The sequence below is a fragment of the Xenopus tropicalis genome, chromosome 7, assembly GCF_000004195.4.
Source record: "Xenopus tropicalis strain Nigerian chromosome 7, UCB_Xtro_10.0, whole genome shotgun sequence".
Classification (NCBI taxonomy): domain Eukaryota; kingdom Metazoa; phylum Chordata; class Amphibia; order Anura; family Pipidae; genus Xenopus; species Xenopus tropicalis.
Window position 1 is genome coordinate 128,541,345 of NC_030683.2, and position 135,541 is coordinate 128,676,885.

The window sequence follows — 135,541 nt, forward strand, 5'->3', positions numbered from 1 at the left end:
CTAAGTGCACGCTAAGTGCACCCTAAGTGCCCCCTAAGTGCCCCCTAAGTGCCCCCTAAGTGCCCCCTAAGTGCACCCTAAGTGCCCCCTAAGTGCCCCCTAAGTGCACCCTAAGTGCCCCCTAAGTGCCCCCTAAGTGCACCCTAAGTGCACCCTAAGTGCCCCCTAAGTGCCCCCTAAGTGCACCCTAAGTGCCCCCTAAGTGCCCCCTAAGTGCCCCCTAAGTGCACCCTAAGTGCCCCCTAAGTGCACCCTAAGTGCCCCCTAAGTGCACCCTAAGTGTTGGGAGGCTATTGGCTCACAGTTTTGCCCCATGATAATGACTGTCCTTTGGTTTCACAAGAGCAACGTCTGTCTCTTTTCCTCTATTTCTCTGCCAGTTGCAATTTAATTTTGTCTTCAAAAAGGACATTGCAAAATCCCTCATCTGCTTCCCCTTCGGAAAGATAAAAACAGTGTATTTCCCAATAAACTCTATATTTCTGTACCTTATTGCCCCCTCCGGAGGGGGAGAATGGTCGTGCCGGGTTATCTCAAAAGATTTTTCTGCAGGGGGGGCCCGGGGCGACCAAGTTACGTCGATGATCAAAAGACCCAAAAAGGTCCATTTACATTCAATAAAATATCTAGTAGAAGTGAATCAAGAGCCAATGGAATTGCCCAATAGTCCAGTTGCTTTATATTTACACATGGGGATATATTCTTCCTTTTGCAGCCGAGACTGGTTTTAATGGAAACCCCCACTGTCACAACCACTGGCAGCTTTATTGGGGGATCTCTATGGGCTTTTACCCCCAAATAATTGAGACTTGTCCCATTAATCCACATACGCCTCTCTGGCTTCTAGAAAGTTCATTAAAAAAAATTCCCCTTAGCCCTTACTAGGAAAAGAAGCCATTTGTGACCACATAGGGACAATATCGCCAGTTACAGGATGAGAAGGGTTAAAAGAGGGATTATTATAATTATTTATTTATTTTTTTAAATGATATCGACCAGATCGGAATATACAAAGTAAAGTGTGGGTGCAGTTTGATATTCGGCCAAATTTCGTTATTCAGTTGAATCTAAAAATTCTGGATCCCCATTAACTACAACAAAAAAATAAAATAAATAATTGTCCACTATCACTATAGGGTTAATTCATCACAGAGAGAAAAAGGCCAAGGGGCAATGTGTGGTTTTTTTTCTTTCTTCAATGCACCTGTTCCCCCCACTGGGCAATTATTTGGCTATTTGGTTTCTGATTTGTGTTATTTGTATGGGATCCGTTATCTGGAAACCAGATATCCAGAAAGCTCCGAATTACGGAAAGCCCGTCTCCCATAGACTCCATTTTAATCAAATAATCCAGATTTTTAAAATTGGTTTCCCTTTTCTCTGTAATAATAAAACAGTACCTGTACTTGATCCCAACTAAGATATAATTACCCCTTATTGGGGCAGAACAGCCCTATTGGGTTTATTTCATGGTTAAATGATTCCCTTTTCTCTGTAATAATAAAACAGTACCTGTACTTGATCCCAACTAAGATATAATTACCCCTTATTGGGGCAGAACAGCCCTATTGGGTTTATTTAATGGTTAAATGATTCCCTTTTCTCTGTAATAATAAAACAGTACCTGTACTTGATCCCAACTAAGATATAATTACCCCTTATTGGGGCAGAACAGCCCTATTGGGTTTATTTAATGGTTAAATGATTCCCTTTTCTCTGTAATAATAAAACAGTACCTGTACTTGATCCCAACTAAGATATAATTACCCCTTATTGGGGGCAGAACAGCCCTATTGGGTTTATTTCATGGTTAAATGATTCCCTTTTCTCTGTAATAATAAAACAGTACCTGTACTTGATCCCAACTAAGATATAATTACCCCTTATTGGGGCAGAACAGCCCTATTGGGTTTATTTCATGGTTAAATGATTCCCTTTTCTCTGTAATAATAAAACAGTACCTGTACTTGATCCCAACTAAGATATAATTACCCCTTATTGGGGCAGAACAGCCCTATTGGGTTTATTTCATGGTTAAATGATTCCCTTTTCTCTGTAATAATAAAACAGTACCTGTACTTGATCCCAACTAAGATATAATTACCCCTTATTGGGGGCAGAACAGTCCTATTGGGTTTATTTCATGGTTAAATGATTCCCTTTTCTCTGTAATAATAAAACAGTATCTGTACTTGATCCCAACTAAGATATAATTAATCCTTACTGGATGCAAAATAATCCTGGGTTTAATTAATGTTTGATAGATAGATAGATAGATAGATAGATAGATAGATAGATAGGGCTATAGATTGTAGATAGATAAATATAAATAGTAAGAAATAGAGAGAAAGACTCCGTACCTAGAGTAGCCAGAAGCAGGATGAGAAGAGACAGACTGGGCCGGTTCATGGCTGCTGGGGCAGTGGGGCAGTTACTGAGCTGGAGGGTTGGTGTCGGCTCCTTGGGATCCAGTTGAACTGTGGCCTCTGCAGTGGTTCGGTGCCGGCCTGCGGCTACTCCTTGTGTATTATCATCCTTCTACTGTGTGTTGTACATGGGCCCAGCGGCTGGTACTGAGCTCCTGCCGGTCTCTGAGGGAAGTGTGAGACATCAGTAACAGTCACAGGACACCCAGCCCCGGCCCGACGAGGAGGAAAGGCTGACTAACCGCACTTATCTGCACATACAGCGAATTTCACAATCCTTCAGCTGCACTCCACATGCACAGGTCCTCATATTGCCCCAATATTGCCCTGTTAAGGTGGCCATACACGCACCGATATTATCGTACGAAACCTCGTTTCGTACGATAATCGGTGCGTGTATGGCATGTCGGCGAGTCGACCGATATCGCAGGAAGCTGCTGATATCGGACGACTCGCCGATCGGACCAGTTTGAAAATTTTGATCGGGCGCCATAGAAGGCGCCTGACCAAAATTCTCCCTTCAGAGGTGAATCGGCAGAAGGAGGTAGAAATCCTATTGTTTCTACCTCCTTACCTGCCGATTCAGCCCTGAATGGTGTGTGGCGGATCTTACGATGTTTCGTGCGACCGATGGTCGTAAGAAACATCGTCAGATCGCCACGTGTATGGCCACCTTTATTGCCCTGATATTGCACTGACATTGCCCTGTTATTGCCCTGATATTGCACTGATATTGCCCTGATATTGCCCTGATATTGCCCTAATATTGCACTGATATTGCACTGACATTGCGCTGATATTGCCCTGACATTGCCCTGACATTGCACTGATATTGCACTGATACTGCCCTGACATTGCACTGATATTGCACTGATACTGCCCTGACATTGCCCTGTCATTGCCCTAATATTGCCCTGACATTACCCTGATATTGCCCTGATACTGCACTGATACTGCCCTGATATTGCCCTGATATTGCCCTAATATTGCACTGATATTGCACTGACATTGCACTGATATTGCCCTGATATTGCCCCGATATTGCCCTAATATTGCACTGATATTGCCCTGATATTGCCCTAATATTGCACTGATATTGCACTGATACTGCCCTAATATTGCACTGATATTGCACTGATACTGCCCTGTCATTGCCCTGACATTGCACTGACATTGTACTGATACTGCCCCAACATTGCCCTGATACTGCACCCTGGCTCCCCTTTAGCACTGACCAAAGTGGGCCAAACCATCTGAATCATAAGAAGGTAGGCTGAAATATAGGGATATACCAAAACAAACTTAAGGTGGCCATACACGAGCAGATCCGCTCGCTTGGTGATGTCGCCAAGCGAGCGGATCTTCCCCCGATATCCCCACCTACGGGTGGGCGATATCGGGGACCATTTAGGTAAAAAAATAATAATCCAATCGTTTGGCCCTGGGGCCAAACGATCGGATTATGTGGGCGGCAATGGGGCAGTCAGATCGGGGACCACATCAACGAGCCGATGCGGTCCCCGATCCGACCAGATTTTCTAACCTGGCCGATCGAGATCTGGCCAATTTCAGGCCAGATATCGGTCGGCCAGGCCGCTCTGCTCTCCCCATACACGGGCCGATTAGCTGCCGAATCGGTCCAAGGGACCAATATCGGCAGCTATAGTCGGCCCGTGTATGGCCACCTTTAAGGTCCCCATACACGGTAAGATCCGCTTGCTTAGCGAGATCGCCAAGCGAGCGGATCTTCCCCCGATATCCCCACCTACGGGTGGCCGATATCAGGGAGCTTGAAGTTAAAAAAAAAAAAAAATCCGATCATTTGGCCCTGGGGCCAAACTACCGGATTATGTAGGCGGCAATGGGGCAGTCGGTTCCGGGACCTCATCAACGAGCCAATGCGGTCCCCGATCCGACTGAATCTTTTAACCTGCCCGATCGATATTTCAGGCCAGATATCGGTTGGCCAGCCCTCTCGTTTCTGCCCCTACACATGTTCGCCATTTTGTGAAATTTTCAGCAAATCGGGACAAAAAGGGGCAGATTCACTCATCACTATTGATAAATATGGCTTAGAGTCGTTTCCAAAAGCAAAGGAACACAGCATACATTGGGGCGGCCAATGAGATTGTTTACACGCCTGACGTTGCTCAGTTTCTGTTTTCACTAAATATTAACCAAACTTTTAGAAATGTCCTTTTGTGGAGACGTATGCGCTAAAAAAAGTAGTATTTTGCCGCTGGTCTTTTATTTCTAGTCTTTGTTTGTTTTTTGAATTATTTAAATGATTTGGAATTTCATTGGTTCTCTGGTAGCTAGGGTCACACCTAACATAGCAACAAGGGAATGACAAAATATGAAAAGTGTATTTTTTGGGCTCTTTAAAGACTGAGGGGTAGTAATGGGCGAAATGTTTCACCAGGCATGGATTTGCGGCGAATTTCTGCGTTTCGCCATTGGCGGATTGTTTCGGGAAATGGATTAAAAAATTTGACATGGAAAAATTCTAAAGAATAGCCGTGCGACAAAAGAATAGCCGTGCGACAAAAGAATAGTTGTGGGCGACAAAATAATAGCCGCGGGCGACAAAAGTAAAGCCGTGCGACAAAATAATAGCCGCGGGCGACAAAAGAATAGCCGTGCGACAAAAGAATAGTTGTGGGTGACAAAATAATAGCCGCAGGCAACAAAAGTAAAGCCGCGCGACAAAATAATAGCCTCGGGCGACAAAAGAATAGCCGTGCGACAAAAGAATAGTTGCGGGTGATTTTTTTTTTCCTCACGACGTTTCCGCTGTTTCTCGGATGTTTTGAAAGATTCGCAAAAGCGAAATGGAACAGATTCGCTCATCACTACTGAGGGGTCAATATTATGTGTCAAAAAATTAGGCACAGCAAAAACAGAAAAACAGAACAGGGTGGGACTGGGCCACTGGGCAAAAAAAAACCACACTTGGCTCCGCCCCCAGCTTACTTGCTGTGAAAAAATAAAGATGGCCGTGCGTTCCAAAGTGGAATGCACAGCCATCTTTATTTTTTCACAGTAAGTAAGCAGTGCAGCAGCAGGAGTGCAGCAGCAGCCGTGCAGTAGTGATGTGCGGGCCGATACCCTCTGGACCAATGGCCAACCTCTGCACATCACTTTTAGGTTGTGGGTGGGTTTGGGTTGAGCTCTTCCCCTCGCCCTCCCCGCTGCAACTTTAAGCTGCCGGCTGCCTCTTCCGGCTTCTGTATTTATAGGCACACCCTTGGCATGCCCTGCCCCTTTTGTGATGTCATTGCGGGGGCGGGCGCAGGTCTATAAATAGAGGGGAGAAGCCGGGTCAGGTAGGGTTAGGGTTGGGAGCGGACGGGTTAGGGAGTGGGGGGGTTAGGGTTGGTAGCGGGTGGGTTAGGGTTGGTAGTGGGGAGGGTTAGGGTTGGTAGTGGGGAGGGTTAGGGTTGGGAGCGGGTGGGTTAGGGTTGGGAGTGGGAGGGTTAGGGTTGGGAGTGGGGAGGGTTAGGGTTGGGAGTGGGGAGGGTTAGGGTTGGGAGTGGGGAGGGTTAGGGTTGGGAGCGGGTGGGTTAGGGTTGGGAGTGGGGAGGGTTAGGGTTGGGAGTGGGGAGGGTTAGGGTTGGGAGTGGGGAGGGTTAGGGTTGGGAGTGGGGAGGGTTAGGGTTGGGAGTGGGGAGGGTTAGGGTTGGGAGCAGGCGGGTTAGGAGCGGGTGGGTTAGGGTTGGGAGTGGGGAGGGTTAGGGTTGGGAGCAGGCGGGTTAGGAGCGGGTGGGTTAGGGTTGGGAGTGGGGAGGGTTAGGGTTGGGAGTGGACAGATTAGGGAGTGGGTGGGTTAGAACTTTTCCTCTAGCATTCTCAGCCTGCAAAACTAGTGTTTAAATGGCGTTTGTATCCAGTTCCCTGGGTGCAATTCTGATGCACCAATTGGCGCGACTCACTGTTTGGAACCCCAGGGCAACCACCAGGTCTTGGGTGGCAGTAACTCCAGGGTCCAGGAGAGGCAGGTTGGACCCATTGGCACCATGTGGGGGTGCAGGGGTGAGTTTGGACACAAATATGCGCTCTTTGTTGCATCTGTTTTGGAGGATGATCCCTTATTAGAGTTATTCCCTCCCTACTGGGGAGTAGTAAAACTACAACAATGAGAGACCTACTGCACCTATAAGGGCACCTTGGACCCCATTGGTTTGAGATGATGTAGGAGTCATGTGATGGTTCATGGCGGGTCCTTGTGATGGTGGCAAGAGCTTCTCATTGGTTCCTACAGACTCATTGTGTCATTAATGTCGGCATCAGAGATCTTTAAAGTCTTAAACATGAGCTGCTTTATTGTTGGGTAGTAGATACAGGGTCAGCTACACCAGTAGATAATTCTCAGGCAGTCAGCCCCAGCCTATTGGCTGCCCCAATGGCATTCCCCCCTTCTCTACTCAGTGGAGGCTTTCCCCCCGGCCATTGCCTGGGTACTTACCCCCCTACCTCGCTCAATAGAAAGTTCTAAACAGCAGGAGAAACTATGGAACATTCTTGTGTTGGTTTCATTGCGACTCTGACTCTGTCTCTCGTTTACTCTCTGAGTATCCCGTATTCTCACCTCTGTGCAACTCTCTCGCTAAGGAAAGTGTAAACACAATTTGGTTTTCAAAGAACCTCTTTTTGGTCCTCGTAGAAAAACTTTCCCCTTTTCACTTCCTCAATTAGATTCCATCAATCAAAATAACGAGCAAGCGAAACGGTGCGTTTCCTCTAAGTACAAACCTGCAAGTCTGCCCCTGGCCTCCCCCTGGGGCTTTCTAACCGACATAACTGGACTTTTGGCTTTTTGCATTTTTAGAAACAAATATCACTTATTAACCCTTATAATACATGAGTGATACTCAGAGTTCCCTGTATAACTCAGCCTGCAGCCTTGTGCCTTTATATGGGCACAGAACCCCTCAGTGACTGCTAATATCCTTATCATTTACAGTAGGGGGTACATTATCCCTTATAATACATGAGTGATACTCAGAGTTCCCTGTATAACTCAGCCTGCAGCCTTGTGCCTTTATATGGGGGGCACAGAACCCCTCAGTGACTGCTAATATCCTTATCATTTACAGTAGGGGGTACATTATCCCTTATAATACATGAGTGATACTCAGAGTTCCCTGTATAACTCAGCCTGCAGCCTTGTGCCTTTATATGGGGGGCACAGAACCCTCAGTGACTGCTAATATCCTTATCATTTACAGTAGGGGGTACATTATCCCTTATAATACATGAGTGATACTCAGAGTTCCCTGTATAACTCAGCCTGCAGCCTTGTGCCTTTATATGGGCACAGAACCCCTCAGTGACTTCTAATATCCTTACCATCTACAGTAGGGGGTACTCAATGAGGTTAGAGGATTTGGGGAGCATCCTAAAGGCTTAAATGTCTAACCCTCTCCCCCTCATCCCAATCCCTGAATTTTACATTGACTCTCCTATATACAATTCCAGGACTGTGCAGTGACCTTATTTACACAAGAGGGGGCGCTATTATTTTCTGATAACCACCCAAGGACACCACAGACCCACAGTGGCTAAATATGGAACATTCTTGCTCGGCTATGTAAGAGACACAGCATTTCCATTGTAAATATACATAGTTTTCCAATCCTCCGACTGTCAGCTCAATGGGAATTGGCAGTGAGGGAAGCAACCGAGTCCATACGTTCCTTAAGTTCTTGAGCCAACAGTGCTGAGTTCTGTGCCAGGCTCTGCCTTTGCTTATGGGACAGCGTGGGTTAATAAGTAGAAATATGGATCCACTATATATTTTGGGGTGGGGGGCTCATAGCAGTCCGTTGAGGGAAAGTTCCGGAATGAAATTCACTGGAGGAGTCACGAGGTGCTTACGACGCAGACGTATGAAGCTTCGTTTTTTTCATGGGCATATTGATATAAATCTTCTGCTCATCTGCAAAATGGAAAAAAAAACCTTATTAACCCATCATTTCCATAGGCGGGTGTTATATAGAGGGCTTTCCTGCACCCCAGGGCCCCCCAGGCTTGGGCATCTCAATGACACTCAAACTAGGGATATAGGTATTTAGACTGACGGTTTCGGTGGCCATTAGGCTACTGTCTGTTATTCAGTGGAAATCACAGGGTGCCATACTACTAAGTTATCAGGGACCTCCCCCCATGGGGTCCTAATTATTCACCCTTTGGGGACCCCAAAGGACCTGTGCACAACCATGATGGGGCACCCCAGTTGTGCCCCATCATGCCAACCCCCCCACTCATGATCCACACCCCTTCCCTGCAAGCCCCACCCCCATTGTGACCCAGAAATTGCTCTGAAAGGTTTGTTGGGGGAGGGGTCACTCTTACCCCCCATCCTGTTGGTAACCCTACAGTGGAATATTGACCATACTGACTAGTAGACACAATGTAAGTCTAGTAGGACATTATTGTGCCCAGGAGAATGCCCAGGAGATTCAGTTTATCAGAAAGGCCTGATGGAGGATTATGGGACACAGAAGACAGAAGAAGAAGGAGAAGAAGAAGGAGGAGAAGGAGAAGGAAAAGGAGAAGAAGGAGAAGGAGAAGAAGGAGAAGAAGGAGAAGGAGAAGGAGAAGGAGGAGGAGAAGGAGGAGGAGAAGGAGAAGGAGGAGGAGAAGGAGAAGAAGGAGAAGGAGAAGGAGAAGAAGGAGAAGGAGGAGAAGGAGAAGGAGAAGGAGGAGAAGGAGAAGAAGGAGAAGGAGGAGAAGGAGAAGAAGAAGGAGAAAGAAAGAGAAGGAGAAGAAGAAGAAGAAAGAGGAGGAAGCAAGCAGGGATAGAAAAACCTTTACAGAAGCAAGGGCAAGACTGCCAACAGGAACATAATGGGGAATATATTCTGTTACATATCTAGAAGTCAATTCCATTCTATAATGATTTTGGGACAATAAAAGCCAACGGAGATAATTATCCGCCCGTACGTACGTTCCTTACCGACAGCGGCACGCTTCTGGAAGGTCTGCTTGGTGCAGAAATACACGACCAGGATGATTATGACGGTTAAGAGGATGTCTCCCAGAACGACGCCCACCAGTGTCGCCGTGTCAATCCGGTAACAGTCCTGGCATGCCTCTGGGATGTAGAGAACAAATTGGGCTCGTTAAAGGGGAAATTAACCTCACATAAATGCGCTGTGCACAGGCGGGTTGGTGAGATAAGTACGATAAGTAGATTAGAATGACGGGTATAGCTGTCCGTCGGTTCGGGGACTGCCCAAACGATATCTGCCCGATTTCAGGCCAGATGTTGGTCGGGCAGGCCCGTCTTTAGTGCCCATACACGGGCCAATAAGCTGCCTGAATCGGTCTAAAGGACCCATATCGGCCCGTGTATGGCAGCCTTTAGGAATCATTGTGGCAATTGATCTTTTTTAACTCTAGGTGGAGCCATTTATAAAACCATGGCAACCAATCAGATGTTAGCTTTTATTGCTCTAAGTGCAGCTGGTTAAGAAAAGCTAATCACTGATTGGTTGCTGTGAGTTACTGCCCAGGTGCAAATTTTCCCAGTGTTCCACAGGGGCCCCCAGAGCGACCCCCACACACCCCAGGAGCTTGATTGGGGGAGGGAGATCAGGTCTGGGTCACTGAGCTGGGTTCATAAATGATTTTCAATATGCGGTTTTATACAGATTAAAGGGAAACTATACACCCAAACAAGGTAGGTCTCTATAACAATATATGTTTCATCTAAATAACCCATTTTCATATAAATATACTTATTTAGCAGTATGTGCCATTGGGTAATCCTAAATAGGAAAGTGCCAAAATGGATGTACTGTACCTTTAAGAGGGACAGGCAGAACAAAGAGCTCAGAGGAAAAAATGAGTGTGTGTTTTGGCAGCTTACGGGACAAGGTGTTACTGAGACTGAGCAGCCTCCCCCCTTACAGTGTAGGTGAGAATCTCACAGCCTCACTTCCTGCGCGCCCACCAAACCCACCAAACAGGAAGGCGGCAGCACAGAGACCCTCCATAACATCACCTGCTATTTACCCCACATCCCCATTGTCTTCATGTTACTCTGCGCCTTCTCCTCCCTCCTCTCCATTTTAGCTTTGAAACCACCTCCTGGTTGCTAGAGTTTCCCTAGCAACGCAAATATGTAATATTAACTCAACCCCTCACCGCAATTTATTGTATTAAGTGATAAGGAGCATTTATGTGCTGCCTGTGCTCTCGGGCGTAAGAAATAAGGAGGAGCTTCTTTCTCTAACTTTCAGTGGTATGGGATTATATAGGGGGGAATGATTTAGTCTCCGCCTCCCAGTGCATGGGGGGGGTAATGTGCTCTTCCCTGAGATGCCTACGGTTATCCCCAGGGTCCCACTGGGCTGGAGGGGCACCAAGAAAAAACCCAGTGGTCCATGGCCTTCACGGGTGATGAGCAAATTTTTTTGCCAGGCAAGGATTCGCAGCGAATTCACGCATTTCGCCTTTGTTCTGCGAAACTTCAGTGAAAATTCACGGCGGAAAAATTCATTGCGTGTCAAAAAATATAATTGCACATCAAATTGGGCTCAGTTGCGTCAAAATTGGGCACGGTCGCATAAAAAAATCGCGGGCGACAAAATAGACACGGGCAACAAAAAACCATGCAACAAACGCGTTTCGCAAATTTTCTTTCTGTTTCGCAAATTTTCTTTCTGTTTCGCAAATTTTCTTTCTGTTTCACAAATTTTATGGTGAAGCAAAACGGGACGGATTCGCTCATCACTACTCATAGGCGCTGCCAGCCTAGACCCGATCTGAATAGTGATGAGCCCAACTTTTAGCCAGGAAATTGCGATTTTTTTTGCCGCGAAATTGCGAATTTCACCATTGGCGAATTTTTTCACTAAACGGCCACAAAAAATGGCTGCATCAAAAGTTTGCAGGGTGAGGAAAAGGTGGCGGTGGCATCAAAAAAGTCAAGTCGGCATCAAAAATGTCACGGTCTCGTCAGATAAGTCCTGGCAAAAAGTCGCGGTCACTAGTGATGAGCGAATCTGTCCCATTTTGCTTTGCCATAAAATTGCGAAACGGCAAAAAATTTGCAAAACGCATTTGTTGCACAATTTTTTTGTCGTCCGCATCTTTTTTTTGGCACCCACGTGTTTCTGACGTGACCACACCCTTTTTTGACGTAGCTGCGCCCAATTTGATGCATGATTCAATTTTTTGACGCGCAACACATTTTTCAGCGGCGAATTTTCACGAAAGTTTCACAAAACAATTCGCCAATGGTCAAATGCATAAAATTCACTGCAAATCCATGGCTGGTGAAAAAATTCGCGAAACGCATAAAATGGCAATTTCTTGGTGAATTTTTGTGTCCGTTTCACTAAAAAACAATCCGAATTTTTCCATGACTTTTTTTATGGTGAATTTTTTCCCCCCATTTTAGGAAACAATCTGCCAATGGCTTTTTCCCCATTTTGTGAATTTTTCAGCAGTTTCGCTAATTTTTTGGGAAGAGATTCTACCTGCGCCAGGGGGCGGAGCTATAATACAAAGGGGGAAGGAACCAAGTGGGAGAATGAGATTAAATAAAACCCTCTCCCCTCAGAAACAAGTTGGGGTCCCAATTTAGATCCAGTGTGGGGGCAAGTACAGCGCGGGGTATCAGTAGGGGCAATTAGGCACGGACTTACCTGACTCAGAGGATGCTGCACGGGCTGAAAGAAAAAGCACAGATTGATTAGTGAGACAGGGGAACCCTCCATCGTTATAATAATTAGCAACAGGGTAAGCAGTTCAGATAACGAGTTCCATTGATTAATGTCAGTTTATTGGGGGTCAGTGGCCCTAAGTTTAACCCCTTCCCACCTACCTGCCCCTGCTCTGCGCTGTCACTGCTGGATATGGAAGTTACATAACTGCGTATATTTAGGGGCCCAGTAACTAGTCAGTAGTCTCTCCGGTTTGGAGTTTCAGCAGCTATCTGGTTGCTAGGGTCCAAGTTACCTTAGCAACCAGGGAGGGGTTTGGATGAGAGACAGGAAAATGAATAGGGGAGGGGCTGAATAGTAACATAGTAACATAGTAACATAGTAAGTTGGGTTGAAAAAAGACATACGTCCATCAAGTTCAACCATAATGCCTATACCTAACCTGCCTAACTACAAGTTGATCCAGAGGAAGGCAAAAAACCCCATCTGAAGCCTCTCTAATTTGCCTCAGAGGGGAAAAAATTCCTTCCTGACTCCAAGATGGCAATCGGACCAGTCCCTGTATCAACTTGTACTAAGAGCTATCTCCCATAACCGTGTATTCCCTCACTTGCTAAGAATCCATCCAGCCCCTTCTTAAAGCTATATAATGTATCAGCCAGTACGACTGATTCGGGGAGGGAATTCCACAACTTCACAGCTCTCACTGTAAAAAATCCTTTCCGAATATTTAAATGGAACCTCCCTTCTTCTAAACGGAGTGGGTGCCCTCGTGTCCGTTGGAAGGACCTACTGGTAAATAAAACATTAGAGAGGTTATTATATGATCCCCTTATATATTTATACATAGTTATCATGTCACCTCTTAAGCGCCTCTTCTCCAGTGTAAACAGACCCAACTTGGCCAGTCTTTCTTCATAACCGAGACTTTCCATACCCTTTACCAGCTTAGTTGCCCTTCTCTGGACCCTCTCTAGCTCAATAATGTCCCGTTTGAGCACTGGAGACCAAAACTGAACAGCATATTCTAGATGGGGCCTTACCAGTGCTCTGTAAAGGGGAAGAATAACCCCCTCCTCCCGTGAATCTATACCCCTTTTAATACAGCTCAGAACCTTGTTTGCCCTTGCAGCTGCTGCCTGGCATTGCTTGCTACAGCCAAGTTTATTATCTACAAGGACTCCAAGATCCTTCTCCATTATGGATTTGCCTAGTGCAGTCCCATTAAGGGTATACGGGGCTTGCATGTTTTTACATCCCAGGTGCATGACCTTACATTTATCCACATTAAATCTCATCTGCCACTTAGCTGCCCAGATTGCCAGTTGGTCAAGATCCTGCTGCAGGGATGTCACATCCTGGATAGAATTGACTGGTCTGCAGAGTTTTGTGTCATCTGCAAACACTGATACATTACTCATAATACCCTCCCCTAAGTCATTTATGAACAAATTAAACAAAAGTGGACCCAGTACAGAACCCTGAGGGACCCCACTGAGAACCTTACTCCAAGTAGAGAATGTGCCATTAACAACCACCCTCTGTACCCGATCCTGTAGCCAGTTTTCTATCCATGTGCAAACGACTTCACTAAGACCAATAGACCTTAGCTTAGAAAGCAGTCGTTTGTGGGGAACGGTATCAAATGCTTTGGCAAAATCCAAATAGATTATATCTACTGCATCCCCACTGTCCAGCTTCTTACTTACCTCATCATAAAAAGCAATTAAATTGGTCTGACATGACCTGTCCTTCATAAAGCCATGCTGATTACTGCTCATAATGCCATTCTCCACTACATAATTTTGAATGTGATCCCTTAACAAGCCTTCAAATAACTTGCCCACCACGGATGTCAAACTTACAGGCCTATAATTGCCAGGCTGAGATCTTATTCCCTTTTTAAATATGGGAGTGACATTCGCCTTCTTCCAATCACTAGGTACCATACCTGATGAAAGAGAGTCTGAGAATATCAGAAACAAGGGCCACTGCAATTCTGCCCCTAGCTCTCTCAGTACCCGAGGGGGTATTCCATCTGGCCCAGGTGCCTTGTTTACATTTATCGTGTGTAACCCTTTAAGCACCATATCCTGTGCCAACCACTGTGTAGTTGGAGCTGAGGCAACAGTGAAGCTATTGGGTGAGACTTGGCCCACTGGCTCCTCTACTGTATACACAGAAGAAAAGAACTGGTTAAGCACATCTGCCTTTTCTGTATCCGCTGTAACCATATTGTTATTATAACTCAATGGGGCCACACCCTCAACCTGCATCTTTTTACTATTAATATACTTAAAAAACTTTTTGGGGTTAGTCTTGGCCTCGGCCGCGATGCGCTCCTCATTTTCTATCTTTGCCTTCCGGATTGCTGTTTTACAACACTTGTTATAGTGTTTATATTCATTAAACGCAGCTACTGTCCCCTCTGACTTATATTTCTTAAAAGCTTTCCTTTTTTTCCCTATTAACTTCTTTACCTCAGAGTTAAGCCACATGGGGTGATTCTTAACACTTCTACTTTTTCTTATTAATGGAATGAATTGAGAACAGTAATGATTTAATATCATTTTAAATGACAACCATTTCTGCTCTGTATTTTTATCAGAAAACATAATGCCCCAATCTATGCCCTGAAGCGCTGCCCTTAAGGAGCTAAAATTTGCCTTCCTAAAATTCAGTGTCTTTGTTGCCCCCGTGTAAATTTGTTTCCTGCACCAAACATCAAATGAAATAACATTATGGTCACTATTACCCAGGGGTTCAACCACTTGCACATTTGCTATACGTTCTGGGTCATTAGAGATCACATAGAAAGATAAGGAATAAAAAGTAACAATAACAATAAAACTGGAGCCTCACAGAGCAATAGGGTTTGGCTGCCGGGGTCAGTGACCCCCATTTGAAACAGAAAGGCAAATAATTCAAAAACTATGAAAAACAAATAACAAAGACTAATTGAAAAGTTGCTCAGAATTGGCCTATAAAGTTATTTTTTGCCACTTGGACAAGATGGGTAAGGGTTAGGGTTGCAGCCTTTCTAGAGGGGTCTTTACCAGCAGGTGGGGGTGGGCACAAAGAGGGCGGGACATGGTATAAAATGGGCGGAACATGGTATAAAATGGGCGGAGTTATGATGTTACAAGCTGGAGGGAGGGTAGTGGAGAGCATCCGGGAAGAAATAAGGCAGGATCTATGCAAATTGGGGGGGGGTTCGGGGGAGGATCGGGGGTGGGACAGGGGCTTATTATAAGGGTATTGGAAATTTACTGTCAACTACATTACCGGTAAATTTGCAATATTGGCCCCGGCCTTGGCAGGTGTTTTACTTGCTACATGGCGCTCCTAGTACCCCCAGTACTCCCAGTACCCCTAGTACTCCTAGTACCTCTAGTACCCCCAGTGCCCCTAGTACCCCCAGTAGCGCAGTACCCCCAGTACCCCTAGTACTCACAGTACCCCAGTACCCCTAGTACCCCCAGTACCGCTTGTACCCCCAGTACCCCAATTACCCCCAGTACCCCCAGTACCCCCAGTACCCCTTGTACCCCCAGTACCCTTAGCACCCCTAGTACCCCCAGTACCCCAGTACTCCTTGTACCCCTAGTGCCCCCAGTACCCCTAGTACCCCCAGTACACCCAGTACCCCTAGCACCCCTAGTACCCCAACTACCCCTAGTACCCCCAGTACCCCTAGTACCCCCAGTACCCCTAGTACCCCAGTACCCCTTGTACCCCCAGTACACCCAGTACCCCCAGTACCCCTAGCACCCCTAGTACCCCAACTACCCCTAGTACCCCCAGTACCCTAGTACCCCCAGTACCCCTTGTACCCCCAGTATCCCTAGTACCCCCAGTACCCCTAGTACCCCCAGTACCCCTTGTACCCCCAGTATCCCTAGTACCCCCAGTACCCCTAGTACCCCCAGTACCCCTTGTACCCCCAGTATCCCTAGTACCCCCAGTACACCCAGTACCCCTAGCCCCCCTAGTACCCCTAGTACCCCCAGTACCCCTAATACCCCTAGTACCCCTAGCACCCCAGTATCCCTAGTACCCCCAGTACACCCAGTACCCCTAGCCCCCCTAGTACCCCTAGTACCCCCAGTACCCCTAATACCCCTAGTACCCCTAGCACCCCAGTATCCCTAGTACCCCCAGTACACCCAGTACCCCTAGCCCCCCTAGTACCCCTAGTACCCCCAGTACCCCTAATACCCCTAGTACCCCTAGTACCCCTAGCACCCCAGAACCCCTAGTACCCCTAGTATCCCTAATACCCCTAGTACCCCTAATACCCCTAGTAAGGATAGGAAGATTAAAATCAATTAAAATTGGGTGATGGCGGGGGCTCTCATATCCATAGATATGGGAATTCCAGCCCCATTTTATTTTTACATAATGAAATTGATGAGCCCCCCCAGCAGCCCCACTAGCCCATCCCCTGAGGTGGGGTCGGTCATATAAAGAAGATTTTATAGGTCTGTTCTACCCTTACCCCCCAATCTTACTGTACATGCGTTAAATAAATACATTTGATGTGAGGGAAGGGGTTCAGTTCCCCTTTAATTCTAAGCCACATATTATAAAGCAGGTTTTCCATCATTTTTGGGAATCATTTAACTTCTGCATTTCCCCGACGGAACAGAAAGCAGATTATTATACTGACGTTGTTATTTGTATTTCTGGGAATTGAGAATGATATCTGGTTCCCCCGGCGCCCCAATAACCCGAACTGCCGGGCACTCTATCCAATACGGCAGGGGCTGGATAGGGAAGATGATTTATAGAAATACAAGTAATACACACATTTAGTCTCCCTTACAGTTGCTAAGGTCACTGCCCCCTGACAACTGGAGGGGGGAGCAGGCAGTAACCCTTCCAACACTTTCCCCTGTCTCTGTCCCTATATATTAGGTACCTACCTAGTGCTACCAACCCCTATTTCTGTAGGGAAATGAGAGCAGGGCAGGCAGTAACCCTTCCAACACTTTCCCCTGTCTCTGTCCTTATATATTAGGTACCTACCTAGTGCTACCAACCCCTATTTCTGTAGGGGAATGAGAGCAGGGCAGGCAGTAACCCTTCCAACACTTTCCCCTGTCTCTGCCCCTATATATTAGGTACCTACCTAGTGCTACCAACCCCTATTTCTGTAGGGAAATGAGAGCAGGGCAGGCAGTAACCCTTCCAACACTTTCCCCTGTCTCTGTCCCTATATATTAGGTACCTACCTAGTGCTACCAACCCCTATTTCTGTAGGGAAATGAGAGCAGGGCAGGCAGTAACCCTTCCAACACTTTCCCCTGTCTCTGCCCCTATATATTAGGTACCTACCTAGTGCTACCAACCCCTATTTCTGTAGGGAAATGAGAGCAGAGCAGGCAGTAACCCTTCCAACACTTTCCCCTGTCTCTGCCCCTATATATTAGGTACCTACCTAGTGATACCAACCCCTATTTCTGTAGGGAAATGAGAGCAGGGCAGGCAGTAACCCTTCCAACACTTTCCCCTGTCTCTGCCCCTATATATTAGGTACCTACCTAGTGCTACCAACCCCTATTTCTGTAGGGAAATGAGAGCAGGGCAGGCAGTAACCCTTCCAACACTTTCCCCTGTCTCTGCCCCTATATATTAGGTACCTACCTAGTGCTACCAACCCCTATTTCTGTAGGGAAATGAGAGCAGAGCAGGCAGTAACCCTTCCAACACTTTCCCCTGTCTCTGTCCCTATATATTAGGTACCTACCTAGTGCTACCAACCCCTATTTCTGTAGGGAAATGAGAGCAGGGCAGGCAGTAACCCTTCCAACACTTTCCCCTGTCTCTGTCCCTATATATTAGGTACCTACCTAGTGCTACCAACCCCTATTTCTGTAGGGAAATGAGAGCAGGGCAGGCAGTAACCCTTCCAACACTTTCCCCTGTCTCTGCCCCTATATATTAGGTACCTACCTAGTGCTACCAACCCCTATTTCTGTAGGGAAATGAGAGCAGGGCAGGCAGTAACCCTTCCAACACTTTCCCCTGTCTCTGCCCCTATATATTAGGTACCTACCTAGTGCTACCAACCCCTATTTCTGTAGGGAAATGAGAGCAGAGCAGGCAGTAACCCTTCCAACACTTTCCCCTGTCCCTGCCCCTATATATTAGGTACCTACCTAGTGCTACCAACCCCTATTTCTGTAGGGAAATGAGAGCAGGGCAGGCAGTAACCCTTCCAACACTTTCCCCTGTCTCTGTCCCTATATATTAGGTACCTACCTAGTGCTACCAACCCCTATTTCTGTAGGGAAATGAGAGCAGGGCAGGCAGTAACCCTTCCAACACTTTCCCCTGTCTCTGCCCCTATATATTAGGTACCTACCTAGTGCTACCAACCCCTGCCTCTGAGCCACGCCTCCCCGTTCCCATGGTTCCCGTACCCCCGTACCTGTGAGCAGCCATAGGATCAGGAGGCTGAGGGGGTACATTGGGCTCCTCATTGCAGTTCTGAGCATGGTCTGTAGCCCCCCTTCTCGCTTCTTCTTCCTTTGTAGCACACAGGACAGGAAATCACAAGTGGTTTTCACCTCCCCCTCGGAGGGGTAAGAGGAATTTATGACAAGCGAGAGAGAGCGGCTTCCCCCTTCCAACAACCGTTAATAATAAAAATAAATTTTTTCTCTCTTTTTTTCTTTTTCTAATCCAATAACCTGTGATATTTGCAATATTCCGGCTCCGTTAGCGAATGAGCAGCTGCCGTGGGCCCCGGGTTGGGTGGGACGCGCTGTAGAACTCGGTCCTGTTGTTGGGCAACACTTGGTACTGAGTGAGGAAACGGTTAAACCCGGGACACAACAGGCCAATCATTCAGCAAGTAATATATTTCCTATAGGTCCGTTCCCTGACCCTCCCCTTTTAAGTAGATGGAGCCTCTGCCCTGACCATTGCCCCGCCCCAAGTAGGGTTGCCCCCTGGTTTTTGGGGGGGCTGCACAGGTCAAAATTCCCTGCCTAGGTATCGAAATTAGAGCAACCAGGTAGGACTCTCTTAAATTGACAGTGGTGATCAGCCAATCACTGATTGCCACGTCATATCCCCACCTCTGATGTCACCAGCTCATCCCTGACATTGTGACATCACTGCCCTACCCCCAAGCCTAGGTTTCCCTTCGTCTGAAGATGGCAACCCTAACCCAAAGTGATGTCACTGCCCATCCCCCATCCCGAAGGCCGGTATAAATGCCTATGGGAGGTGCCAGCCCTATCCCCAAGTGATGTCACTGCCCATCCCCCATCCCGAAGGTGGGTATAAATGCCTCTGGGAGGTGCCAACCCTAACCCCAAGTGATGTCACTGCCCATCCCCCATCCCGAAGGCCGGTATAAATGCCTATGGGAGGTGCCAACCCTATCCCCAAGTGATGTCACTGCCCATCCCCCATCCCGAAGGTGGGTATAAATGCCTATGGGAGGTGCCAACACTAACCCCAAGTGATGTCACTGCCCATCCCCCATCCCGAAGGCGGGTATAAATGCCTATGGGAGGTGCCAACACTAACCCCAAGTGATGTCACTGCCCATCCCCCATCCCGAAGGCGGGTATAAATGCCTATGGGAGGTGTCAGCCCTAACCCCAAGTGATGTCCTGCCCATCCCCCACCCCGAAGGCCGGTATAAATGCCTATGGGAGGTGCCAACCCTAACCCCAAGTGATGCCCTGCCCATCCCCCATCCCGAAGGTGGGTATAAATGCCTCTGGGAGGTGCCAACCCTAACCCCAAGTGATGTCCTGCCCATCCCCCACCCCGAAGGCCAGTATAAATGCCTATGGGAGGTGCCAACCCTAACCCCAAGTGATGCCCTTCCCATCCCCCATCCCGAAGGCGGGTATAAATGCCTATGGGAGGTGTCAGCCCTAACCCCAAGTGATATCCTGCCCATCCCGAAGGTGGGTATAAATGCCTCTGGGAGGTGCCAACCCTAACCCCAAGTGATGTCCTGCCCATCCCCCATCCCGAAGTCCGGTATAAATGCCTATGGGAGGTGCCAGCCCTATCCCCAAGTGATGTCACTGCCCATCCCCCATCCCGAAGGCGGGTATAAATGCCTATGGGAGGTGCCAACCCTAACCCCAAGTGATGTCACTGCCCATCCCCCATCCCGAAGGCCAGTATAAATGCCTATGGGAGGTGCCAACCCTATCCCCAAGTGATGCCCTGCCCATCCCCCATCCCGAAGGCGGGTATAAATGCCTATGGGAGGTGCCAACCCTAACCCCAAGTGATGTCACTGCCCATCCCCCATCCCGAAGGCGGGTATAAATGCCTATGGGAGGTGCCAACCCTAACCCCAAGTGATGTCACTGCCCATCCCCCATCCCGAAGGCGGGTATAAATGCCTATGGGAGGTGCCAACCCTAACCCCAAGTGATGTCACTGCCCATCCCCCATCCCGAAGGCCAGTATAAATGCCTATGGGAGGTGCCAACCCTATCCCCAAGTGATGCCCTGCCCATCCCCCATCCCGAAGGTGGGTATAAATGCATATGGGAGGTGCCAACACTAACCCCAAGTGATGTCACTGCCCATCCCCCATCCCGAAGGCGGGTATAAATGCCTATGGGAGGTGCCAACCCTATCCCCAAGTGATGCCCTGCCCATCCCCCATCCCGAAGGTGGGTATAAATGCATATGGGAGGTGCCAACACTAACCCCAAGTGATGTCACTGCCCATCCCCCATCCCGAAGGCGGGTATAAATGCCTATGGGAGGTGCCAACCCTATCCCCAAGTGATGCCCTGCCCATCCCCCATCCCGAAGGCGGGTATAAATGCCTATGGGAGGTGCCAACCCTAACCCCAAGTGATGTCACTGCCCATCCCCCATCCCGAAGGCGGGTATAAATGCCTATGGGAGGTGCCAACCCTAACCCCAAGTGATGTCACTGCCCATCCCCCATCCCGAAGGCGGGTATAAATGCCTATGGGAGGTGCCAACCCTAACCCCAAGTGATGCCCTGCCCATCCCCCACCCCGAAGGCCGGTATAAATGCCTCTGGGAGGTGCCAACCCTAACCCCAAGTGATGTCCTGCCCATCCCCCATCCCGAAGTCCGGTATAAATGCCTATGGGAGGTGTCAGCCCTAACCCCAAGTGATATCCTGCCCATCCAGAAGGTGGGTATAAATGCCTCTGGGAGGTGCCAACCCTAACCCCAAGTGATGTCCTGCCCATCCCCCATCCCGAAGTCCGGTATAAATGCCTATGGGAGGTGCCAGCCCTTATCCCCAAGTGATGTCACTGCCCATCCCCCATCCCGAAGGCCGGTATAAATGCCAATGGAAGGTGCCAACCCTAACCCCAAGTGATGTCACTGCCCATCCCCCATCCCGAAGGCGGGTATAAATGCCTATGGGAGGTGCCAACCCTAACCCCAAGTGATGTCACTGCCCATCCCCCATCCCGAAGGCCAGTATAAATGCCTATGGGAGGTGCCAACCCTATCCCCAAGTGATGCCCTGACCATCCCCCATCCCGAAGGCGAGTATAAATGCCTATGGGAGGTGCCAACCCTATCCCCAAGTGATGCCCTGCCCATCCCCCATCCCGAAGGTGGGTATAAATGCATATGGGAGGTGCCAACACTAACCCCAAGTGATGTCACTGCCCATCCCCCATCCCGAAGGCGGGTATAAATGCCTATGGGAGGTGCCAACCCTATCCCCAAGTGATGCCCTGCCCATCCCCCATCCCGAAGGCGGGTATAAATGCCTATGGGAGGTGCCAACCCTAACCCCAAGTGATGTCACTGCCCATCCCCCATCCCGAAGGCGGGTATAAATGCCTATGGGAGGTGCCAACCCTAACCCCAAGTGATGTCACTGCCCATCCCCCATCCCGAAGGCGGGTATAAATGCCTATGGGAGGTGCCAACCCTAACCCCAAGTGATGTCACTGCCCATCCCCCATCCCGAAGGTGGATATAAATGCCTATGGGAGGTGCCAACCCTATCCACAGACCTCAACTCTTTCCTCCATCTTAGATTCTCTCCATTTTATCCGAAGTCTGCTGGCTTCTCCTGCCCTCTCCACTTGCACCTCACTCCCTGGATCCTATGGACTCGTTACTATTTAAGCACTAAGCTGTGGCCCATAATCCACTCTTTCTTATATATCCAAGACTTCTGTAGATTCCAGAATTTTCTCCCCAGATCTAGGCCACACCCATTCTGCCTCCCTCCAGGCTAGAGATGTGTGAAGGGATATGCCCCTCCCACAATGGGTTTGTTTAGGTAGGAGTGGAAGAACTTGACCAGGATGTACCCCTGAGGAACCCCAACATTGAGCTAGGCCTGATCCCCAACATCACTGCCCAACCTCACTAATGCTCTTGTGGCTGAATGGGAGCAACTCCCAGCAACATCTAGTGGGAACCTTCCCAGAAGGGGCAGTTATAGCAGCAAAGGGAGGGGCAACCCAACTGACCCCCTGTGGGATGGAACCCCCGACTGTGAGCCTGATCCCCAACATCACTGCCCAACCTCACTAATGCTCTTGTGGCTGAATGGGAGCAACTCCCAGCAACATCTAGTGGGGACCTTCCCAGAAGGGTAGGGGCAGTTATAGCAGCAAAGGGAGGGGCAACCCAACTGAACCCCTGTGGGATGGAACCCCGACTGTGAGCCTGATCCCCAACATCACTGCCCAACCTCACTAATGCTCTTGTGGCTGAATGGGAGCAACTCCCAGCAACATCTAGTGGGAACCTTCCCAGAAGGGGCAGTTATAGCAGCAAAGGGAGGGGCAACCCAACTGACCCCTGTGGAATGGAACCCCGACTGTGAGCCTGATCCCCAACATCACTGCCCAACCTCACTAATGCTCTTGTGGCTGAATGGGAGCAACTCCCAGCAACATCTAGTGGGGACCTTCCCAGAAGGGTAGGGGCAGTTATAGCAGCAAAGGGAGGGGCAACCCAACTGAACCCCTGTGGGATGGAACCCCGACTGTGAGCCTGATCCCCAACATCACTGCCCAACCTCACTAATGCTCTTGTGGCTGAATGGGAGCAACTCCCAGCAACATCTAGTGGGAACCTTCCCAGAAGGGCAGGGGCAGTTATAGCAGCAAAGGGAGGGGCAACCCAACTGAACCCCTGTGGGATGGAACCCCGACTGTGAGCCTGATCCCCAACATCAAGCCAAGATCTCCATTGGGCAACACGGTGGCACTTAACATTTAGTACGTTATAGAATGTCATATTCCTAGCATCTTTGCAATTGGTCTTTATTATGTATTTTTGCACTTTAAGAATTATTTGCCTTCCTTTTCTGCTCTTTTCCAGCTTTCAAATGGGGATCACTGACCCCGGCTCCAGTTTTATTGTTATCGTTACTTCTAATGACTTGTCTTTTGATCCCGCCCCTCTTCTATTCACATTTCTGTCTCTTATTCAGACAACTGCCTGGTTGCTAAGGTAAATAACACCCCTAGCAACCAGATTGTTGCTAAAATACCAAACTTGAAAGCTGCTGAACAGAAAGCTAAATAACCGTAAAACCACTACAAATAAAAAAGTAAGACCAATTGCAAATTGTATCAGAATATCCATGCCTGCAGGGGTCTGAGGGGGAGGTAGCCCTCTCAGCTGGGTGTGGATGGGGAGAGAGTTGGGAGGAGGCTACGGTGGCCCCAGTGGGACAGGGTGAGAGCTCACATAATCCATAGAAAGACAAGCACATATATGTTCCCACACGTATGTTTTTTGTGCCTGCAGTCTGTGCTTCCTACCCGTGACTCATACCGGCCTCAAACCACATAGCCGCAGCGTCGCTCAGGATGAAAAAGCACCCCTCAGTATCAATCTTTGTCAAATCCCCTCCGAGATGAAGCACACAAGTCTCCCAAAGTCTTTATTAAAGGGCATGTAAACCCAAAAAGAGGGTGGTACCTTTGCCTGTTGAGCTTACAATCAAATACAGCGTTGTTGGTAGTGCCGACCATTTACTGGGATGGAATACCCCATTGTTCAACATGAGTTTTTTATTATTATTATTATTATTATTATTGTTATTATTATTAATACTAAAGTCACATTCTACGTCCTGTTCGTACAAGCAGAATCAAATCAGCGATCCACCGAGAAGCCTCTGTATAAACAAACCCCTGCCTACCTCCCCAGCTTTGAGATACAGAGCCATTCACTATACAGAGGGCATATCAGGCTTTTTTTATTATGGTTTTTATTATTATTATTAATACTAAAGTCACATTCTACGTCCTGCTCGTACAAGCAGAATCAAATTAGCAATCCACAAAGAAGCCTCTGTATAAACAAACCCCTGCCTACCTCTCCAGCTTTGAGATACAGAGCCATTCACTATACAGAAGGCATATCAGGCTTTTTTATTATGGTTTTTTTTATTATTATTAATACTAAAGTCACATTCTACATCCTGTTCGTACAAGCAGAATCAAATCAGCGATCCACCGAGAAGCCTCTGTATAAACAAACCCCTGCCTACCTCCCCAGCTTTCAGATACAGAGCCATTCACTATACAGAGGGCATATCAGGCTTTTTTATTATGGGTTTTATTATTATTATTATTATTATTATTAATAATACTAAAGCCACATTCTACTTCCTGTTCGTACAAGCAGAATCAAATCAGCAATCCACCGAGAAGCCTCTGTATAAACAAACCCCTGCCTACCTCCCCAGCTGAAGCCTTTCTTAGGCTTTGAGATAAGGAGCCATTTACTATACAGAGGGCATATCAGAGGACTTCTGATATTTTTTATTTTTTTTTAACTAATGCCAAAAGGGGGGGTTACTGCCCCTTTAATAAGATAATATGATACTTTGTCAAAAGTCACAATCATTCTGAAACCATCAGTTCCTTCTCCCTCAGGGTTTCAGTCCGGAAGTTCAGTATAAAACACACAAGCGTTGGCACCCAATCATGTGGGCACTAGGAGGGGTTCATTTTTATTCTCAGTACATGGCAAATAATGTGTTAAACTGACAGGGGCAGGCAATTTACCCCAATGATGATGATGGGGGGCTGGGATCCTGGGTGGCTTTGGGTGCCCTTTCAGTTCAGCCCGGTCCTGCACAACGCAGGTCCCATAATTGTTGCCATTGCTATTTAATGACTATACATTCGAGTATGGCGCCATCTGGTGGAAGGTCTAAGTATCACAATATATAACGCTATACAGGAGATAAAAACAGACCAGTTTCCTAGGTCCTGTTACCCATAGCAACCAGTCAGAGCTTCACTTTTGTTATGTAACTTTGTACTGATCAAAGCTCATTGCTCCTGGTAAGTGCCCTGGTGTCTAGTGATGAGCGAATCTGTTCCGTTTCGCTTCGGCGAAAAAGTTTGCGAATCTTTCAAAAATCCACGAAAAATTCGCAAAACGGCAAAAATTTAGCAAAAAAAAATTTGTCACCCGCGACTTTTCTTTTGTCGCCCACGGCTATTCTTTTGTCGCCCGCGGCCAATCTTTTGTCGCCCGCGGCTGTTCTTTTGTCGCGCGGCAATTTTTTTCCGCCTGCAGCTATTATTTTGTCGCCCACAGCTATTATTTTGTCACGCAGCTATTTTTTTGTCGCCCGCGGCTATTATTTTGTAACGTGGCTATTCTTTTGTCGCCCGTGGCTATTATTTTGTCGCATGGCTGTTATTTTGTCGCCTGCGGCTATTATTTTGTCGCCGACGTCTATTCTTTTGTCGCCCGCAGCTATTCTTTTGTCGCCCGCGGCTATTATTTTGTAACGCGGCTATTCTTTTGTCACCCGTGGCTATTATTTTGTCACACGGCTATTATTTTGTCGCCTGCAGCTATTATTTTGTCACGCAGCTATTCTTTTGACGCCCACGACTATTCTTTTTTGACGCCAACGAAATTTTTGGAAGTTTGGAATTTTTGGAATTTTTTTCATCCGTTTCGCGAAACAATTCGCCAATGGCGAAACGCGGACGTTTGCTTTGGCTAACTCCGGACAAGGGGGTGGGGCATGACATCACCATGTGGGACAGTGATGTCACATGGGGCTGGGCTATGACATCACAATCAAACGATTGGGTCAAAACCGGACATATGGCAACCCAGGCCACCAACCAATTCCAGCCACTGTGTAGGCTTCAGCTGTATCTGCCCCTGGTGAGGGCATTTGCTCAGAATTGTACTTTGCATTCTGTATTTGCTCATAAAGTCCACAACCAACCAAAATCATGTAGGGGCATTAGGGTGACGACTGGGGTAACTGGAAAAAGAAATCTATTCTAATTTCCCCATTAACCCCCAATCTGAACTGCTTGTGCGGCCTGCTGCCTAATTAAGCAATGGATACTGCTCACCACTAGGTGTCACTATTGCACCAGTAGAAATGTAGAAGGAACCTGAGAAATTCAATGAGAAATGCGCCCGGAGCTTTTACAGCAGCAAGTGGCTTGGCCTACGGCATCTCTAGATGCAGCTGAACTGCAACTCTCAAATCTCCGGTGTATCTAATACATAAGGTCCAAGGATTCTCCAGCAATTATGTGGTGGCAGAGGATGCTGGGAGCTGTAGTACAGATAGTGTAGTTTTTAAAGCAATGTTTTCCTTAATGCACTGGCCAAACTGGCCAGCAGATGGCAGTCATTAGCAACAAGCCAATATACTGTGTAAAATAAGAAACACAAAACAAAGTAGCAAAGGGTGCGCATCCCAGGGATACAGTCATTATTATATTTATTATATGCCCTTGTACGTCTGAAATCCAATAGACAGCAAATCTCTTCATGTTTTATAAGGGATAATGTACCCCCTACTGTAAATGATAAGGATATTAGCAGTCACTGAGGGGTTCTGTGCCCCCCATATAAAGGCACAAGGCTGCAGGCTGAGTTATACAGGGAACTCTGAGTATCACTCATGTATTATAAGGGATAATGTACCCCCTACTGTAAATGATAAGGATATTAGCAGTCACTGAGGGGTTCTGTGCCCATATACTGCTGGCAGCAGTGGGGATGAGGGACAAACTTGGGGGACCCCTGGGTAACCTCGCGTTTATGCTGTGCCCCTTACAGAACATTTTTGGTTATTGCGCTTATATTAGGGACTTGGAGCCGCTGGTTGGGTCATAAAGAGCCCAGAGAGGGAATTTATTCACTGGGGTGTAAAACCCAATCAGGCCTTGAATATGAGTCACGTTGGGCCGGGATTTCCCCCCTGTTACAGGGGCCCCCACAGTACAGACAGGGAGGGGGAACATTGTCCAACAGGCACGTTGGGTAAATAAGTAAGGGGTGAAAGCAAATGTGCCTAAGGATATGGATCCTCTCTGCCAGCCCAGTGCCCCCTTATGTGGCAATATTAACTGCCCCACATGCATCAGGGTAGGGCACACAGAGTGGGCAGTGTGTGGGGCACATCAGGGTAGGGCACACAGAGTGGGCAGTGTGGGGGGGCACATCAGGGTAGGGCACACAGAGTGGGCAGTGTGTGTGGGGGGCACATCAGGGTAGGGCACACAGAGTGGGCAGTGTGTGTGGGGGGCACATCAGGGTAGGGCACACAGAGTGGGCAGTGTGTGTGGGGGGCACATCAGGGTAGGGCACACAGAGTGGGCAGTGTGGGGGGGCACATCAGGGTAGGGCACACAGAGTGGGCAGTGTGTGTGGGGGGCACATCAGGGTAGGGCACACAGAGTGGGCAGTGTGTGGGGGGCACATCAGGGTAGGGCACACAGAGTGGGCAGTGTGTGTGGGGGGCACATCAGGGTAGGGCACACAGAGTGGGCAGTGTGTGGGGGGCACATCAGGGTAGGGCACACAGAGTGGGCAGTGTGTGTGGGGGGCACATCAGGGTAGGGCACACAGAGTGGGCAGTGTGTGGGGGGCACATCAGGGTAGGGCACACAGAGTGGGCAGTGTTTGTGGGGGGCACATCAGGGTAGGGCACACAGAGTGGGCAGTGTGTGGGGGGGGCACATCAGGGTAGGGCACACAGAGTGGGCAGTGTGTGTGGGGGCACATCAGGGTAGGGCACACAGAGTGGGCAGTGTGTGTGGGGGGCACATCAGGGTAGGGCACACAGAGTGGGCAGTGTGTGGGGGGGGCACATCAGGGTAGGGCACACAGAGTGGGCAGTGTGTGTGGGGGGCACATCAGGGTAGGGCACACAGAGTGGGCAGTGTGTGGGGGGGGGCACATCAGGGTAGGGCACACAGAGTGGGCAGTGTGTGGGGGGCACATCAGGGTAGGGCACACAGAGTGGGCAGTGTGTGTGGGGGCACATCAGGGTAGGGCACACAGAGTGGGCAGTGTTTGTGGGGGGCACATCAGGGTAGGGCACACAGAGTGGGCAGTGTTTGTGGGGGGCACATCAGGGTAGGGCACACAGAGTGGGCAGTGTGTGTGGGGGGCACATCAGGGTAGGGCACACAGAGTGGGCAGTGTGTGTGGGGGGCACATCAGGGTAGGGCACACAGAGTGGGCAGTGTGTGGGGGGCACATCAGGGTAGGGCACACAGAGTGGGCAGTGTGTGTGGGGGGCACATCAGGGTAGGGCACACAGAGTGGGCAGTGTGTGTGGGGGGCACATCAGGGTAGGGCACACAGAGTGGGCAGTGTGTGTGGGGGGCACATCAGGGTAGGGCACACAGAGTGGGCAGTGTGTGTGGGGGGCACATCAGGGTAGGGCACACAGAGTGGGCAGTGTTTGTGGGGGGCACATCAGGGTAGGGCACACAGAGTGGGCAGTGTTTGTGGGGGGCACATCAGGGTAGGGCACACAGAGTGGGCAGTGTGTGTGGGGGGCACATCAGGGTAGGGCACACAGAGTGGGCAGTGTGTGTGGGGGGCACATCAGGGTAGGGCACACAGAGTGGGCAGTGTGTGTGGGGGGCACATCAGGGTAGGGCACACAGAGTGGGCAGTGTGTGGGGGGCACATCAGGGTAGGGCACACAGAGTGGGCAGTGTGTGTGGGGGGCACATCAGGGTAGGGCACACAGAGTGGGCAGTGTGTGGGGGGGGCACATCAGGGTAGGGCACACAGAGTGGGCAGTGTGTGGGGGGCACATCAGGGTAGGGCACACAGAGTGGGCAGTGTTTGTGGGGGGGCACATCAGGGTAGGGCACACAGAGTGGGCAGTGTGTGGGGGGGGCACATCAGGGTAGGGCACACAGAGTGGGCAGTGTGTGTGGGGGCACATCAGGGTAGGGCACACAGAGTGGGCAGTGTGTGTGGGGGGCACATCAGGGTAGGGCACACAGAGTGGGCAGTGTGTGGGGGGGGCACATCAGGGTAGGGCACACAGAGTGGGCAGTGTGTGTGGGGGGCACATCAGGGTAGGGCACACAGAGTGGGCAGTGTGTGGGGGGGGGCACATCAGGGTAGGGCACACAGAGTGGGGCAGTGTGTGGGGGGCACATCAGGGTAGGGCACACAGAGTGGGCAGTGTGTGTGGGGGGCACATCAGGGTAGGGCACACAGAGTGGGCAGTGTTTGTGGGGGGGCACATCAGGGTAGGGCACCACAGAGTGGGCAGTGTGTGTGGGGGGCACATCAGGGTAGGGCACACAGAGTGGGCAGTGTGTGTGGGGGGCACATCAGGGGTAGGGCACACAGAGTGGGCAGTGTGTGGGGGGCACATCAGGGTAGGGCACACAGAGTGGGCAGTGTGTGTGGGGGGCACATCAGGGTAGGGCACACAGAGTGGGCAGTGTGTGTGGGGGGCACATCAGGGTAGGGCACACAGAGTGGGCAGTGTGTGTGGGGGGCACATCAGGGTAGGGCACACAGAGTGGGCAGTGTGTGTGGGGGGCACATCAGGGTAGGGCACACAGAGTGGGCAGTGTTTGTGGGGGGCACATCAGGGTAGGGCACACAGAGTGGGCAGTGTTTGTGGGGGGCACATCAGGTAGGGCACACAGAGTGGGCAGTGTGTGTGGGGGGCACATCAGGGTAGGGCACACAGAGTGGGCAGTGTGTGTGGGGGGCACATCAGGGTAGGGCACACAGAGTGGGCAGTGTGTGTGGGGGGCACATCAGGGTAGGGCACACAGAGTGGGCAGTGTGTGTGGGGGGGCACATCAGGGTAGGGCACACAGAGTGGGGCAGTGTGTGTGGGGGGCACATCAGGGTAGGGCACACAGAGTGGGCAGTGTGTGTGGGGGGCACATCAGGGTAGGGCACACAGAGTGGGCAGTGTGTGTGGGGGCACATCAGGGTAGGGCACACAGAGTGGGCAGTGTGTGGGGGGGGCACATCAGGGTAGGGCACACAGAGTGGGCAGTGTGTGTGGGGGGCACATCAGGGTAGGGCACACAGAGTGGGCAGTGTGTGGGGGGGGCACATCAGGGTAGGGCACACAGAGTGGGCAGTGTGTGTGGGGGGCACATCAGGGTAGGGCACACAGAGTGGGCAGTGTGTGTGGGGGGCACATCAGGGTAGGGCACACAGAGTGGGCAGTGTGTGTGGGGGCACATCAGGGTAGGGCACACAGAGTGGGCAGTGTGTGGGGGGGGCACATCAGGGTAGGGCACACAGAGTGGGCAGTGTGTGTGGGGGGCACATCAGGGTAGGGCACACAGAGTGGGCATAAGCCTTAAGGTAACCATAAGTGCCCAGGAAGAAAGTTTGCTGTTGGTCTTCATTTTTAAGGTTTACTGTGGCATATGTATATGTTACACTGTACAATATACTTTGTGTGGCCCCTGTAAGACTGTAAGCCCAGGGCCAATAGTCCCTCTGACCAAGCCAAGCCCTGGGTACAGCACGGTGTATATCTCCGCCTGTGATAACCCCAGAGCGTCTGTGCAGGCCACACCCACTTCCCCTTCCTCCTTCCTTCACCAACCAGGAGGCCACATCCCTGCGGTGGGGAGATGTGAAACACACAGAAAATATATGATCTCATGGGTAGTTTGTTCCTAGAGGTGCTTTAGTCACGGCCGGCTGCCCACTGATGGAAGGAAAAGCCTGGAGACGCTCAGCGATTGGGTCTGACGTATATGAGTATTGTGTCTCTGCCGAGGTTAGGGCCACAGTCTGACATCATATTAACCCCCTCCACCCTGTGTTGTCATGGGGCAACAGGATGCAGCTGCCCTTGGTTGGACACCATGGCTGACCACCTGGACACCTCCACCTGGACATCTCAACATGCACACCTCCACCTGGATAACTCCACCTGCACCTCTCCACCTGGACATCTCCACCTAGACATCTGCACCTAGATATCTCAACATGCACATCTCCATATGGACATCTCCACCTAGACCTCTCCACCTTGACATCTCCACCTAGACATCTCAACATGCACATCTCCACCTGGACCTCTCCACCTTGACATCTCCACCTAGACATCTCCACCTAGATATCTCAACATGCACATCTCCACCTGGACATCTCCACCTAGACATCTCAACATGCACATCTCCACCTGGACCTCTCCACCTTGACATCTCCACCTAGACATCTCCACCTAGATATCTCAACATGCACATCTCCATATGGACATCTCCACCTAGACATCTCAACATGCACATCTCCATATGGACATCTCCACCTAGACATCTTCACCTAGATATCTCAACATGCACATCTCCATATGGACATCTCCACCTGGACCTCTCCACCTGGACATCTCTACCTGGACATCTCCACCTAGACATCTCAACATGCACATCTCCATATGGACATCTCCACCTGGACCTCTCCACCTGGAAATCTCTACCTGGACATCTCAACATGCACATCTCCATATGGACATCTCCACCTGGACCTCTCCACCTTGACATCTCCACCTAGACATCTCCACCTAGATATCTCCACCTAGATATCTCAACATGCACATCTCCATATGGACATCTCCACCTGGACCTCTCCACCTGGACATCTCTACCTGGACATCTCCACCTAGACATCTCAACATGCACATCTCCACCTGGACCTCTCCACCTTGACATCTCCACCTAGACATCTCCACCTAGATATCTCAACATGCACATCTCCATATGGACATCTCCACCTGGACCTCTCCACCTGGACATCTCCACCTAGACATCTCAACATGCACATCTCCAGCTGGACATCTTAACCTGGAAATCTCCACCTATAAATCTCCACCTAGACATCTCCACCTAGATATCTCAACATGCACATCTCCATATGGACATCTCCACCTGGACCTCTCTACCTGGACATCTCAACCTAGACATCTCCACCTAGACATCTCAGCATGCATATGAGGTTCAATGTTGACAAGTGCAAAGTTATGCACTTTGGTAGGAATAATATAAACGCAAACTATCTACTGAATGGTAGTGTGTTGGGGGTATCCTTAATGGAGAAGGATCTGGGGGTTTTTGTAGATCACAAGTTGTCTAATTCCAGGCAGTGTCATTCTGTGGCTACTACAGCAAATAAAGTGCTGTCTTGTATAAAAAAGGGCATTGACTCAAGGGATGAGAACATATTTTTGCCGCTTTATAGGTCCCTGGTAAGGCCTCACCTTGAGTATGCAGTGCAGTTTTGGGCTCCAGTCCTTAAGAAGGATATTAATGAGCTGGAGAGAGTGCAGAGACGTGCAACTAAACTGGTTAAGGGGATGGAAGGGTTAAACTATGAGGTGAGACTGTCGAGGTTGGGGTTGTTTTCTCTGGAAAAGAGGCGCTTGCGAGGGGACATGATTACTCTGTACAAGTACATTAGGGGGGATTATAGGCAGTTGGGGGATGTTCTTTTTTCCCATAAAAACAATCAGCGCACCAGAGGTCACCCCTATAGATTAGAGGAACAGAGCTTCCATTTGAAGCAGCGTAGGTGGTTTTTCACGGTGAGGGCAGTGAGGTTATGGAATGCCCCTAGTGATGGGGTAATGGCAGACTCTGTTAATGCCTTTAAGAGGGGCCTGGATGAGTTTTTGAACAAGCAGAATATCCAAGGCTATTGTGATACTAATATCTACAGTTAGTATTACTGGTTGTATATATATAGTTTATGTATGTGAGTGTATAGATTGGTTAGTATAGGTTGTGTGCTGGGTTTACTCGGATGGGTTGAACTTGATGGACAATGGTCTTTTTTCAACCCTATGTAACTATGTAACTATAACTATGTAACTATAGACCTTAACCTAGACATCTCCACCTAGACATCTCTACACTGATACTGGCACAATACAAATATGGAGGCAATATATAGAGATGGATAAAACCCTGTTTGGCAGGGAATGCCAACGTATTACTTGTACTACCAACAGGGGGCGTAAGAGATGAGAAAGAACAGCTCTTGAAGGGGGGCGAGATTTAATTTGACCCAAAGGGTTTCAAACTGTTGCACAATAGTAAAACAGATTAAAATAGAGTAAAATAAACTTCTCCCCTTCCCCCAGGGGGGTTTTAATGGGGTTGATCACCTTTGAGTATGTTTAGTATGATGTAGAGAGTAATATTCCAAGACAGTTTGCAATTGGCTGTCCTTTTTTATTATTTGTAGTTTTTTTTTTTTTTATTATTTCAGTGTTTGCTCAGCAGGTGTCCAGTTTGGAGTATCTGGTTGCTAGGGTCCAAATGACCTTAGCAACCAGAGAGTAGTTTGAATGAGAGACAGGAATATGAATAGGGGAGGGGCTGAATAGAAAGATAAGGAATAAAAAGTAACAATAACAATAAAACTGGAGCCTCACAGAGCAATAGGGTTTGGCTGCCGGGGTCAGTGACCCCCATTTGAAAGCTACAAGGAGTGTTTCCTCCCCAGGTGCCGGCACTGGGTTGAAACCTGAGAGTTCCATCTCGGTATCACTTTCGTTTTGTACATTTTGATTTGACGTAAGACTTTTATTGCCTTCCGCCACGCGAGTGTCAGCTCTGCTGCTGCACAGACTCGTGTAAATGATTAAGGACATGAGTGCGGCTCTGCGTCAGCCATTGTTTCTAAATGAGTCCTGGATAATAAAATGTTTGTGAGTCAGAACTGAGGGTTCTAATAAGGAACTGTCTGGTCCTGACGGCTGAACTGAACTCTCACACTCACTTTCCAAAGAAATCTTGGGTCCCAGTGGTTCTTTATTTATTGAAGGACAAGGTAAAGAACTTTTTGTCAGATACACAGTGAAGGTACATGACAGTTTCTCCAATGGGTTCATCTTCCAACAGGTCTCTACCCTAAGCCCCTGCACAATGACTTGGGGTGAAACTTACCCCCTCACTGTCAGGACTTCTCACAGTAGTCACTTTAAAAGGAGCTATCCTATCACTAACTAGATGCTTTCATTAATGGGGCCCCTCCCTTCGCTCCCCTACTATGATGTTCTTCATCCCTTAGACCACTGGCTCATTCCTTAACTGAGGCCTCCTGCTTCAGACTCCAGAGTAGAGTAGAGAACATTTTTAGATGAGGGCTTTCAGTTCTCCTCAAGTTTTTTCCTTCTTCCTCAACTCTTCCCTACTGCTTCTTCTCCACATCCTTCCATTCCGTTCTCACTTCCATCTTCTTCGGTGGTTCCACAGCAGTCCTTGTATCTCCACAGCACTTTGACCCTTCTGCAGTGTGTTCCTTTTGATCTGGCTGGTGATGTGCTCCTCCACTTGTTAGAGGTGTCAGCTAGATAGCCAGTGGTGAGTCCCAAGGGAATGTTCTCTACCCTAAGCCCCTGCACAATGACGTGGGGTGAAACTTACCCCCTCACTGTCAGGACTTCTCACAGTAGTCACTTTAAAGCTTAACCCTTAACTGAGGCCTCCTGCTTCAGACTCCAGAGTAGAGTAGAGAACATTTTTATATGAGGGCTTTCAGTTCTCCTCAAGTTGTTCCCTTCTTCCTCAACTCTTCCCTACTGCTTCTTCTCCACATCCTTCCGTTCCGTTCCCACTTCCTTCTTCTTTGGTGGTTCCACAGCAGTCCTTGTATTTCCACAGCAGTTTTACCCTTCTGCAGTGTGTCCAGCCCATAACTACTTCTTCCTTTTGATCTGGCTGGTGATGTGCTCCTCCACTTGTTTCCACAACTTGTTAGAGATAACACTGGACCACAAGTTGATCCAGGGACTGGTCCGATTGCCGTCTTGGAGTCAGGAAGGAATTGTTTCCCCTCTGCAGCAAATTAGAGAGGCTTCAGATGGGGTTTTTGCCTTCCTCTGTATCAACTAGCAGTTAGTCAGGTTATTTATGGGCATTATGGTTGAACGTGATGGACGTACATCATTTTTCAACCTAACTTACTATGTTAGAACACGATGAGACAAGACTGACAAGACCTGGAGGCTGTTCATAATCTCAGAAGTGACCTTCCATATTTTTCAGTCATATAGTAGTACGACTTTATTGCTTGACAATAAAATTCCTGAGTTTGGTCCATGGTAATATGTCATCGACCTACTCGGTAATCATGGCCCTCACTGCCAGTCATCCATGGTCATCAGTGTAACTGAGATCCTCCACAGCCTTGGTCATGTTCTTCATCACATCATTCAGCACAAGTAAGAAGATGGTTGGAGACAGAATGCATCCTTTGTGCACTCACTGTGATGGCTCTTGTGCCCATATTTTTCCTTCTTGACGTTGATGACTTCTTCTGGTATCCAGTGTTTCTTGACATTGAACTTTCTTTGAGACAGTTGAAGGCCTTTTCTAAATCTATGAATATTGAAGGGCATCCCCTGGATGAATAAATCCAGTAGGTAATTAGGGCCCAGTATTAATAGTAGGCTCACTCACAAATGGAGGCGATGATGGGGGAGATGCCACTTGTAGCAAACCAGCACTGCACACAAACAGTAGGGTAAGATGGAGACAGTAGGGCAAGGTGGAGACAGTAAGGAAAGATGGAGACAGTAGGGTAAGATGGAGACAGTAGGGCAAGGTGGAGACAGTAAGGAAAGATGGAGACAGTAGGGTAAGGTGGAGACAGTAGGGTAAGATGGAGACAGTAGGGCAAGATGGAGACAGTAGGGCAAGATGGGAACAGTAGGGCAAGATGGAGACAGTAGGGCAAGATGGGGACAGTAGGGCAAGATGGAGACAGTAGGACAAGATGGAGACAGTAGGACAAGGTGGAGACAGTAGGGTAAGATGGAGACAGTAGGACAAGATGGAGACAGTAGGACAAGATGGAGACGGTAGAACAAGATGGAGACAGTAGGGCAAGATGGAGACAGTAGGACAAGATGGAGACAGTAGGGCAAGATGGAGACAGTAGGACAAGATGGAGACAGTAGGGCAAGATGGGGACAGTAGGGCAAGATGGAGACAGTAGGGCAAGATGGAGACAGTAGGGCAAGATGGAGACAGTAGGGTAAGATGGAGACAGTGCGGCCTCACAAAATCCCCCTCTTTATGAAAATGCTCATCAGATAAAGTACACTCTATTTACTCTATTTGTAGAAAAGTTAGAATTTACTAAACTTTTATTTCCAAATTTATTTTTACCTAGCTGATTTTGGGGTATGTTAGTGGGGACCAGCTGCAAAGCAATATAATGGTATATTTTAAGCTCTTCTCCACTTTATGACTTTATGAAACCCCACCCTTCCCAGAAAGGGTTCCCCAAGAGGACTCATCAAACCGGAATGTGTAAATGGCCCAAGTTGGGTTCAGATGATGACTAAGCATTAACCACACCCATAGTGCAAACACCATTCTACGCCCACGGCACATCTCAGCGTAAATGTCTATTACACCTAGAACAGAAGGTTCCTCTGGCTTTCCTCCCTGATCGCTTCCTCATTTATGTCAATTTCTGTGGTTACATGTAAATGAATTTGCTTTTTACTCATTGTCTTTATCTAATGAGTCCCAGACAGAAATTAATAAAGTCATAAACAGAATATAAATTAGAAATATTAAAAAGAAAATTGGTCATTCTTTTGTTCCATATGCAAGACAGAGACAGCTGGGTAAGATAGAGACTATAGAACAAGATGGAGAGAGAAAGGCAGGACAAAGACTATAGGACAAGATGGAGACAATAGGGCAAGATGGAGACAGTAGGGCAAGATGGAGACAGTAGGGCAAGATGGGGACAGTAGGGCAAGATGGAGACAGTAGGGCAAGATTGAGACAGTAGGGCAAGATGGGGACAGTAGGGCAAGATGGAGACAGTAGGGCAAGGCAGAGACAGTAGGGCAAGATGGAGACAGTAGGGCAAGATGGAGACAGTAGGGCAAGATGGAGACAGTAGGACAAGATGGGGACAGTAGGGCAAGATGGAGACAGTAGGGCAAGGCAGAGACAGTAGGGCAAGATGGAGACAATAGGGCAAGATGGAGACAGTAGGGCAAGATGGGGACAGTAGGGCAAGATGGAGACAGTATGGCAAGATGGAGACAGTAGGGCAAGATGGAGACAGTAGGACAAGATGGGGACAGTAGGGCAAGATGGAGACAATAGGAGAAGATGGGGACAGTAAGACAAGATGGAAACAGTAGGAGAAGATGGAGACAGTAGGACAAAATGGAGACAGTAGGACAAGATGGAGACAGTAGGGCAAGATGGAGACAGTAGGACAAGATGGAGACAGTAAGACAAAATGGAGACAGTAGGACAAGATGGAGACAGTAGGGCAAGATGGAGACAGTAGGACAAGATGGAAATAGTAGGGCAAGATGGAGACAGTAGGACAAAATGGAGACAGTAGGACAAGATGGAGACAGTAGGACAAGATAGAGACAGTAGGGCAATATGGAAACAGTAGGAGAAGATGGGGACAGTAAGACAAGATGGAGACAGTAGGACAAGATGGAGACAGTAGGGCAAGATGGAAACAGTAGGAGAAGATGGAGACAGTAGGACAAAATGGAGACAGTAGGACAAGATGGAGACAGTAGGGCAAGATGGAGACAGTAGGACAAGATGGAGACAGTAAGACAAAATGGAGACAGTAGGACAAGATGGAGACAGTAGGGCAAGATGGAGACAGTAGGACAAGATGGAAATAGTAGGGCAAGATGGAGACAGTAGGACAAAATGGAGACAGTAGGACAAGATGGAGACAGTAGGACAAGATAGAGACAGTAGGGCAATATGGAAACAGTAGGAGAAGATGGAGACAGTAGGACAAAATGGAGACAGTAGGACAAGATGGAGACAGTAGGGCAAGATGGAGACAGTAGGACAAGATGGAGACAGTAGGACAAAATGGAGACAGTAGGACAAGATGGAGACAGTAGGGCAAGATGGAGACAGTAGGACTAGATGGAAACAGTAGGGCAAGATGGAGACAGTAGGACAAGATGGGGACAGTAGGGCAAGATGGAGACAGTAGGACAAGATAGAGACAGTAGGGCAAGATGGAAACAGTAGGAGAAGATGGAGACAGTAGGACAAAATGGAGACAGTAGGACAAGATGGAGACAGTAGGGCAAGATGGAGACAGTAGGACAAGATGGAGACAGTAGGACAAAATGGAGACAGTAGGACAAGATGGAGACAGTAGGGTAAGATGGAGACAGTAGGACAAGATGGAAATAGTAGGGCAAGATGGAGACAGTAGGACAAAATGGAGACAGTAGGACAAGATGGAGACAGTAGGACAAGATAGAGACAGTAGGGCAATATGGAAACAGTAGGAGAAGATGGAGACAGTAGGACAAAATGGAGACAGTAGGACAAGATGGAGACAGTAGGGCAAGATGGAGACAGTAGGACAAGATGGAGACAGTAGGACAAAATGGAGACAGTAGGACAAGATGGAGACAGTAGGGCAAGATGGAGACAGTAGGACTAGATGGAAACAGTAGGGCAAGATGGAGACAGTAGGACAAGATGGGGACAGTAGGGCAAGATGGAGACAGTAGGACAAGATAGAGACAGTAGGGCAAGATGGAAACAGTAGGAGAAGATGGAGACAGTAGGACAAAATGGAGACAGTAGGACAAGATGGAGACAGTAGGGCAAGATGGAGACAGTAGGACAAGATGGAGACAGTAGGACAAAATGGAGACAGTAGGACAAGATGGAGACAGTAGGGTAAGATGGAGACAGTAGGACAAGATGGAGACAGTAGGGCAAGATGGAGACAGTAGGACAAAATGGAGACAGTAGGACAAGATGGAGACAGTAGGGCAAGATGGAGACAGTAGGACTAGATGGAAACAGTAGGGCAAGATGGAGACAGTAGGACAAGATGGGGACAGTAGGGCAAGATGGAGACAGTAGGACAAGATAGAGACAGTAGGGCAAGATGGAAACAGTAGGAGAAGATGGAGACAGTAGGACAAAATGGAGACAGTAGGACAAGATGGAGACAGTAGGGCAAGATGGAGACAGTAGGACAAGATGGAGACAGTAGGACAAAATGGAGACAGTAGGACAAGATGGAGACAGTAGGGTAAGATGGAGACAGTAGGACAAGATGGAAACAGTAGGGCAAGATGGAGACAGTAGGACAAAATGGAGACAGTAGGACAAGATGGAGACAGTAGGACAAGATAGAGACAGTAGGGCAAGATGGAAACAGTAGGAGAAGATGGAGACAGTAGGACAAAATGGAGACAGTAGGACAAGATGGAGAAAGTAGGGCAAGATGGAGACAGTAGGACAAAATGGAGACAGTAGGACAAGATGGAGACAGTAGGGCAAGATGGAGACAGTAGGACAAGATGGAAACAGTAGGGCAAGATGGAGACAGTAGGACAAGATGGAGACAGTAGGGCAAGATGGAGACAGTAGGACAAGATGGAGACAGTAGGGCAAGATGGAGACAGTAGGACAAGATGGAAACAGTAGGGCAAGATGGAGACAGTAGGACAAGATGGAGACAGTAGGACAAGATGGAGACAGTAGGGCAAGATGGAGACAGTAGGACAAGATGGAAACAGTAGGGCAAGATGGAGACAGTAGGACAAGATGGAAACAGTAGGGCAAGATGGAGACAGTAGGGCAAGATGGAGACAGTAGGAGAAGTAGAGCAAAGTAGGACAAAATGGAGACAGTAGGACAAGATGGAGACAGTAGGGCAAGATGGAGACAGTAGGACAAGATGGAGACAGTAGGAGTAGATGGAGACAGTAGGAGTAGATGGAGAGAGTAAGGGGGCTGTAGCAAGAGCATAACTATAGATGGATCCTTCAACTGCAGGGGGGGCAGTACATATAGGGGGCCCAATGGGGCACTGACTGAAGTCTCAATTTATGTTTATTTAAAAAGTGTTTTTGGAAACTTTCATCAGCTCTTAAAATTATTTTTCTGTGGGGTCCAGTAGCTTCCAGTTATGCCACTGGGTCACAGAAGGGCAAGATAGAGACAGAAGGACAAGATGGAGACAGTAGGGCAAGATGGTGACAGTAGGGCAAGATGGAGAGAGCAGAGCAAGATGGAGACAGTGGAGCAAGATGCAGATGGGTGAAAGCTTTTAAACAGTTATGCAAGATGGAGACAGTAAGACAAGATGGAGACAGTAGAGCAAGATGGAGACAGTAGGACAAGATGGAGACAGTAGGAATAGATGGAGACAGCAGGACAAGATGGAGACAGTAGGACAAGATGGAGACAGTAGGGCAAGATGGAGACAGTAAGACAAGATGGAGACAGTAGAGCAAGATGGAGACAGTAGGACAAGATGGAGACAGTAGGACAAGATGGAGACAGTAGGGCAAGATGGAGACAGTAGGGCAAGATGGAGACAGTAGGGCAAGATGGAGACAGTAGGACAAGATGGAGACAGTAGGGCAAGATGGAGACAGCTGGGCAAGACGGAAACAGTAGGACAAGATGGAGACAGTAGGGCAAGATGCAGAAAAGAAAAAGTATTTAGACAGTGGAGCAAGATGTTAACAGTAGGAAAAAAAAGACAGTAGGGCAAGAAGGAGACAATAGGGTAAAATGAGGGTCATTAGGAAAAGATAGAGAGAGTAAGACCAGATTGAGATAGTAGGGCAGGATGGACAAAGTAGTGGAGGATGGAGAGAGCAGAACAAGATGGTAACAGTAGGGAAAGATTAAGACAGTGGGGAATGATGCAGAGAGTGCAACAGGACTGGGATAGTGGAAGAAGAAAGAGAGAGCAGGACAAGGTGGAAAAAGCAAGGGGTAAATGTCCAGAGTAAATTAAAATGAACAAGATGGAGACAGTAGGAGAAGATGGAAAGAGTAGTGAAACATAGAAATAGTATGTCAAGGTGCAGATATTAGGACTAGATCTTGATAGTAGACAAGATAGAGACATGGGATAAATAGATATAGTACCGGAACATGGACACCAAACCTGCGGGAAGGCCGAGTGTTTTGACTCAGAAGATGGAGACAGTAGAGCAAGATGGAGACAGTAGGGCAAGATGAAGACAGTAGGGCAAGATGGAAACAGTAGGACAAGATGGAAACAGTAGGGCAAGATGGAGACAGTAGGGCAAGATGGAGACAGTAGGGCAAGATGGAAACAGTAGGGCAAGATGGAGACAGTAGGGCAAGATGGAGACAGTAGGGCAAGATGGAGACAGTAGGGCAAGATGGAGACAGTAAGACAAGATGGAGACAGTAGGAAAAGATGGAGACAGTAGGACAAGATGGAGACAGTAGGACAAGATGGAGACAGTAGGGCAAGATGATGACAGTAGGACAAGATGGAGACAGTAGGGCAAGAGGGAGACAGTAGGCCAAGAGGGAGACAGTAGGCCAAGAGGAAGACAGTAGGGCAAGAGGGAGACAGTAGGAAAAGATGTAGACAGTAGGGCAAGATGGAGACAGTAGGACAAGATGGAGACAGTAGGAAAAGATGGAGACAGTAGGACAAGATGGAGACAGTAGGAAAAGATGGAGACAGTAGGGCAAGATGGAGACAGTAGGACAAGATGGAGACAGTAGGACAAGATGGAGACAGTAGGACAAGATGGAGACAGTAGGACAAGATGGAGACAGTAGGGCAAGATGATGACAGTAGGACAAGATGGAGACAGTAGGGCAAGATGGAGACAGTAGGACAAGATGGAGACAGTAGGGCAAGATGATGACAGTAGGACAAGATGGAGACAGTAGGGCAAGATGATGACAGTAGGACAAGATGGAGACAGTAGGGCAAGATGGAGACAGTAGGACAAGATGGAGACAGTAGGACAAGATGGAGACAGTAGGGCAAGATGATGACAGTAGGACAAGATGGAGACAGTAGGGCAAGATGATGACAGTAGGACAAGATGGAGACAGTAGGACAAGATGGAGACAGTAGGACAAGATGGAGACAGTAGGGCAAGATGGAGACAGTAGGGCAAGATGGAGACAGTAGGGCAAGATGGAGACAGTAGGACAAGATGGAGACAGTAGGACAAGATGGAGACAGTAGGGTAAGATGGAGACAGTAGGACAAGATGGAGACAGTAGGACAAGATGGAGACAGTAGGAAAAGATGTAGACAGAATCAGAACACATAATGCAATACTGTATGTATGTGCAGTATTTGATACTGGTGCAAATTGCAGACTCAGTATATATACACTGGTTTCTCTATGTACACTTTGGACCCCAGATCTGCTGGGCAGCAACACTAACTCCTGTGCCACCGGGCCTACACAGCACTGGCCTATTGAGTGAAGGAAATGTCCCTCTGTTGGAAGTGCAGGGGATACGATTCCCTCGCTGCAGCCCAAGGCTTCTAATCAAAGGGGGATTCCACCTGCAACCGCCTCCCCCGCTTCCCCTCCAAAATGAAAGACGAAACAAAAGAAGAGGAAACGTGCCAGGATACTGCAGCCGGCCGTGTAGCAGCGGCCCCCCCAGAGCTTGTATGGGCAGGGGGTCTCAGTGATGATGCACCCTCTATTTATACAGTTATCTGGTCAGTGAATGACGCCTGGGTGGGAAGTGAATCAAGTGACCTTTCGGCTGCACCAGAAATTCAGACTTTGACTAATTGTACCGAGAGAAATTCTTGCGTAAAGGCAATCGTCTGCAACCCTGCCAGTGATGCATCTGTTTCCTGCCCAGGGAAATTCTCATGCATCACTCCAATTTCTCACTGAGACGTCCGATTGGCCCCTTTCATTTCTTTCACGCTGACTACGCTGCTTGGAAATGAAACAGCGAAAGGGAAGTTTGGGGACTCGGGCTGAATATGAGCATTCCTTGCTGGAGCCTGGCCTTCTAAGAAATAAGCCGGGTCTCACTTTATTGGGCTCTTCAGGTTTATTTAATGGTTAAATGATTCCCTTTTCTCTGTAATAATAAAACAGTACCTTTACTTGATCCCAACTAAGATATAATTACCCCTTATTGGGGGCAGAACAGCCCTGTTGGGTTTATTTCATGGTTAAATGATTCCCTTTTCTCTGTAATAATAAAACAGTACCTGTACTTGATCCCAACTAAGATATAATTACCCCTTATTGGGGCAGAACAGCCCTATTGGGTTTATTTAATGGTTAAATGATTCCCTTTTCTCTGTAATAATAAAACAGTACCTGTACTTGATCCCAACTAAGATATAATTACCCCTTATTGGGGGCAGAACAGCCCTATTGGGTTTATTTAATGGTTAAATGATTCCCTTTTCTCTGTAATAATAAAACAGTACCTGTACTTGATCCCAACTAAGATATAATTACCCCTTATTGGGGGCAGAACAGTCCTATTGGGTTTATTTAATGGTTAAATGATTCCCTTTTCCCTGTAATAATAAAACAGTACCTGTACTTGATCCCAACTAAGATATAATTACCCCTTATTGGGGGCAGAACAGCCCTATTGGGTTTATTTAATGGTTAAATGATTCCCTTTTCTCTGTAATAATAAAACAGTACCTGTACTTGATCCCAACTAAGATATAATTACCCCTTATTGGGGCAGAACAGCCCTATTGGGTTTATTTAATGGTTAAATGATTCCCTTTTCTCTGTAATAATAAAACAGTACCTGTACTTGATCCCAACTAAGATATAATTACCCCTTATTGGGGCAGAACAGCCCTATTGGGTTTATTCATTATTTAACCTTTTTAGTGCCATAGGACGTAGATTCTACGTCCTAGGCACTAAAGGACCAAAGTGCCATAGAACGTAGAATCTACGTCCTATGGCACTTTCGGGTTTACAAGCGCTGCGCTCGCTTTTAAAGCAGCGCAGCGCTTGTAAAGCCTGCACAACCCCCTAGGCAACGAGCAAGTAAGGTCATACTCACGGATCCGGTCGCCCAGCCGCACCGATCCGGTCCCTTAGCCAATGACAGCAGTGGACACGCATTGATGACGTGTCCACTGCTGTCCCTTTAAATGTCGCCGCCCCCGCGTCGCCTCTTCACTCCTGCTGTGCACGTGTGACTGCTGGAGCCCCCCTGCTGCCTTCCTGCTGCCTTCCTGCTGGATTGGTCGCCCTGATTGCCTGCCTGCATTGTGTGAGCTGAACTACAACTCTCTAACCACTGTTTATTTTGCTTATTTTATCTCAACTGTCTAAAAATTTTTTTTTTTTTTTTTTTTCCATTTCTTCTTCTATCTTTGTCATTATTACACTTTTACACACATACACACTTATTTACAACTTTCCAAAGCACACACAGACACTTACACACACACTTACACTTAGAAAAAAAAAAAAAAAAAAAAAAAAAAAACTTTCTTTCTTTTCTTTTCTTTCTTTCTTTGCTTCCTTTGGCAGTCTTTTTTTTTACTAAAACTTTATTTCTGATCTTGCTCTATAATTATCTGATTTATTTGGTTGCATTTTAGTGTTTTTTTTGGCATTTTCATAATTGATTTCTGTTTTTATTGCACTGTAACTTTTGTATTGCTATTGGGTGCTGAATTTGCAGTGACGTTGGTGGATCCAGGGCTCTGGCCACCGATTTCATTGCAATTATTGTTCTTCTGTTGGTTTAGGTGGTTTTATTCGGTTTTACTGATTTTATGGTGTTTTATCTTTGCATTGTTCTTTATTGTGTGTTTAGTGCCCCAAAAAAGGTTGCTTTTGCAGTGACATTAGTGGATCCAGGGCTCTGACCACTGATTTCATTGCAATTATTGTTCTTTGATTGCTTTTAGTGGTTTTATTCCATTTGATTTCAGTTGTTCTAGAAAGGTCCAGAGGTGCTAAGTTCAGATTGTTCTGGTAGTTTCTATTGCCAAAGGTTAACTCCTGGTCATCTCTTGCTGGCTTGAGTTTATCAAAAGGTTACAGTGAGTTTTTTTTTTCTAGCTTCTCCTATTACAAGTGTTCTCCTATTACATTATTACATCATTACAAGTGTTGTCTTGCTTTTTTTTTTTTTTTTTTTTGCTTGCTTGTTTTGACTTTGCCTGCTGATTGCTAGATTTGTAGTTGTCTGTATATTTCTGGCACAATGGCCAAACGGTTTTACAGCACAGAGGAAGCTGCTAGGTATTGCATGGACTCCAGCTCAGAAGAATTTAGCGATTCTGGGTCTGAGTATGTTCCATCTGACCACTCTACTGAGGAATCAGAGATAGACGATAGTGACACGGTTAGCGCAGAGTTTAGTAGTGGTGGCACGCTTACTGCTGAAGAGGCAGAGGCTAGTGGTAGTGCCCAAGATGTACCCATGGATGTAGAAGAGGGTGAGGGTAGCACTGATGCAGCAGTTGGAGAGCCTGCGTGGGGGCCTCCCTGTAATTATGTCCCTGAAATTCCCCCTTTCACTGCAGTCCCTGGCCTCAGTGTGGACACCACTAATTTTGAAATTATAGATTTTTTTAATCTCTATATTACAGAGGCCATCCTACAGGACATGGTCCGTTACACAAATTTGTATGCTGAGCAGTATCTTGCCAGCAACCCTTTACCGGGTTTTTCAAGAGCCCAGGCATGGTATCCCACAAATATAAACGAAATAAAAAGATTCCTGGCTCTTACATTGGCAATGGGACTCGTAGAACGTAATTCTTTAGCTTCCTACTGGGATACCAATACAGTCCTTTCCATCCCTCTTTTTTCAGCCGTTATGGCAAGAAACCGTTATCAAATTTTATTGCGGTTTCTTCACTTTAACGACAACACAACGGCTGTTGCCCCTAATGAGCCCGGTTATGACAGGCTTTATAAATTGAGGCCCCTTATAGATAGCCTGTCTCAGCGCTTCGCAGAGGTTTACACCCCCTCCCAAAATGTCTGTGTAGATGAGTCCCTTTTGCTCTTCAAAGGGCGCCTAAAATTTCGCCAATATATCCCTAGTAAGCGTTCTCGCTATGGGATTAAATTTTACAAACTCTGTGAAAGCAGCACGGGCTACACTAGTTATTTCATGCTGTATGAGGGAAAGGACACTAATTTGGACCCCCCCGGTTGTCCCACTGACTTGACTACCAGTGGTAAAATTGTTTGGGAGCTCATAACTCCACTGCTGGGCCGAGGTTACCACTTATACGTGGATAACTTTTACACAGGCATCCCTTTATTTAGAGCCCTAAATTCTTTGGACACCCCAGCCTGCGGCACAGTCCACCGTAACCGCAAAGGACTGCCCAGGGAATTGCTGGATAAGAAACTGAAGCGTGGAGAAGTACATGCTCTAAGAAGCAATGAGCTCTTGGCCATAAAATATTCAGACACCAAAGTTGTTCTTATGCTTACTACTATCCACGATGAGACCATGATTGTCCAACACAGAAGTGGCGGTAGGCCCTCAAAAACAAAGCCCCTGTGTAGTAAAGAATATAGTAAGCATATGGGTGGTGTTGATAAATCCGACCAAATACAACATTATTATAATGCCACCCGAAAAACCAGGGCCTGGTACAAAAAAGCAGCAATTTATATGATCCAAATGGCCCTTTATAATTCTTATGTCGTTTACAAGGCGGCAGTACCAGGCCCCAGATTGTCTTATTATAATTATTTGCTGCAGTTGCTCCCTGCCTTGTTGTTTGGTGATGTAGAGGAGGTTCCTGACATGCCAGGTAATGACAATGTTGCCCGAATGGTGGGTAAGCATTTTATAGCACAAATTCCACCAACACCTAATAAAAGATATGCCCAGAGAAAATGTAAGGTTTGCCGTTCCAAGGGTGTTAGGCGAGATGTCCGGTATTATTGTCCCAAGTGTCCTAGCAAGCCTGCTTTGTGTTTCCACCCATGTTTTGAAGTGTACCATACTGTGGTACACTATGAGAGGACTTGAATTTTGTGTTTTTATAGGTAGGTTATGGTTCTCTGGGTTTGTTGGTGGAATAAGGATTTAGCATATCAGAATAGTGGACTTGGCATGTTCTAGGTTTTTATGCACAAGGTTGCAGGCCTCCAAACTTAGCTGTGCTGGCAAAGTGACGCTGTTTTTTATTTATTGAGTTTATCTATTCTGGCAGGTCCGTACTTTACTTATAACTAGGTTATAGATATATGTGATGAAAAGTTTGGTAAGGTGTGTCATATTATTGGCAAAAGTTTTTTTTTTTTTAGTAAAGTAGGGTTTTATGGTATGTGATTTTGTTTTTTGCACAGGTTGTCAGAAAAACAGTGTGTGCTTGTAGCTTGTGGTTGTTTAGACTTGTTCTTGGGCATTCAGATTTTTGTGTTTGAGCTATGGTTATTCAGGCTAGTTGCAGTGTTTCTTTGGTTATGGGGTAGGACTTGTATTGTGCTGTTGGTATAGCGAACTGAGGTGCTGGGTGACTGACAGGGCGCATGATAAAACTTGTGGTGTGTGATGAATCAATGAGATGTTTTTATCTCTAAAGCTGATGCCACAAGTCCTTTTACTGGCACCTCAAAAGCTTGCCTGTCAGCGCAGTTATCTGTGCATAGTTTTGTATTATATACTTTGTATTTCTGGGCAGCATTTAACTACTGTAAGTGTAGGCCTTAAGTTTTTTGCAAAGGTTCTTGAGCACAGGATGACAGATACATTACGGTTTTTTGTGCTTGTAGTACAAATTGAATATCTACTGTATGTTCTGGTTAGGTTACACAAGTTGCAGTGGCTCTCTAAATATAAAAACTTTGCGTAATACTGGTGTGCCACTGGTGACTGCTGCACGGCACGTAATGGTGCACATAATTTTATCTCTGATGCTAATGCCCCAAGCTTTATTGTTGGCACCTTTAGTGCAACTTCTAAGGACACTTGCATCATTTATGGGCCAAATTACTATTGATTTTTTTGGCAAATATCCTTCTAAATGTGGTGCAGATTTTGTCATTTCTAAAGTAGTGTAGGAAGAAGCAAAAAACTGGTATCATAACACCACAGGAAAGATGGAACTCAAATCAAAGATGCTCCGCTAAACTGAAATAGGTGAGTAAAGTACAATTTAGGGGTTTATTTGGGGGGGGGGTTAAAGTTAAAAAACTGCAAGGGGTGCATAGAGTGCAGCCCCAATATTATGCATTTTCAGGTTTGGCGGCCATGTACTTATGTGCAACCAGACATATGGGGTGTAATTTTATTCAGGGTAACTTGCTAATTGATACTGAGCAAGTTTTTTGATAGTTGCCATTGAGATTTTGGGGAGAAATCTAACTTTATATTTTTTTTCAGACTAAAGTCCAGCTTGTATAGGGAACTGCATCCACAATTTTGCCTGTAGAAAACCAAGAATGGTGTTTCTAAATAGCTGAAGTTGTCTATTTCAATGTATAGTTTATATGGGTTTTTTCACAGGTAAGGGGCAATTTTGTCTGAAAAACTTTGAGATGTGCACATAAATTGCAGCCCCATTATTATGCATTGCCCCTGTTTTGGGGCATTTGGTGGCTGCATCTTTATGTGCACCCATACATATGGCATATCGTTTTATTCAGGGGAACTTGCAGATTGATGTTTAGTAAGTTTTTGGTAGTTGCCATGGAGATTTTGGGGAGAAATCTAGGTTTGTATCTGGTTTTTCCTTGATTTCTGACCAAAGCGCTGACTTCTGCAAGGGACCACGGCCACAATTTTCCATGTAGAAAGAGGAGAGTGGTGTCTCTGAATAGCTGAAGTTGTCTATTTTTAATCAATGTATAGTTTATATGGGTTTTTTCACAGGTAAGGGGCAATTTTGTCTGAAAAACTTTGAGATGTGCACATAAATTGCAGCCCCATTGTAATGCATTGCCCCTGTTTTGGGGCATTTGGTGGCCACGTCTTTATGTGCACCCATACATATGGGGTATCGTTTTATTCAGGGGAACTTGCAGATTGATGTTTAGTAAGTTTTTGGTAGTTGCCATGGAGATTTTGGGGAGAAATCTAGGTTTGTATCTGTTTTTTTCTTGATTTCTGACCAAAGTGCTGACTTCTGCAAGGGACTGCGGCCACAATTTTCCATGTAGAAAGAGGAGAGTGGCGTCTGTGAATAGCTGAAGGTGTGCACTTTTCAGACATATATAGTTTGTGGGGGTTATTTCACAAGTAGGGGGGGTTAACACTGAAAAACTGCAGGTAGTGCACATGGAGCACAGCACCCACATTTTTAGCTGTAATTGCCCTTGTGCATTGCCCCTGCTTTGGAGTGTTTGATGCCCATGTCTTTATGTGCACCCATACATATGGGGCATCATTTTATTCAGGAGAAGTTTGTCTTTCAAATTTGCCTTTGTTAGAAAATTTTTATGACATTTTTTTTGTCAAATCCACATTTGATCATGCGTCCAAGTTTACGTTTTAGAAAAAAAAAAAAAATGTCAAAAAAAGTTCCAAATTTCACAATGCACTGACAAAAGGTATTTGGCTTTTGAGTGAAAACTACATTGCACCTAGAAACCTGAAGGTCTGTAGTTTCTAAAGATACCAAACATGAGGGGATATTTTAGATTTACATATAAGTTATGCTGCATCAACTGTTACAAGCGCTTTTCTGCTTTGTTCTGGTGTGATATTGTACTAAGTATTGCTTTAGTTTGGGGGTTACTTCTGGACAGGAACTGTGGGGTACCACCACATATTTGGTATCGTTGGACTTGGGAGTATCAGGGCTTTTACAAACAACAAAAAAAAGTGTGTAAAATTAACTTTTCTATGGAAAAAAAACTCAAAATATACAGAAATTTTTCATAATTTTATTTTTTTTTTACATATTTCACCCAAAATACACATCATATCTCCAGAAAAATTATAAAATTTGGTATGTATGTCGAAGCCCAATTAGTGACGAAAAAAACAATATATAATTTCCCTAGTTTCATGGAGGTTTTCCTACCAAAAAACATTTTTAAAGTGAATGAGTACAAAATGCTTAAAAAACGTCTGGCACTGGGGGGAACTGAAATGACGAATTCGGCTGGCACTTAAAGGGTTAAAGTATTTTTAGCAGGTTATTTACCAACATGACTGCAGTCTCTGGGGGTCATTTAAAAACACTGGGCAAATATGCAGTCTCCCATAGCAACCAATCAATGATTACCCTTTGTCAGTCAGCTGCAGGTAGAACAATGAAAACAAACATCTCATTGGTTGCCATGGTTTATTGCTCAGGTGCAAATTTGCCCAGCATTTATAAATGACCCACAAAACAAAAACAAGATATATAAATACCCGAGATATTCAGGGATTTATTTATTCAATAATTCATCATTTTCGCCTACAAAAACTGGAGATTCAAGAAAAACATCCAACTAAAAAAATACTGATAAAACACTGTTTATTTTCAGCTGTCGGGTCGGGGGTCAGTCTAAGGATGAGATCACTTGATTCATATTTATATGTAACTGTACTTAAATCTCTGCTCTAAATAAAAAATCTACAGTGTTTCTGGTAGAGGAACGAACCTGCAATGGGGAGTCACAGAAATTTTTACTCTGAATGAGCAGCCAGAGCTGGAAATCCCTGGTCAGCTGCCCATATTTACTATTGGCATGGGTAACTTGCAGATCTGTAGTTACCCACCCATGGGTGGATTCTAATCAAGGTGTAACTAACCAAAATCAGTAAAGCTGGCACTGTATTTATCCTGCTGTGGGTTCTGGGGTATTATACGTGGAATTGGCACTGTATTTATCCCGCTGTGGGTTCTGGGGTATTATACATGGAATTGGCACTGTATTTATCCTGCTGTGGGTTCTGGGGTATTGTACATGGAATTGGCACTGTATTTATCTGCCGTGGGTTCTGGGGTATTATACATGGAATTGGCACTGTATTTATCCTACTGTGGGTTCTGGGGTATTATACATGGAATTGGCACTGTATTTATCCCGCTGTGGGTTCTGGGGTATTATACATGGAATTGGCACTGTATTTATCTGCTGTGGGTTCTGGGGTATTATACATGGAATTGGCACTGTATTTATCTGCTGTGGGTTCTGGGGTATTATACATGGAATTGGCACTGTATTTATCCTGCTGTGGGTTCTGGGGTATTATACATGGAATTGGCACTGTATTTATCCTGCTGTGGGTTCTGGGGTATTATACATGGAATTGGCACTGTATTTATCCTGCTGTGGGTTCTGGGGTATTATACGTGGAATTGGCACTGTATTTATCCCGCTGTGGGTTCTGGGGTATTATACATGGAATTGGCACTGTATTTATCTGCTGTGGGTTCTGGGGTATTATACATGGAATTGGCACTGTATTTATCCTGCTGTGGGTTCTGGGGTATTATACATGGAATTGGCACTGTATTTATCCTGCTGTGGGTTCTGGGGTATTATACATGGAATTGGCACTGTATTTACCCTGCTGTGGGTTCTGGGGTATTATACATGGAATTGGCACTGTATTTATCCTGCTGTGGGTTCTGGGGTATTATACATGGAATTGGCACTGTATTTATCTGCTGTGGGTTCTGGGGTATTATACATGGAATTGGCACTGTATTTATCCTGCTGTGGGTTCTGGGGTATTATACATGGAATTGGCACTGTATTTATCCTGCTGTGGGTTCTGGGGTATTATACATGGAATTGGCACTGTATTTATCCTGCTGTGGGTTCTGGGGTATTATACGTGGAATTGGCACTGTATTTATCCCGCTGTGGGTTCTGGGGTATTATACATGGAATTGGCACTGTATTTATCTGCTGTGGGTTCTGGGGTATTATACATGGAATTGGCACTGTATTTATCCTGCTGTGGGTTCTGGGGTATTATACATGGAATTGGCACTGTATTTACCCTGCTGTGGGTTCTGGGGTATTATACATGGAATTGGCACTGTATTTATCTGCTGTGGGTTCTGGGGTATTATACATGGAATTGGCACTGTATTTATCCCGCTGTGGGTTCTGGGGTATTATACATGGAATTGGCACTGTATTTATCCCGCTGTGGGTTCTGGGGTATTATACATGGAATTGGCACTGTATTTATCCAGCTGTGGGTTCTGGGGTATTATACATGGAATTGGCACTGTATTTATCTGCTGTGGGTTCTGGGGTATTATACATGGAATTGGCACTGTATTTACCCTGCTGTGGGTTCTGGGGTATTATACATGGAATTGGCACTGTATTTATCCCGCTGTGGGTTCTGGGGTATTATACATGGAATTGGCACTGTATTTATCCCGCTGTGGGTTCTGGGGTATTATACATGGAATTGGCACTGTATTTATCCTGCTGTGGGTTCTGGGGTATTATACATGGAATTGGCACTGTATTTATCCTGCTGTGGGTTCTGGGGTATTATACATGGAATTGGCACTGTATTTATCCTGCTGTGGGTTCTGGGGTATTATACGTGGAATTGGCACTGTATTTATCCTGCTGTGGGTTCTGGGGTATTATACATGGAATTGGCACTGTATTTATCCTGCTGTGGGTTCTGGGGCATTATACGTGGAATTGGCACTGTATTTATCCTGCTGTGGGTTCTGGGGTATTATACATGGAATTGGCACTGTATTTATCCTGCTGTGGGTTCTGGGGTATTATACGTGGAATTGGCGCTGTATTTAGCCTGCTGTGGGTTCTGGGATATTATACATGGAATTGGCACTGTGTTTATCCTGCTGTGGGTTCTGGGGTATTATACATGGAATTGGCACTGTATTTATCCCGCTGTGGGTTCTGGGGTATTATACATGGAATTGGCACTGTATTTATCCTGCTGTGGGTTCTGGGGTATTATACATGGAATTGGCACTGTATTTATCCTGCTGTGGGTTCTGGGGTATTATACATGGAATTGGCACTGTATTTATCTGCTGTGGGTTCTGGGGTATTATACATGGAATTGGCACTGTATTTATCTGCTGTGGGTTCTGGGGTATTATACATGGAATTGGCACTGTATTTATCTGCTGTGGGTTCTGGGGTATTATACATGGAATTGGCACTGTATTTATCCTGCTGTGGGTTCTGGGGTATTATACATGGAATTGGCACTGTATTTATCCTGCTGTTGGTTCTGGGGAATTATACATGGAATTGGCACTGTATTTATCCAGCTGTGTGTTCTGGGGTATTATACATGGAATTGGAACTGTATTTATCTGCTGTGGGTTCTGGGGTATTATACATGGAATTGGCACTGTATTTAGCCTGCTGTGGGCTCTGGGGTATTATACATGGAATTGGCACTGTATTTATCTGCTGTGTGTTCTGGGGTATTATACATGGAATTGGCACTGTATTTAGCCTGCTGTGGGTTCTGGGGTATTATACATGGAATTGGCACTGTATTTATCCTGCTGTGGGTTCTGGGGTATTATACGTGGAATTGGCACTGTATTTATCCTGCTGTGGGTTCTGGGGTATTATACATGGAATTGGCACTGTATTTATCCTGCTGTGGGTTCTGGGGCATTATACGTGGAATTGGCACTGTATTTAGCCTGCTGTGGGTTCTGGGATATTATACATGGAATTGGCACTGTGTTTATCCTGCTGTGGGTTCTGGGGTATTATACATGGAATTGGCACTGTATTTATCCCGCTGTGGGTTCTGGGGTATTATACATGGAATTGGCACTGTATTTATCCTGCTGTGGGTTCTGGGGTATTATACATGGAATTGGCACTGTATTTATCCTGCTGTGGGTTCTGGGGTATTATACATGGAATTGGCACTGTATTTATCTGCTGTGGGTTCTGGGGTATTATACATGGAATTGGCACTGTATTTATCTGCTGTGGGTTCTGGGGTATTATACATGGAATTGGCACTGTATTTATCTGCTGTGGGTTCTGGGGTATTATACATGGAATTGGCACTGTATTTATCTGCTGTGGGTTCTGGGGTATTATACATGGAATTGGCACTGTATTTATCCTGCTGTGGGTTCTGGGGTATTATACATGGAATTGGCACTGTATATATCCTGCTGTTGGTTCTGGGGAATTATACATGGAATTGGCACTGTATTTATCCAGCTGTGTGTTCTGGGGTATTATACATGGAATTGGAACTGTATTTATCTGCTGTGGGTTCTGGGGTATTATACATGGAATTGGCACTGTATTTAGCCTGCTGTGTGTTCTGGGATATTATACATGGAATTGGCACTGTATTTATCTGCTGTGGGTTCTGGGGTATTATACATGGAATTGGAACTGTATTTATCTGCTGTGGGTTCTGGGGTATTATACATGGAATTGGCACTGTATTTAGCCTGCTGTGTGTTCTGGGGTATTATACATGGAATTGGCACTGTATTTATCTGCTGTGTGTTCTGGGGTATTATACATGGAATTGGAACTGTATTTATCTGCTGTGGGTTCTGGGGTATTATACATGGAATTGGCACTGTATTTAGCCTGCTGTGTGTTCTGGGGTATTATACATGGAATTGGCACTGTATTTATCTGCTGTGGGTTCTGGGGTATTATACATGGAATTGGAACTGTATTTATCTGCTGTGGGTTCTGGGGTATTATACATGGAATTGGCACTGTATTTAGCCTGCTGTGTGTTCTGGGGTATTATACATGGAATTGGCACTGTATTTATCTGCTGTGTGTTCTGGGGTATTATACATGGAATTGGAACTGTATTTATCTGCTGTGGGTTCTGGGGTATTATACATGGAATTGGCACTGTATTTAGCCTGCTGTGTGTTCTGGGGTATTATACATGGAATTGGCACTGTATTTATCTGCTGTGGGTTCTGGGGTATTATACATGGAATTGGTACTGTATTTATCCTGCTGTGGGTTCTGGGGTATTAAACATGGAATTGGCACTGTATTTATCCTGCTGTGGGTTCTGGGGTATTATACATGGAACTGGCACTGTATTTATCCTGCTGGGGGTTCTGGGGTATTATACATAGAACTGGCACTGTATTTATCTGCTGTGGGTTCTGGGGTATTATACATGGAATTGGCACTGTATTTATCCTGCTGTGGGTTCTGGGGTATTATACATGGAATTGGCACTGTATTTATCCTGCTGTGGGTTCTGGGGTATTATACATGGAATTGGCACTGTATTTATACTGCTGTGGGTTCTGGGGTATTATACATAGAATTGGCACTGTATTTATCCTTCTATGGGTTCTGGGGTATTATACATGGAATTGGCACTGTATTTATCCTGCTGTGGGTTCTGGGGTATTATACATGGAATTGGCACTGTTTTTATCCTGCTGTGGGTTCTGGGGTATTATACATGGAATTGGCACTGTATTTATCCCGCTGTGGGTTCTGGGGTATTATACATGGAATTGGCACTGTATTTATCTGCTGTGGGTTCTGGGGTATTATACATGGAATTGGTACTGTATTTATCCTGCTGTGGGTTCTGGGGTATTATACATGGAATTGGCACTGTATTTATCTGCTGTGGGTTCTGGGGTATTATACATGGAATTGGCACTGTATTTATCCCGCTGTGGGTTCTGGGGTATTATACATGGAATTGGCACTGTATTTAGCCTGCTGTGGGCTCTGGGGTATTATACATGGAATTGGCACTGTATTTATCCTGCTGTGGGTTCTGGGGTATTATACATGGAATTGGCACTGTATTTATCCTGCTGTGGGTTCTGGGGTATTATACATGGAATTGGCACTGTATTTATCTGCTGTGGGTTCCGGGGTATTATACATGGAATTTGCACTGTATTTATCTGCTGTGTGCTCTGGGGTATTATACATGGAATTGGCACTGTATTTATCTGCTGTTGGTTCTGGGGTATTATACATGGAATTGGCACTGTATTTATCCTGCTGTGTGTTCTGGGGTATTATACATGGAATTGGCACTGTATTTATCCCGCTGTGGGTTCTGGGGTATTATACATGGAATTGGCACTGTATTTATCTGCTGTGGGTTCTGGGGTATTATACATGGAATTGGTACTGTATTTATCCTGCTGTGGGTTCTGGGGTATTATACATGGAATTGGCACTGTATTTATCTGCTGTGGGTTCTGGGGTATTATACATGGAATTGGCACTGTATTTATCTGCTGTGGGTTCTGGGGTATTATACATGGAATTGGCACTGTATTTATCCTGCTGTGGGTTCTGGGGTATTATACATGGAATTGGCACTGTATTTATCCTGCTGTGGGTTCTGGGGTATTATACATGGAATTGGCACTGTATTTATCCTGCTGTGGGTTCTGGGGTATTATACATGGAATTGGCACTGTATTTATCTGCTGTGGGTTCTGGGGTATTATACATGGAATTGGCACTGTATTTATCTGCTGTGGGTTCTGGGGTATTATACATGGAATTGGCACTGTATTTATCCTGCTGTGGGTTCTGGGTATTATACATGGAATTGGCACTGTATTTATCCTGCTGTGGGTTCTGGGGTATTATACATGGAATTGGCACTGTATTTATCCCGCTGTGGGTTCTGGGGTATTATACATGGAATTGGCACTGTATTTATCCTGCTGTGGGTTCTGGGGTATTATACATGGAATTGGCACTGTATTTATCCTGCTGTGGGTTCTGGGGTATTATACATGGAATTGGCACTGTATTTATCCAGCTGTGTGTTCTGGGGTATTATACATGGAATTGGCACTGTATTTATCCTGCTGTGGGTTCTGGGGTATTATACATGGAATTGGCACTGTATTTATCCTGCTGTGGGTTCTGGGGTATTATACATGGATTTGGCACTGTATTTATCTGCTGTGTGTTCTGGGGTATTATACATGGAACTGGCACTGTATTTATCCTGCTGTGGGTTCTGGGGTATTATACATGGAATTGGCACTGTATTTATCCTGCTGTGGGTTCTGCGGTATTATACATGGAACTGGCACTGTATTTATCCTGCTGCGGGTTCTGGGGTATTATACATGGAATTGGCACTGTATTTATCTGCTGTGGGTTCTGGGGTTTTATACATGGAATTGGCACTGTATTTATCCTGCTGTGGGTTCTGGGGTATTATACATGGAATTGGCACTGTATTTATCCCGCTGTGGGTTCTGGGGTATTATACATGGAATTGGCACTGTATTTATCTGCTGTGGGTTCTGGGGTATTATACATGGAATTGGTACTGTATTTATCCTGCTGTGGGTTCTGGGGTATTATACATGGAATTGGCACTGTATTTATCTGCTGTGGGTTCTGGGGTATTATACATGGAATTGGCACTGTATTTATCTGCTGTGGGTTCTGGGGTATTATACATGGAATTGGCACTGTATTTATCCTGCTGTGGGTTCTGGGGTATTATACATGGAATTGGCACTGTATTTATCCTGCTGTGGGTTCTGGGGTATTATACATGGAATTGGCACTGTATTTATCCTGCTGTGGGTTCTGGGGTATTATACATGGAATTGGCACTGTATTTATACTGCTGTGGGTTCTGGGGTATTATACATGGAATTGGCACTGTATTTATCCTGCTGTGGGTTCTGGGGTATTATACATAGAATTGGCACTGTATTTATCCTTCTATGGGTTCTGGGGTATTATACATGGAATTGGCACTGTATTTATCCTGCTGTGGGTTCTGGGGTATTATACATGGAATTGGCACTGTATTTATCCTGCTGTGTGTTCTGGGGTATTATACATGGAATTGGCACTGTATTTATCCTGCTGTGGGTTCTGGGGTATTATACATGGAATTGGCACTGTATTTATCCCGCTGTGGGTTCTGGGGTATTATACATGGAATTGGCACTGTATTTATCCTGCTGTGGGTTCTGGGGTATTATACATGGAATTGGCACTGTATTTATCCTGCTGTGGGTTCTGGGGTATTATACATGGAATTGGCACTGTATTTATCCTGCTGTGGGTTCTGGGGTATTATACATGGAATTGGCACTGTATTTATCTGCTGTGGGTTCTGGGGTATTATACATGGAATTGGCAACGACTGATTTACTAACACGTGCTAAATAGCAACAAATCTGCAGCTACAAGTTTTAAAGTTAAAGCAAAACTCTTATTGGTTGATATGGGCCACTGCACTGCATTTTCCCTATAAAATAGTGGGTTCATGTCCGAGTGTTAATAATTCCAATATTCCTTATTCCCCATATTTTTCTTGTATTTTACTTTCTCGTCGGGTGGGGCTTTTTTAGAACAAATGTAACCCCTTCCCCCCCCCCCCCACAGCTCCTTTTCACCACTTCCTCCTAGCAGGAGAGATCTGTGACACAGTTAGTGACAGTGGCTACCAATTTCAGGGCAGTGGCACTTGGAGCGACTGCCAGTTTTTTGCCAAGTCAGATAGTAGTAATATGGGAAAGGAGCAAGATAGCAGCTCCCAGTAGGTATCAGAATAGCACTCAATAGTAAGAAATCCAAGTCCGGCTTGGGACTCCTCCAGTTACATGGGAGTAGGAGAAACAATAGGTTAGCTGAAAGCAGTTCTAATGGGTAGCGCTGGCTGAAAGCTCAGACTCGGGCACACTTTACTGCTGCGCTGCAAGTTGGAGTGATATCCCCCCCCCCCCCAGCAGCCGATCAGCAGAACAATGGGAAGGGAGCAAGATAGCAGCTCCCAGTAGGTATCAGAATAGCACTCAATAGTAAGAAATCCAAGTCTGGCTTGGGACTCCTCCAGTTACATGGGAGTAGGAGAAACAATAGGTTAGCTGAAAGCAGTTCTAATGAGTAGCGCTGGCTGAAAGCTCAGACTCAGGCACACTTTACTGCTGCGCTGCAAGTTGGAGTGATATCCCCCCCCCCCCTCACCCCCAGCAGCCGATCAGCAGAACAATGGGAAGGGAGCAAGATAGCAGCTCCCAGTAGGTATCAGAATAGCACTCAATAGTAAGAAATCCAAGTCCGGCTTGGGACTCCTCCAGTTACATGGGAGTAGGAGAAACAATAGGTTAGCTGAAAGCAGTTCTAATGTGTAGCGCTGGCTGAAAGCTCAGACTCAGGCACAAGGCACTGAGATGGCGCCTACACACCAATATTACAGCTACAAATACATTTGTTGGTTCAAGAATAAAGGGTTAAATGGCAGAGGGAATTATTTGCTGTGTAACAGTGTCATTTAGACATAAAAATATACCATAAACATCATGGCAGTGTGACTTTAAAATGTTGGACTCCTGACCTAATATTGAGAATAGTGAATATTTCAGGCTCACTGATTCTATCCGTGCCACTGTACATTATCTAGATACTTCCAGCGCACATTCTGCTCGCACCAACCACCAACTCTTTCCATTTATATTGGGTTTATTTTAGTGACTTTCCCTTGTTTCTTCCATTCTGTGTATGGGCTTTATCTACCCATCTCCCCTTCTCATCTCCCGGCTCTTTCCGTCACCTCCTCCGTGGGCTGAGCCTGCCAGTTCCTCTTTAATAGAAGCAGCTCAGAGCGACTGTCACATCACAGCGAGACAGACAGAGAGAGAGAGACAGCGCTACTGGGGAAGGCTGGACCCGTACAGGCAAGAGACGCAAGGTGGGGAGGGAATGAACTCTCCCCCCTCCACTTCTAGAGGTACGTGTCCCCCCCCAGTCCTGCATTATTGGTACAATCCAGCTACTAAATCATGGCTTGGCTATTATAGATGGTAAATAGATAGATAGATAGATAGATAGATAGATGATAGATAGATAGATAGATAGATAGATAGATAGATAGATAGATAGATAGATAGACAGACAGACAGACAGACAGACAGACAGACAGACAGACAGATAGATAGATAGATAGATAGATAGATAGATATAGATAATAGAATAGTTGATAGATAGATAGATACATACATACATAATGGAAGGGATAGTTGATTGATTGATTGATTGATTGACTGATTGATGGATCATGGATAGAATAGTTAATAGATAATGATAGAATAGAAGAAAGATGGTAGATAGATAGTAATAGATTGATAGATACACAATGGATAGAATAGTTGATTGTTTAATAGATAGATAGATAGATAGATAGATAGATAGATAGATAGACAGACAGACAGACAGACAGATAGATAGATAGATAGATAGATAGATAGATAGATAGATAGATAGATAGGTTAATAATGGATAGAATAGTTGTTACATAATGATAGGATAGAATAGTAGATAGATAGATAGATAGATAGATAGATAGATAGATAGATAGATAATGGATAGAATAGTTGATTGATAGATAGGTAATGGATAGAATAGTTGATAGATAATGATAGAATAAAAGATAGATAGATAGATAGATGGATAGATGATAGATAGATAATTATTATTAACATTTATTTATAAAGCGCCAACACATTCCACAGTGCTGTACAATAGGTAGATAGATAATGGATAGATGGACAAATAGATAATGAATAGATAGATAGATAGATAGATAGATAGATAGATAGATGATAGATAATGGATAGATGGACAAATAGATAATGGATAGATAGATAGATAGATAGATAGATAGATGATAGATAATGGATAGAATAGTTTATAGATAATGGATAGAATAATAGATAGATAGATGATAATGGATAGAATAGATGGATAAATAGATAGATAGATAGATAGATAGATAGATAGATAATGGATAGAATAGATGATGAAGGGAGCGGTGGGTGTGACTCATTGCTGTGACCATGTGACTCATGACACTGTGGATTTCCCTGACACTTATTCATAGCCGGCCGGGGATTCCTTTCTCTCTCACTATCACACACCCACTCACCCACTCACCCACTCACCCACCCACTCACCCACCCAGCCCGTCTCTCTGTCCCTGCCTGTAACTGCCCATGTGTCACTCCTTATGGGAATTACACCCCCCTTGCCCCCACCCCCCCCGCGCAGGCATTCATACCTGCAGCACCCAGCATCATTAAAGGGCAACTAAGCAAATTCCCAAGAAACATTCCTTACTCAGCTTCACTGGTATCTGGCTGTTTCTATTCTCTGCACTGCTGGTTCTGGCTCCTCGAGCAATGTAACTGTCCGTTCATTAGCAGGGCTGCTGCTTAAATATATATATTATTATATTATATTATTATTTTATTATATATTATTATATATATTATATTATATATATTATATATATTATAGTGCCACTCCACTGTAATATATATATATATAAAACATTTTTTCTTTCAATAGAACTTTTCAGACAGAAAGACAGACGTTATTGTGCTGGTTTAGTGCCCCTTTATTTGCCAGTCAGCAACTCAGCGCCTGATTGGCTCGTGGGGCTGGAGCGAGGGGAAGTGGCGGCCGCGTCTGTCTCACCGCAGGTTCCTCGGACCTTTAGACAAAAGTGAATTGTTCCTTTTTTTAGGTTTATCTTTTCACAGAGGAAGAAAGACTGGGGCAGGGACACAAAACGTATTATTTCTTGTTTAGTTCATTGTTTATCGGGTCGGAACGGCCGCATTCCTGGATGTGGGGGGCAATTTTCTAAAATTGAATAAAAAGTGGAAAGCCCCTCAGAATGACATTAGGGCAGTATTATATATACAGTACTTACTGTGCCAGCCTGGGGGCACGGCGGCCTATGGCTGTAACGATCAGGGGCTTTATATTTGCCCCCCACCTTGTTAGGCCATCTTCTGTGTGTCAGTGGCACCGCACGTGCTCAGTGGGATCTGACTGGGCTGCTGGGAAGATAAGCTTGGGGTCAGACTGGGGTGTGTGGGGCCCAACAGAGCTACCCCAGGGGCCCGGGACACGGGGGGGGCTCATCTGCCAGAGAACTATCTGCAATAGAAGTTTATTGGGAAATTGCTTTGAATTTTATGTAATTATTTATCATTATATTTTCAAATATTTTGTGATAGTAAATTCCATTTTCTAATTAGGGATGTATTTGTACCAATGAAATTCCAGCCTTGACCCCCCCCCCCCCCCCGCTTCTCCTGCTCCCCCTTCTCTGTAGGTTGGTGAGAGGCGGAGCCATTCGTGGGGCTTATTTAAAAAACAGGGAGTTTTCAAATGTGGGAATTCCGTGTAATTCAGTCGTTTGGTCACGGAATTTCCAAATTATTTGCTCGACAAATAACTGGAAATATTTGCACCACAAATAATAGGGGCCGACGAGGTGATTGGGTATGATGGGTAGAACACGGGGACCAATCATTTTGGATCTGCCGGGGGCCAATTAAAACTCAACTTAATGAAATGTTTATTTATACTGCGGCACGGAAAAACCATTTGTACTCACACTGTAACTGCCAGCTATTTCTCTGCCTTCCTGTAAGTGAAGCATCATGGGAAGATTTCCAATTGGGCATGGACATCTTTAGTTTTGCTGATCTTTTTTAATTTTTTTTAAAGGGCAAGTAACACCAAAATAGCACTTATAATAACTGTGCTTCATAGTTCTAATAGCATACATTGATGACAGATAGATGACAGATAGATGATAGATAGATATGGCATGGATATTTTTTTTTTATTCACAATTTTTTTAAAGGGCAAGTAACTCCAAAATGCAATTATAATAACTATGCTTCTTCATCTCTAGTAGCATATATATATATGGATAGATAGACAGACAGATAAATAGATAGATAGATTAGATGATTGATAGATAGATGATAGGTAGGTAGATAGATAGGTAGATAGATAGATAGATATACAGACAGATAAATAGATAGATAGATAGATAGATATGGCATGGATAATTTTATTTTTGCTGATTTTTTTTATTCCTAAATTTTTTAAAGGGCAAGTAACACCAAAATGCACTTATAATTACTGTGCTTCATTAGCTCCAATAGTATACATTGAAAGATATATAGATAGATAGATAGATAGATAGATAGATAGATAGATAAGTAGATAGATAGATAGATAGATAGATAGATGATAGATAGATAGATGATAGATAGATAGGTAGATAGATAGATAGATAGATAGATAGATAGATAGATAGATAGATATAGATGGATAGATAGATAGATAGATGATAGATAGATATGGCATGGACATTTTTATTTTTGCTGATTTTTTTTATTCCTAATTTTTTTAAAGGGCAAGTAACACCAAAATGCACTTATAATTACTGTGCTTCATAAGCTCCAATAGTATACATTGAAAGATATATAGATAGATATATAGATAGATAGATAGATAGATAGATAGATATGGCATGGACATTTTTATTTTTGCTGATTTTTTGCTAATTTTTATTCTTAATGTTTTTAAAGGGCAAGTAACACCAAAATGCACTTATAATAACTGTGCTTCATAAGCTCTAGTAGCATATATATATGGGTAGGTAGATAGATAGATAGATAGATAGATAGATAGATAGATAGATAGACTGATAGATGATAGATACAGTAGATAGATTGATAGACTGATAGATAGATAGATAGATAGATAGACAGACAGACAGACAGATAGATAGATAGATAGATAGATAGACAGACAGAAAGATAGATAGATAGATAGATAGATAGATAGATAGATAGATAGATAGATAGATAGATAGATAGATAGACTGATAGATGATAGATACAGTAGATAGATTGATAGACTGATAGATAGATAGATAGACAGACAGACAGATAGATAGATAGATAGATAGATAGATAGATAGATAGATAGACAGACAGAAAGATAGATAGATAGATAGATAGATAGATAGATAGATAGATAGATAGATAGATAGACTGATAGGTAGATAGATAGATAGATAGATAGATAGATAGATAGATAGATGATAGATAGATAGATAGATAGATAGATAGATAGATATGGCATGGATAATTTTATTTTTGCTGATTTTTTTTTTATTCTTAATTTTAAAGGGCAAGTAACACCAAAATGCACTTATAGTAACTGTGCTTCATAAGCTCTAATAGTATACATTGATGACAGATAGATAGATGAAAGAAAGAACGAAAGATATGGCATGGATATTTTTATTTTTGCTGATTTTTTTTATTATTATTTTTTTTAAAGGGCAAGTAACTCCAAAATGCAATTATAATAACTGTGCTTCTTCATCTCTAGTAGTATATATATATATGGATAGGTAGATAAATAAAAAACCCTTTGATTTGTTTTGTTTTCCTGTTTAAAGTACAATTTTTTGGGCTTAAATAAGGGGTTCGGGTATAAACCAACTCTCTCTCCTATGTGTTAAAAACCATTATTAAAAAACATAAAATAAAATACTATATTTCTTTGTTTATATTGGGGTTTAGGTTTAAAACTACAGGAGAGCAATAGAAAAAAATCTGATGAATTCTGACTTTTAAAACCCGTAATTCTGACTCAGATCATATTAAACTCATAATAATCATAATAATGCGATAAAAAAAATTAATTTTGTTTTTTAAGTCAAAAGTCATCAGAATTATTATTATTATTTTTTTTTTCATTGGCCCCCAGTGCTTTTCTGTATAAAACAGGGCTCCCTCCTATATCTTAATATCTATTATTATAAACAATAAAATACAATGTTTTTCAGTACAAAGGGAGGTTCCAGGGTTCTCTCGATACATAAAAAAACATTAAAAAAATTGGAATATTTCTAATAAGAACAAAAATGTATTAGAATTGTATTTGGAGGATTTTTTTTCTAGAAAAAGAAAAAGAGAGATTCTCTATTCTCTATATAATTACTAAGAGCAGGTTTGTAAATTGGAGTTTTGCTGGGGATTTAATTTACGTATCATTGGTCAGAAAAATGCTGTTACTGGTTAAAGGGGAAGTTCACCTTTAGTAGGTTATAGAATGGCCAATGCTTAGCAACTTTTCAATTGGTCTTCATTATTTATTTGCCTCCTTCTTCTGAAGTTGACTTTTAGTATGTTCAATGGTCAATTCTAAGCAGCTTTTCAATTGGTCTTCATTATTTATTTCTTATATTTTTTTAATTATTTCCCTTCTTCTTCTGCCTCTTTCCAGCTTTCAAATGGGGGTCACTGACCCCGGCAACCAAACCCTATTGCTCTGTGAGGCTCCAGTTTTATTGTTATTGTTACTTTTTATTCCTTATCTTTCTATTCAGCCCCTTCCCTACACATATACCTGTCCCTCATCCAAACCCCTCCCTGGTTGCTAAGGTAACTTGGACCCTAGCAACTCTTTCCAGCTTTCAAATGGGGGTCACTGACCCCGGCAGCCAAACCCTATTGCTCTGTGAGGCTCCAGTTTTATTGTTATTGTTACTTTTTATTCCTTATCTTTCTATTCAGTCCCTCCCCTATTCATATACCAGCCTCTCATCCAAACCACTCCCTGGTTGCTAAGGTAATTTGGACCCTAGCAACTCTTTGCAGCTTTCAAATGGGGGTCACTGACCCCGGCAGCCAAACCCTATTGCTCTGTGAGGCTCCAGTTTTATTGTTATTGTTACTTTTTATTCCTTATCTTTCTATTCAGCCCCTCTCTTTTAAATATAACACTCACTTGTTCAACGACTGCCTAGTTTCTAAGGTAATTTGAACCCTAGCAACTAGATAACTGCTGAAATTTCAAACTGAAGAGCTGCTGAACAAAAAGTGAAATAATCAAAAAACCTCAAATAATAAAAAATGAAGACCAATTGCAAATTGTCTCAGAATATTTCTCTCTACATCATATTAAATTTTCACTCAAACAGCCCCTTTTTTACCACTGTAAAGAAACATCCTTTTCTATTATTTACAGAATTACTGGGAAATTCTGATGAATTCTGACTATTAAACCCCATAATTATGACTTTTAAAAAGATAAGGAATAAAAAGTAACAATAACAATAAAACTGGAGCCTCACAGAGGACTAGGTTTTGGTTGCCGGGGTCAGTGACCCCCATTTGAGAGCTGGAAAGAGTTGCTAGGGTCCAAATTACCTTAGCAACCATGGAGTGGTTTGAATGAGGGACTGGTATATGAATAGGAGAGGGGCTGAATAGAAAGATAAGGAATAAAAAGTAACAGTAACAATAAAACTGGAGCCTCACAGAGCAATAGGGTTTGGCTGCCAGGGTCAGTGACCCCCATTTGAAAGCTGGAAAGAGTTTCTAGGGTCCAAATTACCTTAGCAACCAGGGATGAGAGACTGGTATATGAATAGGGGAGGGGCTGAATAGAAAGATAAGGAATAAAAAGTAAAAATAACAATAAAACTGGAGCCTCACAGAGCAATAGTGTTTGGCTGCCGGGGTCAGCGACCCCCATTTGAAAGCTGCAAAGAGTCAGAAGAAGGGAAATAATTTTAAAACTATAACAAATAAATAATGAAGACCAATTGAAAAGCTGCTTAGAATTGACCATGGAACATACTAAAAGTGAACGTAAAGACGAGCAGCCCCTTTAAATGTAGTTCAACAACAACTGAAAGATTTTTTTGCTTTAAGCAAATTTGGGCTTTTTTCATAATTGTTCATTTTCCGCCACCTGTGAGTTGAGCCGTCGCAGCTCATGGTTCCCCCCTTGTCCCCCCGAGTGTTATTGCTCTCCCCGTATCCTTACGCCCACTCACTGGCACCCCCATAGAGCTGCTAGGGAAATTACCCATCGTTGTTTTAGGTTTTATGTTTTACTGCTTCGTTAATTATATTTTGGGAGCAAATCTGCTGTTTATCAACCATCTTAGTAACTGCATTGCCTTCCTCTGGTCTCACAGACTGTCGACCCTACTATTCCACCCCGCAAACTGTGAAAAAACTGCTGGAGCAAAAGCGCCAACAGAAGAGTGCCCAGGTGAGATAATGTACCCCCTACTGTAAATGATAAGGATATTAGCAGTCACTGAGGGGTTCTGTGCCCCCATATAAAGGCACAAGGCTGCAGGCTGAGTTATACAGGGAACTCTGAGTATCACTCATGTATTATAAGGGATAATGTACCCCCTACTGTAAATGATAAGGATATTAGCAGTCACTGAGGGGCTCTGTGCCCCCCATATAAAGGCACAAGGCTGCAGGCTGAGTTATACAGGGAACTCTGAGTATCACTCATGTATTATAAGGGATAATGTACCCCCTACTGTAAATGATAAGGATATTAGCAGTCACTGAGGGGTTCTGTGCCCCCCATATAAAGGCACAAGGCTGCAGGCTGAGTTATACAGGGAACTCTGAGTATCACTCATGTATTATAAGGGATAATGTACCCCCTACTGTAAATGATAAGGATATTAGCAGTCACTGAGGGGTTCTGTGCCCCCCATATAAAGGCACAAGGCTGCAGGCTGAGTTATACAGGGAACTCTGAGTATCACTCATGTATTATAAGGGATAATGTACCCCCTACTGTAAATGATAAGGATATTAGCAGTCACTGAGGGGTTCTGTGCCCCCCATATAAAGGCACAAGGCTGCAGGCTGAGTTATACAGGGAACTCTGAGTATCACTCATGTATTATAAGGGATAATGTACCCCCTACTGTAAATGATAAGGATATTAGCAGTCACTGAGGGGTTCTGTGCCCATATAAAGGCACAAGGCTGCAGGCTGAGTTATACAGGGAACTCTGAGTATCACTCATGTATTATAAGGGATAATGTACCCCCTACTGTAAATGATAAGGATATTAGCAGTCACTGAGGGGTTCTGTCTCCTGTACATTTCCCATCCCCCAGGGTTTTCCTAGCTGGTAACCTCCAAAAATCCCCAAAAATATGTTTAAGGGACAGATGAACAGGACAGAATTAGAGAGATGAAGGCAGATACTTGAGTGGTTGCCGTGGGTTACTAGGCTACACATAACTCCTTTCTTTCTGTTGCTCATTCCTATTATCCAGCCCTAGGGGCACCATCATGACGGGCAGAGTGTTCCCCTATCTCGCTGCCCGTAGCCTATTAGTATTTAGTATTAACTGCTAAAGTCGGAGTAATGAAAGCAAACATCTGATTGGTCGCTGCCCCCCCATCTATTGCTAAATTCTTATTTCTGACTCTTTCATTTGCAGGCGTCGGCATCCCTTGTGGAATTTAATCAGGAACCAGGTGGGTGCTTGAATGTGACCCCCCCCCCAGTCTGGCTGCAAATGGTATCTCCTGGCACCACCCTCCTGCTTTATTACCCCCAGCCTATAGGGAGTCACGGGGCAAATCTTTATTTTATTCCTAGATGCTGCCGGTTCCTTTGTCCAACACCCCCCTCAGGATGATGAAGCCCTCCTGTTCCCAAGGCACGGTGCCCACTACAACTACCCCGTCCTGGAAGACTTATACCCCTCTGGACCTGGGGCCTTGTATGGGCCGGAGAGGAGATATGAAGCTGGGAGAAGGGACATCCCTAACTGTGACCCAGAGATGGAGGTAAGTTGGCTCGGAATCCTGCTGCCCCCCAATCATGATCATAATACCATAATACCATTATCAGGATACCACTGGATTTGCCATAAAGCAAGACCGCGCCGCTGCTTTTGCCTAGACAGGAAGTGGAGACAGAACTACTGCTTTAAAGGGGTTGTTCCCCTTAAAAGTAACTTTTCGTATGATGTAGAGATTGATATCGGTCTTCTCTTTTTAATTTGAGTGTTTTCCAGTTTGGATTTATAGCAGCTATATGGTTGCTAGGGTCCAGTTTACCCTAGCAACCAGGTGGTGGTTTGAATGAGAGACTGGAATATGAATAGGGAAGGAGCTGAATACATAAATAAGTAATAAAAAGTAACAATTGTAGCCTCAGAGAGCAATGGTTTTTGGTTGCCGGGGTCAGTGACCCCCATTTGAAAGCTGCAAAGAGTTGCTAGAGTCTAAATTACCTTAGCAACCAGGGAGTGGTTTGGATGAGAGACTGGTATATGAATAGGAGAGGGTCTGAATAGAAAAATAAGTAATAAAATGTAAGAATAACAATAAAACTGGAGCCTCACAGAGCAATAGGGTTTGGCTGCCGGGGTCAGTGACCCCCATTTGAAAGCTGCAAAGAGTCAGAAGAAATAAAAAATGAAGACCAATGGAAAAGTTGACCATAAAGCTAACTTTTAGCAAGTTATATAAAGATGACCCCCTTATGTTCATTGTCCAGGTTCCCTTCTCGACCGGCGCCTACGCGGCTGCTTTTTCCCATGATGCCTCCTGGTCTGGACACCCCCAGGCCCCTTACCCAGCAGCGGGAGCTGACCCGTTCCTGAGGGTACCGGGGGCGGCTGTGCCAGATATGGTGCCATTGGACCTGGAAGACGCCAGAGCGGAAATTCAGAACCTGAGCCCAGATCAACTCCTGATCCGCGACGAGGACGGAGACACGTAAGTAAAATGTTGGGTTAAAGGGGAAGTTATCCTCCCAACTGAGCTAAACACAGGTTCATTTAAATAGGCCCCTCCCCTTTCCGTTAAACCACGCCTCTTTTCTAACATCTATGGCTGTAAAATGAAAAAGGATTGGCTGCTCATTCATTTATTTCATGTTTAGGATCCTCCACCTGTACGTGGCGCGGGGGCTGCGCTGTCTGTCCTATGCGGTGGCCGAACGCTACCTACAGTACGGGCAGCTGGACACCAGGGAGCACAATGGGAAGGTAAGTGGGGCCAAAACATTCATTTCTGGGGCAGATTTTCCTAGGCTTTCCCCATTCAGCAAGACAGTGGGCTTTATGTTGCCCTTTACGCCTTTGGGGGACAGGCGTTAAGTACAGGGCTCCGCCTCCTTCCACCCACTAATCTGTCAGAGAAAATTTGGGGTTGCACTCAGTGGGGTAACTGTAGAGGTAGCAGAACCTTTAGGGGGACCTGGAGGAATTGGGGACATCATGGGGCTCATTTATAAATGCTGGGCAAATGAGCAGTAACCCATAGCAACCAATCGGCGGTGAGGTCTTTCCAGCCAGCAGCAGGTAGAACAATGAAAGCAACCTTCTGATTGGTTGGCAAGCAAATTTGCCCAATGTTTATAAACAGGGCTGCCAACAAAATTCTCTGGGCCCCCCTCCCACAGGTCCCCTTCCCCAATGCCCCTCCCATCAGTACAAAGACACACAGACATAAAAAGTATCAGGGCCCCCCTAACAAAGTGGCCCCCATACACAGTGCCCCCCTAATGCTATGCTGCCAGGGCCCCCCATACACAGTGCCCCCCAAAGACAGTGCCCCCCTAACGCTGTGCTGGCCAGGGCCCCCCATACACAGTGCTCCCCCAAAAAAGTGCCGTATACACAGTGCCCCCAATTGCCCCCATACACAGTGCCCCCCCAAAAAGTGCCCCTATACACAGTGCCCCCAATTGCCCCTATACACAGTGCCCCCCCCAAAAAGTGCCCCTATACACAGTGCCCCCAATTGCCCCCATACACAGTGCCCCCCCCAAAAAGTGCCCCTATACACAGTGCCCCCAATTGCCCCTATACACAGTGCCCCCCCCCAAAAAGTGCCCCTATACACAGTGCCCCCAATTGCCCCCATACACAGTGCCCCCCAAAAAATGTGCCCCTATACACAGTGTTCCCACTGTGTATAGGGGCACATTTTTTGCCCCCATACCTCCCAATTGCCCCCATACACAGTGCTCCCCAAAAAATGTGCCCCTATACACAGTGTTCCCACTGTGTATAGGGGCACATTTTTTGCCCCCATACCTCCCAATTGCCCCATACACAGTGCTCCCCAAAAAATGTGCCCCTATACACAGTGCCCCCAATTGCCCCCATACACAGTGCCCCCCCAAATAACCCCATAGACAGTGCCCCCAATAGCCCCCATACATAGTGCCCCTAATTGCCCCCATAGACACGTACGCATCGGGCGCAACCAATCGGATTGGACTACGGATGACAGGGCTCGTAATAGATTAAAGGGGGCCCAAGCCAGTCAGAAAACTGTAGCACGGCCGGGTCCCCCTGCCCATGGACGACTGTCCCCCCTGCACCCCCCTGATGGCGCCCTGTTTATAAACAACCCCCAGTAAGGACAGGTGAGAAGTGGGGAGTCTTGGGCCACCAATGATGTTGTGCATTACAGGCTGGGCGCCCAAAATAATTTTGCACTGGGCCCATGAAACGATGCCCCTGTGTGCATTTATACAAGTGAGATGGGTGGCACCCTAGTGCCAGTGAAAGGGTTAATAGGTCTCGCTGACAGAAGGGTTAAGGCTGTTCCATGACGCGGAGCTGTTACGGTTAAATCCTTCCTCCCTGGGCTGCCGTGCGTGGAAACTGTGTGACTCGCGGCTTCCTCTTCTGGCTGAATGGCAACTAGCCCGGGGCACTTTCACTTGTGGCCCTCACAGTGGCTTAGGGGCCGCAGATAAAAGGAAAGTCTCTCTAACTAATGTATAGGTGAACTTGCCCTTTAAAGAAATCTACATGCCTAAAGAAATCTGCATGCCCTGGACTCTGGCTGCCACAGCATGCTGGGAGTTGTAGTAGAGCAACAGTCATGGGAATCATTCACTGATTGGCCTTTTATGTTATTCCCCAGTCTCCCCTCCTAGTGGCTGCGGCGGCCAATCAGCCGGAGATTGTGTACGACCTGATCATGCTGGGGGCCGACGTCAACGCCTCCGACTGGAAAGGCCAGACGGTTCTACACGTGGCTGCCACGTATGGATTCTCGGATGTACTGAGGGTGAGTGTGAGCTCCTGGGGTTCTGCGGCCTGCTGGGAGTTGGAATTCAACGACCATGGGTCAAAAAACAACATTCATTGGCAGTGGGGCCACCTATATAAACAGTGTCGGACTGGGGTGTCTGGGGGCCACCATGGCTGCCACCCCAAGGGCCCCCACCCAGGTCAGGAATTCCTACTCCCACCGCCGACCTATCCTTACAGTTCCAAACTGCCTGTATAGCTTTCCCAATTTGGAAAACCAGGCAGGATTCTCCAAGGTTGACCCAGCAATTGGCCAATAGCTGATCGCCACATCATATCCCTGCCCAGTGACATCACTTCCTGCCTGGAGTTCCAGGGCATGATTGGTGGTAACTCTAACGCCTTGTTGTGGCGGAGTGGAGCCCACAAGTTCCAGGCAGGGAGTGGACTTGGATTAACGGGGCCCCTAAGGTTGGGTTTTTCCAAGTGTCCCACCGGCCCAGTCCGATCCTGAGTATAGAATACACGATGCCGCCCCCCATGTCTCTGTTTGTAGAGCTAAATATGCAGTAATCGATTTCATACAGTAGGGGGCAGCACATGTATAAGAGATGAGGATCACTTATTAGGGATGTTGAGGTGCTCAACTCTACACTCTCTCCTAAGCCGGTCAACCATGTTGAATAGCTTATATCCCCGTGGCCGACCCCCCCATCATGAGAGGGGGACAGATAGTGCCAGTGGCATTTAACTTCTCTACTGCCACTGGCTGTCCCCCTCTGATGATGTCAGACATGGGGGGTCGGCACGGGGGTATAGGCTATTCAACATGGTCGACCGGCTAGGAGAGAGTGTGTTAGAGTTGAGCACCTCAACATCACTAATGAGCTGGGGACATGTTGGTGGAGCTTTCAAAAGGGTTACTAGCATCACAGGTACGTTGGGTCCTGGGCCTGCAACCCACCCAAAAAGAAAACTGACAGTCGGAACCTGCCCAACCAGGCCAGGAACAACTTCACCGCTAACATCGATGTTCTTCTTCTCTGGCCCCAGGTCCTTGTGTCTCTCCAGCGGCAGCAAAACTGTGATGTGGAGTCCAGAAACTATGATGGTAAGGAAGAAAAAAATTAATTGGTGATTTGTGGTCGTTACCCAAGGGCCACCAGTATCAGTGGAAGCTTGATTAGATGTTGGCCCAGTAGTACCTGGCAATGGTGGTAACTGTGCTTTCCCATCAGGCCTGACTCCCCTACACTGTGCGGTCATCAGCCTGAATTGCGCCTATAACAGTAAAAGGCTTCAGCCCACCCAAGAGAACCAACAACAGGAGAGGGAAGGGATGACCTGTGTGCAACTCCTGCTGCAGCTCGGGGCCAGCTGTGCCAGCCAGGTTAGTCCAGATCTAGCAACCAGCCAAGGGGGGTTGACTCCTGCCTTCTGCTGGGCAAGGTTGGTAAGATGTAGTTTCGTTCTTCATGGTTTCATTTGTGGAAGGAATATCTCCATCTCTATCCTTCACACAGGACATCAAGAGCAATAAGACGGTTCTCCATCTGGCAGTGCAAGCTGGGAACATCCCTCTGGTCAAGTTTCTTCTGAATCTGCCCCACACTGACCTACCAGCCCTCGTCAACCTGAAGGTGAGGGGGTATAAATATTTCTCTACCTCCATCGTTTTCCTTCTCTTTGTCCAGATCACCCTAATCTTGGCCTGTTCTTCTCCATTCTAGGCTCATGGAAACACAGCACTCCATATGGCAGCCGCTCTTCCTCCACACCGATCTACTGAGTTCCTGATTCAGCTGCTCCTCTCCTCGGGGGGAGATCCAAGCATGCGCAACCTGGAGAACGAGCAGCCCGCCCACCTGGTTCCTCCTGGGGAGTTCACCGACCAGGTAATGGCCCTTCTAAAAGACCTTTCTAAAAACCATAGAAAGCCTACTAGTTAGTGGTTGGCCCTAGTCACCCTCCCCTTCAGGTTGATGAGGGCTGGCAGGTCAGTGTGGGGCAGATTCAGAAGAAACTTGACTAGAGGAATGTTTCCAGCTTGCACTGCCAGATGGACAACCGTCTTATTGCTCTTGATGTCCTGTGTGAAGGATAGAGATAGAGATATTCCTTCCACAAATGAAACCATGAAGGACAAAAGTACATCTACCAACCTTGCCCAGCATTAGGCTGTTGTAGTAATCCAACCTGACCACTGAACCTGGACCTCCCAGCTGTCCCAGCTGAGCCATTTCCACCTCTTCTTTCCCCAGATAAAGCTCTTGCTGAAGCGCCGCCGTGTTGCATCATCAACTCGCCACCAATCATCTTCTTCCTTATAGGAACCACCAAGACCACTTGTTTTGTCCCAATATAGAGACCTTTCCACTGACAGAAGGAGTCTGTATCTCTGGGGTTCGGACACACGGCCTATGTCAGTAGATCCAAACCGGCTCTGCCCAAACACTCGGGTCGGTTCTCCTTCCCATCATCACCTGGTTTCTGTGAAACTGCCATCAAATTCTTAGAGTAAGCCAACTCTCTTTTCCTCGTACTATTCCTATTGACAAGCTCCTCAGGGGTGTGACTTACTGGAAAAGGGGGAGGCCATAGTGCTAATTGTGGGCGTGGCTAAGAGGGAATGGCTTACTGGTAGAACAGTATAACTCCCAATTATCTCCCAGTTATATAAGGTTTGAATGTGTATTTATTATTTTATTTGTTGGTCAATATGAATTTAGGGGTAATTAGTGGTAACTATTTAACATTAATTTAGACAGACGCACCAAATTCCCCTAGAATTACATCTTAGAAAAAGAAAAGGTCAGTTTCCCTTCCAGATAAGTCTCGTCATTATCCCTCACCTCAATTTCCTGCTTAGATAAAGGGGTGGGTTCACCTTTAAGTTAACTTTTAGTTCCTTATAGAATGGCCAGTTCTAAGCAACTTTTCAATTGGTCTTCATTATTTATCTTTTATTGTTTTAGAATTATTTCCCTTCTTCTGTCTCTTTCCAGCTTTCAATGGGGGTCACTGACCCCGGCAGCCAAACCCTATTGCTCTGTGATCCTCCAGTTTTATTGTTATTGTTACTTTTTATTCCTTATCTTTCTATTCAGTCCCTCCCCTATTCATATACCTGTCTCTCATTCAAACCACTCCCTGTGCTCTGATAAACTTCAGTCACACTTTACTGCTGTGCTGCAAGTTGGAGTGATATCCCCCCCCCCTCACCCCCAGCAGCCGATCAGCAGAACAATGGGAAGGGAGCAAGATAGCAGCTCCCAGTAGGTATCAGAATAGCACTCAATAGTAAGAAATCCAAGTCCGGCTTGGGACTCCTCCAGTTACATGGGAGTAGGAGAAACAATAGGTTAGCTGAAAGCAGTTCTAATGTGTAGCGCTGGCTGAAAGCTCACACTCAGGCACACTTTACTGCTGTGCTGCAAGTTGGAGTGATATCCCCCCCCCCCAGCAGCCGATCAGCAGAACAATGGGAAGGGAGCAAGATAGCAGCTCCCAGTAGGTATCAGAATAGCACTCAATAGTAAGAAATCCAAGTCCGGCTTGGGACTCCTCCAGTTACATGGGAGTAGGAGAAACAATAGGTTAGCTGAAAGCAGTTCTAATGTGTAGCGCTGGCTGAAAGCTCACACTCAGGCACACTTTACTGCTGTGCTGCAAGTTGGAGTGATATCCCCCCCCCCCAGCAGCCGATCAGCAGAACAATGGGAAGGGAGCAAGATAGCAGCTCCCAGTAGGTATCAGAATAGCACTCAATAGTAAGAAATCCAAGTCCGGCTTGGGACTCCTCCAGTTACATGGGAGCAGGAGAAACAATAGGTTAGCTGAAAGCAGTTCTAATGTGTAGCGCTGGCTGAAAGCTCACACTCAGGCACACTTTACTGCTGCGCTGCAAGTTGGAGTGATATCCCCCCCCCCTCACCCCCAGCAGCCGATCAGCAGAACAATGGGAAGGGAGCAAGATAGCAGCTCCCAGTAGGTATCAGAATAGCACTCAATAGTAAGAAATCCAAGTCCGGCTTGGGACTCCTCCAGTTACATGGGAGTAGGAGAAACAATAGGTTAGCTGAAAGCAGTTCTAATGTGTAGCGCTGGCTGAAAGCTCAGACTCAGGCACAAGGCACTGAGATGGCGCCTACACACCAATATTACAGCTACAAATACATTTGTTGGTACAAGAATAAAAGGTTAAATGGCAGAGGGAATTATTTGCTGTGTAACAGTGTCATTTAGACATAAAGATTCAGTTTTATTTACAGTATTTGTATTTAAGGGGGGGGGGGTCCGTACTTCCCCATAACCCTGTGTAAATAATAAGAAACAGGATTTGTAATGAGCTTGAATGAGAGGCGGAGTTTGAAGTTTAACCCCCCGCCGCCCGCACTGGGCACGACTAAATGTCACACTTCCACTTCCTCTTCTCCCCGCTGCTTCCCTTTCGTCGTTTACGCTCCGAGCCGCTGCCCCCACCCAAACCTTTCCACTTTCCGCCCGAATGTGACGTTTTGTCCACCGACGGCGCCTCATGATCCCCGGCCGACATGGGGCTTTGATATTTCTCATGTATTTCTCTGTAATTCGTGTATTTTCCACTGATAAGAGCATCACAATGGAAATGAATTAGATCCTTTCAAAGGAGAAGTTAACTCTTAGTATGATGTAGAGAGTAATATGCTGAGACAGTTTGCAATTGGTCTTCATTTTGTATTGTTTGTATTATTTAACCAATTTGCAATTGGTCTTCATTTTGTATTATTTGTATTGTTTAACTTTTGGTTCAGAAGCGTTTCAGCTTTGCGTTTCAACAGCTATCTGGTTGCTAGGGTCCACATTACCTTAGCAACCAGAATGCGAGACAGATACAGTATACGAATAGGAGAGGGGCTGGATAGAAAGATAAGGAATAAAAAGTAACAATAACAATAAAACTGGAGCCTCACAGAGCAATAGGGTTTGGCTGCCGGGGTCAGTGACCCCCATTTGGAAGCTGGAAAGTGTTGCTAGGGTCCAAATTACCTTAGCAACCAGGGAGTGGTTTGGATGAGAGGCTGGTATATGAATAGGGGAGGGGCTGAATAGAAAGCTAAGGAATAAAAAGTAACAATAACAATAAAACTGGAGCCTCACGGAGCAATAGGGTTTGGCTGCCGGGGTCAGTGACCCCCATTTGAAAGCTGCAAAGAGTCTGAAGATAAAAGCAAATAATTCGAAATCTATAAGAAATAAATAATGAAGACCAATTGAAAAGTTGCTTAGACTAGGCCATTCTAGAACATACTGAAAGTTGGACCACCCTTTTAAGGAAGGGGCCCCACAAAGACTGGCCTGAGTGACCAATATGACTTCAATTGGTGAGAATGTAAGGGTTAATCAATGTTGCTAATGCAGGAATAAAAGACTTTTAGTTTGTTTGTTATTCTGTTCCTGTGGGGGAAGGATACTCCCATGTCTCTCCCATTATATACTGATATAGATGTGCAGCAGGACCTTCCTCTGCTGAAGCTGACAATACTGATACGAGAAGTGTCTCCGGGGGCTTATTTGCTCAGTTCTGTCCCTCGGTGTGAAGGGGCCAAAGAACCGAGCAGAGAAGCGTCAGGAGATGCCTCCAGCATCAGTAATGTGACTATGATTCGACTGATTTCAATGTCCAGGGTTCTACACTACATTCAGACTCTAAACAAGTTGCCAATAGGGTTTCCTTACCTTTATCCTACACCCCCACCCCCTAGTATTGGTCTGGGAACCAGTTGGTTTAGAATCAGTAATCCTTTTTTTATGTGCTATTTACCACTGTAGGTAGAACTTCCCCTGTATTAGAGAAATTATTAATTTCCATCCTAAGAGCAGAAGAACCCACTTTTGGTCCCTATTAACTATAGTGCCCACTATTGATCAATAGGAAAGTTGAGGTGTAGGAAGTACATTTGCCCTCTAGATGGCACCAGAGACACGTCGCTGGCAAATAAAATCCTATTGTAAAAAAAAAAGCTCACCTTGCTAATGTTGTTGCCCTTTAACCAAATAAATAAAGTCTTCTTAGGGGTTAAATAGTGGCCACGCCCCTTACAAAAACATGCTGGCCACCGTAGGTGCCAAGAAGCATTAATTCATTGGCTTTCGCCCACTGAAACACAAACTGGGGGGTTTACATAACCCATTTATTGATACTACAGTATCGGTGCCCCCCCCCCGTGTAGATCCAGTGTGCGTTGGGTGCCGTCCAATCAAAGCAGCCCGCTTCCATGTCAGGGATTAGCCCCTGGGGGACTTGTGTCTATGACACAGTCGCTGGGGGTCATTCATCAACACTGGGCAGATTTGCCCGTGGACGGCAACCAATCAAATTGTTGCATTCATTGTTCTACTGATTGGTTGCTATGGGTTACTGCCCATGGGCAACTGTGCCCACTGTTGATAAATGAGCCCCAGTAGTCAGAGTAGGACTGTGTAATCCAGATCCTTACTACTGCCTTCTTACCATTTCTGTGAAATGATCTCCTTATAATACACAAGAGCCACGACTTACCTGTCACTAGGTGCTCAGTGATGTCATTGGTTACTGGTGATGTCACTTGTGTCATGTGACTCTTTGAAACTTGAGTATTATAAGAAATACTGTGCCCCCTGTTATATTAGCAGTTACTACTCAACTCTGTGAACTTCTAATATCCTTATATATTACAGCAGGGGGTGCATTATTCTATAGACCATATTGGTCTGACTTATAGCAAGCAGTATTGTCTCTTTACTGACCCAATGGTCATTTTCTGGATCCTGAAGGAGCATAAAGGGCCACAGGGGCAGAAGATGACTATTCGGGTAAGTGGAGGGGCAATTGCATATCTAATAATGGGTGTATGTTTGACTCCTGAAACAATGTAGTGGAATTAGAGCGTCAGCTTGTTGTTTCAGAAGTCAGAACCAGCAGTGCAGAAAAGGGATAAATACTGCTTTAAACTGCAATTGGATTTCAATATCATTTTTATTCATTTATAATGAATGTATCTGGGGGAAAACTGCAAAGAAGGACATTTTCTTTCTTTGGCCCAAAACAAACTCGGGCAAAGTTCCCCTTTAGTTATGTGAGCGAGGGGATTGGTCGAGCTCTTTGTCTCCTATATTCCTTGGTAGCAGGGACACGTGAATGTGATTGATACAGTGCATCAGATTTGTTTTAAACAATTTCTATATTATATGAATTTCTATATTATTTCATGTTATTCTATTTATTAAAGAATTCTCCTATTTAATTTATACACAGAGGTTTTTTATTGGATTTGATTTTGTTTCTGTTTTGGGTATTGGGAATGTTGTGTCTGTCACAATCCTGTTTCATAAGAAATGTACCGATAACCCAATAAATATGCTTCCTACAGTCATGTCTTACCCTGTTCTTTTCTCGGAGTTATTCTCTACTGTGTGATTTTGGGGTAACAGTCACCCCGCTATAGTTCCAGGGGTACCCAGGGCACAAATAAGCACTCACCCCAAATCCCCCCCTAACTGGCCTTCAGGCTGGGCCCCCTTAGCCCATAACAAGGTTACAGATATATAGAAACATTGGGGTAACAGTCACCCTGCTATAGTTCCAGGGGTACCCAGGGCACAAATAAGCACTCACCCCAAATCCCCCCCTAACTGGCCTTCAGGCTGGGCCCCCTTAGCCCATAACAAGGTTACAGATATATAGAAACATTGGGGTAACAGTCACCCTGCTATAGTTCCAGGGGTACCCAGGGCACAAATAAGCACTCACCCCAAATCTTTTTGTTATAAATTGTATCTTAGTTGGGATCAAGTACAGGTACTGTTTTATTATTACAGAGAAAAGGGAATCATTTAACCATTAAATAAACCCAATAGGGCTGTTCTGCCCCAATAAGGGGTAATTATATCTTAGTTGGGATCAAGTACAGGTACTGTTTTATTATTACAGAGAAAAGGGAATCATTTAACCATTAAATAAACCCAATAGGGCTGTTCTGCCCCAATAAGGGGTAATTATATCTTAGTTGGGATCAAGTACAGGTACTGTTTTATTATTACAGAGAAAAGGGAATCATTTAACCATGAAATAAACCCAATAGGGCTGTTCTGCCCCAATAAGGGGTAATTATATCTTAGTTGGGATCAAGTACAGGTACTGTTTTATTAATACAGAGAAAAGGGAATCATTTAACCATGAAATAAACCCAATAGGGCTGTTCTGCCCCCAATAAGGGGTAATTATATCTTAGTTGGGATCAAGTACAGGTACTGTTTTATTATTACAGAGAAAAGGGAATCATTTAACCATGAAATAAACCCAATAGGGCTGTTCTGCCCCCAATAAGGGGTAATTATATCTTAGTTGGGATCAAGTACAGGTACTGTATATCATGACCTGGATGAATGAAAATCTTCATAGACACCAATGAATCCTCAGACAAATAAGGCGACTTTGGAAATAAATATAAATGAGTTTTTATTAAGCAAACACATAGGCTCAGATTATTCTTATTGACTAGACCAGGGGGTTGGGCAGTTTGTTGGAGGGTATAAATTACCTGTAAGTGTCCGGCTCTGCTCTAAATTTCTGTCACAATTTTATGTCAAGCGGCTGATCTGGATCAGTAGGATGTCAAGTGGTAATGTGTATGGAAAGCGGAAAGGGTCTCCGGGTCACAGATATAATCAGCCCAGTAACGTTACCTGGGTATAAAGGACTAATAATATCCCTGTATGTTCCATAGGAACGAGAGGTTGTGTTTATTCTTATAATATTCTTATTAAACACGTGGCAACTTTGTTTATGATTTTATAAAACCTGTAAAATCATATAAAAAAGGTGATGTCGTTATGCACTCCCCCCCCCCCTATAATTACATCTGTGTTAATTAAAAGATACTTCATGTTTTTCATGAAAATATATAATACAGGGTATTGTGCAGCTTCATCTGCATATTATGCAAATATCTGAGGAATTGACGTTGTGACTATCTATCTGTTATTTTTTAGCCCAATAATAAATATTTGTGCGTTACAGATCTTTTGCTTTTCTCTTTTATGCTTCTAATTATAAAAAATGACAGTTTCCCTTTAGAATTTAGTATCAAAAATAAAGTTGCTGAAAGTGTAATAGAGTTTTCTAAGCCTGAATTCAATAAGGATGGTTTAAGTCTCCAAATATGTCGGGAGATCATTCTTTCTTCATAGCTCAGTGATGTTCCTGATTGCATCTGAGACCCGGAGACCCCCCCACTATACACATCAATTACTTCTCGATATTCTACTGACAGAGGATCAGGAGGGGCACTACTGCCATAAAGCAAGGTGAGACCCTTGTCTCATGTGATGCTTTACCTTGGGAGGCAAAAAGGCAGCCATGTGTAAAGTTCTTAATGCTCCCCTTTTTTGAAAAGGGGAGCATCCTACATGATCTGTCTCCTTCCTCCCCACCCCCACCTGCGTCAGATAGGTGGAAAAAAATGAAATAAATAGCTGTAAGCCTGCCCCCTTTCCAAGGATCAGAGCATTGTGCTGTTGTTTTTGACACTCTTTGGGGGTAATGTAATAGTAGGTGAGAAGTTTCTTACAGGTAGACATATATATATGTCGGGATTCAAAATAAAGGGAAAATGATAAACCCCACCCCCTCGCAGGATTGCAAACAACATCATTATACTAGTTGCCCCCGCCCCCCATACGGAGTCTCGTACACGTCAGACAAGGTCACGTCTGCCTCGTCATAGATTCTTAATCTGCCTGGATCCTGGTATTCTGCCCACGATGCCTCTCTTCCCTGATTGGCCTGCAAAAAATAAAAGAGAATGGTTATGATTGGATGCCTTGCAAGATGGCGGATTTGCAGTGGTCCGAGACACTTACCGTTTCTCTGTTCTGCCATCGGACTCTAGAGGATTGTGGGTAATCTCCTACTTCTTCATACTCGTGGCCTTCGGAAGTCGAATACCAGTCTTCATAGCCGCCCTCTGAAACAACAGATTTGCCCCATCATCCTTTTCCTTGGGTTCATTAGTGGGAACTTATTTATAAGAAAGTAGAGCTTTCTAGAGGACATATGGGCAGCCCTTGAGATATTAGGCTTCATCTTTTAAGGGGATGTAAACCCAACCATAACACTGCCCCACAGCGCCCCCTGGTTTTGCTATAGAAGTTGTCGAAAACCGTAATTCTAGATGCAAGGAAATTCCCCAATGAGAATTCTACTGAGCAACAATGTGAGTGTAAGTGCAAGAGAAGTGACCAATGAGAATGCTGATTCCCAGCACTGTGTCAGGCCCCTTGCTGGTACCTTACATATAGAGATAATGATGGCATTTTCCCGTCATTATATGGCACAGGAATCAGACATGGGGATAAAGTGACAGACTTGTTCAGTGCTGGGAAACTGTGCTTATTGCTCCCAACTCCAATTGCAGGAACAGAGAACAGGGAGCCGGATTTACTCACATCAGCTGGGATTCTCATTGGGGGATTTCTTGCATTTTAATGCAGTTTTATTGGGCAATATTGCTTTAAGAATACAGCCCTGATGTTGCTGGACTACAGCTCCCAGCATGCCTCACCCTTCATTATATGTTACATTATTCTGGGATTTGTAGTCCGGCAACAGCTGAGTAACGTTTGGTTGAGAAGCGCAAACATAGAGAAACATTCCTAAAAGGCAAGAAGAACCTCAATATTCCGGACTAACTCACCTTCCCAACCTCGGATCCCTGATTCTCCTCTCTCTGGAACCTCATATTGAGGGGAAAGCGAAGGTCTGTAATCTCTAACTGGGTAGTAATATATTCCAGATTCTGAAGCGCTGTCCTATAAGAGAGAGATGGAGATGAGCACCGTGTCAAACCTCACAAGCGTTAGTCAACATGATTATCTTGAACCTCGTATATCTTACTTGGTAAAGACTAGAACCTGTCTCGGAACCGCTGTCAATCAGTAGAGTCTTCTTGGCGTGGGTGTTGATGAGCTCCCCGTCTCCGTATTCATTAAGTGCGCGTTGCTGGCTGCGGATACAACCCAACAATGAGAAAGAGTGAGACCTTGCTAAGGATGGAATAGGTGGTGGTGGTGGTACCAGAAGAAGGTTGGAATTAGAGGGTGCAGTCATGGACTCAATAGACAAAGGAAGACGTTTAGTAAAGGGAGAATATTAGAACAGTAATGAATGAAGGAAAAAAGGTTAAACATCAGGTACCGTATATACTCAAGTATAAGCCGAGTTTTCCAGCACTCAAAATGTGCTAAAAAAGGAAACCTCGGCTTATACTCGAGGCATTACTTGTCCTCCTGGAAACTCCAAACTTACATCGCACCCCCTAGCCCGAACCATGGGCGAGCGCCGCACGCCCATGGTTCATGTGCGTGTGTTTATATTTATGCACTTAGCCGTTTGAGATATCTTTGGGAACATGATCGCAATTCCCTGAGCAGAAAAATGTTTTTATTTCACGCATTCTTACGTGCAGCGCAACCTTCACTCAAGCTCGCCCAATGGATGTGCAGGTACGACACGCCCACGGTTCATGCTAGGGCCGTGCTAGGGGGTGCAGGTATACAGCTGCCAAGTAGGACTTCTCTACTGCATTGAATGGCTACAGTCTGAGTGACTTCTCATTGGCTGGAGTTTATCCCCCTACTCAAGAGGCACTATATAGGTGCTATACTTCCCTACCGCTAACCTGTATGTATGTGCACATAGGGTGACATCAAGCAGTATGTGGCCCAGGATTGGGGGACAAATTCCCCCAAATCACCCAGCATTCCCTATTAATGGCAACCACATGAAAGAGCCAGTGTGCTTAAGTATTTGGCCCCCAGTCCATGGAACTTAACAATACCCATGCAACCAAGTGCCCTAAACTTTTTAATATGTTATGATTTATTTTCTGTAGTTTTTGGGTTATTTGCCTTCTTCTTCTGACTTTATCCAGCTTTAAAATCCTTAAGGGTCACTGACCCGGGCAGCTAAAAACAATATTGTTCTCTGAGCTTCCAACTTTATTGTTATCATTACTTTATATTACTTATCTGTCTAACCAAGCCCTATCCTATATATATATCCCTAGGCTTATACTCGGGTCAATACGTTTTTCCAGTTTTCTTAGGTAAAATTAGGTACCTCGGCTTATATTCGGATCGGCTTATACTCGAGTATATACGGTAGTTGGTTCAGAACCTACAGTACAAGAACTGGATAAAGTAGAACTTTCCTTTTCTCTTCGGACCTCACCTCTCATCCTTCTTCACACCTTCTCCTGTGAGACATACAATATTCATCAATACTCCAGAACTAGTCTAGATCTTAGTTATTAGCCACAGCATTCTAGGTTTCATGTCAATATGGGTTTTCATTTACCTCCTTGGGACTTGTCTCTGCTTCTTTTCACGAGGCACCCAATAAAAGCCGCATTGGAGACCAGAAGGAGGGCACCTCCGGCACACACAGCTGCTAATATGTATGGTGGCCACTCAAGGGCTTCTGGGTAAAAAAGTTTAAAAAAAAAAAAAAAGGATTATTTAACTCTGATATACCAAGCAGTGATTTTAGCCAGGTCCAGTAGATTCTAATTTTGCCATCCGGAATTTGGAAAAGTAAATATACTTGAACCCCCCAATATTACTCCATACCAAAAAATGTCAAACCAAATGATCTTACTATGTAGAAGAACCATCTTTAGTGGTGTGCAGGGCACAAAAGACTCATTATCTGTGTCAAATAAAAGCGACCATCTTGTGGTCCTTCACCTCTTGTTGAGGTAGACCTTCCAGCAGCCCCAGACAGACTTTGGTTGTCAGTGGGTGGTCGGTGTTGTACTTCAATAACAACTCAAGGGTAACAGGCTGTGAAACTCTTAGAATAAATGTTACTGTCTCCATCTTTTCCTACTGTCCCCATCTTGTCCTACTGTCTTACCATATTGTCCTACTGTCCCCATCTTGTCCTACTGTCTTACCATCTTGTCCTACTGTCCCCATCTTGTCCTACTGTCTCCATCTTGCCCTACTGTCACCATCTTGTCCTACTGTCCCCATCTTGTCCTACTGTCCCCATCTTGTCCTACTGTCCCCATCTTGTCCTACTGTCCCCATCTTGTCCTACTGTCTCCATCTTGCTCTACTGTCCCCATCTTGCCCTACTGTCTCCATCTTGCCCTACTGTCCCCATCTTGTCCTACTGTCCCCATCTTGCCCTACTGTCTCCATCTTGCCCTACTGTCACCATCTTGTCCTACTGTCTCCATCTTGTCCTACTGTTCCCATTTTGTCCTACTGTCCCCATCTTGTCCTACTGTCTCCATCTTGTCCTACTGTCTCCATCTTGTCCTACTGTCTCCATCTTGCCCTACTGTCTCCATCTTGCCCTACTGTCTCCATCTTGCCCTACTGTTCACCATCATGCCCTTCTTTCTCCACCTTATCCTACTGTCTCCATCTTTCTCTACTATCTCCATCTTACCCTACAATCTCCATCTTACCCTACTCTCTCCATCTTTCCCTACTCTCTCCATCTTTCCCTACTCTCTCCATCTTTCCCTACTCTCTCCATCTTTCCCTACTCTCTCCATCTTTCTCTACTCTCTCCACCTTACCCTACTATCTCCATCTTGCCCTATTATTACTCTCTTGTGCTACTGTTACCATCCTTTTTTTTATGATTACTACCTTCCATTCTACTGCTGTCTTGCCCTACTGTCACAGTTTGGAACTAGGGTCTCCATCTTGCCATATTGTCTCCACCTTGCCCTTCTATCTCCATCTGTCTCTACTGTCTCCATCTTGCCCTACTCTCTCCATCTTACCCTACTATCTCCATCTTTCCCTACTATATCTATCTTGCCCTACTATTACTCTCTTGTGCTACCGTTACCATCTTTTTATACTATTACTACCTTCTATACTACTGCTATCTTGCCCTACTGTCACAGTTTGTGCCTACTGTCACCATGTTGCTCCCCTGCCATTTTGCCATAAAGCCGTATTGCCATTCTATCTCTGACTCTGCTGTCCCTCACACTTTCTACTTATAATTGCTGCAGGTATGTGTGGAGCTCAGATCAGTTGCCTATAAATTCCCACTCTCCACCCCCCCCCCCCCCCCCCACATTTTGCCCATAGGAGCATCTCCTGTATCTCACCTGCTGTGGGTGCACGGGTTGGCTGCTGAGTAGGTACCGGAAGCAACGTCGTCTCTAAAGAAGAGAATATCAGAGATATATTCTATATTGAGCCACTACTCATCGCTGCTCATCAATTACTCCTGATCATAATAAAGATTTGTGCCATTGGGCTGAACATTCATCATATACTCTACAAATCAAATCTATTTGTCTGACGACTATTTTTACTGGACCTACTGAACCTGATTAAGTGACCGCATTCCATTAACCCTTACGCCATCATATTATGATATTCCCATAGCAAAATATAACAAGATTTTTTTTCAAAAAAATTCACATTTTCCATACAATATGTGTAAGGGGGTTGTGGAGCTTTATACGCAGAAACCCTATTACCTTTTGTGGTGACACTAACCACCGCCCCCTGGTCTGCGTAGTCGCTTTCCCCCAAGGCATTGATAGCATTGACTGAGAAGTTGTAGGCGGTGCTTCCTTTCAGGCCTGTGATGGTGAATACGGTTTCCTGGGGTGGGAATACATCTACATACATGTGGCTGTCGGTGCCGGGCCAGCGGTACCTGAAAAAGAATGACTTTCCATCATTTCTCTTCATTTCTTTCCTTTTATTGCTCTTTATTCTGACTTTATATTAGTCTAATGAAGATTTTACGTGTTAGTAGCGCATATTACAATTTCAGTCAGCATAAACTTCCATTATATATCGGCTGCCTGGCTACAACCTTTGTTATTCCCCCTCACAGACCTCTGGAAGGCTTATACCGTATTTTTCGGACCATAAGACGCACCGGACCATAAGACGCACCAATTTTTTGGGAAGGGAAATGAAGAAAAAAAGATTCTGAAACAAAGTGTCCTAAAATATTTTATGTGCATTAAAACCCAACCTGTACCAGCAGCACCCAACATATTGCCCCCCACCTGTACCAGCAGCACCCAACATATTGCCCCCCACCTGTACCAGCAGCACCCAACATATTGCCCCCCACCTGTACCAGCAGCACCCAACATATTGCCCCCCACCTGTACCAGCAGCACCCAACATATTGCCCCCCACCTGTACCAGCAGCACCCAACATATTTCACCCACCTGTACCAGCAGCACCCAACATATTTCACCCAACATATTGCCCCCATCTGTACCAGCATATAGCCTACCGATATACTTTAAAAAAATGTTTTTACTTGCCCATGTGGTCTCCGCAGGGCCCTCCTCTATTTACCGGCGCTTAGCTCTGGCGCATGCACAATGACGCGCATGCGTATGGGCATGCGCGTCATTGTGCATGCGCACAGCGCCATAGCTAAGCGCCGGCAAATAGAGGAGGGACCTGCGGAGACCACATGGGCAAGTAAAAACATTTTTTTAAAGTATATCGGTAGGCTATATTCGGACCATAAGACGCAGGGACTTTTCCCCCCCACTTCTGGGGGAAAAAAAGTGCGTCTTATGGTCCGAAAAATACGGTAATCTCTTTACAAGGAGCCAACCAGGGCCCATAGTGTAGAACTACTTTCAGCTAACCTATTGTTTCTCCTACTCCCATGTAACTGGAGGAGTCCCAAGCCGGACTTGGATTTCTTACTATTGAGTGCTATTCTGATACCTACTGGGAGCTGCTATCTTGCTCCCTTCCCATTGTTCTGCTGATCGGCTGCTGGGGGTGAGGGGGGGGGGATATCACTCTAACTTGCAGCGCAGCAGTAAAGTGTGCCTGAGTCTGAGCTTTCAGTCAGCGCTACACATTAGAACTGCTTTCAGCTAACCTATTGTTTCTCCTACTCCCATGTAACTGGAGGAGTCCCAAGCCGGACTTGGATTTCTTACTATTGAGTGCTATTCTGATACCTACTGGGAGCTGCTATCTTGCTCCCTTCCCATTGTTCTGCTGATCGACTGCTGGGGGTGAGGGGGGGGGGGATATCACTCCAACTTATTATCTCACTCACCTGACTCGAAATTTTTGCTCCGCCCCTCCATCAAATCCAGCACTCCATTGTAGCGTCACCGAGTTGTGAGTGAAACCGATGACTCTCAGACCTGAAGGAGGGTCAGGACGGCCTGACAGACGGAGACACAAGGACAATCCAGATAACTATGAAAGGGCAGCCATAACTGTAGCCAAATATTTATTATATATATTGACTTACTGGTGCTGACAAGCTGAATGGTGAAACTGTCGACCCCCAGGGTGTTCGTGGCCGTACACGTGAAGAGGGCGTAGTCCTTCACTGCGCTCACATTGGAAATGACCAGCGTGCTGGTGTGAACTGACAGCTCATGAAATGTCTTCTCTGAGTACCTAAGTGTGTAACAAGGGGTTAAATATATAAAATATTTACAGAGAACATGGCAGTAGCTAGAAGTAATTATAAATATACAGAGAAGGAATGTTCTGGGCACACAATAAGCTGTACCCCCATACTGTACTGTCTAAGGGAAACACTATGGCACCTCCTACCCATATGTATAAATACAAATATACAGAGAAGGAATGTTCTGGGCACACAATAAGCTGTACCCCCATACTGTACTGTCTAAGGGAAACACTATGGCACCTCCTACCCATATGTATAAATACAAATATACAGAGAAGGAATGTTCTGGGCACACAATAAGCTGTACCCTCATACTGTACTGTCTAAGGGAAACACTATGGCACCTCCTACCCATATGTATAAATACAAATATACAGAGAAGGAATGTTCTGGGCACACAATAAGCTGTACCCCCATACTGTACTGTCTAAGGGAAACACTATGGCACCCCCTACCCATATGTATAAATACAAATATACAGAGAAGGAATGTTCTGGGCACACAATAAGCTGTACCCCCATACTGTACTGTCTAAGGGAAACACTATGGCACCCCCTACCCATATGTATAAATACAAATATACAGAGAAGGAATGTTCTGGGCACACAATAAGCTGTACCCCCATACTGTACTGTCTAAGGGAAACACTATGGCACCCCCTACCCATATGTATAAATACAAATATACAGAGAAGGAATGTTCTGGGCACACAATAAGCTGTACCCCCATACTGTACTGTCTAAGGGAAACACTATGGCACCCCCTACCCATATGTATAAATATAAATATACAGAGAAGGAATGTTCTGGGCACACAATAAGCTGTACCCCCATACTGTACTGTCTAAGGGAAACACTATGGCACCTCCTACCCATATGTATAAATACAAATATACAGAGAAGGAATGTTCTGGGCACACAATAAGCTGTACCCCCATACTGTACTGTCTAAGGGAAACACTATGGCACCCCCTACCCATATGTATAAATACAAATATACAGAGAAGGAATGTTCTGGGCATACAATAAGCTGTACCCCCATACTGTACTGTCTAAGGGAAACACTATGGCACCCCCTACCCATATGTATAAATACAAATATACAGAGAAGGAATGTTCTGGGCACACAATAAGCTGTACCCCCATACTGTACTGTCTAAGGGAAACACTATGGCACCTCCTGACCCTAAGTATAAATATTTTTGTCAGCTCATAAACATAATGCTACAATGTAGCCTATCGAAGAGAAATAGACTGCTCTGGTACTAAAATTACCTGGGATCTTTGAGATCCAGAGATACCCCATTCTTAGCCCAGCTAAACGCCACACTCGGGATTCCCTCAGCTTTACACACCAAGGCTGCCACGCTCTTCCCATCACCAGGAACTGCCACTTTGCTCAAGTGCACCCCCTTGTGTATATCAGGCTTAACTACAAGAATGAATCAGAAAGAGATGAAGGGTTTAAATATATTACTTAGTACTTTGACATTATTATTAACATTATTAACATTTATTTATAAAACGCCAACATATTCCGCAGCGCTGTACAATAAGTGGGTTACATACATTGGACATACAGAGTAACATATAAAGCAATCAATAACCGATACAAGAGGTGAAGAGAGCCCTGCCCTAAAGAGCTTACAATCTACATGCACTGGTTTAACTGTTTACTAATTTTGAAAAACATCTAAAGATGGCCGAACTTGCGCAGGTCAATGTGGCCCATTTGGAGCTAATACCTTCCCAGGTAGTGAATGAACGTCCACCTTATGGGCCACAGGTTCCTCCCTGTTCCATTTGTTCAATAGACCCTACATGTAATGCAACATTTCACCTTTAGGTGGCAGCACTAGATAGGTGTCTAATATCTCATCCCAATAATTAACTTCTGTTATGTTTCTGCTTTTGCAGCTGGGCATAATTACATTTATTTAATATAGGAAAGGCCTAATATTGAATGTTGACATAAAAGTTCAATCCCTGTTCCGGAGTCAGAAGGAATAATAAATATCTATGTCTCCAGTTTCTCACTTGTAAAACAAAGATATTTCTATTAACTTGATATTTATAGGTCTGACTCCAGCATCGTACTGGGCCACCGGGACACCGGGAAAAATCCCGGTGGGCGCCGGAAGCCCAGAACCCACCCTTGCCGGTGCTCCCCCTCCCGACCGCTCCTCCCCTGACACGTCAAATTTACACGCTCGGAGGAGGACAACGGGTGGGGGGCCTGCGAGGGGGATTAGGGGGGCCCCTGCGGGGGGGGGTTAAGGGACGCGCCTGGCTGGGGGCACCTGCAGGGCCCCTGGGACAGGAGCCCCGGTGGGCCCTTCACCCCCAGTCCAACCCTGAGTGATTCCTATCCCGTACATCGGACAATCAGACGAGCATCAGCCTTGATGGAGGGGGGGATCCCGTTATCCACGGTGCACTCGTAGCGGCCGGCGTCCGTTCTCTTGGCTTCCCGGATAACCAGGCGTCCAATGACTCCATCCACTTTGCGTTCCAAGGCAGAGAGGTCTCGCTCCTCATCACCCTACGTGGAGAAAAGCATTATGGGAATCGATTTAGCTAGAGAGTTTCAACATATCAAGAGAAGACATGAAAATGATTCAAAGGGGCAGTTCCCCTTTAAATTTACTAGGATGTAGACATTGATATTCTGAGGCAATTCGCAACTGGGGGTGGGGTGCAGCGGCGTGGGAACCTGCAGGGCCCCTGGGAGGGGAGCCCCGGTGGGCCCTTCACCCCCCAGTCTGACCCTGACAATATTAATACATTTGTGAGCACACAGAGCAATAGGTTTTGGCTATCGGGTTCAGTGACCCCCCCATTTGAAAGGTGGAAAAATGTAGAAGTGGAAGGCAAATAGCTTGAAAACTATAAAATAAATAAATAATGAGGACCAACTGCAAAGTTGCTAGGAATAGGACATTCTATAACGTACTGAAAGTTAATGTAAAGGTGAACCCACCCCTAAAGGACAAGGAAAGCCCAGAAATGTGAAGGGTGCCATTTTGCAAAGCAACCTCTTCCTGCACCCAATCAGCAGACAGTGGGAGGGCTCATTTACCAAACAGCGCTTGGGGCAAAGTGATACATTCGGAGGCAGATTATCGGGTTTCTAACCTACAATGTATCACTTTTTCCCAGTGTTCCGGCACCATTTTGGGGGCTGCACCAATGCAATGGACAGGTGGTATTACAGGTACCATCCAGATATGCGCCATTTTGTATCCATTGTAGCGCTTTGCACTCGCATTGGTAAAAGAGCCCCTTTAACTGGAAACCAACATAAGGTCTAATGGTAATGATCACAGAGCAATATAAACGGATCCAGACCAGCCATCTCCACTGGAACATTGAGTCTGTCGCTGGATTCGCATCTGCCGTGCAAGCGATCTCTGCGTCTGAACCGAGATCCACCTCTGTGTCCCCAAGGCTTCGAATGGTGGGAGAATCTAAGAAAAGAAATATAGAACTATTTATGGCACAGTGGCACAGATCCTATCTGATCCCCCCATTGTAAGCAGCAGTCCTGCCCTGCTTTATGGCTGAGATTCTAGCTATCTGTATAACAGAGCATTCTGTCACAGTGGCACAGATCCTATCTGATCCCCCCATTGTAAGCAGCAGTCCTGCCCTGCTTTATGGCTGAGATTCTAGCTATCTGTATAACAGAGCATTCTGTCACAGTGGCACAGATCCTATCTGATCCCTCATTGTAAGCCACACCCTCGTGCTGAGTGGAGGTGCTGTGAGGTGAACTTTCCCCAGGCCCTGTAAGGGTCTGGGGGGCTGTTTGTTTCCCGGTTTGGGGCTTAAAAAGAAAAACAAAAAAACTGATTTCTTTATTGTCGTGGAAAATGAAAAGAAGATTTTCTCTTCGTGTGAGGAATGAAAAGAAAACTGTTGTTTCTGGAAGGAAAGGCTCAAGCCAGAAAATGGCGGCAGAAAGTGAAGTAAGTAAAGCTAAGCCCAAGAGAAAGAAGGTGGGAGGAAGGGAAGATAGTGGAAGCAGCATGGAGGAGGAGGATATGAATGAATCCTTTTCACAAACAATATCAGAAGATTTGGAAAGAACTCCAGTTTTGTTGCCTGATGAGCCTGACCCACAAACAAGCATGTCCCCCCCCCTGAGTATGCCTCCCATCCCTATGTCTGGCTCTGAAACCCCTCAAAGTGCCACCAATAGTCAGTTGTGTGAGACCCCTGCGCAATTCTCCTCCAGTAACCTGTTGGGGGGTGACAGTGTGGAACCTGAGACCCCCGGGAGGAGCGGGGAGTTTGGTGCAAGTAAAGTAATGGCAGCTGGGAGAGCAGAGAGATCCAGCAATGTGCCTGCGGGGCCTGTCTGTGTGGAGCTAAAGCATCGGGAGGCTAGCAGTGCATGCTGGGAGTTGTGTCCTGCGGAGGGCACGCATAATGCTGATGCGGCTGCTGAAAATGCTGCTAATTGCGCCTGTGAGAATGTGGCTATGGCGGTGGCAGAGGGGGCTTTGGACTGTGCAGAGGAGCCTGGAGTGGAGGTGGGGGAAGGGGGCTTTGGGCAGGTGAGCAAGGACTGTGTTACTGCTGGGAATCCAACTGCTACTAAAGCTAAAATGTCTTATTCTGCTGCTGTGGCTTCTACTGGTGGGGCCGCTATTCCTGCTGATCCACTCACTGCTACTGACTCACTTTCTGCTGCTGATAATAATGTTATTTCTACTGATTTAAAGACTGTTTGTGCTGCTGCTAAAGAGACATTTTCAGCCTGTATAGAGACTGTTACTACTGTGAGTAAAGAGACTGATACTAATTGTGCTAACGAGGCACTTGCTGCTGGAGAGAATCCTGACCCTATGGTGATTGCTAAAGCTCTAAGGACTGTGAACTTTCTTAAAGACAAAAAGAGAGCTTTGGAGAGGGATATTGAGAGGGGGATTGCTAACATTAAGTTTGCTAAAGGGGAAGCTAGAGCTTTAGGAATAAGAAAGCTTGCTATAATAAATAAAGAGTTGGAGGAGGCTGATGGGGAAATTGAGCAAACTATGCTGTTAATTAAACCCTGGGAAGAGGTGTTTAAAAACAGAACTCGTTTTGATGAAATGCAACAGGCTGGTAAAGGGGGGAAATCATTTGAAGCAATGTATATGGATTTTGTGCTTAGGGGGGAGGAGGAGGGAACAGGGAAAGGGCAATCTGCTGTTGTGTCTGTACCTAAACCCTCTGATGTCCCCTCTGTTTCTAACCCCCCTACCTCTAATCCCTCTACCTCTAATCCCCCTACCTCTAACCCCCCTACCTCCAACCCTTCTAACCCCATTGTTTCTGCAAATTCTGTGGATAATGGGAATAATATGCTGGTAACTCCTGATAATGTTTTGGGTAAAGCAAATAAAGTGGCAAATCCTACTAAGTCAATGGAAATGTCAAATGCAGGGGGAGAGGATCAAGGAAGTAAAGGGTTTTGGGAAAAAAGAAGATTTTTTGCAAGGCAACAAGAGACTCTTTTTGATGGGCCTGTGTTTAAAAGGATAAATGTAGTTAAGATTAAATGGGATGGGGAGAAGGAAAAGATGCCAGGCAGTAGGTATATCTGCAAGAATTTGATAAAGGAGTCAATGGGTTTTACACCTTCTGATGTTAATGCCTTTATAACAGTGTCCGATGTGGAATTTGAAGTAAGTTTTAAATTACCACAAGGTTTGGATAGATTTTGGAGTCTCTATCAGGAGAAGGGAAGATCCCCAGAGTGGGAAGGTTTCAGGGCCATACCTGTTTCAAAGCCAGAAGTTAAGAACGTCACTGTCATTTTTAAAAATGAATCAATTCCCCCGGAAGATGTTTTGGTCTGGCTTAAGCGCCAATGTAAGGTCCTGGCGCCACTGACAAGGTTATATAATGAGGAGGGTTTCTGGATTGTGGGATGGAAAGTACAAGTGAGATTGGATGTATCTAATAATGTTACCAAGCATCTCCCAAACTCTTTCTTTATCGGGAAGGAGAGGGGTGTTTGTTTTTATCCGGGACAACCCAAGCAGTGTTTCAAGTGTGGTTCAAAGCGTCATCTGGCCAATGATTGCACTCTCAAAGTTTGTGCATTATGTGGGGCTCAGGGGCATGTTAGTAAGGAATGCAATAAGGTAAGGTGCAACCTTTGTAATGATTTGGGACATACGCACCGGGAATGCCCAGAAGCCTGGCACAATATTGTGAGGGAATGCCCTAGAATCGAAAAAGAGTTTTTTCAGGAGGATGTACCCAGGGTGGAGGTGGGTGTATGTGAGGAAATCACTAACAGGAAGGAAGGTGGGGAAGTTTTGTCCCAGACTATTGAGAAGGATGGGGGAGAAGGGATAAGAAGGGAAGTGGAGGTTGAGAAAGAAGGATGGGAGGAGGTAGGAAGGAAAACAAGGAAGATGGTAGGCAAGATGGTTTTCCAAACAAATATTGAAACCTCTAATAGGTTTGAACTCCCTGATGGGAAATCTTGGGGGGATATGGCTGAGGAAGAAGAGGAAGAGTTAAGCAGGTTGGAGGATGAAGAGAGGGAGCATGGGAAAGAAACAGGGAAGAAGCAGAAAAAGAAGAAGGGAAAAAGGAAATCCAAGGCTTCTTTGCCTCTTGTGACAGAAGAAATGAATTGTGAAATTGAAGAACAGGTCCCTTCCCATGTAGAAATGGAGATAACTGAGGATCAGGGGAAGAAAAGGAAAGGTCGGATAGAAAGTGATGAGGAAAGGGAATCTATAGATGGGAATGGGTTTTTTGAAAAAGACAGTGGCCCTTCAAGTGGATTAGGGAAGCCTCAGTATAAAAGATTTGGAGAGGGGAAGGAGGGTAGGCTGGCTAAATCTCCAAAATGTCAAAACAATTGATTCATTTTTGTACTATCAACGTGTGTAGTATAAAGAACCATAAAACAAGGGCTGAAGTTTATGATTTTTTAGGGAAATCTAATTTTGATGTTCTTTTCTTACAAGAAACAAGGTTAACTGATGGGACAGAAATATTTAATGCTAAAAGAGAATGGCAATTTGGACCCTCTTTTTGGTCTATTGCAGAGGAATCTGCAGGGGGGGTGGGAATTCTTTTTAAAGGTCATTTTGATCTTAAAATCAAACGTTTTTTGGAGATCAGAATAGGACGCTGTATACTCCTAGATGTTCATTTTCAGGGTGAGATGTTTAGGCTGATTAATGTTTATGGGCCACATACGATAGCAGAGAGGAAAGAACTGTTAGGCGAAATTAAACCTTTTTTGTGTGTTTCTTGTCCTGTCATTCTGGCTGGGGATTTTAATGAAGTCCTGAAGCCGGGTGACAGGACAGGTAAATATAATAAATATGAAGGGGCCTTTTTGTCTAATATTATCAGGCAGGCGGGGCTGGTGGATGTGGCGACCTGGAATGGGAGGAAGGGTGTCCATACTTATTTTTGTGCAAACCGTAGTAGTCGCATAGATTTGGTTTTTGTTAAAGAGAGAGATACTTTTTCAGATGTAAAAGAAACGTTGGTAGATTTCTCAGACCATTTAATGGTGTCCTTTAAATATGGGATGTCAGAGCTCCCGAGAAGGGGTAGAGGGTTGTGGAGACTTGGATTTGAGTCATTGAAGGAAGCTGCAAGGAATGGCTCTTTTAGGAGTTTTTTTGAGGCCCAGTGGTCGAAGCTGGACTTCTTTGATTCAATCCAACAGTGGTGGGAGGGTACAAAAGAAGAAATCCGAACCTTCTTCACAAAACTATCTGTTAAAAGGGAGGGTATAAGATCTAGAACATACCAGTCTCTGAGAAAGAAGTTGGAAACCTTAATTTCGGCCGGGGTGGTGGGGGAGAAAATTGCCCGGTTGAAAACTCTGATGAAGCAGCATCAGTACAGTCGCCAGGACTCTATGGTTCTGGAAAGGGATTTTGGGGCAAAAAACTCCCCGGACCCTTTCCAGAACTGTAGAGAGACCTTTAAGAAAAAGCAGGTGACTGGCCTTATTGATTCTGAGGGAAGTTTGCAGAAATCCAGGGAGGGTATCCTCAGAGTTGTAAGGTCGTACTATGCCGGCTTGTTCAGACGTAAGGCTTTGGAGAGGGAAAGGACTGAAAGCTTCTTAAGGGCGACCCCAGGACCTGATACAGCTAATTTGGATTTCTCCCCTTTGACAGCAGATATTGGGGAAGAGGAGGTGGAGGGTGCGATTGATAAGTTAAACAACAAGAAAGCTCCTGGGCCTGATGGGCTTACAGCAGAATTCTATAAGACCTTTAAGGAGCTGTTAGTCCCGGTGTTAACAAAGATCTTTAATGGATGTCTGGGGAGTGGGTTGTGTGAGTCAATGAGGTGCTCTGCCCTGATTCTGCTGTCAAAGGGGAAGGATGATGAGAGGATTGAGAACTGGAGGCCGATTGCCCTTCTCAACTCCGATAGAAAGATTCTGGCAAAGATCCTTTTTTCCCGGTTAATTTTATTTTCTGGCACTTTATTATCGTCCTGTCAGTTCTGCACGGTGAAGGGGCGGAGCATCTTTGGGGCGATCCTTACTATAAGGGAAGCCTTGGAGTCATGCAAAGCTCATGGTTGGGGTAAGTATCTGTTGTCTCTGGATCAGACAAAAGCTTTTGATAATGTTAACCATGATTATCTATGGGCTGTTTTGTCTAAATACGGCATCCCGGGCAGATTCATTAGTTGGATTAAAGTTTTGTATGAAGGGGCAAAAAGCTTCCCATTGATTAACGGTTGGCAAGGTGAAGACTTTGAGGTTGGGGCCGGGGTGCGGCAGGGCTGCCCTCTGAGTCCTCTTCTCTATGTATTCGCTCTGGATCCCTTCCTGAGGATGCTGGAGAGGAAAGGCTTGGAGGGGGTCTGTGTGCCCGGCGGGCAGCCCCTCAGGTTTGTTGCCTATGCGGATGATGTGTCAGTGATCGTTTCTAAGCAGGCGGAGGTTGAAGTGGTCACTGATTGCATCAGAAGTTACTCGGGGGCCTCTGGCTCCTCTGTCAATCGGGAAAAGTCGGAAGCTTTTTGGGTTCTAGAAGGGGAACCAGCTTTTCAGGTTGGTAATTTCCCAGTAGCCCCAGAGCAGGTAAAAATCTTGGGAGTTAAATTCGGGAGGAATGATAATGGTCTGTTAAATTGGGAAGAGAAACTGGATGCTGGTTTGGCAAAAGTTCAGCGCTGGAAATCTTGGAAGCTGACCTATAGAGAAAGGGTTAATTTGATCAAGACTTTTCTGATCCCGTTGTTTCTTTTTGTTGCCTATGTGTTTCCCCTGCCAGAATCTCTCTCTACTCGGCTCTACAGTCTGTTCTTTCAGATGCTCTGGGGGAGCAGACTGAACCCAGTAAAAAGAGGGGTCACATTCCTGCAGAGAAAAGAGGGGGGGTTAGGGATGGTTTGTCCAATCGCGTTCTTTGGCACCATTTTCCTGAAATTTAATTTTGGGAATCTGGGCCAAAGGACGTGTTCTCTGTGGGAGAACTGTGTCAGGTCCTGGGTTTCGCCTTTTATCAGAGACTGGATGGAGGGCGGTAGAGTGAAGGGGGTCCGGATTAGGGGGGGGTACTTTCCACAGCATTTAGTTTTAGGCTTAAAGCTGATAAAGAAGTGGAATTTGGACTTTGGGGCAATAGGGAATCTTACCAGGAAGCAGTTATATGAGTCTGTATTGAATTCCTTTTTTATCTCTGCCCCAGTCCTGAAAGACTGTACAACTGAGCAGATGAAAACTTGCCTGAAGTTCCTGAATGGCCATAGGCTCCCCGGCAAGTTCCTGGATAACGCCTGGCTGGCTTTCCAGGGGAAACTCTTCCTTAGGGGCAATCTGAGCTATCTGAGTGTGGTAAACAGGCTCTGCCCCTGGGGGTGCCAAGTGGAAGAGACCACAAATCACTTTTTATTAGAGTGCTCGGTATCTCGGGCTCTGTATAATGAAGTCCTGTCAGTTTTGAAAATTGGAAGGTTCTGTCGGCACACGTATGGGGAAAGGGCGTATGGGCTGGTAAGGGGAAAGCATCCTTTGGATAATGAGACCTTTTTTGTGATTTTCACTGTCATTAGATACTTTTTGTGGATAATGAGGTGCAGTAAATCTTTCGGGGGGGAGGATGGAACTATTGATCCAACAGTTAAAAGAATTTTGAGGGAACTGTTTTTCATCCGTTTCAAAGAGATTGGCATTAACAAGGACAATGCTAAACTGTGGAGGGAGGTGGATTTTGTTTCCTGAGGCCTTGCTTGCTTGTAACAACAAACTTTATTGAGACACAAACAGACAATATAGCAAACCTTATTAACTGTAGTGCTGGCCCAGACAGTAGATGGCAGCACATATTAAGATCTCTATATATGTGAACATCTCCCCTTTTTTTTTTTTTTTTTTTTTAAAGAACAAAGTCTTTGTATCTTGCAGGTGTTTTGATTACTCGAGTGCGAGTACAGCGTGGTGAAGATGTAGTATCATTATTCTCTACATTTGCTTCCACCTCTGGGTCTGTTGGTGATGTCTGGTCTGGAATACCATCAGAGCACTCTGTAATTGGCGTGGCCTCTGCACTGGCATTGGCATCACTTGTTTCATTGGTGCTTCTGAGAAATTTCCTATTTCTTCTGTACAGGTGACCATCAGCCTCCACTATGTATGAACGTGGAGCAACCTTCTCCAAACAAATACCTTTGCGCCACCTTCCATCTAATGCAGCAGGGGAAGGTTGCATACGCACTGTTTGACCAATGTCTAGTTCTGGAAGCTCTTTGGCTCCTCTGTCATAAAATGCTTTTGCTTTTCGGCGCCTCTCTGTTAGCTGATCAACCACTCTTTCTATCACCTTTGGAAAGAGCAGCTTTTGAGCTGTAGGAAGGAGAGTTCTTGTCCTTCGTGACATAAGTCTTTGTACAGGACTGCTGTTAGTACCTTCTGTGGGAGTATTCCTCCAGTCAAGTATTGCTTTCCAGAGATCTTTGCCATCTCTCTTAGCTTTCTTTATGATGGTTTTTGCTATCTTTACAGCAGCCTCAGCTTTACCATTGGACTGACTGTGATAGGGGGATGAGGTAAGGTGTTCAAATTCCCAATTTCTGGAAAAATGGGTGAACTCTGAGCTGACAAATTGTGGTCCATTGTCCGTGATAACGGTGTCAGGTATCCCATGCCGACTAAAATGTACTTTGCAGCATTCAATTATGGTTTTGGAGGTGGTATCAGAAATAGCATCTATCTCCCAAAAGTCTGAATAGTAATCAATTATTATTAAGTAATCCTGGCCTGGTAAGGAAAAGAGGTCCATTCCTAATTTACTCCATGGTAGAGTAGGCAGTTTGTGAGTCATCAGTGGTTCCTTTGTCTGCTTGCGGAGGTATTCATTGCAGGTATCACAGTCCTTTATTGCCTCAATTATCTCTGGTCCCATATGTGGCCAGAATAACACATCTTTGGCTTTGCGAAGGCATGCATCTATTCCCAGGTGACTTGAGTGTATTCTTGCTATCATTTCTGGGCACAGAGTCTTGGGTATAATGACTCTATGTCCTTTATACAGGATTCCATTCTGTATAGTGATTTCATCTCTAAAACCCCAGTAGTCCCTGATGCAAATGGGTACTCTTTCTTTCTGATCAGGCCATCCAGACAGAACAGTTGTCTTTAATGACTGTAAGGCTTCATCTCGTTCAGTGTGGTGCTGTATTTGTTGTAAACGTATGTCAGATACTCTTAAATATTCAGCAAAGTTGATCTGTTCAAGCTCCTTGCAAAAAGCATTGTCAGCATAGATGGAGAATATTTCATAGTCTGGTGTTTCAGGTTTTACTTGGGTTTTGGATAATGGTGCTCTTGACAGAAAGTCTGCAATATACATTTGTGATCCTTTCTTATAAGTCACATTTAGATTGTACTTTTGTAGCTGCAGCATCATGCGCTGTAATCGTTTTGGGGCTCCTAGTAGAGGTTTCTTAAAAATACTTTCCAGTGGCTTGTGGTCAGATTCAATTTTGATAAGGTTTTTTCCATGCAGGTATTGATCAAATTTCTGACAGCCAAACACAATAGCCAGACATTCTTTTTCAATCTGTGCATATCTTTGCTCTGTTGGAGACAATGTGCGTGATGCAAAGGCAACTGGCTGGCCTTGTTGCATTAAAGTTGCTCCTAGTCCCTTTTCGCTGGCATCACATTGTACTGTCACTTCCTCATTTACATCATAGTATCGTAGGACTGGTTGTGCAGTTACCAGCTTTTTTATTTGCTCCATAGATTCGTCATGGCTAGATTGCCAGACCCATACACTGTCTTTGTCTGTCAGCCTTCTTAATGGTTCACATACATCAGACAAATGTGGTAGGAATTTGGATAAGTAATTTACAAATCCTAACATTCTTTGAACTGCTTGCACATTCTCTGGGTTTGGCATCTCCAAAATGGCTTTTACCTTGTCCGGATCTGGGCGTAAACCCTCAGCTGTCAGTAGATGCCCCATGTATGGTACTGATGATAGTCTCAGTCTTAGCTTCTGTTTGTTTAACTTTAGGTTAAGCTTTCTGGCTCTTTCTAAGAGTCTAATCAGATTTTTGTCATGATCTGCTGTGGCTTCCTCTGTGGTGTCTCCACACCCATACACCAAGATGTCATCAGCAATAACCTCCACTCCTGGCAGGCCTTCTACTGCTTCATGTTGTCTACGCTGGTATTCCTCTGGAGCAGTGGCAATCCCAAAAGGCATGCGTAGCCACCGGTAACGGCCAAAAGGGGTCCAGAATGTGGTGAGATAGCTGCTGCTTTTATCTAGTTTAACTTGCCAAAATCCATCTTTCGCATCCAAAACTGAAAAGACTTTTGCTTTTGCCAAGCTTGGCAGTATTTCATCTATGGTGGGCATTGGATAATGTGATCTTTTTAATGCTTTGTTTAAATCTTTCGGATCAATACATACTCGTAACTTGCCTGGTTTCTTGACTGCAACCATGCTGCTTATCCATGGTGTTGGACTTGTAACCTTTTTCAAAACTCCTAGTTTTTCTAATCGAGTGATCTCCTCTTTTAGTTCTGCTTTAAGAGGTGCTGGTACTTTCCGTGGCTGGTGTTGCACTGGGGCCACTGTAGTATCAACCTCTAAATGATATTCTCTGGGTAGACATCCAAGTCCTTGAAAGAGATCTTTATAGTCACTTGTGATCTGTTCGTATGATAGGGGTGGCCTTTTAACATTTTGAGTGTTAAATTGTGCTGTTGTTAGCACCTCATGCTCTGTATTTACTGTTAATAGTCCCAATTTTTTGCAAGTGTCTGCTGAAAGAAGTGGCTTGTGAGTACCTTCAACAACCTGAAAAAGAAGGCGATAAGCTTTGCCTTTATATGTGCAGTTTAGAGTACACTGTCCCCTTGGTATCATATAAGTGTCATTGTACCACTTTAGCTTAACATGGCTTTTCTGCAACATTGGGTTTCTTTCTTTAGTGATTTTGCATTTTGCACTTGCTGCAAGTTTCCCCATATGCAGGGCAATACTCTCTACCCCTGGGATGGCTGCTTCCACAATATTTGCAATTTATGGTTTCACCTTTGTAGCCTTGCACTTTTGTTTTAGGCTTGTGTTCCCTTCTAGGTGGTGTTTTTGCTGTGTAGTAGACACCTTCCATCTCTGCTTTACTGTCCTGCATTGTTTGTATTTGCAGTTCTGTGAGCTCATGGCTCCTGCACATGTCTATAGCTTTCTGCAGGTTTAGTTCTGGCACTCTTAGCATTCTCTTTTTGGCACTGACATCTTTTGCTCCCAGTACAATTCTGTCTCTAATAAGCTCATCATGCAGTGCTCCAAATTCACATGTTGCTGCTAGCTGTCTCAGTTTAGTGACATATTGGTCTATGGTCTCTGACTGGCCTTGGTGTGTGCTATTAAATATGTATCTCTCATATATGATGTTCCGAGCAGGCATGAAGTGGCTCTGTAATGCATCCAGAGTTTTCTGTTCATCCTGCTTGTCAGCATCAGAGAGTGTAAGGTGCTGATAGATACGCAGACAGTCTCTCCCCATAACAGAACGTAAGGTAGCCATCCTTACCTTGGGGTCTTTTTTGTCCAGTTCTGTAGCTACCTCATAATCCTCCCACTGTGATCTGAAGAAAGTCCAGTTCACTGCCAGATCTCCTGTGCAGTCCATGGGACTTGGGGTAGGGAAAGTGTTTGCAGCCATTTTCTCTCCCAGTGTCTGCCTGTTGCTGAGATAGTCAGATTATGCCTTTTCTATCCTTTTTACTGAACTTTAGTGGCTTAATAAACACCAAAATTTCTGCCAGCTTCTGACACCATGTTTCCTGAGGCCTTGCTTGCTTGTAACAACAAACTTTATTGAGACACAAACAGACAATATAGCAAACCTTATTAACTGTAGTGCTGGCCCAGACAGTAGATGGCAGCACATATTAAGATCTCTATATATGTGAACAGATTTCACATGGGTGCAATCTTCAGATGTTATTTAATTAAAATGTCATTTTGATGTTATGTAATTGAATTTTCTTTTTTGATGTTATATAATTGAAAGTTTGATTTTCTGTTTTATGTTTTAATTTCTTAATAAAAATCCCTATCTGATCCCCCCATTGTAAGCAGCAGTCCTGCCCTGCTTTATGGCTGAGATTCTAGCTATCTGTATAACAGAGCATTCTGTCACAGTGGCACAGATCCTATCTGATCCCCCCATTGTAAGCAGCAGTCCTGCCCTGCTTTATGGCTGAGATTCTAGCTATCTGTATAACAGAGCATTCTGTCACAGTGGCACAGATCCTATCTGATCCCCCCATTGTAAGCAGCAGTCCTGCCCTGCTTTATGGCTGAGATTCTAGCTATCTGTATAACAGAGCATTCTGTCACAGTGGCACAGATCCTATCTGATCCCCCCATTGTAAGCAGCAGTCCTGCCCTGCTTTATGGCTGAGATTCTAGCTATCTGTATAACAGAGCATTCTGTCACAGTGGCACAGATCCTATCTGATCCCCCCCATTGTAAGCAGCAGTCCTGCCCTGCTTTATGGCTGAGATTCTAGCTATCTGTATAACAGAGCATTCTGTCACAGTGGCACGACATGAGCAGAGTGAGTGAGAATGCTTAGCAATTAAAGCTATAACATAAGTAATGACTTACACTGCACATCCAGTCTTATTACAATGCTGTTCTTCCCCTCTTTATTCACACAAGTCACATTGTAGACCCCGGAGTCAGCGCGACTCACGTTCCATATCTCGAGGGCCCCCTCACCGCGCAGGTGATGTCGGTAAGCACCATCTGTGCAAAGGGGGGAAAAGCATCTTGTTATAATTATAAAAGTAACTGTCCCTACTTACATTGCTTGATGGGCATTCCCGCTACAAAAGTTGCACCCGTTTAATAAGGTCGCAATTCTGCATCTATGCTTGTCAATGAGCCCTATTTGTATAGGTACATTCTATTTGCAAATCTGCTCTAATGAGGCAACCTTATCCAAACCCTCTAATGCAACAGTGACCCCTGGTGGTAATTTTATCAAGGACAAAAGTCAGAATGTTTGTTTTAATTAATGTTTGTTTGGATTAACTTTTGCACAGACAACACTTGGGCATGGGACACAAGCTATATTTTACACCCTGCAATGCATTTTTGTATCCTATTACCATTACTGGTGTTAACAATTTTGTATTTTCTCCTTGTGGTTTTCCTTCCACCCCCTAAAAATATAAAGACAGGTTCATTGGCCCCTGATAAAACTCACCCTACTGTGCATGAATGTGATAGGTACCTTAGATTGTAAGCTCACTGGGGCAGGGACTGATGGGAATGGGATAGGGACCTTAGATTGTAAGCTCACTGGGGCAGGGACTGATGGGAATGGGATAGGGCCCTTAGATTGTAAGCTCACTGGGGCAGGGACTGATGGGAATGTGATAGGGACCTTAGATTGTAAGCTCACTGGGGCAGGGACTGATGGGAATGTGATAGGGACCTTAGATTGTAAGCTCACTGGGGCAGGGACTGGTTGGAATGTGATAGGGACCTTGGATTGTAAGCTCACTGGGGCAGGGACTGATGGGAATGTGGTAGGAACCTTAGATTGTAAGCTCACTGGGGAAGGGACTGATGGGAATGTGATAGGGGCCTTAGATTGTAAGTTCACTGGGGCAGGGACTGATGGGAATGTAATAGGGACCTTAGATTGTAAGCTCCACTGGGGCAGGGGCTGATGGGAATGGGATAGGGACCTTAGATTGTAAGCTCACTGGGGCAGGGACTGATGGGAATGTGATAGGGACCTTAGATTGTAAGCTCACTGGGGCAGGGACTGGTGGGAATGTGATAGGGACCTTAGATTGTAAGCTCACTGGGGCAGGGACTGGTGGGAATGTAATAGGGACCTTACATTGTAAGCTCCACTGGGGCAGGGGCTGATGGGAATGGGATAGGGACCTTAGATTGTAAGCTCCACTGGGGCAGGGACTGATGGGAATGTAATAGGGACCTTAGATTGTAAGCTCACTGGGGCAGGGACTGATGGGAATGTGATAGGGACCTTAGATTGTAAGCTCACTGGGGCAGGGACTGATGGGAATGTGATAGGGACCTTAGATTGTAAGCTCCACTGGGGCAGGGACTGATGGGAATGTGATAGGGACCTTAGATTGTAAGCTCACTGGGGCAGGGACTGATGAGAATGTGATAGGGACCTTAGATTGTAAGCTCCACTGGGGCAGGGACTAATAGGAATATGATAGGGCCCTTAGATTGTAATTTCATGTTCCTATGAATATGACCATAGAGAGTAGGATTTTACCCTGGGGGAAAGCTCAGTGCACAGGGCCCAATGTGGTTATAGGAAGGGCAGGTCGTATCAAGCTCAGGTAATGAGTTCTGTGTCGGAGAAGGAACCTGGGAAAGTAAAAGCCAACCCATAGGATATATTGAGGCTTTGCTAAACCATCTGCTGCTGGGATGCGTCAGTAAATGAAAGTGCTGTGTGGGTCTGTGCGTATGGCTGGGGGCCCCTGAGGCTAAACCACCATATGTCTCCTTCCCTTTCTTCCTCTCTTTTTTTTTTTTTCCTTTTGTGCATCTTTAAATCATGCAAGTCGATTCATGTTTAACAAGGATAACTAAGCACCGGGGGCGATATTCAGCCACTATTTATGTGTTAAGTACATTCTAATAATTAACAAATAAAACTCTAAACAGAAGGAGAGCCGTGTGTTTCCCAATCCCGAGCTATGATACACGGAGTATTGGCGAGTCCGTAGGGGACCTATTGGATCCTGCTTGTCTGTGCAAGGGCCACAGGGCTTGGAGATGCCAATCAGTGAAGATTATTGGGGGCTCATTTACCAAGTGCGGGGCAAAGTGCAAAAAAATGGGCAGAATGCCACAAGAGATGTGAAAATGTAGTGAAAATTATAGGGCATACAGGGTCAGACTGGGGGTTGCAGGACCCAATGGGGTTACCGGGGCACCTACAAGGCCCCTGCTGTAGACCCCCACACCCACCCAACCCCCTCCCCTGAGCACACATACAGTTCACTTACCTTCAGCAAATTGGAGGTCAGCGGCCCAGGGGAATGTCGGTTCAAGATGCAGGATCAGGTCTGGGCCGGACCAGTCTGACTATTAAAAAAGGCCACAATGCCACAATTTCCCATCATTCCCCTGTTCCTCTGCCCCCCCATAAACATGGGGTCTGCTTCCTCTATAGTTACACCACTGAGTAAGTAGGTAGGAGTGATGAAAGCTATAATGTTCTTGTGGTTCTTGCTTTCTATCCGAGAAACAGAAATCCTTCTGATAGATCCCAACTTTCCCCTCCAATCTCCTCCCCATCAGTTCTCTTCTCACCTCGGATCAGTTTCTCGCCCCAAAGGCTCCACGTGTAGTTGATCTGAGGTGGGTTGGCCCTGACCCGGACTGGGATAAGGGCAGCTCCATGCTCCACGGCCTGCACCACCGCCGGCTGATCATCCAGAAACTCAGGGGGAACTGCGGCAAGATCCCACCAACAATAGACAACAGTTACGAATATTTAGGGAGCCAGACAAATTCTTTCCCATTATTAATATACAGGTATGGGATTTGTTAATCGAAAAACCCAACCATAACGCTGTCCCACAGCGCCCCCTGGTTTTGCTATAGAAGTTGCCGAAAAACCTAATTCTAGATGCAAGGAAATTCCCCAATGAGAATTCTACTGAGCAACAATGTGACTGTAAGTGCAAGAGAAGTGACCAATGAGAATGCTGATTCCCAGCACTGTGTCAGGCCCCTTGCTGGTACCTTACATATAGAGATAATGATGGCATTTTCCCGTCATTATATGGCACAGGAATCAGACATGGGGATAAAGGGACAGACTTGTTCAGTGCTGGGAAACTGTGCTTATTGCTCCCAACTCCAATTGCAGGAACAGAGAACAGGGAGCCGGATTTACTCACATCAGCTGGGATTCTCATTGGGGGATTTCTTGCATTTTATTGGGGATTTTATTGGGCAATATTGCTTTAAGAATACAGCCCTGATGTTGCTGGACTACAGCTCCCAGCATGCCTCACCCTTCATTATATGGTACATTATTCTGGGATTTGTAGTCCGGCAACAACTGAGTAACGTTTGGTTGAGCCGCGCTGTGCCGCAGGGTTTAGTTCCCCTTTAAGGTATGGAGATCAGAATTACAGAAAGATCCCTTATCTCTTTCATAATTAACTGTGTAGCACATATTGCAGGGATAGGCAGCATTCAGCAAGGGAGATATTTGGCGAGGAAGTAAAATGGGATCCAGAACACTATTATTATTATAATTATTATTTAACCTATTTTTACACTAAAGACGCCAAGCATGGGCAGATCTGTATATGGTACATACGCAATGTAATCTCATTGGAAATCATTAGGTCGCCATCATAGTGCTCTGCTAGTCATAATATCCCAGTAAACTCCTAGAGGCAGCTATTGCCCTTGTGTGTTTATCCATGCACTAATAACCCCTCAGTGTCTCTCTCATTCATTAACCAGATACTTTATACACTGGTACAGAAGGAAGAGGGATTACTCTGGGCTGGGCCCCCCTGCAAAAAATTTGAAGGGGCCCAGTACAGAGTAGCAATCACTAGCAGCCCCCAGCCTGATTGTGTATAGCTCCCTGCCCACTCTCCTATCTATAAGTGGGCAGGGGCGGGGCTTTATATGCGAGCAGGCCGGAGGGGCACAAGAGAGCGGATGGAAGAAGGGGGCCATGCCACAACAGAGGACGCTTTGTCTATTGTTACACCACTGCCTGCAAACACCTCAATGCAGTTTTATCCTAACAGGAGCATCGGCTGGCGGTTTCAGGTAAGCGATTACAATGTCTGGGGAGGTGGTGCCAAAATGTTAGGCCCCTGCCCCCCCAGACATTGTAATCGCTTACCTGAAACCCCCGGCCAATGCTCCTGTAGGGACCCATAGGGTTAAGCTCCCTATGGTGTTATCCCCTACCTTTTTCCTTATCTGTGCTGTAATAGGGCAGAGCCCTCTACACTCAGATTTCAGTTATTAGGCTACCCCCTATAGGTTTAGCCCAGGTTGACCACTCCCCTTGTGCAGACTATATAGTGTCTGGCACAAGGAAGTGTCTTCCTCTTTGGCTGATGTTGTCTAAAGGCTCCTGTCACTGAGCCTGAGGCATTGGCCCCAGTAAAGAGAACTGCTAATTTGTAAGTCGGGGACAGGGCCCCGTGAATGAGATAAAGCCAGCACAGTCAGTTATATGTAATAGCACCCTCTAGGAGTGGTGAGCATAGATAGCTTATTTAGTAAGGGCAGCACTAGCCCCATCAAAGGAGACTGTAAGGGTTTAGTCTAACCCAGGCTCTGTATGCCTTGCTGTAGGGACCACAGTTAAGACGCAGGATTCAGGCAGTTCCTTACCCTGAACCATAGTTGGCTGGAAGGGATCCGTTCCAGTAAAGGGCATCCATTCCTGGCATACAGCTAATACTCTGCATAACCTCCAAGTGGGCTATACTGTTACCTTGAGTGTCACTTCTGCTGTGTTCTCTGTGACCAAGTTCTATACTGCTGTGACTGTGAGTATATACCCTGATGCACTATTCTATATGTGCTTTGTCCAAATAAAGTATCATTCAGTTAACTGCAAGAGCTCCTGGCATCCTATCACTTATTATATTGCACAACACCAGTGTGGTTTGTAGTTCAGCAACACCATATAGCCCCTGACATAGCTTCCATATAGCGGAGGCCCATTCCTGGGAAAGGGGGTTGTTGTAACACGTGCTCTAAGTGTCCAACTAGCCTGGTATAATACCCCTATTAAGCCAAACAAGTGTTACACTCCTGTTAGGAGAAAACTGCAGCGACCTCAACTTTTTTTGATGCGCAACGTAGTTATCCACTGTGAAACTTCACCGAAAATTCGCAGTGGAAAAATATGTTGTGCAGTTGCTCGGAAATTTGCTGCGAATCCATGCCTGGCGAAAAGATTTGCTCATCACTATTCCCCACTAATAACCTTCAAGCTGGACTTGTTTGAATACAGGAGATAGCCAATAGGCATTCTCCTTACAGATGGCATTGAACATAATTCACATGGTAGAAGATCAGTCAGTGGACAATGCTAATAAGCAGGGAGGGTGATGGCGCCGCCTTTCCCAGTTAGGAGGAGCTTATTCAGATACTCACACAGGATATTGAGTTTGTAGAAGGTGTTGACGGCCTCGTTGAGGACGCTGCTGAACGCCTCGCAGGAGACGCGCCTTCCGTTGTCCTTAGATGCTGCTTTCAGTGTGACACGACTGGAACTGGAAATTCCCCCATACAGAGATGGTTTTCTTCCCAAATCCTGAGCTTTTAACCTGGAGGTAGATATACAGGAGGGTACACCTGTAAATTCTATAGAGGCACTGAAATCCAGCTCTTTCTGCATCACTTGAAACCCCGGCAGGGGAGGAGGGGCTAAAACATTGATGTTACAAATTGTAACAACTTCTCCGTAGCTTACAGACAGCATGCAGGAACTGCATAACCCACAATGCATTGCACTGAGATGTTCCTTTCCTTATTGACATTACGTGTGTAGCAGGGGATTGTGGCATTGGGAGGAGACAGGCTGAAGGCAGGCTGAGGACAGGCGACTACTGTTACATTATATTAAAGTCTCAAAGTAATCAGCCAGATCAGTAGGGGAACAGGGGGCGGGGCTTAGGGAACTGTTCCAAACCATTTTATTACATTAAGTATCATGAAAAGGCTTTTTTAATTTATGTATATTGCTTATTGTTACTTTTTATTATTTATTTTTCTGTTCAGGTTCATTCATTCCTATTCATATACCTCTTTTATTCAAACCACTGCCTGGTTGCTAAGGTATATTGGAACCCTAGCAACCAGATACCTGCTGAAGTTCTGGTGTTTTGCTGCTGTGACTTTTCTAAAACCAAAAGCAGCAATAGAACTGCCCATTGTGACATCAGTGCAATACAGTTACCCCTAGTTTAATGCAGTCAATTGAATATGCTTTCACATAACCACCCTGCATTGTTATTGTGGTAAATTGACTCCAGTACCAAGGATTGGCATTAGAGCCTGGTCACATGTCCCTGCCACTCACTAACTAATGACTGTGCTGGCACTTACTGCTCTCCATCTTTCACCCAGGATATAGTAGATGCAGGGTTACTGCTGCCGGTGACACAGGTCAGTATAATGGTAGAACCGCGGCGATACTCTTTGGCGCTGCTAATTATATTCACATCTATGGCAGGAACTACAGGAGGAGAGAGTGTGAGTAGGTCAGGAAGGTACCAGATCTGATTTTTTTATGGTTCACATGAAGAGATATCCTTAGGATTTGGTGGAACCAAATTCAACTGTGTTTTCAATATAAATATAAATTAAATGTTGCTGTCATCATCTTACCCTTCTGCCTCCATCTTGATCTACTAGTTCCATCTTGTTCTGATGGCATCATCTAACTTAACTCCATCAGCATCTTTTCCTACTGTCTCCATCTTGCCCTACTGTCTCCATCTTGCCCTACTGTCCCCATCTTCTTCTACTGTCTCTATCTTTTCCTACTGTCTCCATCTTGCCCTACTGTCTCCATCTTGCCCTACTGTCCCCATCTTCTTCTACTGTCTCCATTAACTCCTACTGTCTTCATCTTGCCCTGCTGTCTCCATCTTGCCCTGCTTTCTCCATCTTTTCCTGCTCCCTCCATCTTGTCCTACTGTCTCCATCTTGTCCTACTGTCACCATCTTGCCCTACTGTCTCCATCTTGTCCTACTGTCACCATCTTGTCCTAATGTCTCCATCTTGTCCTACTGTCCCCATCTTGTCCTACTGTCTCCATCTCGCCCTACTGTCTCCATCTTGCCCTACTGTCTCCATCTTGTCCTACTGTCTCCATCTTGTCCTACTGTCTCCATCTTGTCCTACTGTCACCATCTTGTCCTAATGTCTCCATCTTGTCCTACTGTCCCCATCTCGCCCTACTGTCCCCATCTTGCCCTACTGTCTCCATCTTGCCCTACTGTCTCCATCTCGCCCTACTGTCTCCATCTTGCCAATCCTGCCTTTGTCACCACCTTTTCCTAATGTTTCCATTGTATCCCCCTCAGTATTTGTATCTTGTCACGTTATTATCCTTTTCCAGCTGTACTGCCATAGTGGCACAATCTTAACCAACTATGGGCCAGATTTAATTCAGTGAGAGCAAGGTTTATCATGTGAAAACTTATGGACAAGATTCAATTGGAGATGCATTTAATTCAGAAAAAAATCTATGGGGCAAAAACTAGAACAGAATTTGGAGAAAAAAATGTTCTCCTCGAATTGAATCTCATCCATGAGTTTTCACGTGATTAACTTTTTTGACTAAATTGAATCTGGCCCTATATGTGCTATCTCATTCCCCCGCCAATAGAGATGGACATTTTTACCCCCAAAAGCTGACATTTTGTTGCATGTAGTTTTTGATTATTTAGGACCAAGGAAGAGACAGCCCTGGGACAGTTCTTTCCTTAATGAGTGATCTCATCACTGTTCTTTTTTAAGGATTATCTGGAGAAAGTTAATTAATTAAATAGACAGAGGGTCCCTGTCTGTACAACCTTGGGTTAGCCAATAGCACCACAGGGAAATAGGCTGTAACCACACTTTTGGTATAGAGTCAATAGATTTCACTCACACTGGACCTTTAGTTTCGTGCTGGCAGTCAGCGCCGGCGTCTTCCCAATGTTGCTGGCGTTGCACCGGTATGTGGCCATATTGTCACTTGGCACAGTTATAATTGTAATTTCTTTTGTGACAATTTTTCCTGAATGGATCTGCGATCCCCCACTCAGGCTTTTAGTATCCTGTAAAGAAACACACACTCATTGGTAAAATAATCCTTCCTGCGCATACAAAGATGTCATGGAGTCACTTATCCACAAAGGAGAGCTGTGTTCTTTTGCATTCAAGTTCTGATGAATGGAGAGCTGATATCCATCCATGTGTTGTTCAGGTGAACCAATCAGATGTTTCCTGTCTCACAGTTAATGTTGCCTAGTAATATGGTTGCTATGGGTCATTAGATCGGGAGCAAGCTGTAACTGTGTATGCAAGCTGGTATAAGAGAATATGTAGTGACTTCCAACCTTTATCCAGGTAAGCCTGGGTGGCGGGTTTCCACCGCTAGAGAAACAAGTCATCTTCACTGATGTCCCCGCACGGAAGAACTTATCAGCTGGAGGGGCCTCGATCCAGACATTCTGTGGAGGGTCTAGAAAGTGGTGAAAATTGATTTATTTCTGTCCTTTCTCTGTCACCTTAAATGATATTATTTATATAAATATATTTATAATTTTCACTAATGTCTGTTATTCTTCCTAAACGTACTAAGGAAGAAAAAGAACCAAAACAATAATATTTTAGTTTATTTAGTAAAAGGTTAAATTGGGCAAATACCCGCAACCTTTTACATTTCTTATTATGTAGGCATTGAGTACCCCATTAAGCTTTTGACTAATAACCCATACTGTATACCATTGATCCCCAACCAGCGGCTCGGGGGTAACATGTTGCTCACCAACCCCTAGTTATTTTGGAATTCCTGACTTGGGGGCAAGTTTTGGTTGAATAAAAATAAGATTTATTACCAAATAAAGCCCCCTGTAAGCTGATAGGGTGCATAGAGGCCCCTAATAGCCAATCGTAGCCCTTATTTGACACCTCCATGAACTTTTATGATGCCGGTGTTGCTCCCCAAGTCTTTTTACATTTGACTGTGGCTCACGAGTAAGAAAGGTTGGGGATCCCTGCTGTATACCCTTCAACTCACATTGCACACTTAGGGTAACGCTGTTGGATTTGGTGTAGAGAATGGCCTCATTAAAGGCCTCACAGGTCAACGCCATTCCATGCTCCTCTCGAAGAGCCTCCATAGTGAGGTTGGACATTGTCACCTTTCCACCATGAACAGCCTGCAGAAAGAATCAAATACATACAACATTATGAGAACTTTTTGGTATTCAGTTGCTTGCAAGAATATACAGTGCAGGTATAATACGGTAATTCACAAAGGGCTAAGTGCAAATGCAGAAGCAATAAGGGCTGCAAAATCCAAGCTAGTAGAGTCTAAACATTGCTCTTTGCCCTTCTGGCCCTGCACTTGTGCTCTGCATTTCGGCTGCCCACCATTGATGTGCTCCTACATTCTTGTGAGTTCAGCTTTTCTCCTCAAGCATTTGATGATACAGGAAAACTTACATCAGAGATGGTGACAATGGTGTTCACTAGTTCCTTTGGGCCCAGCCACCAGCGGATCTGTACAGGAGGGTTACTGGCAGCCGTAAAGCAGGAGAACGTTAGATTAGATTTCTCTGGGCCACTTGATGAGCCAAGGATGGTTACTTCTGTTGGCAGAACTGCGGTACAGAAAAAAAACACTACAACATGTAACTTGCAATTACTTTATTCTCAATTTATACTCAAATGGTTGAACCATTTGGCACTGAAGTTATTTTACTGAGTAAAATGTTGTCTGATGTGGGTAATATTAGGAACCAATGAGTGGTAAAGGTGGTTCTGAGTCACCAGAAAACCCAAGTTGTAGGTAAGATTCGTGAGTTTTCTTGAGCAAAATGGAAGCCTATGGTACAACATGGATCATATTAGCCAATTAATGAGATGCAGAGATCTATTACAGAGCATATTTTTATCATATACAGGGAATTCTCTACTTACACACAACATTGAGGATGATGCTGGTTTTGAGAGTCTCTGGAGTCACATGATTTACAGCCTCACAGCTCACAACCGCCATGTTATCCGCAGGCTTAATATTCAGGGTCAGGTGACTACGAGAAGCTCGGACCACCTCATCCGTCTCCCACCGTGTTGACACAACATCATCGTTCTGCGAGTAAAAGAAGGCTCATTTACAAGTGCAAGTGTAGTTGCCCTAAAATGAACACAAAGGGGTCTACGTGTTGATTAATGATACACTTCAGCCATTTTATCTGTCCCACCTCTTCTGACGAATCATGGAGTTGCTGCCACCTTTGATGTAACTATAAGTCCAGGGTGGGAATTGTGGGTTGCATCAATAGGCTCTACAGATTTGCGCCCAATGGCATTTTTAATGCATGGGCAATCCATGTAACACCATCAGTATCATCCAAGGATGAGAGAAGGTGAAACTGACTTACCTTTGACCATTGTAATGTGGCCAGGGGGTTTCCACTTAAAGAAATGCAGATGAGCTTCAGTGTTTCCCCAGCTTTAACCGATGGCCCAATATAACCTTCTATAATCGGGGCATTAGGCGGAACTAGAGAAGCCGAGGATTGAAAGATAAAGGTTGGAGAAAAGCTGTTGGTAGAGGCAGAATTAAGCAAATACAAGCTGTATGTATCTAGCAGGGCTTGTGAATCATATGCAGACAAAGCTAGTCCAGTATAGTTTACAGACATTAAATATCTCATGCACTTTACGGTACTAGGTTTTTTGGGGTTTCTCACACAGCACATTCATGGTGAAGCTCACGGTGATTGGCGTCTGAAGAGCTGGATTTAGCGCCAAGCAGGTCAGCAGTTTCCCATTATCAGAGCTCTGGGGGATGACCCTAAAAACAAGGCAATATTCAGGGACTCAGAAGTCAGCTCCTGTCAAAGGCATTCACCAACCATAGAGTCCACTCACTTTGCCACCATTGCTGTGTTCTCCAATTTGTCTCTGGATCCTGGGTTTGAAGATGAATCTCCAGACACCTCCAGTCCACCTTAAAATGGATAAAACATATCATTTGTCTAAGTAACATTCACCAGAACATCCCTAGCTCACCCCAACTTCAGTACAGTTAGCCAGCTTGCCTTTCTAGTGACCCCACCTCCCCCCACTTGGTTTCATGGAAAGAGAAGGGGTGAATAGGTACAGTCAGATCCCCAACCAGTGGCTCGGGGGTAACATGTTGCTCCCCAACCCCTTGGATGTTGCTCTCAGTGCCCCCAAACCAGGGAGTTATTTTTTAATTCCTGACTTGGGGGCAAGTTTTGGTTGAATAAAAGCAAGATTTACTAGCAAATAAAGCCCCTGTAAGCTGATAGTGTGCATAGAGGCTGCTTAATAGCCAATCACAGTCCTTATTTGGCTCCTCCATGAACTTTTATGATGCTTGTGTTGCTCCCCAAGTCTTTTTACATTTGACTGTGGCTCAAGAGTAAGAAAGGTTGGGGAGCCCTGCTCTACAGAATGGTCTATCTTGGCTCTAAACATACTGGGACCCCAGGATAACAGGAGTTGTAGGTAAAAAGAGTGGTTAATAGCTGGTAGAGCAGAGCAAGATGAAATTCTTGATGGTGAGAGAAGGACAAGACAGAAGGTAACAGTAATAAAAGATGGATACACAAGATTGTAGGATAATATGGTGAGCAAACACCCACTAAAGTGTGTCCGCAGGTGCTGAAGAGCTGAAGGCCATAGGTTGGACAGTGGCATATAAATAATGCAATGTCTGTTTGCAGAAGACTATGCCATGACTTAGGATGACCAAGGACATATCAGGTTCCTCTGGAGCAGTGATCCCCAACCAGTGGCTCGTGGGTAACATATTGCTCCCCACCCCCTTTGATGTTGCATCCAGTGGCCTCAAAGTAGGTGCCATTATTACATATCTGGTTTGGAGACTCTGTTTAACTCAAAGCAGAGCCTTCTGCAGGCCAGCAGTCCAGATGGAGCTACCAAAAAGCATCCTCAAGAAACTTTTTTTACATCTGAGTGTGGCTCATAAGTAAAAAAAGATTGGGGATCCCTGCTCTGGAGCATCATTTAGGGATATTAAGCCTAAGCATCCAGGACAGTCCTTTGTCCACAGAATGATATCAGTAAATAATCCCAAAATTCATTTTATAGCCTTGATAGTTACTCTTTTTGATGGTCAAGGCAGCAGCCGGTTTGGCGTCAGTTGCTTGGCAGGTGACTGTATATTCCACCCCGTAAACCCAAGTCACTCGGCTGCCCGCAGCATACTCTTCAAAAGTGGGTGCTTTGGGAGGAACTGAAGGAGAAACAGGAGTTGAAAAAAATTAATGAAGTTAAGAACAGTCAAGGAAGTGCAACACTGACTGCGGATAATACTCTAGTTGCTCTCCCAACATATTCATAGAAGTTGGATTCAGAGACAATACTGAGCCGTAACATCTAGAGAGCAGAGTTGTCAATGTATATCCTTGTAGCCTTATTGCTTCTTTCTTTGTAACAAAACAATGAACCAAACATATATGGACTGGCATTCCAACATGGCAGTACTGGTTACCATTCCAGGGCTCAGGTTATATACATATAAATATGAATAGCAAGAAATAGCCAAGGAGCTAAGCAATCATCACAATGTCACTATGCTTTTACGGTGTACAAGCTATGAGCAAACTTAGGGGGCTGTTCCTGCTGAATTGTGCTTAGTACAGGGGAATCCCTATGTGCCATAATTTTATGCTATCTCTCTGTACGGGCTATGAGCAAACTTAGGGGGCTGTTCCTGCTGAATTGTGCTAAGTACAGGGGAATCCCTATATGCCATAGTTTTATGGTATCTCTCTGTACAGGCTATGGGCAAACTTAGGGGGCTGTTCCTGCTGAATTGTGCTTAGTACAGGGGAATCCCTATGCTGCCATAGAGTTATGGTATCTCTCTGTACAGGCTATGAGCAAACTTAGGGGGCTGTTCCTGTCAATTTAATTATACAAATACAAAGGGAAGATATGATATGGTGCAGGCAAGTAACTGACGGAAAACACTTACTGAGGACGTTGATGAGAGCAGTGCGGGAAATGATGCCCAAGCTGACCTCTGATCTCCCCACCTGACAGTGATACTCGGCGTCGTCATCCAGCTCGCTACGCTCAATGCGCAGGTTGTACTCTCCTGTGGGGGAAACATGCAGCCATGATTAACAAGTACAGTGGCAAAGACTGAAGAATATCCCCCCCCCCCATTATCATGCTACTGCCTACAGAGGTAGGTAACATTAACCGGGAACTTTTGAATAACAATCCATATACACAGAGAATGAAGCGGTCACCTTTGTGTGGGTCTCCAGTCATGCTGTAGCGCAGGAACCCTGGGATATTCCTGTCAGGTCCCAGCAGGAGTCCATTCTTTTCCCACTGCACCATACCAGTCCCATGTTCCACCTCACAACTCAGCAGTGCGGTCGATCCCTGCACGACGGTGATATTGTCCGGCTGCACTCGGAACACCTGCTGCTTAGCCGTCACGCCTAGCGGGAGAGAGACATACAGGCCACACAAGCTTACTCAGCAATGGCTGCAGATAGGGATTTAATATAGACCCTGGCATTTCAAGTAGATAAAGGCCCAAACAGCCCCCCTAACTTGTAAGTGACAGTTCAATTCTAATTGCTGATTGGTTGCTATGGGCAACATCGCCAGTAACGGTGGCTTATACACTGTAATAAATATGCCCCCTTTTCCCCAAGTAACTGGAGCTACTGTATGCCAGCTTTATTGTCAACGGGCCTGTGGCCTTTGTGCTGTGGCTCTAAAGTCTTATCTTTTACACCAACACTTAAGAACCTTATCCATTTGCCATATACATATTAATTAATATTTCCCTTTTATATTGTATCCCTTGAGCTGCCATTTTGTGCTGTTTAGCTGCTCCCTCACTCTGACAGGACAAAATGCAGCTTACAGCTGGAACAGGAAGTGTGTGAGTAACAGGCACAGCTCTGGCCATTGATTGGCTGCTGGCAGCTAGCATGTCTGTGTGCCCTTGGTTTGTGTGAGAGCTCAGTGCCTCATAACAGCATTGGGCATGGGCTGTGGTACACAAAATGGCTGCACATACACATGTACTTTCCAAAGGGGTTTAATTCATATGAAACAGTGTTTTTAAATGGTGGATGTTTTATGTTATGTATGTTTAGAGAGACCTGCAATGTTCAGGAGTATAATTTCCCTTCAGGGCCCTTTTTATTCAGGTGCAGCCAACTTCTGACTAGCCATAACACATTATATAGAGAATAAAGTACCCCCTATTGTAACATATAGGGATATTATAAGCCCCCGAGGGGTTCCTTATAATATACAGTGAATAAAGTGCCCCCTATTGTAACATATAGGGATATTATAAGCCCCCGAGGAGTTCCTTATAATATATAGTGAATAAAGTACCCCCTATTGTAACATATAGGGATATTATAAGCCCCCGAGGGTTTCCTTATAATATATAGTGAATAAAGTACCCCCTATTGTAACATATAGGGATATTATAAGCCCCTGAGGAGTTCCTTATAATATATAGCGAATAAAGTACCCCCTATTGTAACATATAGGGATATTATAAGTCACAAAGGAGTTCCTTATAATATATAGTGAATAAAGTACCCCCTATTGTAACATATAGGGATATTATAAGCCCCCGAGGAGTTCCTTATAATATATAGTGAATAAAGTGCCCCCTATTGTAACATATAGGGATTTTATAAGTCCCCGAGGAGTTCCTTATAACATATAGTGAATAAAGTACCCCCTATTGTAACATATAGGGATATTATAAGCCCCCGAGGGGTTCCTTATAATATATAGTGAATAAAGTACCCCCTATTGTAAACTATAGGGATATTATGTCACCGAGGAGTTCCTTATAATATATATAGTGAATAAAGTACCCCCTATTGTAACATATAGGGATATTATAAGTCCCCGAGGAGTTCCATGACCATATAAAAGCACGAGGTTGATGGCCAAGGGCTTTTATACAGGTCCCGGAACTCCGAGGTGACTTCTAATTTTCTCATATTTTACTACAGGGGGTACTTTATTTATTATAATATACAGGTTTTAGTGAGTCATGTGACAGAAATTAAGTGCATAAAAAGCACTTTTATTAAATGTACTTGTGTAAAAATGCAATTGTGTCAAGTGTATTGCCCCTTTGTGACCTCAATGACACTGGAATTCTGGGAGAAAATACTGTATTTAGGGGAAAAAAATGGCAAATGTGCTTGGCAATGCTTTCTTTTCATTACTACCAAAGTGAAGGCTTTGCCACTGTGCACCATGTTTGTTGTAAAATATCAGGATATCAGAGATCAACTCTGAGTTTCATGACCTTAATAAATGCCCATGGTCAATGACCTCAAGCTTTATATGGTCATCGGACTTTTCAGTATTTTCTAATATCCATATCATTTACAGTAGGGGGTACATTATCCCTTATAATACATGAGTGATACTCAGAGTTCCCTGTATAACTCAGCCTGCAGCCTTGTGCCTTTATATGGGGGGCACAGAACCCCTCAGTGACTGCTAATATCCTTATCATTTACAGTAGGGGGTACATTATCCCTTATAATACATGAGTGATACTCAGAGTTCCCTGTATAACTCAGCCTGCAGCCTTGTGCCTTTATATGGGCACAGAACCCCTCAGTGACTGCTAATATCCTTATCATTTACAGTAGGGGGTACATTATCCCTTATAATACATGAGTGATACTCAGAGTTCCCTGTATAACTCAGCCTGCAGCCTTGTGCCTTTATATGGGGGGCACAGAACCCCTCAGTGACTGCTAATATCCTTATCATTTACAGTAGGGGGTACATTATCCCTTATAATACATGAGTGATACTCAGAGTTCCCTGTATAACTCAGCCTGCAGCCTTGTGCCTTTATATGGGGGGCACAGAACCCCTCAGTGACTGCTAATATCCTTATCATTTACAGTAGGGGGTACATTATCCCTTATAATACATGAGTGATACTCAGAGTTCCCTGTATAACTCAGCCTGCAGCCTTGTGCCTTTATATGGGGGGCACAGAACCCCTCAGTGACTGCTAATATCCTTATCATTTACAGTAGGGGGTACAGTATCCCTTATAATACATGAGTGATACTCAGAGTTCCCTGTATAACTCAGCCTGCAGCCTTGTGCCTTTATATGGGCACAGAACCCCTCAGTGGCTACACAGAACAATATAAATAGCAATTTTATCAGTTTAGTGAGACATTAATTTACTAAAACCATGAATGATACCAGTTCCTACCTTCCCTTAAGATCCACCAACTGCAACAAGCGGCAAACAGTACAGGCAGCATGTCCCAGTGACAGTCTGGCCAGGCGTAGGGAGTCCTGGGAGTTGCACCTAGAAACAGAGAGTCATTTTACTGCAATATTACTCCCCATCTCCCCCATGAAATATGTAACAGACCCCAAAGGTCAGGTAAATACCTACTTTGTAGTTTTATTTTTTTTTAAGGGGTTGTTCAGCTTTGAGCTAACTTTTAGTATAATGTAGAGAGTAATATTCTGAGACAATTTGCAATTGGTCTTCATTTTTTATTATTTGTCATTTTTTAGCTATTTCGCTTTTTGTTCAGCAGCTCTCCAGTCTGGAGTTTCAGCAGTTTTTTGGTTGCTAGGGTCCAAGTTACCTTAGCAACCAGGGAGTGGTTTGGATGAGGGACGGGTATATGAATAGGAGAGGGACTAAATAAAAAGATAAGGAATTAAAAGTAACAGTAACAATAAAACTGGAGCCTCACAGAGCAATAGTTTTCTGCCTGCCCCCCCCCCCCCCATTTAAAAACTGCAAATAATTCAAAAACTATAACAAACAAATAATAAAGACCAATTGAAAAGTTGCTTGGAGTTGGCTTTTCTATAACATACTAAAAGTTATGTTATAGAAAGGGGTTATAATTGCAGACCTGGATTGGACATGGTCGTTATTCTGCAGCCGAATTAACCCCTTGCCTTCTGGAGTTCTGAGCCACAGGTGCTCCTGCCGTAACTTTACCGATGGGGTTTGGATACCCCTGCTCATGTTTAGCTTTCTTACCTGAGTCAGTGGAGAGACTGCACTGCCCAACGAGTTCAGTTTGTTACCCAGCAGGTAAATGTGCATCAGTTCTGTGTATCCAACTGCCCCAGTGTCCCCTCTTACCTACCCCTGTACTTTCTCTGTGCCTCCACCCTCTCCCTTCTCCTTACCTGAAACAATGTAGCCCCTCTGTCTCCCCTTTTCTGCCTCTCTCTTTCTACCCCCTCTCTCTTTTTCCCTCTACTTCTCACTCTTTCACTCTCTCTGTTTCTAACTCTTCTCTCTAGCTTTTTCTCTCCCTCTTGGTGTTTCTCACTACTCAGATCCCCCCTCTCTTGTTCGGAGCTGATTCAGCTTCTCCCACCCGTTCATTCTTCCCCCCCCATTTCATCCTCCCTTATCCTGCATAGAGGTGGGAGTCATCCTTGTTTCGGTGACACATCATCTTTTGGCTTAATATCCTGTGACAGCAGCTAAACACACCATATGTGCCCCATCCAACCCCCCAGTGCTCACAGAAACACAGAACCAGGCCAATAAGTGAAGATCAGAAATCATGGGGCCCCATGCTACTTGCTCTCAGCCATAAAGCAGGGCAGGACTGCTGCTTACAATGGGGGGGATCAGATAGGATCTGTGCCACTGTGACAGAATGCTCTGTTATACAGATAGCTAGAATCTCAGCCATAAAGCAGGGCAGGACTGCTGCTTACAGTGGGGGGATCAGATAGGATCTGTGCCACTGTGACAGAATGCTCTGTTATACAGATAGCTAGAATCTCAGCCATAAAGCAGGGCAGGACTGCTGCTTACAATGGGGGGATCAGATAGGATCTGTGCCACTGTGACAGAATGCTCTGTTATACAGATAGCTAGAATCTCAGCCATAAAGCAGGGCAGGACTGCTGCTTACAATGGGGGGATCAGATAGGATCTGTGCCACTGTGACAGAATGCTCTGTTATACAGATAGCTAGAATCTCAGCCATAAAGCAGGGCAGGACTGCTGCTTACAATGGGGGGATCAGATAGGATCTGTGCCACTGTGACAGAATGCTCTGTTATACAGATAGCTAGAATCTCAGCCATAAAGCAGGGCAGGACTGCTGCTTACAATGGGGGGGATCAGATAGGATCTGTGCCACTGTGACAGAATGCTCTGTTATACAGATAGCTAGAATCTCAGCCATAAAGCAGGGCAGGACTGCTGCTTACAATGGGGGGATCAGATAGGATCTGTGCCACTGTGACAGAATGCTCTGTTATACAGATAGCTAGAATCTCAGCCATAAAGCAGGGCAGGACTGCTGCTAATTTGTGAGTAAGGTTTAACCATTTCATTACGTTTCCTGTGGCAAGATTTCCTGAATTCGTTCCAGAACACCGTGTTTTTAGTCAACTGTATCAATGCCAAGTCTTTTCTACCAATAGTAATATAATTACACAGCATTTAATATGGAATAAAAGTGACAGAGGATCTCCATGTATTTAATATATAAAGGCAAATGAAAGACCAGAGAGGTTTCCCAGGATTCCCGGGCATAGAATGTGCTGCTTCACATAACAATTTGGTTGTTTTCCCAGACTGCATCACTCCAGCAATCCCACGGCCCAGTGCTTACACACCTGTCACACTCACATGTAGATTTGCACACTTGTGCATCAGGCTGATCCATGGGAGTCTCCCCAATCCTCTCCCCCAGGCACTGCTGCAAAATGATATGAAAACAATGAATGTGACTCTCTAAGGGATTCTCTTCTTCAGGCTGCTCCACTCTGTAACTATGACTGTTTCTCACTCCCAGACTAAAGGACTAAAGGTGCCACTAACTTGCCCTCAGTCATGGATTCTTCCTTCCCAGCTTCCACTGAGGCTTGATATTACCCTTCCCAGGGGCCTTTGCTACCCCAGGCTCCCTGCACCAACCACCCACCATTCCTAGAAAATGAACACCCCCTTTATATACCACTAGGAGAAAGCCACCTGAACTAAAGGGGCTTCCAATCCACCTGTAGGAACGTCTTCACCTTGATGGGACAATGCTTCCTACCTCCCATGTTTACCCTCTAGCTAACAGAAAGGGAAATCCCTACTACTCTACATGGGGAATAAAGCCCTTGAATTGTTGGGTCACACCCCTTAACTGTTAGGCCACACCCCTAAACTGTTAGGCCACACCCCTGAACTGCCAGGCTATGCCCTTGAATTGTTAGAACTCATCCCTAAACTGTAAGGCTATGCCCTTGAATTGTTGGGTCACACCCCTGAATTACCAGGCTATGCTCTTGAATTATTGGAACACACCACTAAATATTTAGGCCATACCCTTGAACTGTTAGGCCCCACCCCTGAACTGTTTGGCCATGGCCTTGAATTGTTTGGTCACACCCCTGAATTGCCAGGCTATGCCCTTGAATTATTGGAATACACCACTAAATGTTTAGGCCATACCCTTGAACTGTTAGGCCCACCCCTGAACTGTTAGGCCATACCTTTGAATTGTTAGGCCACACCCCTGAACTGTTTGGCCATGCCCTTGAATTGTTGGGTCACACCCCTGAATTACCAGGCTATGCCCTTGAATTATTGGAACACACCACTAAATGTTTAGGCCATACCCTTGAACTGTTAGGCCATACCTTTGAATTGTTAGGCCACACCCCTGAATTGTTTGGCCATGCCCTTGAATTGTTGAGTCACACCCCTGAATTGCCAGGCTATGCCCTTGAATTATTGGAATACACCACTAAATGTTTAAGCCATACCCTTGAACTGTTAGGCCCCACCCCTGAACTGTTAGGCCATACCCTTGAATTGTTAGGCCACACCCCTTAACTGTTAGGCCATGCCCTTGAACTGTTAGGTCACACCCCTGAACTGTTAGGCCATACCCTTGAATTGTTAGGCCACACCCTTAACTGTTAGGCCATGCCCTTGAACTGTTAGGCCACACCCCTGAACTGTTAGGCCATGCCCTTGAACTGTTAGGCCACACCCCTGAACTGTTAGGCCATACCCTTGAATTATTAGGCCACACCCCTTAACTGTTAGGCCATGCCCTTGAACTGTTAGGCCACACCCCTGAACTGTTAGGCCATGTCCTTGAACTGTTAGGCCACACCCCTGAACTGTTAGGCCATGTCCTTGAACTGTTAGGTCACACCCCTGAACTGCAAGGCCATGCCCTTGCATTGTTAGCACACACCCCTGATTTATTAGGCCATGCCCTTGAACTGTTAAGCCACACCCCATTCTCACTTCTCCCTCCTCTCCTGTTTTAGGATTATAACATCTAAAAGCAACCAAATACCGGCTAATATTTGGCCCAAATTGTTGTTTATTGCACATACACCATGGACACTGTAGAGACATAAATGTGAAATGAAAATGTTGCAAAAAGCCCAAAATAAATGATAATGGAATAAAAGTGGCAACGTCTGCAGCCATAGCATGTGTAGAATCTGCCAGATTCTGATTGGTTGCTATAAGTTACTAGACCTGGTGCCAACTTGCCCCCATATATATTGCAACCAGGTAAGATCCTTCCTTTCCCTTCGCCCCCGCGGCTCGCCAGTCGGAACTATAAACCGCCAGCTGGTTGCCCGGGGCGACTGACCTCCCAACCGCCCCCACCGACTGAATGACACTTTGGAAGATGAATAGGAAAGAGCCGGGGATATAAAGATAAATAATGCAAAGTAATAGCAATCCTAACCCTGCTATTAACCTGCACTGTGGGGTCACCACCTCCCAACCCCCCCACCCCCAGCCAAACAGGATTTTAATTCTGAGCTTGACAGTAATTTAATAACTGCATTGTGTGTCTATAATTTATATTTCCCTTTACATCGCTGATTGCTGCTTTATGTCCCAGGGTTGTTCCCAAATCGCTTCCCCCCCCCCCCAGGGCAATAAATGGAACGTCTCTCTGTATCTCTGTTGGCCCCAATCCAGTCCATAAAGGGCTCGGGGTCTGCGGCCGGCAGTTAGTACGCCCAGCCAAAGCGGCCGGAGAGTGTGTACTTATAAGATGTTTATTTGCCGCCGTGCCCGGCCTGACAGTTATATGGCATCCCGGTGCCAAGAGCTGCCGCCGCTGAAATACTCCAGTCTCTAAATCCACAAAGGAGTCGATATAAAAGCATAATAAGGTCATAAAGGGAAAGTGGCCCTGCGCGTTTATCATCCATTGCCGAGCGGGCATGGCCCGGTGCCACTCACTCTGTTTGCACTTCTTATTTATGTCGTTTTGGAAGGAATAAATCGGCCGCGCTGGCGGCTCAACCAGATGCCGCAGCCTTGTTAGCGCTGTTGGATGGAGAGTTGATCAGCTATTTATGTTATTAATTGTGTAGGAAGCAGGCCAAGGAATAAACGGTGTGACTTGGCGCGGGCGCCTCGCCGCATTCCGAATAAGCAGAGCAACCATAAATCTCTTGTCGGCCCCCGGGCACAGGACCTTGCCACCAATAGCTCCCTTGGGCTGGGCAGGAGGCATTAGGTGGGCTCATCAAACAAGTGGGTCTCTGGCCCCCAAGTTGCAGGATGTGAGGGGGGTTCCAACAATATTAGTGAGGTGTTGGCAGTGACCAGATCATACGCACACTTGTAGGGATACACTCCGTGCTGATATATTTGCACCTCAGCGCAATAATATTGTGTGGAGCCAGTGCCATCCTGAACATTAAACTGCTTAGCGCAATATCCTGCCCCTTCCCTAGTCTTCCTGCCCTCCTTACTTTCCCTAATGCCTCCGCTTCATAACCTCTCCTGCAAGTCCCCACTCCTTCCCCATATCCATGCCCCCATCAACGTGTCCCCCACTCCGTCCCCATATCCATACCCCCATCAACGTGTCCCCCACTCCTTCCCCATATCCATACCCTCATCAACATGTCCCCCACTCCTTCCCCATATCCATACCCCCATCAACGTGTCCCCCACTCCTTCCCCATATCCATACCCCCATCAACGTGTCCCCCACTCCTTCCCCATATCCATACCCTCATCAACGTGTCCCCCACTCCTTCCCCATATCCATACCCCCATCAACGTGTCCCCCACTCCTTCCCCATATCCATACCCTCATCAACGTGTCCCCCACTCCTTCCCCATATCCATACCCTCATCAACATGTCCCCCACTCCTTCCCCATATCCATACCCTTATCAACATGTCCCCCACTCCTTCCCCATATCCATACCCTCATCAACATGTCCCCCACTCCTTCCCCATATCCATACCCTCATCAACATGTCCCCACTCCATCCCCATATCCATACCCTTATCAACATGTCCCCCACTCCTTCCCCATATCCATACCCTTATCAACATGTCCCCCACTCCTTCCCCATATCCATCCCTCATTGCAACATGTCCCCCACTCCTCCCCATATCCATACCCTCCACGAAACATGTCCCCCCTCTTCCCAATATCCATACCCTCATCATCACATGTCCCCACTCCTTCCCCATATCCAACCCTCATCACTGTCCCCCACTCCTTCCCCATATCCAACCCCATCAACATGGTCCCCCACTCCTTCCCATATCCATGCCCCCATCAACGTGTCCCCCACGTCCTTCCCATTATCCATACCCCCATTACGTGTCCCCCACTCCTTCCCCATCATCCATTCCCCCATCAACATGTCCCCCACTCCTTCCCCATATCCATTCCCCATCACGTGTGCCCCCACTCCTTCCCCATATCCATGGGCCCCCATCAACGTGTCCCCCACTTCCTTCCCCATATCCATGCCCCCATCATACCGTGTCCCCCCCCCCAACCCCCTCACTTCCCCCACTCCATCCATACCCTTATCAACATGTCCCCATCACTCCTTCCCCATATCCATACCCCCATCAACGTGTCCCCCACTCCTTCCCATATCCATACCCTTATCAACATGTCCCCCACTCCTTCCCCATATCCATAACCCTTATCAACATGTCCCCACTCCCTTCCCCCATATCCATACCCTCATCAACATGTCCCCCACTCCTTCCCCATATCCATACCCTCATCAACATGTCCCCCACTCCTTCCCCATATCCATACCCTCATCAACATGTCCCCCACTCCTTCCCCATATCCATACCCTCATCAACATGTCCCCCACTCCATCCCCATATCCATACCCTTATCAACGTGTCCCCCACTCCTTCCCCATATCCATACCCCCATCAACATGTCCCCCACTCCTTCCCCATATCCATACCCTTATCAACGTGTCCCCCACTCCTTCCCCATATCCATACCCCCATCAACATGTCCCCCACTCCTTCCCCATATCCATACCCCATCAACATGTCCCCCACTCCTTCCCCATATCCATACCCTTATCAACGTGTCCCCCCACTCCTTCCCCATATCCATACCCCATCAACATGTCCCCCACTTCCTTCCCCATATCCATACCCCCATCAACATGTCCCCCACTCCTTCCCCATATCCATACCCTTATCAACGTGTCCCCCACTCCTTCCCCATATCCATACCCCCATCAACATGTCCCCCACTCCTTCCCCATATCCATACCCCATCAACGTGTCCCCCACTCCTTCCCCATATCCATACCCTTATCAACATGTCCCCCACTCCTTCCCCATATCCATACCCTTATCAACATGTCCCCCACTCCTTCCCCATATCCATACCCTCATCAACATGTCCCCACTCCTTCCCCATATCCATACCCTCATCAACATGTCCCCCACTCCTTCCCCATATCCATACCCTCATCAACGTGTCCCCCACTCCTTCCCCATATCCATACCCTCATCAACATGTCCCCCACTCCTTCCCCATATCCATACCCTTATCAACATGTCCCCCACTCCTTCCCCATATCCATACCCTCATCAACATGTCCCCCACTCCTTCCCCATATCCATACCCTCATCAACATGTCCCCACTCCTTCCCCATATCCATACCCTCATCAACGTGTCCCCACCTTCCCATATCCCCCTTATCAACATGTCCCCCCCTTCCCTTCCAACCCATCACATGTCCCCCCCATCACGTCCCCCCCCATACCCTCATCAACATGTCCCCCACTCCTTCCCCAATCTACCTGCTCTCTCTATCTTCCCTCCTTCTCCTCCACACCCATCCCATTTCCTACAATTCCCCACTCCTTTTGCAACCTCCCTGCCTTCTCCGCCAAGTCCCCACTCTTTCCCCTATGTCTGTGCACTCTTGGCCTCTACCTTATTCCCTCCCTACCTCTGTGCCGCTCCACCTCCTCCCCTACCCATCGTTGTCCCCTTTTTGACTCCTCCACACTCCATCCTCCATTTCTGTTCCCTCTTAGCCTCCTCTTTCCCTCACCCCGGTGCCCCCACTTCTCTTACTCCTCTTCCCGTCTCCATGCTCTCTCAGACTTCTTCTCCATGCACTCTCTAACCTACTCATTTCATATATCCATGCACTCTCTAACCTACTCATTTCATATATCCATGCACTCTCTAACCTACTCATTTCATATATCCATGCACTCTCTAACCTACTCATTTCATATATCCATGCACTCTCTAACCTACTCATTTCATATATCCATGCACTCTCTAACCTACTCATTTCATATATCCATGCACTCTCTAACCTACTCATTTCATATATCCATGCACTCTCTAACCTACTCATTTCATATATCCATGCACTCTCTAACCTACTCATTTCATATATCCATGCACTCTCTAACCTACTCATTTCATATATCCATGCCTCTCTAACCTACTCTTTCAATATCCATGCCTCTACTACCATTTCATATATCCATGCTCTCTCTAACCTACTCATTTCATATATCCCATGCTCTCTCTAACCTACTCATTTCATATATCCCGGCCTTCTCTAACCTACTCATTTCATATATCCCGGCCTTCTCTAACCTACTCATGTTCATATATCCATGCACTCTCTAACCTACTCATTTCATATATCCATGCACTCTCTAACCTACTCATTTCATATATCCATGCACTCTCTAACCTACTCATTTCATATATCATGCACTCTCTAACCTACTCATTTCATATATCCATGCACTCTCTAAACCTACTCATTTCAATATATCCATGCACTCTCTAACCTACTCATTTCATATATCCATGCTACTCTCTAACCTACTCATTTCATATATCCATGCACTCTCTAACCTACTCATTTCATATATCCATGCACTCTCTAACCTACTCATTTCATATATCCATGCTCTCTCTAACCTACTCATTTCATATATCCATGCACTCTCTAACCTACTCATTTCATATATCCATGCACTCTCTAACCTACTCATTTCATATATCCATGCACTCTCTAACCTACTCATTTCATATATCCATGCGCTCTCTAACCTACTCATTTCATATATCCATGCCTCTCTCTAACCTACTCATTTCATATATCCATGCACTCTCTAACCTACTCATTTCATATATCCCGGCCTTCTCTAAACCTTACTCATTCATATATCCATGCACTCTCTAACCTACTCATTTCATATATCCATGCACTCTCTAACCTACTCATTTCATATATCCATGCACTCTCTAACCTACTCATTTCATATATCCACCTAACTCATTTCATATATCCATGCACTCTCTAAACCTACTCATTTCAATATCCGGCCTTCTCTAACCTACTCATTTCATATATCCATGCTCTCTCTAACCTACTCATTTCATATATCCCGGCCTTCTCTAACCTACTCATTTCATATATCCATGCTCTCTCTAACCTACTCATTTCATATATCCCGGCCTTCTCTAACCTACTCATTTCATATATCCATGCACTCTCTAACCTACTCATTTCATATATCCCGGCCTTCTCTAACCTACTCATTTCATATATCCATGCTCTCTCTAACCTACTCATTTCATATATCCGGCTCTCTCTAACCTACTCATTCATATATCCATGCCTCTCTAACCTACTCATTTCATATATCCCGGCCTTCTCTAACCTACTCATTTCATATATCCATGCTCTCTCTAACCTACTCATTTCATATATCCCGGCCTTCTCTAACCTACTCATTTCATATATCCATGCACTCTCTAACCTACTCATTTCATATATCCCGGCCTTCTCTAACCTACTCATTTCATATATCCATGCTCTCTCTAACCTACTCATTTCATATATCCCGGCCTTCTCTAACCTACTCATTTCATATATCCATGCACTCTCTAACCTACTCATTTCATATATCCATGCTCTCTCTAACCTACTCATTTCATATATCCATGCTCTCTCTAACCTACTCATTTCATATATCCCGGCCTTCTCTAACCTACTCATTTCATATATCCATGCTCTCTCTAACCTACTCATTTCATATATCCCGGCCTTCTCTAACCTACTCATTTCATATATCCATGCTCTCTCTAACCTACTCATTTCATATATCCATGCACTCTCTAACCTACTCATTTCATATATCCATGCTCTCTCTAACCTACTCATTTCATATATCCATGCACTCTCTAACCTACTCATTTCATATATCCCGGCCTTCTCTAACCTACTCATTTCATATATCATGCTCTCTCTAAACCTACTCATTTCATATATCCATGCTCTCTCTAACCTACTCATTTCATATATCCATGCACTCTCTAACCTACTCATTTCATATATCCATGCACTCTCTAACCTACTCATTTCATATATCCATGCACTCTCTAACCTACTCATTTCATATATCCATGCACTCTCTAACCTACTCATTTCATATATCCATGCACTCTCTAACCTACTCATTTCATATATCCATGCTCTCTCTAACCTACTCATTTCATATATCCATGCTCTCTCTAACCTACTCATTTCATATATCCCGGCCTTCTCTAACCTACTCATTTCATATATCCATGCTCTCTCTAACCTACTCATTTCATATATCCATGCTCTCTCTAACCTACTCATTTCATATATCCATGCACTCTCTAACCTACTCATTTCATATATCCATGCACTCTCTAACCTACTCATTTCATATATCCATGCTCTCTCTAACCTACTCATTTCATATATCCATGCTCTCTCTAACCTACTCATTTCATATATCCATGCTCTCTCTAACCTACTCATTTCATATATCCATGCTCTCTCTAACCTACTCATTTCATATATCCATGCTCTCTCTAACCTACTCATTTCATATATCCATGCACTCTCTAACCTACTCATTTCATATATCCATGCTCTCTCTAACCTACTCATTTCATATATCCATGCACTCTCTAACCTACTCATTTCATATATCCCGGCCTTCTCTAACCTACTCATTTCATATATCCATGCTCTCTCTAACCTACTCATTTCATATATCCATGCTCTCTCTAACCTACTCATTTCATATATCCATGCACTCTCTAACCTACTCATTTCATATATCCATGCACTCTCTAACCTACTCATTTCATATATCCATGCACTCTCTAACCTACTCATTTCATATATCCATGCACTCTCTAACCTACTCATTTCATATATCCATGCACTCTCTAACCTACTCATTTCATATATCCCGGCCTTCTCTGCCTCCCCCTGCTCCTTTCATGCTTGATACCCACCTCACTCCTTTCTCATGCCCCTTTCCACCTCTCCCTCCGCTCTATCTGTGCCCCCTTAGCCTCCCCCAGGGGTGTAACTATAGAGAATGGAGGCTCCTTGAAACTATTGAGGGCCCACATGGATACTGACAGATAAGGAGTATTTTATATATTAATGAAAAATGTCTTATTCTTAAATTGCACTGAGTGCCCTTGAAATTATCTTCTGTGAAGCCCGGAACTTCTTGCTACCCCACCGGCCCCTTCCGTCACCCCACCCACTATTTTTTGCCCTCTCTGCAGATGTTTTGTTTCCCATTAAAGGGATAAGTTCATCCACATTTACAAATGGCCACTTACTGATGGAGCCAGTGTGGGACCTGATGGGTAGGGGCTGCAATGTTTTCAGTTTGCTGTTGTTTAGCAGCCCGGCCTGTGGGTTCTGGCAAATACCAGGGGGGCTGTAAGGTGCCAGAGGGAGTCACTATTTATTGGGCTGGGGGGGGCTTTTTGTGCCTCTGGGTACTGGGAATACCAGGGGGGCTGTAAGGTGCCACAGACAGTCACTATTTATTGGGCTGGGGGGGGGCTGTTTGTGCCCCTGGGTACTGAGAATGCCAGGGGGGCTGTAAGGTGTCACAGACAGTCACTATTTATTGGGCTGGGGGGGGGCTGTTTGTGCTTCTGGGTACTGGGAATGCCAGGGGGCTGTAAGGTGCCACAGACAGTCACTATTTATTGGGCTGGGGGGGGGGCTGTTTGTGCTTCTGGGTACTGGGAATGCCAGGGGGGCTGTAAGGTGCCACAGACAGTCACTATTTATTGGGCTGGGGGGGGGCTGTTTGTGCTTCTGGGTACTGGGAATGCCAGGGGCTGTAAGGTGCCACAGACAGTCACTATTTATTGGGCTGGGGGGGGGGCTGTTTGTGCCTCTGGGTACTGGGAATGCCAGGGGGCTGTAAGGTGCCACAGACAGTCACTATTTATTGGGCTGGGGGGGCTGTTTGTGCCTCTGGTACTGGGAATGCCAGGGGGGCTGTAAGGTGCCACAGACAGTCACTATTTATTGGGCTGGGGGGGGGCTGTTTGTGCCTCTGGGTACTGGGAATGCCAGGGGGCTGTAAGGTGCCACAGACAGTCACTAGTTATTGGGCTGGGGGGGGGGGCTGTTTGTGCCCCTGGGTACTGAGAATGCCAGGGGGGCTGTAAGGTGCCACAGACAGTCACTATTTATTGGGCTGGGGGGGCTGTTTGTGCCTCTGGGTACTGGGAATGCCAGGGGGGCTGTAAGGTGCCACAGACAGTCACTATTTATTGGGCTGGGGGGGGGCTGTTTGTGCCTCTGGGTACTGGGAATGCCAGGGGGGCTGTAAGGTGCCACAGACAGTCACTATTTATTGGGCTGGGGGGGAGGGCTGTTTGTGCCTCTGGGTACTGGGAATGCCAGGGGGGCTGTAAGGTGCCACAGACAGTCACTATTTATTGGGCTGGGGGGTGTTTGTGCCTCTGGGTACTGGGAATGCCAGGGGGGCTGTAAGGTGCCACAGACAGTCACTATTTATTGGGCTGGGGGGGCTGTTTGTGCCTCTGGGTACTGGGAATGCCAGGGGGGCTGTAAGGTGCCACAGACAGTCACTATTTATTGGGCTGGGGGGGCTGTTTGTGCCTCTGGGTACTGGGAATGCCAGGGGGGCTGTAAGGTGCCACAGACAGTCACTATTTATTGGGCTGGGGGGGCTGTTTGTGCCTCTGGGTACTGGGAATGCCAGGGGGCCTGTAAGGTGCCACAGACAGTCACTATTTATTGGGCTGGGGGGGGCTGTTTGTGCCTCTGGGTACTGGGAATGCCAGGGGGCTGTAAGGTGCCACAGACAGTCACTATTTATTGGGCTGGGGGGGCTGTTTGTGCCTCTGGGTACTGGGAATGCCAGGGGGGCTGTAAGGTGCCACAGACAGTCACTATTTATTGGGCTGGGGGGGGCTGTTTGTGCCTCTGGGTACTGGAATGCCAGGGGGGCTGTAAGGTGCCACAGACAGTCACTATTTATTGGGCTGGGGGGGGGGGGGCTGTTTGTGCCTCTGGGTACTGGGAATGCCAGGGGGGCTGTAAGGTGCCACAGACAGTCACTATTTATTGGGCTGGGGGGGCTGTTTGTGCCTCTGGGTACTGGGAATGCCAGGGGGGCTGTAAGGTGCCACAGACAGTCACTATTTATTGGGCTGGGGGGGGGCTGTTTGTGCCTCTGGGTACTGGGAATGCCAGGGGGGCTGTAAGGTGCCACAGACAGTCACTATTTATTTGGCTAGGGGGGCTGTTTGTGCCTCTGGGTACTGGGAATGCCAGGGGGGCTGTAAGGTGCCACAGACAGTCACTATTTATTGGGCTGGGGGGGGGGCTGTTTGTGCCTCTGGGTACTGGGAATGCCAGGGGGCTGTAAGGTGCCACAGACAGTCACTATTTATTGGGCTGGGGGGGGCTGTTTGTGCCTCTGGGTACTGGGAATGCCAGGGGGGCTGTAAGGTGCCACAGACAGTCACTATTTATTGGGCTGGGGGGGGCTGTTTGTGCCTCTGGGTACTGGGAATGCCGGGGGGGCTGTAAGGTGCCACAGACAGTCACTATTTATTGGGCTGGGGGGGGCTGTTTGTGCCTCTGGGTACTGGGAATGCCGGGGGGGCTGTAAGGTGCCACAGACAGTCACTATTTATTGGGCTGGGGGGGGGGCTGTTTGTGCCTCTGGGTACTGGGAATGCCAGGGGGGCTGTAAGGTGCCACAGACAGTCACTATTTATTGGGCTGGGGGGGGGCTGTTTGTGCCTCTGGGTACTGGGAATGCCAGGGGGGCTGTAAGGTGCCACAGACAGTCACTATTTATTGGGCTGGGGGGGGGGGGGCTGTTTGTGCCTCTGGGTACTGGGAATGCCAGGGGGGCTGTAAGGTGCCACAGACAGTCACTATTTATTGGGCTGGGGGGGGGGCTGTTTGTGCCTCTGGGTACTGGGAATGCCAGGGGGGCTGTAAGGTGCCACAGACAGTCACTATTTATTGGGCTGGGGGGGCTGTTTGTGCCTCTGGGTACTGGGAATGCCAGGGGGCCTGTAAGGTGCCACAGACAGTCACTATTTATTGGGCTGGGGGGGGCTGTTTGTGCCTCTGGGTACTGGGAATGCCAGGGGGGCTGTAAGGTGCCACAGACAGTCACTATTTATTGGGCTGGGGGGGGCTGTTTGTGCCTCTGGGTACTGGGAATGCCAGGGGGCTGTAAGGTGCCACAGACAGTCACTATTTATTGGGCTGGGGGGGGGGGGGCTGTTTGTGCCTCTGGGTACTGGGAATGCCAGGGGGGCTGTAAGGTGCCACAGACAGTCACTATTTATTGGGCTGGGGGGGCTGTTTGTGCCTCTGGGTACTGGGAATGCCAGGGGGGCTGTAAGGTGCCACAGACAGTCACTATTTATTGGGCTGGGGGGGGGGCTGTTTGTGCCTCTGGGTACTGGGAATGCCAGGGGGGCTGTAAGGTGCCACAGACAGTCACTATTTATTTGGCTAGGGGGGCTGTTTGTGCCTCTGGGTACTGGGAATGCCAGGGGGCTGTAAGGTGCCGCAGACAGTTACTATTTAATGGGCTGGGGGGGGGCTGTTTGTGCCTCTGGGTACTGGGAATGCCAGGGGGGGGCTGTAAGGTGCCACAGACAGTCACTATTTATTGGGCTGGGGGGGGGGCTGTTTGTGCCTCTGGGTACTGGGAATGCCGGGGGGGCTGTAAGGTGCCACAGACAGTCACTATTTATTGGACTGGGGGGGGCTGTTTGTGCCTCTGGGTACTGGGAATGCCAGGGGGGCTGTAAGGTGCCACAGACAGTCACTATTTATTGGACTGGGGGGGGCTGTTTGTGCCTCTGGGTACTGGGAATGCCAGGGGGCTGTAAGGTGCCACAGACACTCACTATTTATTGGGCTGGGGGGGGGGCTGTTTGTGCCTCTGGGTACTGGGAATGCCAGGGGGCTGTAAGGTGCCACAGACAATCACTATTTATTGGGCTGGGGGGGGGCTGTTTGTGCCTCTGGGTACTGGGAATGCCAGGGGGGGCTGTAAGGTGCCACAGACAGTCACTATTTATTGGGCTGGGGGGCTGTTTGTGCCTCTGGGTACTGGGAATGCCAGGGGGGCTGTAAGGTGCCACAGACAGTCACTATTTATTGGGCTGGGGGGCTGTTTGTGCCTCTGGGTACTGGGAATGCCGGGGGGCTGTAAGGTGCCACAGACAGTCACTATTTATTGGGCTGGGGGGGCTGTTTGTGCCTCTGGGTACTGGGAATGCCAGGGGGGCTGTAAGGTGCCAGTCTGGGCTAGCTGGCCAGCATCCCGAAGATTCATGCTGTAGAGACATCCCCGCTCTGACAGTTCCTACCCCACTGCTATAACTCGTGGTCAATTTCCTTGCTTAGAAATAATGATCCGCTCAGGGATAATCAATA

At 45.7% G+C, this 135,541-nt stretch overlaps 4 protein-coding genes across 5 annotated transcripts in view; 1 reads left to right on the forward strand and 3 right to left on the reverse strand.

The window, feature by feature from the left end:
- tyrobp (transmembrane immune signaling adaptor TYROBP) overlaps positions 1 to 2,613 on the reverse strand; it is a 13,408-nt gene extending 10,795 nt beyond the window's left edge. Inside the window, exon 1 of the mRNA XM_002940624.5 lies at positions 2,361 to 2,613. Within this exon, the coding sequence (XP_002940670.1) occupies positions 2,361 to 2,409 (49 nt within the window). The 5' untranslated portion in view covers positions 2,410 to 2,613. The remainder of the gene's footprint in view (positions 1 to 2,360) is intronic.
- Positions 2,614 to 7,815: 5,202 nt separating this feature from the next.
- LOC101735259 (T-cell surface glycoprotein CD3 delta chain) lies at positions 7,816 to 18,866 on the reverse strand. Of its 2 annotated transcripts, none has more exons than XM_031906613.1 (4): positions 18,534 to 18,866; positions 12,083 to 12,106; positions 9,376 to 9,522; positions 7,816 to 8,364 (listed from the first exon to the last, which is right to left on the reverse strand). In XM_031906613.1, the coding sequence occupies exons 1-4, from the start codon at positions 18,598 to 18,600 to the stop codon at positions 8,300 to 8,302; spliced, it is 303 nt and encodes a 100-aa protein (XP_031762473.1). In that variant the 5' UTR covers positions 18,601 to 18,866; the 3' UTR covers positions 7,816 to 8,299. The 2 variants fall into 2 exon arrangements, with proteins under 2 accessions (XP_031762473.1, XP_031762474.1); XM_031906614.1 differs by having other exon boundaries at positions 9,385 to 9,522; positions 18,534 to 18,859.
- Positions 18,867 to 59,685: 40,819 nt separating this feature from the next.
- On the forward strand, positions 59,686 to 74,641 carry nfkbid (NFKB inhibitor delta). Its single transcript, XM_031905935.1, has 12 exons — positions 59,686 to 59,772; positions 66,850 to 66,926; positions 68,138 to 68,174; positions 68,299 to 68,489; positions 69,205 to 69,425; positions 69,592 to 69,697; positions 71,592 to 71,738; positions 72,755 to 72,812; positions 72,940 to 73,091; positions 73,225 to 73,341; positions 73,432 to 73,596; positions 73,963 to 74,641. Exons 1-12 carry the CDS (start codon positions 59,745 to 59,747, stop codon positions 74,029 to 74,031), a joined length of 1,368 nt encoding a protein of 455 aa, XP_031761795.1. The 5' UTR covers positions 59,686 to 59,744; the 3' UTR covers positions 74,032 to 74,641.
- Positions 74,642 to 80,163: 5,522 nt separating this feature from the next.
- Positions 80,164 to 120,654, reverse strand: nphs1 (NPHS1 nephrin). The gene is made up of 30 exons (XM_031905692.1): positions 120,509 to 120,654; positions 119,714 to 119,812; positions 116,724 to 116,921; positions 116,444 to 116,566; positions 115,568 to 115,699; positions 114,346 to 114,424; positions 114,165 to 114,268; positions 113,853 to 113,974; positions 113,389 to 113,560; positions 112,912 to 113,069; positions 112,484 to 112,625; positions 111,801 to 111,925; positions 111,350 to 111,518; positions 109,797 to 109,926; positions 108,843 to 109,015; positions 106,008 to 106,148; positions 103,299 to 103,439; positions 91,524 to 91,642; positions 90,552 to 90,717; positions 89,451 to 89,607; positions 88,009 to 88,160; positions 87,808 to 87,919; positions 86,236 to 86,417; positions 85,858 to 85,911; positions 84,078 to 84,200; positions 83,952 to 83,976; positions 82,617 to 82,725; positions 82,417 to 82,531; positions 81,584 to 81,687; positions 80,164 to 81,506 (listed from the first exon to the last, which is right to left on the reverse strand). The coding sequence occupies exons 2-30, from the start codon at positions 119,763 to 119,765 to the stop codon at positions 81,375 to 81,377; spliced, it is 3,711 nt and encodes a 1,236-aa protein (XP_031761552.1). The 5' UTR covers positions 119,766 to 119,812; positions 120,509 to 120,654; the 3' UTR covers positions 80,164 to 81,374.
- Positions 120,655 to 135,541: the final 14,887 nt, after the last annotated feature.

Bases quoted from the DNA above. Each gene is read 5' to 3' on its own strand.
- LOC101735259 (XM_031906613.1), bottom strand. From the start codon at position 18,600: ATGCTCAGAACTGCAATGAGGAGCCCAATGTACCCCCTCAGCCTCCTG. The intron at 12,107-18,533 runs GTACGGGGGTAC...TTTTTCTTTCAG, and splicing joins GATCCTATGGCTGCTCACAG to CCCGTGCAGCATCCTCTGAG. The intron at 8,365-9,375 runs GTACGTACGGGC...TCCATTTTGCAG, and splicing joins TGCCGCTGTCGGTAAGGAAC to ATGAGCAGAAGATTTATATC.
- nfkbid (XM_031905935.1), top strand. From the start codon at position 59,745: ATGAACTCTCCCCCCTCCACTTCTAGAG. The intron at 59,773-66,849 runs GTACGTGTCCCC...CTGGTCTCACAG, and splicing joins TCCCCCCTCCACTTCTAGAG to ACTGTCGACCCTACTATTCC. The intron at 68,175-68,298 runs GTGGGTGCTTGA...TTTTATTCCTAG, and splicing joins GGAATTTAATCAGGAACCAG to ATGCTGCCGGTTCCTTTGTC.
- nphs1 (XM_031905692.1), bottom strand. From the start codon at position 119,765: ATGCTGCCTGTACTGTTTGCCGCTTGTTGCAGTTGGTGGATCTTAAGG. The intron at 88,161-89,450 runs GTAATTTTAGTA...TTACACACTTAG, and splicing joins CTGGATCTCAAAGATCCCAG to GTACTCAGAGAAGACATTTC. The intron at 87,920-88,008 runs GTAAGTCAATAT...TCCGTCTGTCAG, and splicing joins CATTCAGCTTGTCAGCACCA to GCCGTCCTGACCCTCCTTCA.